The sequence below is a fragment of the Vulpes lagopus genome, chromosome 12 (genome assembly GCF_018345385.1).
Source record: "Vulpes lagopus strain Blue_001 chromosome 12, ASM1834538v1, whole genome shotgun sequence".
Lineage (NCBI taxonomy): Eukaryota > Metazoa > Chordata > Mammalia > Carnivora > Canidae > Vulpes > Vulpes lagopus.
The window spans coordinates 44477211-44621389 of record NC_054835.1 but is presented as its reverse complement, the minus strand read 5'-3'; the positions used below and the strand labels follow the sequence as shown (position 1 = coordinate 44621389).

At 35.8% G+C, this 144179-nt stretch overlaps 1 protein-coding gene across 1 annotated transcript; it reads right to left on the bottom strand.

The window, feature by feature from the left end:
• Positions 1-54021: 54021 nt before the first annotated feature.
• On the bottom strand, positions 54022-142669 carry EFCAB13 (EF-hand calcium binding domain 13). The gene is given in 28 exon segments (XM_041726839.1): positions 54022-54161; positions 54164-54228; positions 54230-54302; positions 58023-58166; positions 61525-61596; positions 66987-67037; positions 72151-72222; positions 72980-73079; positions 73081-73124; positions 77942-78013; positions 80402-80472; positions 80474-80546; positions 82868-82942; positions 86807-86854; positions 87127-87219; positions 93336-93407; positions 94828-94965; positions 97710-98202; positions 99518-99519; positions 101162-101233; positions 107102-107245; positions 119272-119415; positions 121405-121487; positions 122258-122385; positions 125080-125147; positions 125150-125195; positions 132153-132315; positions 142368-142669. Coding segments are annotated over 28 exon segments (3048 nt in total).
• Between the last annotated feature and the right edge of the window lie 1510 nt (positions 142670-144179).

Below are 144179 nucleotides of genomic sequence, written 5' to 3'. Positions count from 1 at the left end.
CAAAGCTCAATGCTCTTGAAAGCCCCTTATCAGAAGGTAAACGGAACTTGACAAATTCCTCCACCCCTTCTGGAGGTCCCCTAGACCAGCCCATAAAACTAAGCTGGAACCCACCTCGGGGTCCAAGTCCCTGCTCCGCTGTGTCGGGTATACTTGGACCTAAGCTCGAGCTTGTAAATAAACCCTCATGTATTTGAAAAAAAAAAAAAAAAAAGAATTATTAGACTAGTTGTCTATCAATATAAGTGAAATCTGAGGAATACATACATTTATTTACCCTCTGGCCTCTGGTTCCCCATCTACAAAATGATGACTATAATAGTACCTATATCATAGATATAATATTAATAAATTACATAAAGTGCTTAACACAATGCCTGGTACAGAGAAAGTCCCCATTAAATAGTAGTTATTACTATTTTTATTATGAAATTCAGGTTTCAGATTTCTGAAGTATGGCAAAGATGAGCACATCATTGCTAAAACCTCTACAGAAGGGAACACTTCTGTCAAGAAATAGCAGTATAGTGTTATTTCAAAGATACTGAAATTCAAAGTCAAAGTTGCTCATTAGAAAAGTTTTTTTTAGTAGTTAAATTGGTAGGAGTTACAAGGCAATGATTACATAATTCAAAATACTATTGCAAACCTCTATGTTTATTGCAGCAGTATTTACAATAGCTTAGACGTAGAAGAAAACTAAGTGTCTATGATAAATGAATGAAGATAGATGCACAGAAGACAGACAGACACACACATGCACACACACTGGAATATTATTCAGCTACAAAAAAGAATGAAATCTTGCCATTTGCTACAACATGGATGGATATTCCAGGTATCATGCTAAGTGAAACAAGTGAGACAGAGAAATAAATACCAGATGATTTCACTTTTATGTAGAATCTAAAAAACAAATGAACAAACATACAGAAAACAGAAACAAACTCATAAATACAAAAAGGAAACGGGTGGTTGCCAAAGGAAAGAAGAGTGGGAGGATGCATGAAACAGGTGAATGGGATTAAGAGGGACAAACTTCTAGTTCTAAAACAGTAAGTCACCGAGATGAAAAGTACAGCATAGGCAATATAGCCAATAATATCATAATAACATTGTATGGTGACAGAGGGTAACTACATTTATTGTGGTGAGCATTTTGTAATGTATATAATTTTTGAAACACTGTTGTATGCCTGAAAACTAATATAACATTTATGTCAAACAAACTTCAATAATAAAAAAAACTTTAATAAAGTTGCATAAATATGTTTTGAAAACATAAGTATCTCAGTTTTACATTAACTTCTCACCTATGATAGCATTTGCTTTATTCATTAGTTTATTAGACTGAACTTTCCCATCAGCTGTAAAATGGGATACAAATTACAGAGATCACAATGAGATTCACAAACAGAATATGAACTTACTCATTGTGAAATAGAGCATCAGAAATCAACAACTTCCCATGATTGTTACTATAACTGTATTTCTTCTCTCCTCCATCTCCACATCATAAAAAATTTAAAAATGAGTACTCTGCAAATGGTACAATGCTCTTTAAAGTACTAAGATGTTAAACTCTACTTACAGCATTAGAACGGAAACTTAAAGATTTAAAAGTTTTCTCCTCCAAACCCATCATTTTGATTTGATCTCCTCTCTAACCTGTTCTGTTTCAGTCAGGGAAGGAAAGAAAACTGAGTTTAATGATTGTCTACTAAACCATGTAGTGTGATGGGTGCTTTCATACCATAACTCAAACTTTTGTTATTATCATTTTTTAAAGAAAGAAAAAGAAACAGCCTCAGAAAAGTAAAGATACGTGCCTTAAGTTACAAAGCTAGTAGGAGAGAAAACTGCAGCTGTCAGATTCCTAAATCAACACTTGCTCCATTCTACCAAATCAACCATGCTTCTGGGGTAGAATTTAAAAGCAGCCAATCACTTGCATTAGTATTCTTAAAACTGACCATAAGCATCCTTACACTTCAGAAAGCACCTTCCCTAATATGATACTCCTAACTCCCAAATCAAATTTTCACTTCTGTTTTTTGCCTACATATTTCTTTTCCCACTTTAATCAAATGCAACCTTAAGAACAATCACTATGGGGGATCCTTGGGTGGCTCAGCGGTTTGGCGCCTGCCTTTGGCCCAGGGCGCGATCCTGGAGACCCGGGATCAAGTCCCACGTCGGGCTCCTGGCATGGAGCCTACTTCTCCCTCCTCCTGTGTTTCTGCCTCTCTCTTTCTCTCTCTCTCTATGTCTATCATAAATAAGTAAATAAATAAATAAATATTTAAAAAAAAGAACAATCACTACAACTTATCCCTGCATGGGTGGATGGATATTAGGATTGTTTCCAATTTGTAGTCATTAGGAATAAAGCTGCTATGAATGTTCATTCACAAATATTTTTGTGAACATATATATTCATTTATCCTGGAAAAACACCCATCAGGGGGATTGCTGGGTCTTATGATAAATTTACATTCAACTTTTCATTAAATGGCCATACTGATCTCCATGGTGGTTAGAATACCCTCTAGCAATTGTATGAGGCATAATTGCTCCATATTTTGCTAAAGCTTGGTCTTGTCGAACTTCTTAATTTTTGCTATTCTAAGGGATGGATAGCAGTGTCTCCTAATGATTTAAATTGCATTTCTCTTATAACTAATAATGTTCAGCCTTCTTTTGTGTGGTCATTGGCCAGGTATATTTCTTCCTTTGTGAAATGTCCACTCAAATCTTTTGCCCACTTTCACTGCTTTGTCTTATGGTTGAGTTGTTCTTGATATTCTGGATATCAGTCCTTAGTCACATTGGTTTTGCAAATATATTCTCCCAGTGTGTGTCTTGTCTTTTATTTTTTAACTGTTTCAGAAAAAGAAGTTGTTAATCATTTTTAAAAGTTCATGCTTAGAACTCTTGGTCACCTAAGAAATCCTTTTCTACCCTAAGATCACAATATTATTTACCTATGTTTTCTTCAAGAAGTTCTCCTTAGGGCAGATATATAAATAGTTGTCTTTAACTAATAAATGAAAATTGGATTTTGGGTTGAGTTTTTATTAACTAAATTAATTGGAAACAATCTAATGTACATTACTTTTCAAAAAGTGGCAAAATATGCAAAATATACAAAAAAGAATTTGCCACAGATACTACTGAAAGTTTATTTTATTATTTTAAAGATTTTATTTATTCATGAGAGAGAGAGAGAGGCAGAGACATAGGCAAAGAAATAAGCAGGCTCCCCACAGGGAGCCCAATGTGAGACTCAATCCCAAATCCCAGGATTATACCCCGATCTGAAGGCAGACACTCAACTGCTGAGCCACCCAGGCATTCCACTGCGGCAAGTTTAAAAAGTTTATATACTTAATTAAATCTCTAGCACTTAACATAGTATCACTTATTCAGTAAATATCTGTTAAATAAATGAATGAATTAGTTCATTAACAAATTTTTCACTCACCAGCAGATGACTTCCCATCTTTTATCCCATTCTTCTCATTCATGTCTTTATCAGCTGTAAAATAAGAAACTAGGTCACAAAGCTAAATACTTATAGTGAATTTTATAAAACTATTAATGTAAATATAGCAATTTAAGGAAGTTGTATGTATTGATCTAAATATGATCCAACTTAATTCCAAATAAATATAAGGAATAGGAAAAAAGAAAGCTATTAGTAGTCAATGAAGATTCCTGTTTCAGAGAGATAATGAATCAGTTACAAAACAAGGCAGTTTGAAATAAATAATGAACAAAAAAAATCAGAATTCAAGTTTTTAGTATCTTTCAAAACTCACAATGAGTTCCCTTTTAGAAGGTGATGAAAAGAAGACACATTCAGGGTGCCTGGGGGGCTGGGTTGGTAGAACATGTGATTCTGGATCTTGGGGTTGCAGGTTTGAGCTCCGCACTGGGCAGAGAGATTGCTTAAAAATAAAATCTTAAAAAAAACATTCGTTCTGCTCATGTAAGGAGATGGTGATATGGCATCTTTTCTTTCCTTGTGACCTAACAAAACTTTTAAGCAATCCATTTTAATGAGCTGCCTCTTAAAATTGTGCAAACCAACCAAGAAAAACAGGGTCTGTGCTTGATAGTATTTTAGGAGCCTTGGAAGGCAGCATGACATGCAGCCTGTGCTGAGAAAATACAGTCAGGGGAAAGTAGAGAAGAAATGGGAGCACTGAAGAGGGAGGGGGCAAGATGGTGGGAGAGTAGGATCCCCAAGTCACCTGTCCCCACTAAATTACCCAGATAACTTTCAAATCACCCTGAAAACCTATGAATTCGGTCTTAGATTTAAAGAGAGAACAGCCTGGAATGCTACAGTGAGAAGAGTTCACGCTTCTATCAAGTACAACTTGTTTTTGGCCACTCTGCACTGAGCAAAATGACTAGAAGGAGAAACTCACCTCAAAAGAAGGAATCAGAAACAGTCCTCTCTCCCACAGAGTTACAAAATTTGGATTACAATTCAATGTCAGAAAGCCAATTCAGAAGCACAATTATAAAGCTACTACTGGTTACTCTAGAAAAAAGTGTAAAGGATTCAAGAGACTTCCTGACTGCAGAATTTAGATCTAATCAGGCAGAAATTAAAAATCAATTAAATGAGGGCAGCCCCAGTGGCGCAGCAGTTTAGAGCTGCTTGCAGCCCAGGGTGTGATCCTGGAGACCGGGGATCGAGTCCTATGTCAGGCTCTCAGCATGGAGCCTGCTTTTCCCTCTGCCTGTGTCTCTGACTGACTCTCTCTCTCTCTCTCTGAATAAATAAATAAAATAATCTTTTTAAAAAATCAATTAAACGGTTTTTGTTGATTTTAGGGGGGGATCTCTCTATTTCCTGGATCTGAATGCCTGTTTCCCTTCCCAGATTCGGAAAGTTTTCAGCTAGGATTTGTTCAAATACATATTCTGGCCCTCTGTCCCTTTCCGCGCCCTCGGGAACCCCAATTAAACGTAGGTTTTTCTTCCTCAGGCTATCATTTATTTCCCTTAATCTATCCTCATGGTCTTTTAATTGCCTGTTCTCATTCATTTGGGGAATATGAATAATAGTGAAAGGGAATATAAAGGAAGGGAAAAGAAATGTTGGGAAATATCAGGAAGGGAGACAGAACATAAAGACTCCTAACTCGGGGAAACGAACTAGGGGTGGTGGAAGGGGAGGAGGGCGGGTGTTGGAGGGGAATGGGTGACGGGCACTGAGGTGGACACTTGACGGGATGAGCACTGGGTGTTTTTCTGTATGTTGGTAAATTAAACACCAATAAAAGTTAATTAAAAAAAAATCAATTAAATGAGATGCAATCCAAACTAGAGGTCCTAATGACAAGAGTTGACGAGGTAGAAGAACGAGTGAATGATATAGAAGACAAGTTGATGGCAAGGAGGAAAACTGAGGAAAAAAGAGAAAAACAAAAGATCATGAGGATAGGTTAAGGGAAATAAATGACAGCCTCAGAAGGAAAAATCTACATTTAATTGGGGTTCCCGAGGGTGCCAAAAGGGACAGAGGTCCAGAATATGTATTTGAACAAAACATAGCTGAGAATTTTTCTAACCTGGGAAGGGAAACAGGCATTGAGATCCAGGAGATAGAGAGATCCCCCCGCCAAAATCAATAAAAACTGCTCAACACCTCAACATTTAATAGTGAAACTTGCAAATTCCAAAGATAAAGAGAAGATCCTTAAAGCAGCAAGAGACAAGAAATCTCTAACTTTTATGGAGAGAAATATTAGATTAACAGAAGACCTCTCCACAGAGACCTGGCAGGCCAGAAAGGGCTGGCAGGATATATTCAGGGTTCTAAATGAGAGGAACCTGCAGCCAAGAATACTTTATCCAGAAAGCCTCTCATTCAGAATAGAAGGAGAGATAAAGAGCTCCAAGATAGGCAGAAACTGAAAGAATATGTGACCACCAAGCCAGCTCTGCAAGAAATACTAAGGGGGGACCCTGTAATAGAAAGAGGAGGTCCAAGGGAACAATCTACAAAAACAGGGGCTGAATAGGTATCATGATGACACTAAATTCATATCTTTCAATAGTAACTCTGAATGTGAATGGGCTTAATGACCCCATCAAAAGGCACAGGGTTTCAGATTGGATAAAAAAGCAGGACCCATCTATTTGCTGTCTACAAGAGACTCATTTTAGACATAAGGATACCCACAGCCTGAAAATGAAAGGTTGGAGGACCATTTACCATTCAAATGGTCCTCAAAATAAAGCAGGGGTAGCCATCCTCATATCAGATAAACTAAAGTTTATCCCAAAGACTGTAGTAAGAGATGAGGAGGGACACTATATCATACTTAAAGGATTTATCCAACAAGAGGACCTAACAATCATAAATATTTATGCCCCGAATGTGGGAGCTGCCAAGTATATCAATCAATTAATAACCAAAGTTAAGACATACTTAGATAATAATACACTTATACTTGGTGACTTGAATGTAGCACTTTCTATAATCGACAGGTCTTCTAAGCACATCTCCAAAGAAATAAGAACTTTATTTTTTTTTATTTTTTTATTTATCTACGATAGTCACATAGAGAGAGAGAGAGAGGCAGAGACACAGGCAGAGGGAGAAGCAGGCTCCATGCACCGGGAGCCCGACGTGGGATTCGATCCCAGGTCTCCAGGATTGTGCCCCGGGCCAAAGGCAGGCGCCAAACCGCTGCACCACCCAGGGATCCCGAAACAAGAGCTTTAAATGATACACTGGACCAGATGGATTTCACAGATATCTACAGAACTTTACATCCAAACGCAGCTGAATACACATTCTTCTCAAGTGCACATGGAACTTTCTCCAGAATAGACCACATACTGGGTCACAAATCAGGTCTGAACCGATACTAAAGGATTGGGATCATCCCCTGCATATTTTTAGACCATAATGCTTTGAAATTAAAACTAAATAACAAGAAGAGGTTTGGAAGGATTTCAAACACGTGGAGGCTAAGGACCATCCTGCTAAAAGATGAAAGGGTCAACCAGGAAATTAGGGAAGAATTAAAAAGATTCATGGAAACTAATGAGAATGAAGATACAACCATTCAAAATCTTTGGGGGTACTCTCACAGAACATGAGAGACTCCTAACTCTGGGAAAAGAATAAGAGGTGGTGGAAAGGGAGGTAGGCGGGGGTGGGGGTGACTGAGTGACGGGCACTGAGGGGGGCACTTGATGGGATGAGCACTGGGTGTTATTCTATATGTTGGCAAATTAAACACCAATACAAAAAAAAAAACCTAAAAAGAATGTCATAGAATATGTAACATCTTGGGATAAGCTTATTAAATTCAGTATAAAGGCAAAATCTTTGGGATACAGCAAAAGCAGTCCTGAGGGAGAAATACATCGCAATACAAGCATACATCCAAAAACTGGAAAGAATGCAAATACAAAAGCTAACCTTGCACTTAAAGGAGCTGGAGAAAAAACAGCAAATAGATCCTACATAAAGCAGAAGAAGAGAGTTAATAAAGATTCGAGCAGAACTCAATGAAATAGAGACCAGAAGAACTGTGGAACAGATGAACAAAACCAAGAGTTGGTTCTTTGAAAGAATTAATAAGATAGATAAACCATTAGCCAGCCTTATTAAAAAGGAGAGAAAAGACTCAATAAAATTATGAATGAGAAAGGAGAGATCACCACCAATACCAAGGACATACAAACGATCTTAAAAACTTATTATGAGCAGCTGTACGCCAATAAATCAGGCAATCTATAGAAGAAATGAATGCATTTCTGGAAAGCCACAAACTACCAAAACTGGAACAGGAAGAAATAGAAATGACCTGAACAGGCCAATAACCAGGGAGGAAATTGAAGCAGTCATCAAAAACCTCCCAAGACACAAAAGTCCAGGGCCAGATGGCTTCCCAGGGGAATTCTATCAAACGTTTAAAGAAGAAACCATACCTATTCTACTAAAGCTGTTCAGAAAGATAGAAAGAGATGGAATACTTCCAAACTTGTTTTGTGAGGTCAGCTTCACCTTAATTCCAAAACCAGACAAAGACCCCACCAAAAAAGGAGAATTATAGACCAATATCCCTGATGAACATGGATGCAAAAATTCTCAACAAGATACGAGCCAATAGGATTCAACAATACTTAAAGAAGATTATTCACCATGACCAAGTGGGATTTATCCCCGTGATGCAAGGCTGGTTCAACACCCGTAAAGCAATCAATGTGATTGATCATATCAGCAAGAGAAAAAACAAGAACTATATAATCCTCTCAATAGATGCAGAGAAAGCATTTGACATAATACAGCATCCATTCCTGATCCAAACTCTTCAGAGTGTAGGGATAGAGGGAACATTCCTCAACATCTTAAAAGCCATCTATGAAAAGCCCACAGCAAATATCATTCTCATGGGGAAACACTGGGAGCCTTTCCCCTAAGATCAGGAACACGACAGGGATTTCACTCTCACCACTGCTATTTAACATAGTACTAAAAGTCCTAGCCTCAGCAATCAGGCAACAAAAAAAAAATAAAAGGCATTCAAAAGCCTCAGCAATCAGGCAACAAAAAGAAATAAAAGGCATTCAAATTGGCAAAGAAGAAGTCAAACTCTCCCTCTTCGCAGATGACATGATACTGTACATAGAAAACCCAAAGACTCCACCCCAACATTGCTAGAACTCATACAGCAATTTGGCAGTGTGGCAGGATACAAAATCAATGCCCAGAAGTCAGTGGCATTTCTATACACTAACAATGAGACTGAAGAAAGAGAAATTAAGGAGTCAATCCCATTTACAATTGCACCCAAAAGCATAAGATACCTAGGAATAAACCTAACCAAAGAGGTAAAGATCTATACCCTAAAAACTACAGAACACTTCTGAAAGAAACTGAGGAAGACACAAAGAGATGGAAAAATATTCCATGCTCATGGATTGGAAGAATTAATATTGTGAAAATGTCAGTGCTTTCCAGGGCAATTTACACATTTAATGCAGTCCCTATCAAAATACCGTGGGCTTTCTTCAGAGAGTTGTAACAAATCATCTTAAGATTTGTGTGGAATCAGAAAAGACCCCGAATAGCCAGGGGAATATTAAAAAAGAAAACCAGAGCTGGGGGCATCACAATGCCAGATTTCAGGCTGTACTACAAAGCTGTGGTCATCAAGACAGTGCAGTACTGGCAGACACATAGATCAATGGAACAGAATAGAGAATTCAGAAATGGGCCCTCAACGTTATGGTCAACTAATATTCCGCAAAGAAGGAAAGACTATCCACTGGAAAAAGGACAGTCTCTTCAATAAATGGTGCTGGGAAAAATTGGACAGCCACCTGCAGAAGAATGAAACTAGATCATTCTCTTACACCATACACAAAGATAAACTCAGAATGGATAAAAGATCCTAATGTGAGACAAGAATCCATCAAAATCCTAGAGGAGAACACAGGCAATACCCTTTTTGAACTTGGCCACAGCAACTTCTTGTAAGATGCATCCATGAAGACAAGAGAAACAAAAGCAAAAATGAACTATTGGGACTTCATCAAGATAAGAAGCTTTTGCTCAGCAAAAGAAACAGTCAACAAAACTAAAAGACAACCTACAGAATGGGAGAAGATATTTGCAAATGACCTATCAGATAAAGACTAGTTTCCAAGATCTATAAAGAACTTATTAAATTCAACAACAAAGAAACAAACAATCCAATCATGAAATGGGCAAAAGACATGAACAGAAATCTCACAGAGGAAGACATGGACATGGCCAACAAACACATGTGAAAATGCTCTGCATCACTTTCCATCAGGGAAATACAAATCAAAACCACAATGAGATACCACCTCACACCAGTGAGAATGGGGAAAATGAACACAACAGGAAACAACAAATGTTGGAGAGGATGTGGAGAAAGGGGAACCCTCTTGCACTGTTGATGGGAATGTGAACTGGTGCAGCCACTCTGGAAAACTGTGTGGAGGTTCCTCAAAGAGTTAAATATAGATCAGCCCTATGACCCAGCAATTGCACTGCTGGGGATTTACCCCCAAAGATACAGAGTCAGTGAAACGCCGGGACACCTGCACCCCAATTTTATAGCAGCAATGTCCACAATAGCCAAACTGTGGAAGGAGCCTCAGTGTCCATCAAAAGATGAATGGATAAAGAAGATGTGGTCTATGTGTACAATGGAATATTACTCAGCCATTAGAGATGACAAATACCCACCATTTGCTTCGACGTGGATGGACATGGAGGGTATTATGCTGAGTGAAATAAGTCAATCGGAGAAGGACAAACATTATATGGTCTCATTCATTTGGGGAATATAAAAAATAGTGAAAGGGAAAAAAGGGGAAAGGAGAGAAAATGAGTGGAAAATATCAGAGAGGGGACAGACTCCTAACTCTGGGAAAAGAACAAGGGGTAGTGGAAAGGGAGGTGGGAAGGGGGTGGGGGTGACTGGGTGATGGGCACTGAGGGAGGCACTTGATGGGATGAGTGCCTTACACTGGGTGTTATGCTATATTTTGTCAAATTGAGCTCCAATAAAAAAAATAAAAATAAAGAAATGGGAGCACTGCCATCTCCAGCAGAAGAGTGTGTGACAGCCACCACGTTTTCCACAGCTCCAAAATAGGTCAAATAGCAAAAGATCTCCTGTGACCCAGTGAAAGGAACAGAGGTTAGAGACAGAAGCCAAAAGCCCCAACGTGCCTGACAGTCAAGCTGAGGTTCCACAGCTAGTACAGAAGGCAAGATAAAATGCCAAGTGAAAAGGGAGGTCATTGAGTGAATGCCAGATGAAGATTTAAAAATAAATGAGGATAGGAGCAGACATATTATCATACTGATGATAACCTCTGGTTTGTCTCCTTAACTATAGTAACCTACCTGGCCGAAGCTGCTCCTTCATTTTCTTTTCTGAGCCCTACAACACCATTTGCATACCCGGACACACTAGTATTTCTATTTGGAATGCCTGAACCACCCGTCCTAATGTATAAAGTCCAGGTGAGGACTACTTAACCTCTCTTCCCACTCTTCTGCAAACTAGGGAGTCAGGTACAAGAGCAGGCAGCTTTCCTGTATAATTCTATTGTCAAGGATTCATTCAGTGCTGTTTCCTTCACATCCATTTCCCTGTCAGTGTCAGGCCTCCTCTCCCAAGCTCCCCTTTCTTAGGGAACATTGTCTGGTCCTAGCTGTGGTTCCCATCACTCTTTCCTCACACCCCTTATTGTCATCATAAGGCAAGATGCCCATTCTCAACACTTCTAGTCAACATTATACTGGAGGTGCTAGCCAATAAAATAAGTCAAGAACAAGAGAAAGAAAAGGCATAGAGAATGGGAAGAAAGAAGTAAAATCATGTCTATCTGCAGATTATATAATTATTTACAGGAAAATCTTAAGGAATCTACCAAAATACCAGGGCTAATAAGAAAATTTAGCAGAGCCACAGAGTACAAGGGTAATTCAAATAAATAGATTCAATTTTATCATATTGGCATCAAACAATTGTTCCATTTTATTCCTCAAAACCATGCTTCCAAACTGTCTTCTGAAGAACACAGGAAAACTAGTATGTGAACTACAAAGGGTTCTGTACAACTTGAGGTTAGCCTTGGGAAATGAATGAGGAAGTAAAGGTAACAGAATTGAGAATAGTAATGGGGGCTTCCACTATAACTGAATATTTTTATTTCCTTAAAAATCAAAAAGTTAAAGGTCCAAAGCAAATATAGGAAACTATTAAATGTTGTTAAATCTATTATTTCCTATAATTTCTGTGTGTTTGAAATATTCCATAATTTTTTCAAGTTTTTACTTAAATTCTAGTTAGTTAACATATAATATTGGTTTCAGGTATGGAATATAGAGATTCATCACTTATATACAACACCCAGTGCTCATTACAAGTACCCTTTTTAATCTGTATTATCATTTTTACCATGGTAAATGGATAAAAATACCCATTTTACCCATTTTACTCACCTCTTTCCATCAACCCTCAGTTTGTTCTCTATCATGAAGAGTCTGTTTTTTTTTTTAATTTTTATTGGTGTTCAATTTACCAACATACAGAAAAACACCCAGTGCTCATCCCGTCAAGTGTCCACCTCAGTGCCCGTCACCCATTCCCCTCCAACACCCGCCCTCCTCCCCTTCCACCACCCCTAGTTCGTTTCCCCGAGTTAGGAGTCTTTATGTTCTGTCTCCCTTCCTGATATTTCCCAACATTTCTTTTCCCTTCCTTTATATTCCCTTTCACTATTATTTATATTCCCCAAATGAATGAGAACATACACTGTTTGTCCTTCTCCGATTAACTTATTTCACTCAGCATAATACCCTCCAGTTCCATCCACGTTGAAGCAAATGGTGGGTATTTGTCGTTTCTAATTGCTGAGTCATATTCCATTGTATACATAAACCACATCTTCTTTATCCATTCATCTTTTGATGGACACCGAGGCTCCTTCCACAGTTTGGCTATTGTGGCCATTGCTGATAGAAACATCGGGGTGCAGGTGTCCCGACGTTTCATTGCATCTGAATCTTTGGGGTAAATCCCCAACAGTGCAATTGCTGGGTCGTAGGGCAGGTCTATTTTTAACTCTTTGAGGAACCTCCACACAGTTTTCCAGAGTGGCTGCACCAGTTCACATTCCCACCAACAGTGTAAGAGGGTTCCCTTTTCTCCGCATCCTCTCCAACATTTGTGGTTTCCTGCCTTGTTAATTTTCCCCATTCTCACTGGTGTGAGGTGGTGTCTCATTGTGGTTTTGATTTGTATTTCCCTGATGGCAAGTGATGCAGAGCATTTTCTTATGTGCTTGTTGGCCATGTCCATGTCTTCCTCTGTGAGATTTCTCTTCATGTCTTTTGCCCATTTCATGATTGGATTGTTTGTTTCTTTGCTGTTGAGTTTAATAAGTTCTTTATAGATTTTGGAAACTAGCCCTTTATCTGATATGTCATTTGCAAATATCTTCTCCCATTCTGTAGGTTGTCTTTTAGTTTTGTTGACTGTATCCTTTGCTGTGCAAAAGCTTCTTATCTTGATGAAGTCCCAATAGTTCATTTTTGCTTTTGTTTCTTTTGCCTTTGTGGATGTATCTTGCAAGAAGTTACTGTGGCCAAGTTCAAAAAGGGTGTTGCCTGTGTTCTCCTCTAGGATTTTGATGGAATCTTGTCTCACATTTAGATCTCTCATCCATTTTGAGTTTATCTTTGTGTATGGTGAAAGAGAGTGGTCCAGTTTCATTCTTATGCATGTGGATGTCCAATTTTCCCAGCACCATTTATTGAAGAGACTGTCTTTCTTCCAATGGATAGTCTTTCCTCCTTTATCGAATATTAGATGACCGTACATTTCAGGGTCCACTTCTGGGTTCTCTATTCTGTTCCATTGATCTATGTGTCTGTTTTTGTGCCAGTACCACACTGTCTTGATGACCACAGCTTTTTAGTACAACCTGAAATCTGGCATTGTGATGCCCCCAGCTATGGTTTTCTTTTTTAAAATTCCCCTGGCTATTCGGGGTCTTTTCTGGTTCCACACAAATCTTAAAATAATTTGTTCTAACTCTCTGAAGAAAGTCCATGGTATTTTGATAGGGATTGCATTAAACGTGTAAATTGCCCTGGGTAACATTGACATTTTTACAATATTAATTCTGCCAATCCATGAGCATGGAATATTTTTCCATCTCTTTGTGTCTTCCTCAATTTCTTTAAGAAGTGTTCTATAGTTTTTAGGGTATAGATCTTTTACCTCTTTGGTTAGGTTTATTCCTAGGTATCTTATGCTTTTGGGTGCAATTGTAAATGGGATTGACTCCTTAATTTCTCTTTCTTCAGTCTCATTGTTAGTGTATAGAAATGCCATTGATTTCTGGGCATTGATTTTGTATCCTGCCACGCTACCAAATTGCTGTATGAGTTCTAGCAATCTTGGGGTGGAGGCTTTTGGGTTTTCTATGTAGAGTATCATGTCATCGGCGAAGAGGGAGAGTTTGACTTCTTCTTTGCCAATTTGAATGCCTTTAATGTCTTTTTGTTGTCTGATTGCTGAGGCGAGGACTTCCAGAACTATGTTGAACAGCAGTGGTGAGAGTGGACATCCCTGTCTTGTTCCTGATCTTAGGGGAAAGGCTCCCAGTGCTTCCCCATTGAGAATGATATTTGCTGTGGGCTTTTCGTAAATGGCTTTTAAGATGTCGAGGAAAGTTCCCTCTATCCCAACACTCTGAAGGGTTTTGATCAGGAATGGATGCTGTATTTTGTCAAATGCTTTCTCTGCATCTAATGAGAGGATCATATGGTTCTTGGTTTTTCTCTTGCTGATATGATGAATCACATTGATGGTTTTACGAGTGTTGAACCAGCCTTGTGTCCCGGGGATAAATCCTACTTGGTCATGGTGAATAATTTTCTTAATGTGTTGTTGGATCCTATTGGCTAGTATCTTGTTGAGAATTTTTGCATCCATGTTCATCAGGGATATTGGTCTGTAATTCTCCTTTTTGGTGGGGTCTTTGTCTGGTTTCAGAATTAAGGTGATGCTGGCCTCATGGAACGAATCTGGAAGTACTCCATCTCTTTCTATCTTTCCAAACAGCTTTAGTAGAATAGGTATGATTTCTTCTTTAAACGTTTGATAGAATTCCCCTGGGAAGCCATCTGGCCCTGGACTCTTGTGTCTTGGGAGGTTTTTGATGACTGCTTCAATTTCCTCCCTGGTTATTGGCCTGTTCAGGTTTTCTATTTCTTCCTGCTCCAGTTTTGGTAGTTTGTGGCTTTCCAGGAATGCGTCCATTTCTTCTAGATTGCCTAATTTATTGGCGTACAGCTGTTCATAATATGTTTTTAAAATCGTTTGTATTTCCTTGGTGTTGGTAGTGATCTCTCCTTTCTCATTCATGATTTTATTAACTTGAGTCTTCTCTCTCTTCTTTTTAATAAGGTTGGCTAATGGTTTATCTATCTTATTAATTCTTTCAAAGAACCAACTCCTGGTTCTGTTGATCTGTTCCACGGTTCTTTTGGTCTCGATATCATTTAGTTCTGCTCGAATTTTAACTGTCTTCTTCTGCTGGGGGTGGGGTCTATTTGTTGCTTTTTCTCTAGCTCCTTTAGGTGTAAAGTGAGCTTTTGAATTTGAGTTCTTTCCAGTTTTTGAATGGATGCTTGTATTGCGATGTATTTCCCCCTCAGGACTGCTTTTGCTGCATCCCAAAGATTTTGAATGGTTGTATCTTCATTCTCATTAGTTTCCATGAATCTTTTTAATTCTTCCTTAATTTCCTGGTTGACCTTTTCATCTTTTAGCAGGATGCTCCTTAACCTCCACGTGTTTGTGGTCCTTCCAAACTTCTTGTTGTGATTAAGTTCTAATTTCAAGGCATTATGGTCTGAGAATATACAGGGGACTATCCCGATCTTTTGGTATCAGTTCAGACCCGATTTGTGACCCAGTATGTGGTCTATTCTGGAGAAAGTTCCATGTGCACTTGAAAAGAATGTGTATTCAGTTGAGTTTGGATGTAAAGTTCTGTAGATATCTGTGAAATCCATCTGGTCCAGTGTATCATTTAAAGCTCTCGTTTCTTTGGATATGTTGTGCTTAGAAGACCTATCTAGTATAGAGAGAGCTAGATTGAAGTCACCAAGTATAAGTGTATTATTATCAAGGTATTTCTTCAGTTTGGTTATTAATTGGTTTAAATATTTGGCAGCTCCCACATTCGGGGCATATATATTGAGGATTGTTAAGTCCTCTTGTTGGATAGATCCTTTGAGTATGAGATAGTGTCCCTCTTCATCTCTCACTATAGTCTTCGGGGTAAATTTTAATTTATCTGATATGAGGATGGCTACCCCTGCTTTCTTTTGAGGACCATTTGAATGGTAAATGGTTCTCCAACCTTTTATTTTCAGTTTGTAGGTGTCCTTCTGTCTAAAATGAGTCTCTTGTAGACAGCAAATAGATGGGTCCTGCTTTTTTATCCAGTCTGAAACCCTGCGCCTTTTGATGGGGTCATTAAGCCCGTTCACGTTCAGAGTTACTATTGACAGATATGAGTTTAGTGTCATAATATCTGTATAGAATAAAGACATTAAAAAAAAAAAAGAATAAAGACATTAGAAAATTAAGCCAGTGTTAAATCAGTTTAAGAACACCTCAAGAAAGGGAGGTGGGTGGGGTGATGGGCACTGAGGGGGGCCCTGGGGGGGGCACTTGGCAGGATGAGCATGGGGTGTTATATGTTGGCAAATTGAATTCCAATAAAAAAAATTTTTTTTTTAAAGATCACCTCAAAACCCTAGCTGGGATTTTCCCAAGAGATCCACAACCCGCTTATTATCTATCTATATTCAACTGAAAATTCTTACTTTCAGGTAGAGGTGAAGATCCTGAATTGATTAAATTGCCAATAAATTCTTCTAAATTTACTTTTCCATCCTCTGAAAGAAAAAAATGCATGTCAATGAACAGGGAATATGATCAGAGATGGGCAACCATAGCATAATTGCCATACTGAAAAACAGTTTATAGATTTGGCCTTGAAATATAGACATAAATATTTAATCAGAAAGACAGACTCATGCATATCTTTCAGACACATACACTAATCTCCTATAGATCTTCCTTTGTATGATGCTACTGAAAATGAGTAGGATTCAACTGGGTAGTAGGTAGAAAAGAGGCTTAGATAATCCATGAAGCAGATAGACCTCTTAAGGATTCTTGAAAAGTTCAAACAGATGCATGTCAGCTAAGATAAAGGATATCTAGAAACATTACTCACCCGTGAGAGCCACATTCTGCACTGATCTTTGAAGTGCATCTTGAGGTAATGGAACTCCTATATTTTTCAGGATGGAGCCTAGATCATCAGGAGTGACCACATTTTTTCTAATGGCAGCCAGAGCTTTCAGGGGGCCTTCTTCTTCTATATTTTAAAAAAATATACAACGTATAAAGTTTTTTTTTTTTTTTAAAGCCACTCAAATATCAATAATGGGTCCTGGATAATAATAGTAATAATAATAATTACTAGTTGTAGTACTACTGCTACTTCTACCACTTATTAAGTATTCAGTCTGAGCTTCCTGGGCACTATGGTAAGTGCTCTATATATACCATTTCATTTAATACCACAAAAATTCTTTGAGGTTGTTACTAATATTTCCCCTATTTAACAGATGAGGAAACCCAGCCTTAGAGAGTCTAGTCAGTCTAAGCATACAGTTACTAAACATGAAGCCAAAAGTCTAGGCTATCTGATTTTATAGGCAGAATGTAGCCACTAGGCTACACAAATCATTGCAAATATTTAATTAAAGACTGAAGAATGATTACATAAAAAAGAAATCTCAGTACATCTGCTTATCTTCATCTCTGGCATATCTGAGGCTGAGAATTCCATCAAAGCTATGATAACTAATCATACAAGTAATTCTCTTGCCAAAAAATAGATAACAAGCCATTGTTTGATGTTGCTATTCTTAATTTTTTTTATTCATTGGATACTTGGATGTATCCAACATATATACACAAAAATGTCCCCCAAATATTGGAAAGACTGGCACTGCTATCAATACCAAAGAAAGGTAACATTGATTTCAGAAAGCATCATGCATGAATTGTTCAAGTAAGAAAGAAATTCTAAATGCTGTACTATGATAAATCCTATCATATCATTAATATTAACCCTACAAGAGATTTGTTTATAAACCACATATCTAGGAAAGTTTTATAGGCCCATTTAAAAAAAACGAAGTTTAAGGACAAAATATTTTGTCAATTGGAAAACATAGCATTTTTGTTACATCCTAAACATCTTGGCTCTGGCAATAATTTAATTTTTGTAGCTACCTAAATTCAGCCTAAAACTTAGAGGAAATTAATCTCAAGAACATGGGTGACTCCAAGGAGACCCAGGGGATCCAAAACAGTTGTAAATTTACTAACCAAGGTTCATTTAGCCTAAACTTCAAGGAGACCCAGAAGTTCCACAGATATCATAGATATCTCACATTTGGAGAAGTCAGTTAACTTCACATCAAAACCAGAGTACATTCAATGTCTCATGGGTAAGATAGAGTAATGGGAATACCTATTACATAATATGGAAGAAGCCTGTATGCTTCAATATTTTCCTATAAGTTTTAATAGTTAATCTTCTTTTTTTTAATTTATTTTTTTTATTTTTTTATTTTTTTTATTTATGATAGTCACACAGAGAGAGGCAGAGAACAGGCAGAGGGAGAAGCAGGCTCCATGCACCGGGAGCCCGATGTGGGACTCGATCCCGGGTCTCCAGGATCGCGCCCTGGGCCAAAGGCAGGCGCTAAACCGCTGCGCCACCCAGGGATCCCAATAGTTAATCTTATGATAAAACCCCATTTTAACAAAAGGATAATAGGATAAAAAAAAGAAAAGGAAACACTGATATTTGTATTTGAATTTATTTTATTATATCTAAAATCAACCTAGAATACACTACATGGTTTTATTCATAAACTTATTAAGAAAACAAGATACAGATTCTTTTTAAAAAAATTTTTAGTATAGCTGACATACGATGTTACATTAGTTCCAGGTGTACAGTTTATGATTTGGCAAGTTTATATATTATGCTATGTTCACCACAAATGTAGCTACCATCTGGCCCATTACATCACTATTAAAATATCATTGAAAAAAAACCAAAAAATAAAATAAAATATAATTGAGTACATACCTTAGGCTGTGTCTTTTATTACTGTGACTTATTCATTCTGTAACTGGAGGCCTCTATCTCCCTCTTTCTTTCATCCATTTTGTTCAACCCTCAAACCTTCCTTTCGGCAAAGATCAATTTGTTCTCTGTATTTATTTATTTATTTATTTATTTATTTTTGTTCTCTGTATTTATTGGTCTGATTCTGCTTTTTGTTTATTTGTTGCTTTCTTTATTTTTATTTTCAAGTAATCTCTACACCCAATGTAGGGTTCAAACTTCCAACCCCAAGATCAAGAACTGCATGCTCTATAGACTGAGCCAGCCAGGTACCACTGTTTGGCTTTTTTAGATTCTACTTATGAATGGAATCATGTAGTATTGGTCTTTCTCTGTCTGACTTAACTTAGCATAATACCCTCTAGGTCTATCTATGTTGTCTCAAATGGCACAATTTTATTCTTTTTATGGCTGTATAACACTCTATTGTATAAATATACCACATCTTCCTTTTTCGTTCATCTATTAACACTTACTTTGTTTCTATGTCTTGGCTATTATAAATTATGTTTTAATAAACATAAGAATGCATGTATCTTTGAATTAGAAGAGAACACCAATCTTATTCCCACAGAATTTCAAAATGTCCAACACACTGGCAAATAATGGTAGCCATCTTAGATAACAAGCTTGATTACTAGAACGAATCATCCAGATAAATTTTGTATATTTACCCTTTTTGATTAATGGAAAAATACTCTAATTTTGAGCAAAGGTCAGGACTAGGATCCCTTATTGATTTGTCATCCAAAGTACATTTGTTATATACATGATGTGCTTTAGCATTAGAAAACTGGACGAATGCATATAATCAAAACGAAAAAAATTCCACCCAAAATTCTCCTTAAAAAATTCTCACTTACTTGAATCTTTTATAAAATATGGTATTTTCATTAACTGAGTCAGACAATCTTTTAAGTTTACTTTCCCCTCATCTGAAAATGAAACATAAAGAAATGAATGATGTTTGATCCAGAGATATCAAAGAATGAGGTCACAAGATATGCATGCTTACTAAACCTTCAGAACCAAGTTAGTCCTGTTTTCTAACTCTGATCCTGCTAAATACATCTCAGACTAACTATGAGAAGGAATATGATTATGATGACTCCTGTGGTCCTTTTTTTTTTGTAGAGTTAATGAGCATTTTGTGAATTTTATGCATATTTCAACCAGTTGAGACCTTTTAAAAAATATTTCCTCTCTGATATGACATTCCCTTAATTTTTCAGCATTATGAGTCCTACCATAATCATTTATGTTTTGAGGAAAGACCAGAAGATATTCACTATTAGTACCATAAACCAAACTCAAGGTAATACCTAATGAAGAAACAAAGATATATTAATAAAGGAAGTGTGTGGTCTTTTGCTTTTTATTAGTCATATACTTGGAACTTAAGAGAATAATACCATAAGGCCTTGTATGTAGGCTAAATATCTCACTGGCAAGATTCCAAAAATACCAGTGTAGCCCTTTTAGCACCATGGGGAAACAAAACTGGTAGTGTGTTATCACCACACCAAGGCTTCCCACTGTGCTTCATAGACATGAGAGAGTTTCATAGCTCCTGTCCAATAAGAACATATAATTCAAACCTCAAGAGGCAAAGAATGGGAAAAAGAGAGGAATACAATACTTCCCTAGGATAATTCAATATAAGAATAACCCCAAACAAATTCTCATCCAAGCCTAATAGAAAATACCTAATGTTACTGAATTCATTACATTTGATTCCTAATTGATCAGCTCTGTGGATTAGTGAAAGTAAATACAAGTTTGGTATGTAATAAATGACTCAGAAAAGGAATACTTACTATCAAGAGGAATGGATGTAAGCACCTCCTGTAATTCTTCCTTTGGGAAATATATTCCCAGGCCTTTCAGCATAGATTTTACATCATCAACATCAACTTTCTCATTGGTGACTTTGTTTAAGGCATCTGCAAATTCATTAACCTCTATCAGAAGAAAATATTTTCAGTTTAGATACAAATGCTAAATAATTAGTTTAAATCATAATTCAAAATATTAGTATAGATATCTAGCAATTTTATTTTTATTTTTTTTAAAATATTTTTATTTATTTATGATAGTCACACAGAGAGAGAGAGAGAGAGAGGCAGAGACATAGGCAGAGGGAGAAGCAGGCTCCATGCACCAGGAACCCGACATGGGATTCGATCCCAGGTCTCCAGGATCGCGCCCTGGGGCAAAGGCAGGCACCAAACCGCTGCGCCACCCAGGGATCCCGATATCTAGCAATTTTAAAAGATGATATAGCACTCACAAATACTCTTTCAAGGTTCATATGTATCTAATTCTCATTTCATACATATAAAACAGATCAGTTATAAAGCAGACTCATAGTAGAAATTAAACCTTGATATGTGTCTCCTTCTGTCCATCTATCTTTACTTCTCATGTTTCCTATGTCCTTTCTGTATGTGTCCAGTGATCTCTCTGCTGCTCCCAGTCACTAACACCTTAATCTGCCTTTTCCCCATTTCTTTATTAAACTTAATTTGTCTTATACTGACTCTCTTTCACTTAGAGTTGAGAACCTTGGTATATAGGGTAATAGCTAATAAATTTGTTAACAGAATGGTTATTTTTTAAAATAATTGGAAACTGAGGTTTATATAAGACTTTTGTGCCTCCCCCCATATGTCAGTCTTCTTATTTAATAACACTAGTGGCCTAATATAGATAATAACATATATGCTACTTCCTACCCTAGGACCATTCACAGCTTCTTCCTTCAATCTGGAAAACTCTTCTCTCAACTCTTCGAGTAGTGGAATCCTTCTCATCCTGTAGTTTTAGCCTAAATGTCACATCTCAGAACATGCTTCCCTGGCTATCCTATTTAAATTAAGCTACTACACCTTAATGTTGTACCTCCTCCTCGCACATTTTCTCCTTAACATTTAGCACAATTTGTAGTTATTTATCTGTTAATCTTTCTTCAATGAGTTCTCTGGGGTCAGAGATCAGTATTTACCTATCTTGCTTACCACCACAGTGCCCCTTGTTTGTTAAAAGAATGGACTGAATAAATTGTCTTCCCACTTCTAGTGGCTCCTTAATCCAATGCACTGTTAAAGTCAATTTTTAGAGACAGCTCAGCACCTGACACTCTTACCCAAAGAATATATTAAGACCTATTTGAGCTAACATTTGATACTCCCTTTAATGTAGACCTACCAACTATCACTCATTCCTCGTCTTTCAAATCTTTCTCATGTCCCCATTCTTTTCTTCCCTTCTAATCTCTAGGTCTTAGTGTTTTCTTGATTTCCCTCTACCTACCAAGATGTTACCCTTCCTTCAAAGACTTCCTCCATTTTGTTTCATAGGAATCTAATCTTCATCTGAACTCCTAAAATAATAAATATGCATCACTAATTTGATCTTATGGAATATTAGTTTTTATATAAATGGCCTAGTTTTTCATCTAAATTTTAAGATTCTCACAGCCTACCTCATGCATTTTTTGTGTTCAATGTATGTGTGCTGGTAATGATTTTAATTTGTAAATTATAATATAAAATTAATTTGTAAGCTAAACTGTTAAGCTATAATACATAAACAATATATCTACACGTGGAGTACAGTATTTGCTTGTTGTGGGGTTCTAGGGAAGGCACAATTTCTTTGAACTTCACTTTTCTCATTCTTTCTAAGACTCCTACTTAACAGGAGAGTCATAAAGAATAGTTGATAGGACATAAATTATGTGAAAGTGCTTACTTAGTACAACATCAAATACTATACAAATGTATTATTATTGGCAACCAACTATTATGACATTATTTGAAACTAAACCAAACAAAATATATCTTTAGAGATTATGAAATAAAACTATGCACTTTTGTCACTAAGATACTTTTTTATATTGAAAATAAGAGTTGAAGAGTTTTGGTAAGTTCATAAAACATTAGGCTATTAACTCATTTCTTTTTTTTTTTTTTTAATTTTTTTTTAATTTTTTAATTTATTTATGATAGTCACAGAGAGAGAGAGAGAGAGGCAGAGACATAGGCAGAGGGAGAAGCAGGCTCCATGCACCGGGAGCCTGACGTGGGACTCGATCCCAGGTCTCCAGGATCGCGCCCTGGGCCAAAGGCAAGCGCCAAACCACTGCGCCACCCAGGGATCCCTATTAACTCATTTCTAAAGGGAGTTAGAGTTTTTCAAAATTATACTCAAAAGTTAGATATTTCACAGAAGATATCCATCAGGTGATGCCACAAAACATTTCTGGGTGCCATAATTGAAAAGACAAATATTCAAGTTGGATGAATCACTGATCCCAATAAGTTAAACGTAACTATCTCCATCAGAATGAAAATTCACAAATTCTCCATACAACTACAAAAAGGAATGAGAAAGCTCTTTATATTCTGATATGAACAAACATCCAAAATATATTGTTATATTAAAAAAATCAAGGATATAGAACAATGTACACATTATACTTCCACTTATGCAAAAAGTGGGTAGAGGGAGAATAAGTATATATACATATATATATATATATATACACAAATATATTCATATTTTCTTGAATGGTCTAAATACTACCTATATAAGAAACTAATTACTTATTATAGTTACTGGAGAAAAGGAATAGGAACTGAAGGGAGAGGCCAGATAGGAGAGAGATTTTTACTGTGTATCTTTAAATATTTTATTTATGAGTTATATTTTTATGTAGGTGGTCTATAACTTTTTGACAACTAGATTAGAATTTCCTATATTCTAAAAGTGTATAAAACTTCCTAATTATTCTTACCTCTAAAATCTTGAAAACGCTTATTGCTCTTCAGTGCTAAAAGGGCAGTCTTGAGGGAAACATCTCCCTTTTCTGTAAAGACAAAAAGAGTACAAAGGTATATAAGTAAATTTATCTCTGCAACATAAAGCACTTCCACAGCGAGCTAAGTTGGATCATTTACTGACCCTTAAAACATCTTATGATTTTCTAGCTATGTAAACTTTTGTCCTGAATGCAATCTACACTCTACATACATAAATCCTATTCATATCAAAACCAGCTAACAAGTCTAGTTTTCTAAAAAGCCTTCCCTTGAGTCTAAATGATACCCCACTAAATGCTACTCTTTCCTTTTCCTTTCCTTCATAATCTATTTTCTGGAAAGAAATGTTTTTATTCATCACATCCTCATTCACACCTCAAACTGCTTCCACCTCCCTGAAACTTTACCAAGTTCATCCATTAACTACTTATTGCCAAACTAATGAACACTTTTTAAATTTTTTTGTCTTATTTAATATTTTCTTCCTTCAAACTCCTTTTTTCCCTCTTTGTTTTGTTGATATAGGTTTCTTTTAGTTTCCCTCTCACCATTCTAGCTACTTTTTCTTACTGTCCTTTATAAACTATTCTTTCTCCACTATTACTTAAATGTTAGCATGGCCCAGTGCTTTGTCCTTGGCTTCTCATTACACTCTGGAAAAACTATTCTTGAATTCTCCTGTAGTTACAAACTCTATGTTGATGACTCTCAAGTTTCTATTTTTAGGCTAGACCATTGTCTACTGCACATTTTCAACTGTTATGCCCACAAGCCCCTTGAACATAATATATCCTTTGTGTGTGTGTGTGTGTGGGGGGGGGTTAAAACACAAATTGAGTTAATGATTTTATTTCCATGCAAATAACAAATCTTTGGGACAGATCAAATGCACTTTTTACTTCCATATTGCCAAACTTTGATTTGACTGGTTCTACATTTATCCCCATGTGGCTAATGGAGCACTCACTTTAGAGGAAACCTTTCCTAATTCCAGTCTATCAAGGAAAATCTGCAAGTTAAAAACTCATTTTCATCAGTAAGCATTCAGAGAATGGCAGGTGGCAAATAAAGCTCTTAGTGGATTATTCTAATTGCATTTTCTTTTACCTTAATTTAAAATATTATAAGAAAAGAGGACAATTTTCTATGGTTTTAACAGCTGTGTTTATAGCATTCTCTAATGAATACTGTTCCAAGTTTTCATGGACTCTAAGTATGAGCCTAGTTTGAAGTCTCTAGTGTCAACTTGCACAATGGGTATGTAGAGGCAAGAACTAGGAATGATTGGATGCATTAGACTAATGGTATTACAATTTTATGACATTCTCTTTATTTTCACAATTTTCTTTACTGATTTGTTACTTTATATTGAAGACAGAATAGTCAAACATAAAGTAATAAAACAAAAAATTAAATAAAATAGAAATTTAAGATTAGGTAAAATTAAAACAAGCAATAATTAGATTAACTTACATCCTCTTAAAACAAAATCTAACTTATTATAAATCAAACCCCAATAAATCTCAATTTCAACTGTTATTCTGGGTTTTTATATAATATATCTGAAAGGAATTAATAATCACATTAATTAAAAGAATATCTGAGTATTTCTGAGAAATCAGATTTAATTTTTTTAAAGATTTTGAATTTATTTATTCATGAGAGACAGAGAGACAAAGAGAGGCAGAAACACAAGCAGAGGGAGAAGCAGGCTCCATGCAGGGAGCCCAAAGTGGGACTCAATCCCGGGTCTCCAGGATCAGGCCCTGGGCTGAAGGCTGTGCTAAACCACTGAGCCACCCAGGCTGCCCAAGAAATCAGTTTTAATGTAAGATGATGAATACTTGTCTAATAATATCTTATTTTTTAAATGCTTTAAAAAAAAAAAAGAAACCTGAAGTTGCAACTAGGTGACAAACTTTATAAATGACCACTCTATCCAGTAAATGTAGTTCTTACTAAGTTTTTCAAAGCACAAATACACATATTGTATATTCAGAAATATACAAATGCCTATATTTTTCCTGTTAGCTGGAAGAACCTGAAAAATAAGTGAGATAATATGATTTAGATTAAAGTAAGAAATGGAAATCCAACAAGAACATAGGTTTGTTTGATCTTCCCACTTACCTCATATGGTATCGCGGCTTTATTTATTTAACCTGTTCTCTCAACAGAAAACTTTAAATTTGCTTACAGTTTAAACACTCATTTTTCATCAGTAACCAAATGCCTATATTTACAGATTTTTAAAATGTAATTCATAATTTTCTTCCTAATTCTTTCTTCATAATTCTCATGGAAATTTCTTCATAATTCTCATGGAAATTTCTCCAAAGCAATATTATTTTTCTCAGTTATAAAGCAAAATTATCTTGATCGAAAATACGGCATGTTACTGAGATGTAAGGAAAAGCTGCCACATCTAGCTGAGTTCATTAAGAAAAGCTTCAAGAAGGTGGCATTTTGGGCAGCTGGGGTGGCTCAGCAGTTTAGTGCCGCCTTCGGCCCAGGGTGTGATCCTGGAGACCTGGGATCCAGTCCCACATCGGGCTCCCTGCATGGAGCCGGCTTCTCGTTCTGCCTGTGTCTCTGCCTCTCTCTCTCTCTTTCTCTCTGTCTCTCATGAATAAATAAATAAAATCTTAAAAAAAAAAAATAAGGTGGCATTTTTACTGATTTGGCAGTATATCTGAAGGTTAACAGACAGACTCATGAGGGAAATATATAGAAATATAAGTATGATGTGTTCTGGGAACTCTAAGTAGTTTTTAAATTTGGATTAGTTTAAATTATTCAATTGTGTTTATTAAGTGTCTTCAAACCTTATTAAAAACGTGTAAGAAAGTTTGTGGGCAAAGATTAACCTAAACAGATCAGGTAACAGGAAACTAGGTGGTTTCTTTTTTTAAAGGCCTCTGTAATTTGTGAAGGAATTTAGATTTATCTATTCTCATTTCAATCTCTTCCCTCCATCATGCCCTTCATCAAACACAATATATCCTAAGCTGAACTCATCCTTGCACTAAATCCTGATCCTCCTCCTGCATTCCCCAGCTTATTAAAAAGTATCACCAGGAAATGTCTCCCAGCCAAAAATCTGTTAGTCATTCTCCATTCCTCTCCTTTTCCCTTTCCTAACTTAACCAAACAATGATGAAGTTCTGTCTCCTAGAACTCATCTGTTGCCTTCATTGACCAACAATGAAGGTCAATTGTGTTGAGTCAATGCCCTACTCAACACATTATTTTTAACCTGAATTACTGCATGCCTTCTAAAATGTCTCTTTGCTTCCAGTCTTGCCCTCCTCTGCCCTTTCTTAACACTGCTATCAGAATGCCCATTATGAAGTGCAGAATTAGTGTTGTCACTTTTCAACTTTAAATTCTTCGATGATCCTCTAGAGGCTTTAGGGTAAAATTCAAACTCTGCTGCTCAGAGAAAAAAGATAAAAACAAAACCCTTCTGGATTTGCTCTTGACTATATGATCACGTCAATTCTTTCTTACCCACTCCTTTTGCCACTATGCACCACTAAGTAGATGATCAAACTTTGGTTCACTTTGGTTTACAGTTCACATGAACTATAAAATTTGCTAAACACACACATGTACACACACACATATATTTTGGCCATGATGCAGATATTATGAATCAAGAGATGTACGCATCTGTATTTTTAACAAATTCCCTAGTTCAGATATGAATCAGTCTGAGATCCACTAGTGTATGTCCTACCAGACTATTTAAGAGTTCCTTGACTTCTCCACAAGCTTTGTTCTTCTATACTTTGTACATACTGAACATTCCTTCCTAATTCCTTCCAGTCTCCTTCCCTGTACTCCAAATTCTTGGTTAGCTCTTACTCATATTTTAAAACTCAACTCCAGGGACGCCTGGGTGGTTCAGTCAGTTAGGAATCTGCCTTCAGCTCATGTTATGATCCCAGGTTCTGGGATTGAGCCTCACATTGGGGTCTCTGCTCAGTGGGGAGCCTGCTTCTCTCTCTTCTCCCCGCTCATGTTCTTTCTTGTTATATCTCTTTCTCTCAAATAAATAAATAAAATCTTTAAAAAAAAAAAACCCTCAACTCCAACAGGATCTCCTCTAGGAAGCCTTTTCTGACTACCCTATCTAACTCTGTATGGGTTAGACATCTATTGGATACGTTCCCATAACACTCGATGTTTGCCTCTGTCATAGTATTTAACAATTGATATTCTCATTGTCATCTCAATAGACTGTAAGCTCTTTTATGTTTATATATTTAGTGCCTAACAAGCAATAAGTGTTTAATAAACTTCCGTTGAGTAGCTCTCATTGAAACAGCTCTCCTCTGAACTCTTATACAACTCAGTGTCATCACTTGTATAGGAACAAACTCAGTCCTCCTATGTGTCTTCTTTACTCTCATACTACTACCACATTCACAACACTCTGACACTCAATGGGGGTGGGAGGTGTTTTCCCCCACCAAGCAATTCTCCCTAATACCAGCTGAGCGTCCTATAATTTAACCCAATTCTGATACTATCAACCTGAAGATGGCATCAGATCCCACAACTTAAGGGCTTAATCCCATGAGACTGCCCCACTCCTTTCTCTTCAGATGCCAATCACATGTAGTAGGTCCCCAAGTTACCCACAACTTCTGTCCAACTTGGCTGCACATTGGAGGTTCCTGTAACTTCCTCCTCCCTTGGATTCAATTATTTGCTAGATTAGTTCATAGAACTCAGGGAAACATTTAATGTCTACTGGTTTATTAAAGGATATGATAAAATATACATATAACAGCCAGATGAAGAGATACATAGGGTCTAGGAAATCTGGGAGGGTCCCAAGCATAGCAGCTCTGTCCTGTGGAGTTGAGTGAGTTATTTTCCTGGTATGTGGATGTATGTGTTCACCAACCTGGAAGCTCTCTGAATCCCATACTATTGGGATATTATGGCAGCTTCCTCACATAGGCATAATCAATGATTCATTCCATTTCCAGCCCCTCTCCCCTCTCTGGTGAACAGAAGATAGAGCTAAAAATTCCAAAGTTCTAATCATGGCTTATCTTTTTGGTGACCAGTTCCCATCTAGAAACCAGATGCCCACCAGAATTCCTATTAGAACAAAAGATGCCTCTAGTGCTCTCATAACAGGAATTTACAAGTGTTTTAAGAGCTCTCTGCCAAGAATGGGGTCAAAGACCAAATATATATTTCTTATTACAAATCACAGTATCACATCACTATTTTCCTGGCTATTATTCAAGCACTGCCATATAACATTGCAAATTCACTAAACTCTTATCTCCTATGTTGTTATATTCCCTTTTGTTGTTTACAGCTTGCCTCGCCAACTAGACCAAAAGTTTCCTAACTATGAATACTTTATATTTATTTGATTACATTACATATTACATGACACTTAACATATAACAGGCACTCGGGATCAAGTCTGTTGCATAGCTATGCAGGCCATGCCCCTGCCTAACCCCAGAGGGTGCTATTTACACAATGACAACATGCCCCCAACATGCAGTGGCCCCAGTCAATATGATTGATGATCTAACTCTGGGAAACGAACAAGGGGTGGTGGAAAGGGAGGTGGGCGGGGGTTTGGGGTGACTGGGTGACGGGCACTGAGGGGGGCACTTGATGGGATGAGCACTGGGTGTTATGCTATATGTTGGCAAATTGAACTCCAATAAAAGAAAAAGAAATTATAATTTCCACAGTGAACCTGTGTTAAATAAATTATTGGCAAAGATGAAAAAAAATGATTGATGAAACAATGTTTACACCTATCTAATAAAATTTAAAAATATACTTTTAGGAATTGATTTTAAATTAATTTAAAAACCACACAATAATTGGCAAAATTATATATTGTTTTCACTGAAAGCTCTTAGGCTTCACATTCAATCTCCTGCCATAAATCTCTCATGCAGAGGGGAGAAAGTTCTCTCTTATTCTATTCCTGGTGAAAAGCAGTTTTACTTCAGCACAATCCTCACAGAGAATTCCTTCACTTTCCCTGATTTACATAGTAGACGCTAAAAACATACACACATATACACTCTGACGGAATCAACACAGGTTACTTGATAGAGCTTTAAAAATCTTATTAATCTTATTCAAAGATTTTTCTATCAAGATAATTTTATGATCTCAATACACTTGCTCTGTTAGAGTGTTTTACCATTAGTATAATAAAGAAAAAATTGTTGGAGAGTGATAAATGAAGGACAGGGAAGGGGAATGGAAAATTTACAATCACTTTATTCGGAAAGCCAACTTAGTTATTATATATACCATCAACAGCAAGTGTTTTCTCCAACATATGGTGTTCTTCAGGCTTTATGGAAACACTGAGGTCATCAAAAGCATCTTGCAAAGTTGTTAATTTGAATTTTGTTACAGTTCATCAAATTGACAGCCTGGAGAGCAGTAGATAAACCTGAAAATATATGGGGATTCTTAAGTCATAGATCTCAATTAATATTATCTCTATAATTCCAAAATTAATAAGCCAAATATTCATTCTAAGTGTTATTTTTGCCTTAATATAAAAAATATGACTGAGGTTTTTTTTTTCAATTTAACTGAATAAAACTATCAGTTTTTTTAAAGTTAAAATAGGTCATTATTGTATCTCCTAGAAAAATGTTTAATTTTGTATCAGTGAGAAATTGGGGTTTACTTCTGTGTATGCGAAATAGCCCAAACTGTAGAGTATAAAAATATTAGTCCTGAATTTTTTTCTACTTACATATTTTGCTGCTCCTTTCATATTTTTCTTATTCCTCATTACTGCTACTCTGTTATTAGAAGTCCCCCCAGAAGTATGAGAACATTAAAGTTTTCAGGAATATATTGTACCTGAAAGTGGATACGGCCCTTACTTTTCAACCTAACAAGAATCAAATGCCACAAAATCAGTAAATAAAATATGATTTGAAGAGTTTCAAGATTACAGGGAATAAATATAAGGGTTTTTCTTTGAAAAAACAAAAATATTGGATGTTCTTTCAGGCTGAAGCACTCTGCATTCTTCCCAGGTCTAATCTAAACCTCTAGGAGTTTTCCCTCTAAATGAGATCCTTAGGAGTAGAACCATGCCTCTATCTGCTTTATCCTTGAATTACACAAATCATTTTGTGTAATGCTCAAGGTCACTGTTTGGATTGTAATCTCTAGTTTATCTAGGAGAACATTTAAAAGGAGGCAAAGTATAGGTACACAAAAGAATTGCAGAGAAGAGTTGTACTATTTAATAAGATATTTTTAGATAAGAAATTTTCCAGCAGATCTTAATTCATGAGTATCTTTAATTTCTCCAATAAATTCCAGCAAGCTTTTTTGTAGAAATTACAGACTGATTCTAAAATTCATATGGCAATGGAAAAGACCTAGAATAGACAAAACAACTTTTTAGAAGTAGAACAAAGTTGGAGGACCAATAATACTACCTGAGTGCTTTCGATGTTTATTATAAAGCTACAGTAATTAGACAATGTAGTATCAGTGTAAAGATTGACCAAGATGAATGGAACAAAATAGAGAATCCAGGAAATATGTATGTGTGTGTGTGCATGACTTTCTACAAAAGCACAAAGGAAATCCAGCATAGAAATTATAGAAAAAGGATAATCTTTTCAACAATTGTGCTGGAACAAATGAATGTCCATACGCAAAACAAACAAACAAACAAACAAACAAAAAGGAACTTTGATCCCTACTTTATCCTAATGTAAAGATTAACTCAAAATAGATCATACACTTAAAATGCAAACCCCAAACCCATAAAACCTCTAGAAGAAAACATATAGTAAAATCTTTGTAATCTTGGGTGAGGCAAAGATTTCATATGTGTGACACCAAAAGCATAATCCATACAATTAAAAAAATTGCTAGACTTCATCAAAATTAAAATTAATGCTCTTTTAAAGACACTTAAGAAAATGAAGAGACTCAGAGAAAAATTTGCTCAGTATAAGATTCAGAGAAAATAGTTTGCTTAGTATATATCTGATGAAGGACATGTACCCAGAATATATACATAAATACAAAAACAAACAACCCAACTTTAAAAATGGGCAAAAGACCTGAACAGACACTTTACAAAGAAGATATACAGATGGCAAATAAACACATGAGAAAATGTTCAACGTCATTAGTCATTAAGGAAATGTAAATTAAAACCACAATGAGATACTATTCCACACTTACTAGAATGATGACTATAGCAAGTACTGGCAATGATTTGGAGGAATTGGAACTCTCATATACTGTTGGTGGAAATGTAAAATAGTGTGGCCACTATGGAAACCAATTTGCAGTTTCTTAAAAAGTTTTTTTTAAAGATTTTATTTATTCATGAGAGACACACAAGAGAGAGAAGCAGAGACACAGGCAGAGGAAGAAGCAGACTCCATGCAGCGAGTCTGATGTGGGACTGGATCCCAGGACTCCAGGATCACACCCTGGGCCGAAGGCAGGCATTAAACTGCTGAAGCCAACCAGGGATCCCTGCAGTTTCTTAAAAAGTTAAACATACACTTACCATATGAACCAATCTTTGGTTCTACTAGCCAATCTTTGGTAACTACTCAAGAGAAATGAAAGCATATGTTCATACAATGACTTGTACATAATTGTTCGTAGCAGCTTTATTTGTAATAGCTCCAAAATGGAAATAGCCTAATGTGCATCATCAGGTAAGTAGGCAAACTGTAGTATATCAATAAAATGGAGTATTATCCAATAATAAATAAGAATGGCTTACTGATACACGCTACATGGATGAATTTCAAAATAATTATGCTGAATGAAAGCACCCAGCAAAAAAGAATATATCCATTTTATAACATCTGATAAATGCAAATGAATCTATGCTGACAAAAAGCAGACCAATGGTTGCTTTAGGATGATGAAGAGGATGGGAAATGGCAGGAGAGATTACAAAGAAGCATGAGGAATTTTGGGAGGTGAAGGATATATTTATTACCTTCATCATGACAATAGTTTTATAGGTGTGTGTATATGTCAAAACTTACCAAACTATGCAGTTTAATTATTAAAAAAATACATTTATCCCTCACAACACTGTTTAAAAATAATAATGACAAAAGGCAATAGAACTATGACAAATATCTAAAATGAAATATTGATTGACCCACCTTCAAATTCAGGAACTGGCTTATTTGTGTTCAAAGACTCCAAAATTTGAGACTTACTTCACTATTTTCTAAAAAGTAAAGTATAAGGATTATAAAATGGCAAAGTTGGGATCCCTGGGTGGCGTAGCGGTTTGGCACCTGCCTTTGGCCCAGGGCGCGATCCTGGAGACCCGGGATCGAATCCCACGTCGGGCTCCCGGTGCATGGAGCCTGCTTCTCCCTCTGCCTGTGTCTCTGCCTCTCTCTCTATCTCTCTGTGACTATCATAAATAAATAAAAATTAAAAAAAAATTAAAAAATAAAATAAAATAAAATGGCAAATTGTCAATGTTAATAACCATTAAAATAACCATGACAGGAAATTGAGGATGGCTAAATTTTGTTAATTTCTGAAAATTAGCTGGATAAAAACTAACCAATTTAAAATAATTTTACTAAGAATCTGTTCCCTTAAAACAAGAAAAAAATTGTAATTATACTGTTTGTCTTGATTAAATTTTGATGTATACAGATAAACAGAAGGTGCCTCTTAAAAATATTTCCAAGAGAAGGGCTGCCTCAGTGGCTCAGTCTGTTAAGTGTCAGACTCTTGATCTCAGCTCAGGTGTTGATCTCAGGGTTCAATCTCAGAGTTCAAACTCTGCATTGGGCTCCATACTGGGTGTGGAGCCTACCTAAAAATAAATGAAGGAAGGAAGGAGGGAAGGAAGAAAGGAAAGAAATTTCTAAGAGAAAAAAATATTAATTTTAATTAGTTCTCAGTATGCCTATGTTCTCATTATATTTCTAATACCCAGTTTATCTAAAATATACATATATAAAGCAATATCCCAGGCTCACAGTAAAACTAGGACTTCATTAAGGTCAACATAGATAATGCTTTCAAAAAGGACTCATCATCAACAGATGCTTGATCCAAAATCTCCTGGAATGTCTTGTTGCTTAATGGAATTCCAGCATTCAAGAGTTGGGAGCTCAATTCATTTGCAGGCATCTTATCATTTCTGATCTTATTAAGAGCTGTAATCTCTTTAAATAAATCTGTAAATACATGAATTATAGAGAGCAGATGAGGAAGCTGGGGAAAGCCCTATTTTAGACTTAATACCCTGACCTGCAGAGAGTAGGTATATTACGAAAGGAATTCTGAGTTAAAGGGCTTTTAAAACATATCAATGGGCTCTGTTTTAAGAAGTTACTTAAACAATAAACAAAATTTAACATATCCCTAGCCAGCTAAAAGTTGAACTTCTGCAAAATTTTTGTAAAAGTTTGCTTTTTATTTATTATTGCCCCTAAAAAGTAAAAATTACTATGTGTTCCAGTCTTTCAGAGACTGTAAAGCATTTCAAGAACAGCTAGGTAATAGCTCTTAGAATGAGGTCAGTTAGCAGAACCCAGGTAGTTGGGGGAAGAAAAATGAAAAATATAAATCTGCTATGGACTGAAAAACACCTAGTCACATCTTAACCTAGTACTTGAGAGCTTCTCTTTCTTACCAGCTACCTACTAGTTTTAGATGTGCTAGATCTCTTTTTCTTGTACTTTCTTTTATGATGTTTCACTATAGATGAGAAAAAACATGTAGAAATTATTAGAGGTAAGAGAAAGTTGTATTAGATTCATGAGGGGAGAGAAAATGTGTACCTTACACTGAAGCATATACTGAGACAAACTATTTGCTTTAAGAAAGCATATTCTAGGAATATGATTCTAAATAATTCATTATAGTCAAAGCATAGATTGAATATGATAAAGAATAAGATAGCAAAATATAACATCTTGATAAAGCAAAGAAAACCTTAGGACTTAAAAACATAAATCAAACATAGTTTGATTTAACTATACTTTAGAAAAAATAGAATACCACAGAATGATCTTAGAAATTTATTTTTAATTTTCATTCTTTTACTATACTTACTGTTGAATGGTGTTGATGATTTAGGTGAATTAGTGAAAACATCAATTATATCTTTTAAGATCTTGTTACTTTCTGTAAAGTTAAGAAATACAATATAGTTTAAATAGATTTCAAACTCATTAAGGCAGGGATCTGGTATTGCTTTAATATAATTTCATTCGGCTTTCAAACTTCTATGACCATAACACATAGTAAGAAATACATTTATATTGTGAGCATGTATGCTCACACATATATATACACACACACAGAAATAAAAGTTTTATAAAATAATATAGTTTAAATAGATTTCAAACTCATTAAGGCAGGGATCTGGTATTGCTTTAATATAATTTCATTCGGCTTTCAAACTTCTATGACCATAACACATGGTAAGCTCACACACATACACACACACACAGAAATAAAAGTTTCATAAAATAATACTTAACCTTACCATATATGATGCATGCTGATATCTTCTAACAAATTCCACATTATTTCATTTCATTTTAAAATGTTATTTGGACTTAGTAAATTTATTTCACAACCCAGTATTGTGACCCACAGTTTAAAAAATTAAACACAGGTTATATAGTATAAAAATATATACACACCTAAAGAGAGTATGAGAGAATGCATAGGGCCACTCCCTGCAGAGATAATTTATACATCAAAGACAGTATATGGAAGAGAAAGAATTTTTAAAAATTCCTTTGAAAGAAAGTTCTGTTTGATGAAAAAAGATAAATTCAATTTGTTTCTACTGACACCACACCTTATTAAACCCTGAATCAAACAAGCAAAAACTATTCATAAAATATATAAAACTAAAAATCTTTCCAAATAAATAAAAACTCCTACAAAACTTAATAGTCAAATTTCAATTTCTTTTGAATTATCCATAACATCACACAAAAGTATTTCTTATTCCTTGGATGACAGGGTTCAGGATACACCACTCCCAAAATATAGCACCCTAGCATACTGAATATCTTAAGCTGAAGAAATTTGAGAAATAAAAAGTGGAGTTAGGATTCAGACTTCCCCAGGTCATAAGACCCTCATGTGAGAGATGCTCTTGCTATACCCAGAAGAAAGGAGCATCCTTATATCCGAAGGGTTGGAGGGACACTCAGAGGAATCTGAATGAACAGGCCTTGTTAAATTTCCCCCAGTTTACCACCCTTAGCTCATATCATTTTGCTCTATCACAATTTTCCACCACTTTCCATCCTTCATTAAACCTAACACTGAAATGGTCAGGTTTAATAACTTTTTTGGGTCTTCATTTGCTTATGAAGACTCCCCTTTCATCTAAAATTTATATTAAATGTGTATGCTTTTCTCTTCTTAACCTGTCTTTTGTTACAAAGCTCCAGCTGAGAACCAAGAAAGGTAGAAGAAGATTTTTTTCTCACTCCTACAGAAGCCTACTGCTTCAGGGATCATAGGCTCATAGACCACAGACTGAATATACCTGAGATTCAGTCATGTTCATTGCCTAGGGATTGTTAGGGTTTTCTTTTCATTTGAAATTTATATATATATATATATATATATTTAAATTGGAATTCGATATGCCAACATATAGCATAACACCAAATGCTCATCCTGTAAAGTGCCCCCCTTAGTGCCCATCACCCAGTCACCCCAAATCCCCACCCAACTTTCCCAGACTTAGGGGTCTCTCATGTTCTGTCACCCTCACTGATATTTCCCACTCATTTTTTATATTCCCTAAATGAATAAGACCATATAATGTTTGTCCTTCTCTGACTGACTTACTTCACTCAGCATAATACCCTCCAGACCATCCACGTTGAAGCAAATGGTGGGTATTTGTCATTTCTAATGGCTGAGTATTATTCCATTGTATACATACACCACATCTTCTTTATCCATTCACCTTTTGATGGACACCGAGGCTCCTTCCACAGTTTGGTTATTGTGGACATTGCTGCTATAAACATTGGGGTACAAGGGTCCTGCCGTTTCACTGCATCTGTATCTTTGGGGTAAATCCCCAGCAATGCAATTGCTGGGTCATAGGATAGCTCTATTTTTAACTCTTTGAGGAACCTCCACATAGTTTTCCAGAATGGCTGTACCAGTTCACATTCCCATCAACAGTACAAGAGGGTGGCCCTTTCTCCACATCCTCTCCAATATTTGTTGTTTCCTGTCTTGTTAATATTCGCCATTCTCACTGGTGTGAGGTGGTATCTCATTGTGGTTTTGATTTCTATTTCCCCGATGGCAAGTGATGTGCAGCATTTTCTCATGTGCTTGTTGCCCATGTCTATGTCTTCCTCTGTGAAATTTCTGTTCATGTCTTTTGCCCATTTCACGATTGGATTGTTTATTTTTGGGTGTTCAGTTTAAGAAGTTCTTTATACATCTTGGATACTAGATCTGATAGGTCATTTGCAAATATCTTCTCCCATTCTGTAGGTTGTCTTTTGCCCATTTCATGAATGGATTGTTTAATTTTGGGTGTTCAGTTTAAGAAGTTCTTTATAGATCTTGGATACTAGATCTGATAGGTCATTTGCAAATATCTTCTCCCATTCTGTAGGTTGTCTTTTAGTTTTGTTGACTGCTTCTTTTCCTGTGCAGAAGCTTTTTATCTTGATGAAGTCCCAATAATTCATTTTTGCTTTTGTTTCCCTTGCTTTCATAGATATATCTTGCAAGAAGTTGCTGTGGCCAAGTTCAAAAAGGTGTTGCCTGTGTTTTTCTCTAGGACTTTGATGGATTCTGGTCTCACATTTAGATCTTTCATCCATTCTGAGTTATCTTTGTGTATAGTGTAAGAGAATAGTCTAGTTTCATTCTTCTGCATGGGTTGTCCAATTTTCCCAGCACCATCTATTGAAGAGACTGTCCTTTTTCCAGTGGATAGTCTTTCCTCCTTTGTCGAGGAAAGGACAACTCTTAGTTGACCATAGAGTTGAGGGTACATTTCTGGATTCTCTATTCTGTTCCATTGATCTATGTGTCTGTTTTTGTGCCAGTACCACACTGTCTTGATGATCACAGCTTTATAATACAGCTTGAAATCCGACATTGTGATGCCCTGACTCTGGTTTTCTTTTTCAATATTCCCCTGGCTACTCGGGGTCTTTTCTGATTCCACACAAATTTTAAGATTATTTGTTCCAACTATCTGAAGAAAGTCCATGGTATTTTAATGGGGATTGCATTAAATGTGTAAATTGCCCTGGGAAGCATTGACATTTTTACAATATTAATTCTTCCAATCCATGAGCATGGAATATTTTTCCATCTCTTTGTGTCTTCCTCAGTTTGTTTCAGAAGTGTTCTGTAGTTTTTAGGGTATAGATCCTTTACTTCTTTGGTTAGGTTTATTCTCAGGTACCTTATGCTTTTGGGTGCAATTGTAAATGGGACTGACTCCTTAACTTCTCTTTCTTCAGTCTCATTGTTAGTGTATAGAAATGCCACTGACTTCTGGGCATTGACTTTGTATCCTGCCACACTGCTGAATTGCTGTATGAGTTCTAGCAATGTTGGGGTGGAGTCTTTTGGGTTTTCTATGACAGTATCATGTCATCTGAGAAGAGGGAGAGTTTGACTTTTTTGCCAATTTGAATGCCTTTATTTCTTTTTGTTGCCTGATTGCTGAGGCTAGGACTTCTAGCACTATACTGAATAGCAGTGGTGAGAGTGGACATCCCTGTGGTGTTCCTGATCTTAAGGGAAAGGCTCCCAGTGTTTCCCCATTGAGAATGATATTTTCTGTGGGCTTTTTGTAGATGGCTTTAAGATGCTGAGGAATGTTTTCTCTATCCCTACACTCTGAAGAGTTTGGATCAGGAATGGATGCTATATTTTGTCAAATGCTTTCTCTGCATCTATTGAGAGGATCATTATGTTTCTTGTTTTTCCTCTTGTTGATATATCACATTGATTGCTTTACGGGTGTTGAACCAGCCTTGCATCCCGGGGATAAATCCCACTTGTCATGGTGAATAACCTTAATGTACTGTTGGATCCTATTGGCTAGTAGCTTGTTGAGAATTTTTGCATCTGTGTTCATCAGGGATACTGGTCTGTAATTCTCCTTTTTGGTGGGGTCTTTGTCTGGTTTTGGAATTAAGCTGATGCTGGCCTCATAGAACGAATTTGGGAGTATTCCCTCCCTTTCTATCTTTTGGAACAGTTTTAGTAGAATAGGTATTGTTTCTTCTTTAAACATTTGATAGAATTCCCCTGGGAAGCCATCTGGCCCTAGACTTTTGTGTCTTGGGAGGTTTTTGATGACTGCTTCAATTTCCTTCCTGGTTATCGGCCTGTTCAGGTTTTCTTTCTGTTCCAGTTTTGGTAGTTTGGTAGTTTCTATTTCTTCCTGTTCCAGTTTGATAGTTCCAGAAATGCGTCCATTTCTTCTAGATTGCCTTATTGGCGTATATCTGGTCATAATAAGCTTTTAAAACTGTTTGTATTTCTTTGGTATTGGTTGTGATCTCTCTTTTTTCACGCATGATTTTATTAATTTGAGTCTTCTCTCTTTTGTTTTTAATAAGGCTGGCTAATGGCTTATCTATCTTATGAATTCTTTCAAAGAACCATAAGAACCAAAGAACTCCTGGTTTTGTTGATCCATTCTATAGTTCTTCTGGTTTCTATTTCATTGAGTTCTGCTCGAATCTTTATAACTCTCTTCCTATGCCTGGTGTAGTTTTTACTTGCTGTTCTTTCTCCCGTTCCTTTAGGTGCTAGGTTAGCACTGAGGGATGTTTATATTGCGAAGTATTTCCCTCTCAGGACTGCTTTTGCTGTATCCCAAAGATTTTGAATGGTTGTATCTTCATTCTCATTAGTTTCCATGAATCTTTTTAATTCTCTAATTTCCTGGTTGACCTTTTCATCTTTTAGCAGGATGCTCTTTAGCCTCCACGTGTTTGAATTTCTTCCTAATTTCTTGTGATTGAGTTCAAGTTTCAAAGCATTATGATATGAAAATATGCAGGGGACAATCCCAATCTTTAGGTATCAGTTAGACCTGATATGTGACCCAGTAGGTGGTCTATTCTGGAGAAAGTTCCATGCGCACTAGAGAAGAATGTATATTCAGCTGCATTTGGATGTAAAGTTCTGTAAATATCTGTGAAATCCATCTGGTCCAGATTATCATTTAAAGCTCTGGTTTCTTTGGAGATGTTGTGCTTAGAAGATCTGCCATTTGCAGAAAGTGCCATGTTGAAGTCTCCCAGTATTAGTGTATTATTATCTAAGTATGTCTTAACTTTGGTTATTAATTGATATACTTGGCAGCTCCCACATTTGGGGCATAAATATTCATGATTGTTAGGGCCTCTTGTTAGATAGATCCTTTAAGTATGATATAGTGTCCCTCTTCATCTCTTATTACAGTCTTTGGGATAAACTTTAATTTATCTGATATGAGGATGGCTACCCCTGCTTTCTTTTGAGGACCATTTGAATGGTAAATGGTTCTCCCAACCTTTCATTTTCAGGCCATAGGTGTCCTTATGTCTCAAATGAGTCTCTTGTAGACAGCAAATGGATGGATCTTGCATTTTTTTCCAGTCTGAAACCCTGCGTCTTTTGATGGGATCATTAAGCTCATTCATCTTCAGAGTTACTTTTGAAAGATATGAATTTAGTGTCATCATAATATCTATTCAGTCCCTGTTTTTCTGGATTATTTCTTTGGGCATCCTCTTTCTTTTACAGAGTCCCCCTTAATATTTCTTGAAGTGCTGGCTTGGTGGTCACATATTCTTTCAGTTTCTGCCTATATCGGAAGCTCTTTAACTCTCCTCCTATTCTGATGAGAGCCTTGCTGGATAATGTATTCTTGGCTCTATGTTCTTCTCATTTAGGACCCTGAATATATCCTGCCAGCCCTTTCTGGCCTGCCAGGTCTCTGTGGAGAGGTCTGCTGCTAATCTGATATTTCTCCCCATATAAGTTAGGGATCTCTTGTCTCTTGCTGCTTTAAGGATTTGCTCTTTATCTTTGGAATTTGCAAGTTTCACTATTAAATGTCGAGGTGTTGAACATTTTTTATTTATTTTAGGGGGGGATCTCTCTATCTCCTGGATAGGAATGCCTCTTTCCTTCCCCAAATTAGGGAAGTTCTCAGCTATGATTTGTTCAAATATGCTTTCTGGTCCTCTGTCCCTTTTGGCACCCTCTGGAACCCCAATTAAACGTAGATTTTTCCTTCTGAGGCTATCATTTATTTCCCTTAACCTTTCTGCGTGGTCTTAATTGTTTTCTCTTTTTTCTTCAGCTTCCTTCCTTGCCATCAACTTGTATTCTATGTCACTCACTCTCTCTTCTACCTCATTAACCCTCATCATTAGGACCTCCAGTTTGGATTGCATCTCATTTAATTGATTTTTAATTTCGGCCTGATTAGATCTAAATTCTGCACTCAGGAAGTCTCTTGAATCCTTTATACCTTTTTTTCCAGAGCCACCAGTAGCTTTATAATTGTGCTTCTGAATTGGCTTTCTGACATCAAACTGTAATCCAAATTCTGTAGCTCTGTAGCAGAGAGTACTGTTTCTGATTCTTTTGTGGTGAGTTCTTCTTTCTAGTCATTTTTCTCAGTGCATAGTGGCTAAAAACGAGTTGTACTGGAAAAAGGAAGAAAAAAAAAAAACAAGGAGGGCTATCCTCTGGTTCTATATACTGTAAATCCCTCGACTTCCTCTGGAGCTTTCCAGCGCTGCTTAGTCAAGAACTTGCTTTTCCCCTATCCTTCCAGCTGGTCTTCTGGGGGAGGGGCCTGCTGTGCTGATTTTCAGGTGTGTGCCCGACTCAGTGGGAGCTGACCCGCCCCCTGCCAGGTGCAAGGCTCAGTTGGAGCTGTTCATCCTGTGAGGCCCCTGTTCCCTGGCGGCCCTGCTCCATCCCAGGCACAGGGTGACACCAGGAGGAACAACAACACTGGCGGCAGCCAACTCTCCAGCTCTGGAGTCAGCTCCCACAGTAACTACCACAGTCTCCCAGTCCACACTGGTCTGGATGCTCCGGGGGCGGGAGGCACTAGGCGGCAGGAGAATCCTCACTGTCCTGTGCCCTCCCTGCCTCTGCCTGTCCCGGGGGGAAGTGAAGGATGATGGGCTATGTCTGCTTGGCGCCCTGGGATCTGGGGCCTGTGCGGCTGGAATCGCGCTCCCGGGGCATGGCTCCCAAAGGGAGCGGGGTGCAACCCCCTCTGCCGCCTGAGCTTCTCCCGAGGCCCCGCTCCAGCCCTTTACGGAGCTCAGCCCACAGTCTGTGGCACACTCTCGCCCGGGTGCACTTCCTCTGTTAGTGACCCCAGGAACCTGGAGGCTCCACTGCCCCTCCTGCGGTTGTGCCCGGTTTTCCTGCTAAGCAACTTTCTGTCAAGAATCAGGTGCGGATTTTTAAAGTTCCTGCTTCTTTGGGACTGGGCTTTCCTGTCCTGGAGCTTTTGCTGCTCAGCCTTAGCCTGGGTCCTTGCGGGGACTCCTCCCCTACTTGATTCTTTTTTATTTTATTTTTTTCCACCTTCCTACCTTGTTAGAAGTGCAAACTCTTCCAGCTGTTCTCTCTTTAAATCTCAGGTCGAATTCGTAGGTTTTCAGGATGATTTGAAAGTTACCTAGGTAAGCTGGTGGGGACAGGTGACTTGGGGACCCTACTCCTCCGCCATCTTGCCCCGCCCCCCTTTTCATTTGAATTTAACTATCTTAATATAGAATATGTGCTCTCAAACCATCCTACAATCCCATCCCTTCCTTTTGTCTTATACCCAATTCATTTTCTTAATTTGCATTATGTGCCTGGCAGACATTTAAGTTAGCTAACTCTGGGTTACTTCAAAAATTCCCCTTCTCTGGAAGTCTACTGTAATTTGTTTAAAGGATAAATATTGGAGCTGTTGTACTGTACCTCTTGACGTGGTGGATAATTTGACACATCTTTCCTGTTCTAAGCAGTTAGCTTGGCCTTCAGTATTTCCTCACTCCTGAGATTTTTGTAGGCTAAAAGATTTGTAGAGACTGCTTTTAGAAAAACCTAGAGTTGTTTAAGAAAATATGACAAATGTCTAATAAGAGAGGAAGAATTTCTCCTGAGACAAAGAGAAAGAAAGAGAAGGAAGGAGGGAGAGACTAGAAATCTGATGAGGAAGAATGAGAAAAGCCATGTGGGAGCATCCCATTCATATACCCCTTCCCCACAGATGCAGGATCACATAGGCTCCAACCACTAGGTGTCAGCAGAAACAATGAAACAGTCAGTAGTGAACCAGCCGGATATCTGGATCAATCTTCCTACTAAAAACTAAAAATTCTAAATAAAATTATTCCTTTAAAATGATCTTAAATCCATCAGTTTGCTGCCAAAAAAGTAAGAAATTTCCAGACCAAACAACTGATTTAAGGGTGTAATCCAGGAATAGGCAACTGTTTTTCACCCAAAGAGTATTTACCAAAGACAAAACAAAAATGAAACAAAATTGGACAAACTTTAGTTTGTATTTTCAAAAGTCAGACAAAGCCTAGGTTTCTCCCAAATTGTGGGGTTTATCCTCAACTTACAAAAATGTTTCTCTAGATTTCAATACCCAGAGAAAATACCAAGAATGAGAAAAAGTTCCTTCTTTATAGATAATTGAACTTTTCTCTCTAGCTACTTTCAAGATTTTCTTTCCCTCTGGTATGTTGCAGTTTCATCATGATAAGCCTATATATATATGGATGGATTTCCTTTCATCCTATGCAGTATTCACTGGAGTTCTTGAATTGGTAGGTGTAGGTGTTTCTCATTCTGGAAAATTCTCAGCTATAGTTCTCCAAATATTTTCTCTGCAACCATTTTGTCTCTTCTCCCCTGAATGGAAATATAACATATCTTTTCATTTTTTTCTTTTTCTGGCTTTACTAAGATATAATTGACATATAACATTGTTTTAGTTATAATGTAAGTGTAAAGTATATAATGTTGTAATCTGATATGCATATAATTTCAAACCAATTACTGCAATAAGTAGCCTTTTCATTTTGCCTTCTTTTTAGCCTCTTGTATTGTAACTCTGTCTTACTATCCTGCATTTTGTATAATTTCTTCAAACCTTTTTGCAGTTTGCATATCCTTCACCTGTGTTTAATCTGCTAACGTTGTTAATTAATTTTAATTATTACATTTTTAATTTCTAGAAGTTCTATTTCTTTTTTTTAAACTTTAGTTTCCCTCACATGGTTCCAAACTTATCTCTTTTTGTTTAGAAGAACAAAGAATACAAGAAGAGTGAAAATAAAATCATGGAAAAATATATATCTAAAAAATATAGTTAAAATACCGTATTGCATATTTGAAGGCTGTTCAGAGAGCAAATCTTAAAATTTCTCATCACAAGAAAAATAATTTTTATAACTATGAATGGCACCAGATGTCAACTAGACTTATTATTGTGGTCATTTCAAAATATATACAAAGTATACATTAAAATGTTGTTTATTTTTATTTTTTTAATTTTTATTTATTTATGATAGTCACACAGAGAGAGAGAAACAGGCAGAGACACAGGCAGAGGGAGAAGCAGGCTCCATGCACCGGGAGCCTGATGTGGGATTCGATCCCGGGTCTCCAGGATCGCGCCCTGGGCCAAAGGCAGGCGCCAAACCGCTGTGCCACCCAGGGATCCCTAAAATGTTGTTTAAATTAAGCTTAAACTCAGGAAGGGAGACAGAACATAAAGACTCCTAACTCTGGGAAATGAACTAGGGGTGGTGGAAGGGGAGGAGGGCGGGTGTTGGAGGGGAATGGGTGACGGGCACTGAGGTGGACACTTGACGGGATGAGCACTGGGTGTTTTTCTGTATGTTGGTAAATTGAACACCAATAAAAGTTAATAAAAAAAAAATTAAAAAAAAAACAAAAAAAAATAAATTAAGCTTAAACAAATTGTGGAGAAGAAAATGATAAAGATAAAACAAAAACTGAGGAAATCGTCAACAAACACAATAGCCAACAAACACAGAAAACCGAGAATAATTAAGAGTTATTAAAACCAGGGAATCCCTGGGTGGCTCAGCGGTTTAGCGCCTGCCTTTGGCCCAGGGCGTGGTCCTGGAGTCCCAGGATCGAGTCCCATGTGGGGTTCCCGGTAGGGAGCCCGCTTCTCCCTCTGCCTGTGTCTCTGCCCCTCTCTCTCTCTCTCTCTCTCTCTGTCACGAATAAATAAATAAATCTTTTTAAAAAACCTGACAAATCACTAGCCTAGATGATCTAAAAAGAAAAAAGGTAAAAGAAACCAATATGATGAATGAGATGGGAACATTACCATAGATGCTGCAAATATTATAAAACTACTAAGTGCTTATTGTTAAAAAATAGCACTATAGCAATAATTTTGTCATATGAAAAGGACAACCTGGGGCAGCCTGGGTGGCTCAGCGGTTTAGCGTGGCCTTCAGCCCAGGGCCCGATCCTGGAGATCCGGGATCGAGTCCCATGTCAGGCTCCCTGCGTGGAGCCTGCTTCTCCCTCTGCTTGTGTCTCTGCCTCTTTCTCTCTCTGTCTTTCTCCCTCTGTGTGTCTCTCATAAATAAATAAAATATTTTTAAAAAAGAAAAGGACCTCTTTGAAAAGACAAACTTAGCAAAATTGACTCAAGAATAAACAGAAAACCTAAGTAATTCTATGACATGAAGAAAATGAATGAGTAATCAAAAATCTACTCAAATACCAAAGCTCAAAAGGCTATATTGGTGAATACCACGAGACATGAAAGGAATATACAATTCTAGTGTTACCCAAACTATTCCAAAATTTAAAAAAAAAACCTTTTCAAATTAGGGTAATTTGACATCAAAGCCTGACAATGGTAGTATGAGAAAATACCAAGTTAGTCTTATTCATAGAAAGGTAGAAATCATAAAGTATCAGAAAAATGAACCCAGCAACATGTAAAAAGTATAATATACAACAACCAAAACAGATTTTTCCAAAATTTCAGGTCTCATTTAATACTTAAAAAGTCAATATAACTTACCACACTCAGATTAAAAGCAAAACTGTTATGGCCTATCTTAACAGATGCATACGAATTATTTGGGAAATTCATAATAAACCAAACAAACAAATATAAATTCAATCATTTAGCAAACAAGGAATAGAAGGCAATTTCTCAGTCTGGTGAACAGTATTTATGAAAATGCCACAGTAAATATCACATTTATTGGTGGAGTTCTGTTTTTAAGAAGTACCCTATCCCTGGAATCCAGGGTTAGGGAAATGGAAGAGCAGGGCTCTCTCATATTTATTATTGTTACCGTAGCAATCTAATAAAGGAGTATCTGGTTTTGAAACATGAGTAACAAGAGTACTTGCTTCTATTTGTCTTCTCCAAATAAAGAAGAATATCCATTCGCTTTCTAACAGTTCACAGTGACCAATACATAAACATCAGTTATACAACAACCTTCCTAAACATACAGTATTATTATTCTTTTTTTAAAAAATTATCCTGTGTGAACATGTATACTCTAAACAGGAAACCTGTGAGATAACTCAAGTACTTACCAGCTGTTGCACAGTTCAGTAACAGCCTGGGGTTTTTCTTTACTTAAAGGTTTCTCCAGGCTCTCTAAGGCAGATAAAAGGTCTTTAACTTCAATATTCCCATCAAAGACACTATTAACAATGTTACATGCATCTTCTATTTCTATAGAGAGATGACAAAACAAAAATATTTAGTTGGTCAATCTTCAGATAAGCTCATCACAACTTGATTTGGGTAAAATGTATTCGTTTTCTCGAAAACCCAGTCTAGAGGGTTTTGCCTCTCTGAAATATTCTCCAAAATGAAAGCTCCACAAAATTTATAGGTTTAAATGCTTATATTCAAAAGCAAAAAACACTGTCCTGCACAGAGCTCCCTGCTCAGCAGGAAGCCTGCTTCTCCCTCTGCCTCTGCTGCTCCCCTTGCTTGCAGTCTCTCTCTCTCTCAAATAAATAAAATCTTGGGAAAAAAAAGAAAACAAGAAACACTGAAATGTTTTACTTTATTAGTTCAACTTATGAAGCTAAACAAAAGCAACAAAATACCAAAATCATCCTAAAGAAAATAATGGAGTAATTGGGGTGGGGGTATGGGCGGTAGGCAGCCCTTTCTGTCTTTATCCAAATGTTTAGGAATGATAATGTTGTTGATGAGATGCCAGTAATTTGGTCTTTTACTAACTTAGCTTTAAGTATTATTCATTTATATATTTTAATCTCCTTTGTAACCAAGTTATATGGTCTTCTTTTTTATGTCCTCCCTATGTTTTTCCTCTTTATCACACTTCCTTTTTTTTTTTTTTTTTTTAATTTATGATAGTTACACAGAGAAAGAGAGAAGCAGAGACACAGGCAGAGGGAGAAGCAGGCTCCATGCACCGGGAGCCTGACGTGGTATTCGGGATTCGATCCCGGGTCTCCAGGATCACGCCCTGGGCCAAAGGCAGGCGCTAAACCGCTGCACCACCCAGGGATCTCTTTATTACACTTCCTAAAGCATTTTCCATTAATGTTTTGAAAGAACAAAGTTTTGGTTATATGATAATTTCTTTTGTGTGTGTGTGTTCTATTTCACTCGCTTCTACTTTCAACTTTGTTAGCTCCTGACTAGTACTTTTTTGGGGGGATTGTTTTGCTGTGTTGTTTATGTTGCTGGTTAGCTTCATGAGTTGAACATTTAAGAAAATTATTTTCAATGTTTCTTGTTTACTAATAAAAGCACTTAATATTATAAAATATCTTGTAAGATTGTTTTGGTCACACCGCATGTTTTGATATATAGTGCTTTCATTATTATCATTTCTAAAAACTCTTACTTTCAGGTTTCATTTATTTTTTAAGAATTACTTAGACGACCATTTGTTTTTAGTCTTAAAAGTAACATTTTTCCATATTCTCATTCCAAATTCTTTTAATTTCCAAATTAAAAGTAACATTGCAAATTCTTTTAATTTCCAAATTAAAAGTAAAAATAATGTTACTATGTGATGGTCAGACTGTGGTCTGAACAACTTCTGATTTTTAGAATTCATTGAAATTTTTCTTTGTAACTTAAATACATCATCTATTTTTGTGATCATTCTATAGGTATTTGAAAAGTATGTGTATTCTAAGTTTTTAGGATACAAAGTACTATAATCTGTTTCTTAAGTCAAGTTTATTAATATTGTCACTTCAATCTCAACCTCTTTCTCAATTGCTTTCAATCAATCTCTCATCTTTAGATGATTTAGAATTATGTGTTCACCTGAAAAAATATATAAATATCATGTTGTTACAGGCATTAGTAGGAATCTAATTAACATAAAGCATTGAGCACTATTCATTTATTCTATTTCTTCCTTTCTTCATAGAACCATACTGAGGTCTCTCTCTGCTGCAAATGTAAATCTAGTTATTGCTATGATGTGTTATATGTATGGGCCATATTTTATTCAACCATTTCCCTGATGATGGATGCCTATGTTGCTTTCATTTCTTTCCTCCCATAATATTGCAGGGAGCACCCTTGTACATGTCTCTCTACAAGAAACTTCTCTGGGCTATTTGTCTAAAAATAGAATTATTGGGCCATAAGAAATATGCATACTTAATTTGACAAGTACTGCTAGATTGTAATCCAAATGGTGTATCATTTTATCTACTCATCAGAAATCCATGAGTATTTCCAACTCTCTTTCCAACACATTTCCAACACATATTTAGCTTTGGGTTTCACCTCCTGTACTGACTTTTTAGATCTTTACTTATTTTTCCAATTGATTTTTTTTTCTTTCTACTGCTGACTTGAAGAATTTCCTTATATTTGAGATATTAATCTTTTGGTAATTATCTTATAATTATCTTCTTCCAGTCTGTTACTTATTTTGGAGTCCTTCATTTACCAGAAATCCTTAATTTGATTTAATTAAATCCTTTTTCTCTCTATGGTTGTGCTTTTGTGGAGTAGTATTTTTAAGAAGGCATCCACAATCATAAGGCACAATGTTTTTTCTTAATTTTCTTCCATCAACTGTATAGTTTTACCTTTGAGATCCATTATCACATCTATTTGATTCTTTGAAGGTTATTTTTGTATATGGTATGAAATAGGGATTCTACTCTGTTTTCTCCCACATACTAAGCCAATTTTCTCAAATCATATACTAAATAATATATCTTTTCACCCACTGACAGATGATGTCATTTCAATCACATTCCAAGTTCCCATTAATAGGAGTCTGCTGGGTTCTACATTACAATATATTTGTCTATTTGTAACACTATATTAAAAGAGCATTATAATATGCACTAATATCTGATAAAGCAAACTCCTCCTCATTATTTTTTCAAAAGGGTCTTAGCTATTCATAGATCTATAATCTTCCAAAAAATATAGAATTATTTTGTCAAGTTTCCCGCTAAAACTATTCTGAGATAGTGGGTGGAATTGTATTCAAAGTACATATTAATTTAGAGAGAATCCACTATTTTAATTCTCATTTTAAAACCCCAGTCTATGGGACGCCTAGGTGGCTCAGTGGTTGAGTGTCTTGCCTTTGGCTCAGGGCATGATCCTAGAGTCCCGGGATTGAGTCCTGCATCGGGCTCCCTGCATGGAGCCTGCTTCTGTCTCTGCCTCTCTCTCTCTCTTTCTCTCTCTCTCTCTTTCTGTGTGTGTGTGTCTCTCATGAATAAATAAAGTCTTAAAAAAAATAAAAATAAAACCCCAGTCTAAGGACTACAATAGGGAGTCTGCTTGAAAGATTCATTCACTCCCTCTGCTCCTCCCCCGACTCTCTCTCTCTCAAAATAAATCTTTAAAAAAAGTAATGCAAGAATATTGTAGTATGAAAATTATGTGTTCATGGTTTTCAACCCAGAGTTTAAAAAATATATACATCAACTATGTTCAAATGAGAAAATGAAAAAAAGGAACTTGGTAGAGTATATATAACAATATATATGATTCATACACACACATACCTATACATACACCAACCCTCAAAAAATGAAGTTTCTGTTCATATTCATTTCAAATTTCATACTTACTTTGGCACTCAATAAATTCATCACTGTTGCTCAATGCTTTGATAAAATCCTTAAAATTCACATCAGCCTTTTTTAAAAAAGAAAAAGAGAAAGAATTTAGATATTCTTGTAAAAAAGATCATTTGATGTTATAAAACCAGAGCTATAAACACAAAAATAATGAGAAAGACTGGCAATCCTACTGTGATGTATGGGATATGCAGATTAGACCTAAAGTAAACCTGTAGGAGATGTACTTTGAAAATCAATTCCTTCAATAAAAACCCATCAATTGAAAGAAAAGAAAATACATTTTGGATTTTTCTTTTAAAAATATAAAGAAGTATATCTTCTTGGGCATTTAGGGTGAAACTTCTGAAATACTCAAGCTTTGTTATTTTAAATTGAAATAATTACCATTAGGATTAGTATTATCCAAAGCCTCCTTTATTTTATCATCTGTTAAATAGATTCCAATGGCATTTAAATTTTGCTGAAGGTCCGGAATAACTTTAAAATCATTTTTGTGAATGTTGATGTAAAACTGATCTTTATCTCCTGGAGAGAGATAATCACCTCCAGTTAGAGAGGAATTTTCATGTTTTTCCTTTATGTTTTAAAAATAAAAATAGGTGACAGTAAGTACACATAATTGTGTAAATTGGGGGAAAGGAACAGAGGAACAACAAAAGTAAGACAAAAGGCAAAAGAAAGCAAAAGACAAAGTACATTACAGAATGTCATCTACATAAATTCTGCAATACCAGATGTGTACATCTAACAAGAGCCTTCAAAATACAGCCAAAACTTACAGAATTAAAGGGAGGAATACATGAACTCACAATCAGAGCTGCAGATTTGAATGCCTTGAACTTAGTAATTAATAGAACAAGTAGAATAAACATAACTAAGAATTAGAATATCAACCAAACTAACAATCTAACCTGATGGATATTTATAGAACACTACCCAACAATATATATATATAGAATATATATATAGAATAAATATATAGAATAAATATATATATATATATATATATATATTCTTTCAAGTGCACATGGAATATTCACCTAGATAGGCCACATACTAGTCTTTAAAACAAATCTTAGTTAATTTAAAAGAATTTAAATTGTGCAAAATAAATTCTCTGACCAAGGCGTATTAAATTAGAAATTGGTAACAAGAAGATACCTAGAAAATGTCCAAATATTTGGAAATGAAATAGTACATTTCTAAAAAACTCGTATTTCAAAAAAACTATTACAAGGTAAATTAGAAAATATTTAAGATATTATCAAAGCATAAAATACAAAATTTTGTGAGATGCAGTGCAAGGGCTCAGAGGGAAATCTGTAGATTTAAATGTTGGAAAGTATAAAATCAGTAGTATAAAAAGTACAGGCATGTAATTCTTTTTTAAAAAATTCTTTTTTATAGTTGTATAATATAGATGCTATACTTTATTTAACTAATCTTCAATTTTTACACTTATTTTGCAATTTCAAATAATTCTATAATGAATAACTTTATGCATCTATATTTTCACATTGGTGGAAGGTATCTTCAGGGAAAATTCCTAGAAGTAGGATTGCTAGTCAAAAGGTAATTGCATATTTTACATGCTCACAACCTATAGAGAAATGCCTTTTTCTCTACAACTTGACAAACAGGATATGGTGTCAAGGTTTTCAATTTTTGTCAATCTAATGGGTGAGAAATTGTATCTCCATTTTAGCTTCCACATTTCTTGTTATGAGTAAAATGAAACATCTAATATGTTCATGGGTCTTTTTATATATTTTTATGATTTGTATATCCATGATTTTTGCCCATTTTTCTATATTTCTTCCATGATATACACTGCAAATAGTTTCTCCCATTTTATTTGTTCTTTGACTTTACCTATGGTATCGTATTAATAGACAAAATTTAGGGTTTTTAAAATTTTTTCCAAAACTGTTGTCAAAGAGCTATCTATGCTTTCTTCTAGGTGTTTTGTGGTTTCAGGTTTTGCCAGCAAGTCTTTAATCTATTTTGAGCTAATTTTTGTGCAGAGTCTAAGACAGCAGTCCAGTTTCAGTCTTCTGCATGCAGCTGCCCAACACTACTTATCAAAGAGTCTGCCTTTGTATATTATATATTTTTGCCTGCTTTGTCATGAACGAATTGACCATATATGCAAGGGCTTATTTCTGCACTTTCTGTTCTGTTCCATTGATCTATGTTTTTATGCCAATATCATACAGTTTTTATTATTATAGCTTTGTAATAAAGTTTGAAATCAGAAAGTAGGATGGCTCTAGCTTGTTCTTTCTCAAGACTGCTTTGGCTAACAGGGTCTTCTGTGGTTCCATACAAATTTTAAGATTGTTTGTTCTCTGAGTATGAAAAATGCTACTGGAATTTTGACAGGGATTGTTATTGAGTGTGTAGATTGCTTTGGGTAGTACGGACATTTTACAATATTTGTCTTACCAATCCCTGAGTATGGAGTATCTTTCCATTTGCTTGTGTCATCTTCAATTTCTTTCTTCAGTGTCTTATACTTTTCAATGTACAGATCCTTTCACCTCTTTGGTTAAATTTTTAATTCTTTTTGATGTAATTATAATGGGATAGTTTTCTTAATTTCTTCTTCTGATAGTTTATTAGTGAATAGAAATGCAACTGGTTTTTCTATATCGATTTCATATTCCATAACTTTACTGAATTTATTAGTTCTAACAGAATTGGTAGGGCCTTTAGGGTTTTCTACATATAATATCATTGTATCTGCAAATAGTAACAGTTTTACTTCTTTCTTTCCAATTTGGATGCCTTATATTTCTCTTTCTTGCCTAATTGTCCTCAGTAGGACTTCAAATACTATGAATAAAAGCTGAGCAAAAGTGGAGAGAAAAATTACAGTATAGGGAATATAGTCAATAATACTATAATAATATTTTGTGATGACAGATGGTCACTGTCACATTTATCATGGGGAAAATTGAATAAAACAGAATTGTTGAATCACTATGTTGTACACCTGAAACTAATATAACTTTGCATGCAACTATATTTCAATAAACAAAACAAAACAAAAATGTAACAAGAATGTGCTCCTTGTCTTGTTCCTGATCTTAGAAGAAAATCTTTCAGTTTTTCACCAATGAATATGTTGGTTGTGGCCTTGTCACATATGGCCTTCATTATGTTGAGGTATATTCTCTCTAAACCCACTTTGTTGAGATTTTTTATCATAAATGGATGTTATCTATCATAAATTCATATTTGGCAGTTTCTGTCAATTTAAATATACACTTACCATATATCCCAGTAATCCCACTTCTAGGTATTCAGCTAAGAAAAATGAAAAGATATGTCCACACAAAAATATAAATGTTTATAGAATTTCACTCATAATTACCAAAACCCAGTTCTCGCTTCAGCAGTACATATACATAATTACCAAAACCCAGAAACAATTCAATAGCTTATCAATTGGTAAATGTATAAATTGTACATTCATATAATGAAATAATACTTATCAATAAAATGAAACAAGTTATATGCAAATGGCTGATGAATATAAAGTATAATATACATTGTGAACAAAGCCAGACTCAAATGAGCTTCATATGTTGTGATTTCATTCATGTGACATTCTAAAAAAGGCAACTTTAGAGTCAAAGAATAGATCTGTAGTTACCAGGAATGAGGGTTCAAGGAGCGAATGGGCTACACATGGAAACAAGGGAACATCTGGGTGATATATTCTTTTTGTTTTTTTTTTTAAGATTTTATTTATTTATTCATGAAAGACAGAGAGAGAGGCAGAGACGCAGGCAGCCTCCACGCAGGAAGCCCAACGTGGGACTCGATCCCGGGTCTCCAGGATCAGGCCCTGGGCTGCAGGCAGCGCTAAACTGCTGAGCCACCCGGGCTGCCCTGGGTGATATATTCTATGTGCTGTTTAATAACAGTTACATGACATTATTTTCAAATACATATTTTACCATATGTAAGTTTACATTGCAATAAACATAAATTTGCTCTAAATAAATGTAGTAAAGAGAGTGGCTAAAGATACATTAAAAACAAAAAAGATAGGCATAAAGTATACTTTGGTAGCTTTGTCAAAAGTTTTCAAAATTATTTTCTAATCATTTATAAATAAATGACTCCAATAAATTCAGGTCAGATATACCTAGTGAATAATCTCAGAGAATAAATATAATCTAGTAATTTTCTAGCACTACTAGAGCAAAACTACCTACAATTTTGAATTTGGGGTAAGCTTAGCAATCTTTGCCATACAATTTGAACAAAAATTATATAACCCAGTATTGTGTTGTTTTATCCTCATATTTTTTCTAATCCATACGGTAACTATCTAATCCTGTGTTGTTTTAACATGAAAACCACTGCTTGTCATTCTAGATGTAGGCAATAGATACATATTAACTAAAACTCACCTGTTAGGAATTCTCAATTCTAGGAATTCTGTATTGCAGAACTCAGTTAAAAATTCTTGAATGGCAATCTTGCCATTTTCTGTAATGCAAAGTCAAATTTGGCTGAAAGAATTACCGCTTCTGAATTAATATGTCAGAAGGTAATAGTCAAGTTATAATAAAGGTGAAAAGCCTGGGAGTCAGCCTATACTATTCCTTCTTCCTTAACTTCTGCATGCATATGGGAACCCTGGGTGGTGCAGTGGTTTGGTGCCTGCCTTTGGCCCAGGGCGTGATCCTGGAGACCCGGGATCGAATCCCACGTCGGGCTCCCGGTGCATGGAGCCTGCTTCTCCCTCTGCCTATGTCTCTGCCTCTCTCTCTCTGTGTGTGTGACTATCATAAATAAAATTAAATTAAAAATTTTTTTAAAAATTTAAACTTCTGCATGCATATGATTATCAATTTCCATTCAGTTATTTCCAGATACTTCTTGAATGTATCACAAGGCTAGTTAACACCTACGTTTTTACAACATCATTAAAAATCTATGTCATTAGTCTCATTTCTCTACATTTATTTTCCACAATGCAGCAAGAGAGGTCTTTCTCTTTAAAAAAAAACTCTAGTTATGCCTCTGAATAAAACCCTTCAGGAGACAGAACATGAAAGACTCCTCTAACTCTGCTAAACGAACTAGGGGTGGTAGAAGGGGAGGTGGGCGGGGGGTGGGGGTGACTGGGTGATGGGCACTTGACGGGATGAGCACTGGGTGTTATTCTATATGTTGGCAAATTGAACACTAATAAAAAATAAATTTATAATAAAAAAATAAATTAAATAAAGAAATAAAACCCTTCAGTAGCTTCTACTTGCCCCAAAACTACAAAAAACAAAAACAAACAAAAAAACCACATTGTGGGTAGGGTAAGAGGCTATAGACCAATAATCCTTACAAATGTGTTAAAGTCTAAGTAAAATACTAGAAAACAAGATTTAGCAGTATAATCAGAAATTAAAGTTCTAGATACCTTTAAGACATACAGGGGATCCCTGGGTGGCTCAGTGGTTTCGCGCCTGCCTTTGGCCCAGGGCACGATCCTGGAGTCCCGGGATCGAGTCCTGCGATCGAGTCCCGCGTTGGGCTCTTGGCGTGGAGCCTGCTTCTCCCTCTGCCTGTCTCTCTCTCTATCAAAAATTTAAAAAAAAATAAATCTTTTTTTTTTTTAAAGACATACATTCTCTTGGAGGGCAATTAGGCTTTCAAGGAGGAAAACTAGTTCTTAGAGAAAGAGAAAAAAATCTTAGCTGTTACTATGGTTTGTGGCCACAGTACATCAGCAAATATTTATCTGTGGTATTAAATGTTCATGGGCTATGGGGCAGTGAAAAAGAACAAAAATGTCCAGAGTCCAGAAATAAACCTCCATATGTATTCAGCTAATATTTGACAAGGGATCCAAGAACACCCAATGGAGAAAGGACAGTCTCTTCAATAAATGGTGTTGGGAAACTGGATAATTATATCCAGAAAAATGAAATTAGGCCTCCATCTTACACAAAAGTTACCTCAAAATGAGTTAAAGCCTTAAATGTAAGATCTGATATTGTAAAAATCCTAGAAGAAAACATAAGGAAGCAGCTTTCAGACAATGGTCTTGGCAATGATTTTTTTGGATGTGACACCAAAAGCACAAACAACAAAAGCAAAAATCAACAAGTAGGCCTTAAGTAAGCTCCAACTTAAAAGCTTTTGTACAGCAAAAGAAACAATCAGCAAAATGAACAGGCAACCTACAGAACGAGAGAAAATATTTGCCAACCATATATCTGATAAAGGGTTAATATCCAGAATATATAATTCACACAGCTCAATAACAAACAAAATGATGAAAAAAAAATGGAAAAAATGGGCAGAGTAACTGTATAGACATTTTTCCAAAGAAGACATTCAAATGGCCAACAGGACATGAAAAGGTATTCAACATCACTAATCATCAGGGAAATGCAAATCAAAACCTCAATGAGATATCATTCACACCTGTTAGAGTGGCTATCATCAAGAAGACAAGAGATAAAGGTTTGCATGGATATAGAGAAAGGGATTCCTTGTACACTGTTGGTGGCAATGGAAATTGACGTAGCCACTATGGACAACAGTTGGAGGTTTGCCCCAAAATTAAAAATAGAACTACTGTATGATCCATCAATCCCCCTAATGGGTATATATTTAAAGGAAATGAAAACAGGATATTTAACAGATATCTACACTCCCATGTATTTTGCATCATTATTCACAAAAGCCAAGATATGGAAACAACCTAAATGCCCATCAAAAGGTGAATAAACAGATGTAGCATATATATATGGATCTTGAGGGCATTATGCTTGCTTAAAGGTATTTTTTTTCACTCAGTCTCCATAGAATTTTTCTTTTCCTTTTTGCAAAATTGAGATATAATGGACATATAACATTGTGTAACTTTAAGGGTTATAATGCGTTGATACATATATATTGCAGTATGATTATCACCATAGTGTTAGCTAACACCTGTATGACAAGGACAAATACTGTATTTATCACTAATTTGTGAAATCTAAAAAAGTCAATCTCATAGAAATGGTAGTGACCATTGGTAGTTGGTAGTTACTAGCAACTTAGGAGGTGTGGTGAGTTGTGAAGACGTTGTTAAAAGGTACAAATTTGCAGTTAGAAGATGAGTAAGTTCTGGAAATGTGATGCTATGCCAACCTAATCTGATATTATATACTTAAAAGTTGCTAAGAGACTAGACCTTAAATATTCTTACTAGAAAAAATAAATTATAATTATGTGATGTGATAGAGGTGTTAGCTAACACTATGGTGATAATCATACTGCAATATATATGCATCAACGCATTATAACCCTTAAAGTTACACAATGTTATATGTCCATTATATCTCAATTTTGCAAAAAGGAAAAGAAAAATTCTATGGAGACTGAGTAAAAAAAAATTCCTCCAAATCACTAATACTGAGAATGGAAATGAAGATATTATTGCAGATCAGGGAGATACCAAAAAAGATTAAAAAGTAGATGTCAACGACAACTTTATCCAATAAATTTGAAAATTCATATGAAATGGACAAATTCCTATAAAAACACAGCCTGCCAAAATTAATAAGAAAATATAGTATTTTTTTGTAATCCCATACAATTTAAGAAATTAATAATCCAGAACTTTCCCATAAATAAAACTCTAGGCCCATAAGGCTTCACCTGTGAGAGTTCTACTTAACATCTGAGGAAGAAAAAGTCACTTACAGAGAATAGAAAAATAAAGACTACTTCCCAACTGTTTTGAAAATGCAGCAAAGATAATATTCAACAATACTAGTCATTAAAATAATTAAATTATTTTGTACATTTATCAATATCTGCTTCCCTGAGCCAACACCATGTGTAGCATCCTCTGGTATTCCTGGATATCAGCATAGTTTACCTTCCAAAGGGTTAACACCCAGCAAAGGACCTCAAAGACTCTGTTGTACTTCGTGCATTCTGATCGAATACTGTCCATGCCAGTCAGTTCGCAAAGTAACCTCATCTCCCAAGCACCACCACCTACAGGGATAAACTAGGCCCTGACTTATGCCTCTGTTTGGTTTCATATGGCTCAGGCTTGGCACACCAGAGCAGCACTGGTATTCCCCAGTCATCCCCCTGTCACTGCCATAGGCTGCCTTCCATTTGCTGTGTATCCCATCCATACATCTCCCACCCCCACTGGTAGATAGATGATGGCCTTTATAATATAAATGCATTTAAACTACTAACCACGTTCAGATACATTTCTTAATATTTCATTAAGTAAAACATTAGCTGCACAAAAGTCATTGTTCATCAATAATGCCTTGAGGTCAGAGACATCAATTAGATCATTCTGGAGAATTTGGGTGATAGCTAAGAGTAGCTGTGTAGCTGAAAAAAAAAAAAAAAGAGCAAAGACAAATATTCCAACAGCAGAAATAAGATTATTCACTTTCACTTAATAAGCTTAGGCTGCATAAAATATTTTTTTTTAAGATTTTATTTGAGAGAGAGAGAGTGCATGTTCATAAGAGACAACCCGAATTGGGAGGGGCAAAGGGAGGGGAAGAAGCAGGATCCCCCCTTGAGCAGCCCAGGATCATGACTGAAGCCAAACGCAGATGCCCAACCAACTAAGCCACCAGGCACCCCAGCATAAAAGAATTTTACATGAAACTACTCGTATAGTTTTAAAAGCCATTGTGTATTATAATAGCCAGCAGTTACTGAAAACCTACTAAGTGCTAGAGACTGTTTCAAATACTTCTGCTTCATCGATTTAAGCCTTATAATAATTCCAAGACAGGCATTATTATCCCTATTTTTGAGATGAAGAAATTGAGATTGGTGAGATTAAGTGATTTACTAAAGAATATATTGGTAGTGAGTGGCAGGGCCAGGATTCAAGTCCAGGCACTATAGTTCCAAAGCCCATGCTCTTAACTAATATGCCTTTTAAGTTGACATCTGTAAGTGATCAACTTTATACCTTTGGCTACATAATACTCCATATATGGCCCCTGAAATAACTGTGAAGCATTACAAATAAATTTATATCAAAATTTGCATTATTTCACTTAAAGTTATGTTACAGAGACAAAATAGATAAGAAGCAGCAGTAGCTGCTGTTGCTGCTACAAGTCATGCTCTTTGTATTTATCTTATAGCCCCATAAATCCTGACAGCTTTGGTTCCTTTCCAATGCCTTCAAAAAGTTGTGGTTTTTGACGCTGTTTAATTTAGTCCAGATTTTACTAGTTATTCTCAGCAGGAGAGTTGGTTTGATAAGCTACTCCATCATACCCAAAGTAGAACCAGGTGGATCAAGCTTACAGGTAATCCTGATGCCCTGCTCGGGTTAAAGATTACTGCTTAGGTTATTACTTTACCACAAAGCTATAGTAATCAAAACCATGTGGTACTGGAATAAGAATAAATAAAAATCAATGGAATGGAATTGAGAGTCTAGAAATAAATCCATACCCTTATGATCAATTGATTTTTGACAAGGATGCCAAAACCATTTAATGGGGAAAGAATAATCTTGTTAACAAATGATTTTGGGATAACTGGATATCTGCATGCAAAAGAATTACAATGGATTCCCATCTCACACCACATACAAATATTAATTCAAAATGAGTCAAAGATTGAAATTAAAAGGCTTAAACTATAAAACTCTTAGAAGAGAACATTAATATAAATTTTTATGATCCTGGATTATCTTTAGGCGTGACTTCAGAAGTAACAAAATAAAATATTAATTTAATTTCACCCAATTTAAAGACTTTTGTACTTCAAAGACACCACCACCAAGAAAGAAAAAAAGGCCCACAAAATGGAAGAAAAGATTTGCAAATCATGTGTCTGATAAAGCTGTAGTATCCAGAATGTATAAACTACAACTTGACAAATAACTCAATTTCAAAACAAGCAAAGGATACATGTCTTCAAAGAAGATATACAAATGGCCAATAAACACATGAAAAGATGTTCAACATCATTAACCATCAGGAAAATGCAAAACCAAACCCTGGTGAGATCCTTGTTAGACTAGACTATACTTAGACAGTAACAAGTGTTGACAAGGATATAAAAAATTTACATTGCTGGTGAGAACGTAAAATGAGGCAGCTACTTTGAAAACACTCCAGCAGTTCCTCAGGCTGAATACAAAGTTATCATGTGACCATTAATTCCATCCCCAGGAATGGGGATGAAGAGAAATGAAAATATACATCTATACAAAAACTTGTACTCAAAAAATATACACCAATGTTCATAGCAGCATTATCCATAATAGCCAAAAAATGGAAACAACCCAAATATCTATGAACTGATAAATGGCCAAAGAAAATGTGGTATAACCATATAATAGACTATCCCACCACAAAAAGGAATGAAACACTCATTTATGCTCTAATACAGATGAATCTTGAAAACAGTATGCTAAATGAAAGAAATCTGCCATGAAAGTCACATATTCTATGATCCCAATTATATGAAACACTCATAATAGGTAAATCAACACAAACAGAAAGTGGATTAGTGGTTGTCAATGGCTGGGGAGAGGTGGATATAGCTACCAAAGGGTACAGGGTTTCTTTTTGAGGCAATGAAAATGTCCCAGAACTAGAGTGTGATGGTTGCACATCACCATCCATCCACCTAAAAATACTGAACTGTCTACTTTAAAGGGATGCTTTTATGGTATGTGAATTATATCTCAATACATATGTACATCTGAATTGCATCTCAGCCTTTGGGCTAAGATTAAGTGTAAAATGTACATCTGATAAATAATGCCACCAGTTACAAAGATGTACTAATTTTAGAGAGATTAAAATGCAAAAAAGAAAAGAAAATGTAAAAAGCATTTAGAAATACATTATTAACAGAGGTGTCTGCATCTGTGGAAAGTTCTTTGGTAGGTGTTCTCTGTAGACATGGGGGTTAGGAAAAGATGCCTGTATTGAAATGGTCTCCCTAATTTCAAAGATGATGAGAGGAACTTCGGGGACAAAGATCAACCAATAGTCTTTATACAGCAGGGGCAAAATGATGTCCTTAAGCAGACGATATGAATGATACAGAGATTAATACCACAAGGAATTAGACAATTAACTGAAGTTAAGATTTCCATAAATGAAATCAATGGGCAGTCCAGTTGGGGAAACCTGAAAACTCCAGCGGCCTAATTTGAGATGACACAATAGAGAGTAGTTATGCTTCATCCAATTTCCCGATTGGATTTAATTCACCCATCCAGAACCCCCTGAATGAAGAAAAACTTACTGCCTCTTGGGTTAGCACTTTGTAATAACAGCAAAGATGTTTCCTATGTATCTTCATCAACCCTATTTCATTTCTTTCCACTCCGTTATAACTTTGTCCCATTTTCCTCACTTTGTCTTTTATAAGCTGCTCAAAATCCTTTTTTTTTTTTAATTTTTTTTTTTAAATTTATTCATGATAGTCACACAGAGAGAGAGAGAGAGAGGCAGAGACACAGGTAGAGGGAGAAGCAGGCTCCATGCACCGGGAGCCCGACGTGGGATTCGATCCCGGGTCTCCAGGATCACGCCCTGGGCCAAAGGCAGGCGCTAAACCGCTGTGCCACCCAGGGATCCCCTCAAAATCCTTTTTAAACCTATAGATACTATAGAGTAAAAACCTGACCTCTAGATAGTAATTTTTTTAATATTTCATTATTTTAGTCATTTGTCTTTAACCAGTAGTATTCACTTACCCATTGAGTCTTTGAAATGTGGACTTTCTTTAATTCTTGTAAAGAAATCTTTCAAATTCACCTCCTTATTATCTGAAAAGTCAAAATAAAGTATGCTGATTGATATGCTTGGCACGAATTGGTACATAAAATAAAGACTGATTTATGATATCTAAAATTCCATTCTACCTTATTTTCTATCTCAAATGATTGAAACTATTTCAACATTTTTCAAACTTTAAGGAACCATCCATTGAACAGCTGATGATATTAATAGCTAACTTTTTTTGAGTTCTTACTCAAAAGAACTTACATAACTTTTCAGTTCCTTATATATAAGTATCCTTTTATAATGCTTTACATTTATTAACCAAAATCTTCACAATAATTCCATAACAAGGGCAGCCCCAGTGGCTCAATGGTTTAGCGCCACCTTCAGTCCAGGGCCTGATCCTGGAGACCCAGAATTGAGTCCTGGGTTGGTCTCCCTGCATGGAGCCTGCTTCTCCCTCTGCTTGTATCTCTGCCTCTCTCTCTCTCTCTCTGTGTCTCTCATGAATAAATAAAATCCTTAAAAAAATAATTCCATAACATGTGTATGCTTGATCTGCCTATCTTTAAAAGATGAAAGCAAAGAGAAATTAAATAACTTGTCCAGGTCACAAAAGCCAAAAGTACTGAAAGCTATAGTATTTGAACTGAGGCAGTATAAGGTCAAACATGACAATGTTAACTATTAGGACATATACACACACTTGAAGTAAGATGCAATAGTGTAACCACAGCAGAAAATATAGGACTATCAACTACATTAAGAAGACTTTAACTTACAACACAATGGAAAGTTGGGTAGCACAGAAACTATCATACTGCAAGTCCCTAGAGATGCTGTATGAACTACAATATTCTACAAATACATGACTAAGTTATATGAAAAGGAAATAATGTTAGGTGAGCACAGAAATCCAGAGTAGGAAATAGTGAGTACTAAGTCTACAACTATTTAGGGATATGTATCAGATCCCATAGTGGCAAGGTGCTTTATCTAAATGCTCATGCATATTCACAAAAGAAAACTTGGGTCCATAATACATGAAGAGTTTGAATTTATTTTTTTTAAAGATTTTATTTATTTATTCATGAGAGACACACACAGAGAGGCAGAGATGCAGGCAGAGGAGAAACAGGCTCTGTGGAGGGAGCCCGATGTGGGACTCAATCCCAGGACTCCAGGATCACCCCTAGGCCGAAGGCAGGTGCTAAACCGCTGAGCCACCTAGGCATCCCAAGAGTTTGAATTTAGATACCAAATACAACTGGGATGTTTAAAGAAGTTCAATCCTGTGAAAGGGAGATTAAAATATTGTATTCACTGGCTCAGATAAACAACAAGGAGACCTAAATATTCCCAAGAGGCAGTGAGGAAAAGAAAATCTCCTGTAAAAAAATCTCCAGCATCTCATGTGGGTTGGGAGTCTAAATTTACACTACTCTAAACCACTAAAGAATATGCCATGATATGAGAAACCCCAGATCAAAACAAAAATTGACTGAGGTCAATAATAATCTGTTTCCTGGCAAAGGCAATAAATAACCAAAATGTGATGGGGAGGTACTCTTAATCCTAAGACTCATGGGATTCCCATGGAAAAAACAACTATATGGTTAAGATAAGCCCCAAATAAAAAGCCCTAAAACCAGTGAAACTCATCAGCTTCTAGAAGTATTCCCACCTGATTTGATGCTTAAGCATGGCTATATAAAGGAAGAGATCAAGTACATATTACATGAACTTAAAAATGTAAAACAATGATAAATATATGCCCACCTGGAAACAACAACCAAAACTAAATAATTGTTTTGAAATGTAGAGACACTTTGGGTATATTCGTTGGTTAAAAAACAGAACAGGACAAGTACTATAAAAGGACAGTTGAGGGTGGATCTCCTCTGAAGAAAGACTGCATGTCAAAATTAAGCTACTGGTGTCATGTCTTTGTTTTATTACATAATAGTATTTTCCACCCATGCTTATAAGAAATGAATGGTAATTATCTAAATAAGCATATATATATATATATCCAGATGAGTATGACCAGAGAGATATGATCAATAAATATTTAAATTAACAGACTATTCTGGCTCTAATTTGTATCAGCCTAAGTCTCCAGTGTGACTACTATTTTATCCACACATATATGCTTTAAGACTGTTTCTCATCAACAGGGAAAAATGGAAAGAATCTCAAGCCAAAAAAACTGCTCACCACTATTTATAACAACCCACTTATTTCAAGCTGCATTTAAAACCAAAAAATTATGTGCCAAAGAGAGTATGATGAGTTATCTGAATCCATCAATCCATTAAATACTGAATGAGCTGTAAGCCTTTCTTAAATAATAGTTAAGTCTTCACCTAACTCTGGGAAATGAACAAGGGGTAGTGGAAAGGGAGGTGGGCAGGGGAGTTGGGGTGACTGGGTGATGGGCACTGAGGGGAGCACTTGGAGGGATGAGCACTGGGTGTTATGCTAAATAAAAAATTTTTTAAAAAAATAGTTACGTCTTCTACATGTAGGTCTAAAGATTTCTATCAACTAATAAACAAAAAATGGCTAAAATTTGAGAGGAGATCTCTTGATCCTGAGGGCCACTACCAGTCCATATTGAGCTTTTGTGTGATTGTCAAAGGGCACCCCTCTGTATGTTTCAATTACAAAGAGGCACACCTGCCTCTGGGCAGCTGCAGTCTAGCACTGTGGTCCAAGCCTGAAGAGCACAGTGAAATATGGAGTGCATTTCAGTCTCTACTTGTACCCTCTCAACCAGGCATCTTTGTGCAAGGCACAACCCATACAACCAAATGGGGTAGTCCTGTTGATACCCCACCAGTTTAAAATATAAAGTGTGATCATTATTGGGTGTTTTAATTTTTCATCAATATCATTTCCCATTCTGTTTCTCTCTCAACCTCAAAATGAAGTCATTGTGTTTCCACAGTCTGAAAAATTGTTGCGTTATACCAACAGATCTCAAACTTCACACTTGGAAAGAACACTATAATACCATTTTAGACTTTTATTCATTCTATTAATATTTATTTTATAGCTACTAAGACCAACAATGAAAATTTTAGCACTCTCATCAGAGTTTCCTATAAAAAAGTTTTTCTATAAAACCCTGAAAACAGAGACTGGTTCTGTCATGTCTGCAAAAAAAAAAAATTATAATACATTATATAGTTGGTACTATGAGAAAAACACACATAAGTTAGTATGAAAGCACTGAGGCAGTTCATCTAACCTACAACTCTGAAAAATTTTATGGGATGAGAAGTGACATTTGAGCTGAGTTTAGGGGGGAAAATGTGAGTTTGTCAGATAGGAAATGTATCGAAAGGAAACAGCACATGCAAAGATATGGAACCAAAAGCAAATAAAGCCAATTTAAATTATAATAAGTTAGGACACCTGGGTGGCTCAGTTGGTTAAGCATCTGCCTTCAGCTCAGGTCATGATCCCAGGATCCTCTCCCTTGCTGTCATAAATTAATAAAATCTAAAAGATAAATAAATTCTAACAAGTAGTATGGCTACAGAATAAATACAAGTGTAAAAGTGATGAGAGATGAGACTAATGAGATAAAACATTTATTGTCATTCAATCATTCCAAAAATATTTACAATTATATGAGTTAATAACATGAAAGATTTGAAACAATACCTAGTTCAGTAAATATTATATAATACTATAATATTAGCTACTACTAAGAGCCTGCTAAAAGCCAGGATTATGCTAGGATCTGGAGCAAAGTGAAGACATGGTCCTTGGCCCAATGACCCTTCCAGGCATGTAAGAGAAGAATTATTAATCAAATAATCAAAAATATGACTGGAAAATAAACAGATTTTAACATGGGCAGAGGACCTAAATAGACATTTTTCTGAAGAAGACATTACAGATGGCCAACAGACACATGAAAAGATATTCAACATCATTAATCTCAGGGAAATGCAAACCAAAATCACAATAAAATATCACCCTACACCTGTCAGAATGGAACCTCTGGGCACTGTTGGTAGAATGTAAATTGGTACAGCCACTGTGGGAAACAATATGGAGTTTCCTCAAAAAATTAAAAATAGAAATACCATATGACCCATTTAATTCCACTACTGGGTATTTACACAAAGACAACAAAAACACTAATTCAAAAAGATACATGCACTCCTATGTGTATTGCAGTATTATTTACAAAAGCCAAAATATGGAAGTATCTCAAGCATCCATCACTAGGTGAATGAAAAAAGATGTGGTATATTATGAAATATGACACTGCCGTGAAAAAGGCTGAGATTTTTGCCATTTTGCCAACATGCTAAGTGAAATAGGTCAGACTGAGAAAAAAAAATTTGATTGTACTTGTAAGTGAAATCTAAAAAGCAAAACAAACAAAAAACAGAATCAGATTTATAAATACAGAGAACAAACTAATTTTGGCCAGAGAGAAGGGCAGTAGGAGGATGGGCAAAATGGGCGAAGGGGAGTGGGTGATACAGGCTTCCAGTTATGCAATGAATATGTCATGGCACAATGTAGGGAATATAGTCCGTGCTATTGTAATAACATTGTATGGTGACAGACGGTAGTTACATTTGGTGTAACTAATGGAGAGCATAACATAATGTATAGAGAAGTTGAATCACTCTGCTGTACACCTGAAACGAATAAAACATTGTATGCCTCCCATACTCAAATAAAAAATTTTTAATGAAAATCATTTTATTTTGGTCTTAATGAATTAAGATGATTTAAGCTAATATTTGTGTTACTTTATTTTTTTCTAAGTAAGCTCTATACCCAATGTGAGACTTAAATTCCTGACCCCAAGATCAAGAGTCACAGGCTCTACCGACTGAGCCAGCCAGGTGCCCCATTTTTGTTTTTACAAGATAAAACATACTGAGCATTTCTAGTATTGTTTAAAAAATGAGTATTTATAATATGAAATAAACGCTATGAATGAGATATGGTTTAATGAAAGCATGTAACAAAGGAAGCTGACCTAGACTAGCAGGTGGGCTCCCTAGAGGAAACTGATGCATACCTGAAAGATGAGTAAACATTAACCAGGCAAAGAGGGTCAGGGAATAAAATATGCAAAAGCTTTGTGGCAAGAGAAAAAGAGATTATCTAAGGAAATGAAAAAGCCAATATATTTGAAAGTACAGAAAGCAAGGGTAATGACAGAAAATTATGCTAGAGAACTAGGACATGTAGGATTTTGGTCTTTAACAGCAATGGATATGTTTAGAGAGTTATAAATAATGTGACATAACATGATCAGATTACTTTTTTTAAAAAAACAATATCACTTTGGCTAAAGTAGGAAAAATGGACTAGGAATCCATTGGCACTTGGCAATGATCCTAAAAAATAACTCTTTTATAGAGAATGCTTTCTTATATACATATAAAGTTCTTACCATCTGCTTTTGGTAGTTTCAGATTTGAAGACAAAGTCTCTTTCCTAAAATCTGCAAATTTAGAGAAAGAGATTATGCCATAAGGAATAGCATCCTGATTTTACCCAGTTTCAAAAAAAGCCAACTGATAGATTAAATACTTCATTTCTCAGTAACATTTATCATAGACCATTCCCTTCTCAAAATCTTCCACTGGCTTCCAAAATATTATTCTCTATTCTTCCTCTTATTTCTTAAATTCCATGGATTTGTCAACCTCCAAAGCTCCTTAAATGTGGCTGAGAGTTTAATGTCACAAATGTTTCCTTTCTTCCTAAGAGGGCAGGTTAATCCCCAGGCCCAATTATTCAACAAAATGTTTAATTATTAGTTTGAATCATCCTTCCGTAGTTCTGCTTGCCTACCTATCTACCTAATTCTGAAGCTTTTAATAAGGACAAGTTGCAGTTATACCCTTCATTCTATACACTTTCTACAAAAAATGCAAATTGCTAGAGAGATCTATTTAAGGAACAAGTGATAGAAATAAAATATGCCCATTTGTATAGATGGACCATATTACAGTTAGAGAGCAGTTTAGAATAATTCACGAGTCCAGGTATTACCTTGAAACAAAAGGTTAGAATAAAGATGCATTATATTTATCTTAATTTTTTCTACTTGTTCTAAGCAAGATAAAAAAAACTAACCTATTAAAAAGTACTTTCAAAATAGTAGGTTTGGCAATTTTATAAGATAACTCTAAAACAGGATTTCTCAACCTCAGAAAAATTACATTTGGATCCAGATAATTATTTGGGGGAGAACTGTCCTATACACTATAGGATGGTTAGCAGCATCCCTTGCTTCTACTCACTAGACACCAGCAGTCCTCACCCATCAGTTCTGACAATCTAAACTGTTTTCTCACATTGGCAATTTTTCCCTGAGAGGTAAATCTGATCTTATTTTCTAGCTGACGCTAAATTTAAAGATAGGAAATGGCTTTCCAAATATAGATAAAATCCATCTGGGTATATCCCAACTGAGAATCTAGATGGGTCAGATAATTCCTTTGCAAATAACAGCTCAACACTTATATAGAGTGTTATATGACAATGTTTTTATTGTTCATTGTTTTTTTGTTTCATTTCATTGTTTCTATTGTTTATTTATTTAAAAATAAAGAGTCAGTAACTTGTACTTTTCAAAGGGTCTTTTGCCTAAAAAAAAAGAAAGCTAGAAAACTCTTAAGACCTCTCTAAAATTCATAAAAGGAAAGGGATTAACTTTGAAATGAAACTACTATAGAAAGAAACATTTCAAAGCCATACAACAACATATATAAATACTTGGAGACCAACTTTACAATACAGTCCAGGAGATCATCCAGGAATCTGATACTATAATAACTAAATGCAATAACTTTGGATATAGAATATAAAGTATATTCCTAAATTTGATCTGTAGTAAATCACATTTCAATACATTTATAGTATTATTTAGGAACTGAATATTAACTAAATATTATTTAGTTAGAAACTATGAAAAATTAAAAAAAAAATAAAAAAAAAAATAAATAAAGGGGATCCCTGGGTGGCGCAGCGGTTTGGCGCCTGCCTTTGGCCCAGGGCGCGATCCTGGAGACCCGGGATCGAATCCCACATCAGGCTCCCGGTGCATGGAGCCTGCTTCTCCCTCCGCCTGTGTCTCTGCCTCTCTCTCTCTCTCTCTGTGACTATCATAAATAAATAAAAAATAAAAAAAAAATAAAAAAAAAAAAAAGAAACTATGTGTTAAGATTTAATTAGTATTTTAGTAAAATATTTTTAAACTCTTAGATAAAATTTTAGAAGAAATACTTATTACAAGTCACTGGTTATCTGCTCAATCAATTTACCCTCAACAAAGGAATCATCCAGTATTTCTTGAAGAATTTCATCAGTGAAATAAATTCTATTGGTGTTTCCAAGTGTATCTGCATATTTGTCCTTATAAGACTGATCACTTTCTTCCATAGAGTCCAATGTATTGATGATGTTATTCAATGCTACAAACACAGACAATATACATACAACATGTAATTCAGCCCATGGATCTAAATCTTTAGAACATAACAATAAAACTGATGGACTCTTCTACATTTGCCTATCCAAAATGGCAGTCACTACCCATATGTGGCTTTTGAAATAAATAGAGCAATCCATTCTCCACTATAGTTTTCTATAGCCCCTTATCTTTATTCTTAAAACTATTTTGTTAAAATCCTGGGTTCTGGGTGGGCTATTCCTGTACAAACAAAAAAGTATGCTACTTTTTCTCTACTTATCTATTGATGAGTTCACCATTTCAGTAAAAAAAAAAAAAAAAAAAAAATCCTCCATTCTTCACAACTGTTCTCAAATCCCTATCCTTCCCTTTCCACTTTCTTTCCCTATACCCCTTGCTTTTGTCAGCTCACTTCACCCAATTTAGAGAATCAGCAAAGCCTATTATGTTTAGCACAATAACATCAAACATCTAGACTAGGAAATCCATGACTGATCGCCCTTAATTAAAAAAAAAAACAAAACTTCAGGGGCACATGGATGACTCAGTCAGTTGGGCATCTGACTCTTGATTTTGGCTCAGGTCATGATCTCAGGATTTTGGGACTGAGCCCCACATACATTGGGTTCTACACTCAGCATGGAGTCTGCTTGGGATTCTCTCTTCCTCTCCCTCTGCTCCTCCTCTCACTGGTACCCTCTCTCTCTCAAGTAAATAAATGAATGAATGAATTAAATCTTTTTAAAAAATCATTTACATTTCTAAAGTACATATCTAAAAAAATCATCTGTCAGGATTCAACAAGAGAAATGTATAATAACTTACTTTAAAATTAGCTAATTTATGTAAAAGTATAATTTAATACATTATGGTGTTCCATGATTTAGTCATTAGTTATCGGTAAGGAATTTCAAAAACAGGCTATGTGAGGAAGGGCTGAAAGGAAATGTGAATCTAGAGAAAAGATGATTCAATGTGAAAGAGAAAATCTAAGAGTTCTCCTCATATCCCTGGAAGGCTACTGACAGGAGGAAGAGTCCAAATGTTAAGTATGGTTTAAGAATGGAATTATAATGCAGGACTTCCACCAAATAATTGGAATAATTGACTAGTTCTACAACTGTCCAAAATTATGAAATGGGCTGCTTCAAAAAGTCACAAGGATTTCCATGATAAATACTAGGATAAATGTGTACTACCATTAGCCTGTCCCTGAAAGCCACTAATGTGGCTTTTAAATAAACATATAATAATGAAGAAACTCCATATCTAATGAGCATGGAAACTATCAAATCCTCTACTACAGACCTCATTCTCTGGTCACAATAAAATAAAACTAAAAATAAACAATAAAGATAGGGCAATAATGAAATTAAAATGGATTTAAAAAAATTTTTAGGGCAGCCCCAGTGGCTCAGCGGTTTAGCACCACCTTCAGTCCAGGGCGTGATCCTGGAGACCCGGGATCGAGTCCCATGTCAGGCTCCCTGCATGGAGCCTGCTTCTCCCTCTGCCTGTGTCTGTGCCCCCCTCTCTCTCTCTGTGTCTCTCATGAATCAATAAATAAAATCTTTAAAAATAAATAAATAATTTTTATGTATTTATTTATTTATAAAGATTTGTTTATTGATTCATGAGAGACACAGAGAGAGGCAGAAACATAGATAGATGGAGAAGTAGGCTTCCTGAGGGGAGCCTGATGCAGGACTCAATCCCAAGACCCCAGCATCATGACCTGAGCCAAAGGCAGATGCTCAACCACTGAGCCACCTAAGTGCCCAAAAAATTGCTTTAAAATTTAAAGTTTTCTCTTAAACAATTGTTACATTAGGAGAAAATCAAAATATGCCTGAAAATACTTAATTCTTAAATTATAAATAGAAACACTAAATATAAATCTAAGAGGTAGTGCTTTAAAAAGAGATAATTAAAAGATTATATTAGTAAGCATAGAAAAAGTACATATTAAAATAATTTTTTAAAGAAGAATTTTTAAGAATTAATATCCATTATTGATAAAAGTTTTTGCAACCCTTTCAGAGGATAATTAAGCAGTAGTTGTTAACATCTTATATCTGCATATATTTTGGTCTAGCACTGTGACTTCTGAGGAATTTATTCTCCAAGAAAACTTTGTGCACATATATACATACAAGGATGCTCATCAAAATGTTTGAATGATGAAAAATTGACAATAACCTAAATATTATCAAAACTGTTGTGGATAAAATTATAGTACACCCCCACAATGGAATATTATGCAGTCTTTAAAAAGAATGAGGTAGTTTATATGACATAATGGGACATGGAACAGTATCTAAGATACAGTGTTTATTTCTTCAAAAAAAAGCAAGTTGTGAATATTATGGACATAGTAGTTTACTATTTAATAATTTCAGAATATACAAATATTCATAAATACAAATTAAAAAGCCTATAAAGTTACTTACCAAACTTTAATAGGGGTATTTCCAGAGGGTAACATTACAAGAACCTTACGCTTTATATTTCTTACATATCTGGTCACTAAATTTTTTAAAAAGATTTATTTATTCCTTCATGAGAGAGAGAGAGACAGAGACAGAGACAGAGACACAAGCAGAGAGAAAAGTAGGCTCCTCGGAGGGAGCCTGATGTGGGACTCAATCCCCAGACCTGGGATCACGCCCTGAGCCAAAGGCAGAAGCTCAACCGCTGAGCTACCCAGGTGTCCATGGTCACTAATTTTTTTTTTTTTATAAAAGTTTAAAAATTGCCATTATTACAAAATAAAGTTTTCTTATTTAGCTTTTGGAAAACATTACAACTTTGTGATTTTCCCAATTTTTTCCATTGAAGTAAACATTTTAAAAAAGATTTTATCTATTTATTTGGAGAGTGCACATGTGCACTCTGTAGAGGCCCAGAGAAGGCCAGGGAGAGGAAAAGAATCTAAAGCAAACTTGGAAAAAAAAAAAAATAAAGCAAACTTGGTGCTGAACACTGAGCCAACAAGTCGAAATGTTCAAATATAGATGAAACAAACATTTGACACAATTATTACAAAGATTTAAGCACCAAGTGTTTGACTAGGTGACCTCTGAATGAGATCTGAAGGTGCTGTGGCAGTTCAAAAGTTTTATCATAAAACTCTTACCAATAAAGTTGGAAAATTCCTGGGTGTTCTTCAAAGCCTTCATACAGTCTTTAACATTTACCATGTTGTCATCTGGAAGAAAGAGAAAAGTGATAGACAAGAATCCATGGACAAGGTCATATTACAAAGCTAGTATGAAAATCAAAATCAGAATACAATTTCTTTTTTTTTTAAGATTTTATTTATTTATTAATGAGAGAGACAGAGAGAGAGAGGCAGAGGCAGAAGCAGGCTCCATGCAGGAAGCCTGATGTGGAACTCGATCCCGGGACTCTGGGATCATGCCCTGAGGCAAAGGCAGACACTCAACCGCTGCACCACCCAGGCATCCCCAGAATATAATTTCTTAAATACTTTATGTGCAAGATACTTTAGATTCACTTTCACCCATTATGCCTTGCAATTCACCTTACAAGATTGTAGATATACTAGTTCTGATTCTACCTGTAAGGGAGCTAAAATACCAAGAAGATTATAAGTCCAATAACCACTTGGCACAAAGTGGCAAAGCTCGGTTTACTATTCACAGAACTGGAATTCCCAAATTATTCATTAGTCACTAAATCAAGACATATCTCAGGAACTGATACCCACAAGCCCACTCCCCACAAAATTTCAACCTTCTTATTAAAAGCATTCTCATAACTGCAAAAAAGGATATAAAGGAGGAAAGGCTCCTTTTCAAGATGTTTATAGTAATACAAGCAAATATCTGTAGATATTTGCTCAAAGAAGAAATCACATTTATTTGAACAAAGACCTTGCACACTTTCTTTATAGGTACTCCTACCCAAAACAAAAAAACTGATAGTAATATTTAAACGCTTACCAGAAACAAAATTTGATTGAAGAATTTTCTCTACTTCCTTTTCAGGTGACTTAATCCCAATATTTCCTAGAAAGCTCTCTAAGTTCTTCCTAGGTATCATTGTCACCTTCAAGCAAATCAAGGGCTAAGGTAATGTCCTGTAACTCTAGAAATAGAAAAAAGTTATTTGGTAATTGAATTAACCTCTCATTTAAAATACAACAAACTCAAAATGGATGAGAGATCTAAATGTGAGACAAGATTCCATCAAAATCCTAGAGGAGAACACAGGCAACACCCTTTTTGAGCTCGGCCACAGTAACTTCTTGCAAGATACATCCACAAAGGCAAAAGAAACAAAAGCAAAAATGAACTATTGGGACTTCATCAAGATAAGAAGCTTTTGCACAGCAAAGGATACAGTCAACAAAACTAAAAGACAACCTACAGAATGGGAGAAGATATTTGCAAATGACCTATCAGATAAAGGGCTAGTTTCCAAAATCTATAAAGAACTTATTAAACTCAACACCAAAGAAGCAAACAATCCAATCATGAAATGGGCAAAAGACATGAAGAGAAATCTCACAGAGGAAGACATAGACATGGCCAACATGCACATGAGAAAATGCTCTGCATCACTTGCCATCAGGGAAATACAAATCAAAACCACAATGAGATACCACCTCACACCAGTGAGAATGGGGAAAATTAACAAGGCAGGAAACCACAAATGTTGGAGAGGATGCGGAGAAAAGGGAACCCTCTTACACTGTTGGTGGGAATGTGAACTGGTGCAGCCACTCTGGAAAACCATGTGGAGGTTCCTCAAAGAGTTAAAAATAGACCTGCCCTACGACCCAGCAATTGCACTGTTGGGGATTTACCCCAAAGATTCAGATGCAATGAAACGTCGGGACACCTGCACCCCGATGTTTCTATCAGCAATGGCCGCAATAGCCAAACTGTGGAAGGAGCCTCGATGTCCATCGAAAGATGAATGGATAAAGAAGATGTGGTTTATGTATACAATGGAATATTACTCAGCAATTAGAAATGACAAATACCCACCATTTGCTTCTACGTGGATGGAACTGGAGGGTATTATGCTGAGTGAAATAAGTCAATCGGAGAAGGACAAACAGTGTATGTTCTCATTCATTTGGGGAATATAAATAATAGTGAAAGGGAATATAAAGGAAGGGAAAAGAAATGTTGGGAAATATCAGGAAGGGAGACAGAACATAAAGACTCCTAACTCGGGGAAACGAACTAAGGGTGGTGGAAGGGGAGGAGGGCGGGTGTTGGAGGGGAATGGGTGACGGGCACTGAGGTGGACACTTGACGGGATGAGCACTGGGTGTTTTTCTGTATGTTGGTAAATTGAACACCAATAAAAATTAATTAAAAAAAAAAAAAAAACAACAGTAGCGGGATCCCTGGGTGGCGCAGCGGTTTGGCGCCTGCCTTTGGCCCAGGGCGCGATCCTGGAGACCCGGGATCGAATCCCACGTCGGGCTCCTGGTGCATGGAGCCTGCTTCTCCCTCTGCCTGTGTCTCTGCCTATCTCTCTGTGTGTGACTATCATAAATAAATAAAAATTTTAAAAAGAAAATTAAAAAAAATAAAAATAAAAATAAAAAACAACAGTAGCTATCACTAAAGACTTCTGTCAGTGGCAGTCTGAGAGTTCTTATCGCATCCTGAATTGAAGAATAAGAAATACCAGGGAAGAACCCAGCCCTCAGGGAATTCTAGTCCAGCAACACAATACCCTTAGTCTGTCATGTTTCTTTGGTGGCCAATATAAAATTGGCACAACCAAAACGATCCATATACTGAATTTTTCACTGCAATTACACAAAGTAGCTATTTGACTGTGAAGCTCTAATGGTAGCAAACAAAATTATCTGTATCAAAGTGAAATAAATTTCAGAATCATGAGAAATGTAAAATATGAAACATGAATATCACAAGGACTCCTTAATCTTTTTTTTTTTTTCAATTCTACCAAGATCCAATTATACCCTGGCATCTGGAATTTTGCTTTATTTCCAGCTCTTACAAAGGAGGCAGTGTTAAGTCAGACAGACTTGCATTCATATCCTGGCTCCAGGATTTGTCACCTGGAACTGTGTGACCTTGAGCAAATTATTACTTACCTCCTTTATAAAATTCAGAAGTCATATATCTAAAATGAGATAATACTATCTACCTCACAAGGTTGATGTGGAGATTAAATGTGATGATGCATGAAAAACATTTAAAACAATATTAGATATATGGCAAGCACTTAATAAATGTCATATTAATAGCAATAAAGTTACTACTACTATTATTATTACTAAAACCATCAGGAATTAGCTATAAATAGAAATCACAGCTTTTTAGTACCTTTGATCCTGCCTTGCTTTCTATCCTCCTAACATCATAGGGAGGCAACTGCAAATGGCATTTTGAGCTTTGCTAGCACCTAAAAACCTGTATCAGCTCTGCTTCTTTGTTTTAACTACAACTTGGTTTCCTTTAAAATACAGTTTCCTTGCATAACCATCTTAAGTAGAGACTCCTCATCCTCTTATGCTCCACATAAGACTAAGAAGTAGAGAAACACTTTTAAATTTCTGCTGCTGCTGTCAGGCTATTTTAGTTTCAACTTCAATCAAACCTTATCCCTCCTTCTGCAGTTCAGGACTGTCATTCACCTACACCACCCTCCTGACGCCATCATCTATTACTTTCTGATCACATTTTCACTGTCTCTGAGGATCTTGGTATCTTGTTCATAATCCTCCCTCAACCCCATTTCCCATTATCATTTAATGATGATAAGAATGACCTTGACCTCTTAACTCCAAAAAGCTTCTACTTCCTTTCCAAATTCATCCATACCATTGGTCATCCTTGATTCTCATTACCTAAAATTTCCTGCCCCCCCCAATCTTAAACTACAAGATCATATACCTGACCATAATCCCTTAAAATTATGTGTGTATGTTGAAGGAAAGCATAGAACTTTATTCACAATATGTCTACTTTCTAGGACCCTCCAAGATCACCAACAGTCAAGGCACAGTAGACTAGCCTTCTCCATTAGTAATGAAGGGAACATTTTGAAAGCCAAGTTCTAGTATGTCAGACAACCTCGCAAGCGGGCTTTTCTTTTTTTCTTTTCTTTCTAAATATTTTATTTCTTTACTCACAAAACACAGAGAGAGCCAGAGACATAGGCAGAGGGAGAAGCAGGTTCCATGCAGAGAGTGCGACGTAGGACTCAATCCCAGGACCCTGGGATCGCAACTTGGGCCAAAGGCAGATGCTCAACCACTGAGCCACACAGGTGCCCCGCAAGCAGGCTTTTCTAAAGAGAGAAGCCTAAGGCCTGCTGCATTAATACTTTTCTTCTACTGTGGCACTTCCTAACTTTTCCCTGTAGTTATTGGCCTTATAGTGTACTAGCTGACAGGTGCCATCCCCCTAATCATTGTGACCATCTCCCAGATTCAGGTACCTAATCTCTATCTGTTCTCTTTTCTCAATTCATTTCAAGCTTCATTTCAAATTTTTTTTCTTCCTCCTCATAAAAAGTTACCTGTCCTAAATACCAGTCTCTTTCTGAGCTCTGCTCTCAAAATTAACTACCATTTACCAAGTATATAATATGTGCCTAATAATTAGGTTGTGTGCTTTACATGTGTTTTCGTAGCTGAGTCTGACAACTCTATCAGAAATATGATTTTATCAGCTTCCTTGTTTTAAAGATGAGGAAGCCAGGATGGCCTAGAGAGATTACCATCTCTCTTGTTGTGGTAAGTCAACAAACTACAAACCACCATATATCATACTCCATAGCCCATGTTCTTTTCTACCTCTATGCATTGTTTCCTAGAGCACAGCTAACCTAATTAACTATACTATGTTGGTGCTAATTATATTATGTGACCCAAGTAACACATTTATATGTCAACAGGGAATTATTAAATACTTTTCCTAACCTAAAACAGAAACAAGAATGTCAGAAACTTCATATGCCAGGGCAGAGTGGTTATTGAAAATCTGAAAAGTATTTGCCTACTTCTTCATATCCAGAAATGATTCAGCATCTGCTTCCCTAAAAATATACCTATGTTGTTATTCTTTTCTTGGTAAATGCTTATTGATCGAATAATCATTTGAGTGGGTTATTCAAATAAATTAGCAGTGGTACAAAGTTTTAAACTTATTTTCCAAACAAAAAGGTACACAGACTCCATGAACATGATCTTCATTGGTTTTAGTTCTGTTTTTAACTTTTAAGCAAAAATGGAAGTCAAGGAGTAGAAAATACCTATGCTACCAAAATGTACAGGACCACTCTTGTATTTTAACAAAAACCAAAGAAAGAAACATGAGGAATGTCTACTAAAGGAAGTAGTAGAAGATTTCTGAGAAACTTTATAATACAGAAGCCTATATACTGGGTAGAATCCTAAGTCTGAGGCTTAAAATGATATAGGAAATATTCATATCTGAAAAAATTTTAAAGTCAGTAGCTGACTTTACACAAAGTCAGGAAACAAAAAAAGGGATTTAAAATAGTTTTACACAAACCCCATTCCAGAAAAAAGCCTTTTTCTTTCATCATGGAAGCTGCCAACTTTTAATCAAAACCAAATTTTGCTTTAAAACAGATCAATGTCGGGCAACCCCGGTGGCGCAGTGGTTTAGCGCCGCCTGCAGCCTGGGGTGTGATCCTGGAGACCCAGGATGGAGTCCCGTATCAGGCTCCCTGCATGGAGCCTACTTCTCCCTCTGCCTGCATCTCTGCCTCTTTCTTCTCTGTGTCTCTCATGAATAAATAAGTAAAATCTTAAAAAAAAAAATTAAAACAGATCAATGTCAACACTTTAACCAGAAATTAGAACTAGAAACACTAAAAAACAAAACAAAAGACACCCATTCAATAAAAGTAAATTTAACAGTCACAAGTAATCTAGTATTTACCTTTTAACCTGGAGGCATCACACATGTCCTTTACTACTTTTCCAAATTCTTCTACTTGTATTTCATCATTCTCTGCAAGAAAAATATTTTCTTTTTAAAGAGACAGAGAAAGAGAGAGAGGCAGAGGCACAGGCAGAGGGAGAAGCAGGCTCCATGCAGAGTGCCCGACATGGGACTCGATCCAGGGTATCCAGGATCACACCCTGGGCTGCAGGTGGTGCTAAACCGCTGCGCCACTGGGACTGCCCCAAGAAAAATATTTTTAATAGATCAGTCTCACTAAGCAAAAGTCAGGATCCAATGAAGCAATCTATAAAAATGTAAGCCATTTGATGTACTCATAAGAATCATATTTCCTTTTTATATTGTTGACTAGCCAAAAGATTAATTTTATAGAAAGAATAAACCTTCAGATTACAGGAGAAAGGCTGAGTTTTCAATCTCCATCAATCAAGAGACTGTGCAATCCATAATCCATATTTCTAGAGATAACACTAACAAACTTCAGTTTTAGTTTAATCTTTTAAATGTTTGAAGATAAAAATACTGTACCAGATTAACTTTAAAGATTTTTCCAATGCCAGATGGCCCTATAATTTCTAACACATGTTTATACCCATTTCTTACACAAGAACATGCAGATACTAGATTACAAAGTCGAAGTGACAAACACAGAAGACAGAAGTAACTTTGTTTTCCCAGTCAGAGACAGGGAACCTCAGACCAAGGATTTAGAATCACTGTAGTTTATGATCATAGGATAGAACAGAGCGCTATAAAGTGAGGTATTTGGGAAGCATTTCTAAATTTGCCCAATGATAAATACCATTTCTAGTTTTCAATGCCTTTTTGTAACCATCATAAAAATACTTTTTAAAAAGTTTAAATATACTTTAAAATATTAATGAGTCAATATGTAATACCATCAATAACCAAGAAATAATTTTTCAATTTCACTAAGTAGAGGGAATCTAAATCAGCTTTTTTTTTTTTTTCCTTTTTAACACACCATGATCAACAAAGAATATCCTAGGTCAGTCATTTTTAAGTTGTTCTTTGTTTCTAAGTCTCTGCTGAGCCATGTAAGCAGTTCACTTACTCAACTTTTATAGATTAGTCAGTGAAACTCAACCTTTATGATTTATATATTGAGGTACTCTGTAAGATTTCATTTAGAAGGATTCTACTGCTTTAACAGCACCAACTTAAATACAAAACCAAAAATAACAAGGTTCAAAACTTTGCAAACCACTGCATTAAAATAAGAATTAAATCACTTTGTACTGAAGGTCCAATGTTAAAAGAAGAAATGATATGACAGATGGGGTTTACAAAGTTTTCAAAATCATGCGTATATTTGGATTTAAATGGTAGAAAAATCTACATTTTATACACTGTGTTTTTCCTTTATAAGTATATAATAATGAATAGGATACAGTATATGGGGTTTTTATTATCAAAATAAGTAATTTTACATATAGCCAAGTTACTTTAGTAACTCATAAAATAATACCTTATTGGTCTGATTAAAATAAATGCTATCTAATACTTTTTCTGGCTACGTATTGCCTTCAAGTTCCAGTCACTCTATCAAAAGAAACTGAAGTTTTGCAATAAAAGGGGGGGGGGGATAAATCTCTATTATCGAGTAGTAAGTACTCCTCTATTTTGACCATCGCTCTTCATCTCAAATATCTCAATAAACAAAACAATCAACACATTTAAAGTCCAAAATTACCAGCAGCACTTAAGCAGCAGCTTAATGGAGAAAAAGGGGTAAGTAATCCTCAGAGGGAAAGACAGTTCTTTGACTAAGACCCCAGACACATGCTTGTGTTACTAGCCTAGTTTGGCATAAACATTATACATACAAGAGTTATAGTAATACATTTGTAACCTCATGAGGGAGTAGAAATGTTCACCTGTGCTTGTATACTACCCTTTCTCCTGCCTGCAGAACATTAGCAGTAAATGATAATCTTATTTTAAAAATTCTAGTCTATGATCTTTGTTTTACAGTACTTTTGTGAACTTATTTTTTGTTTTGATTCTTTTTTTACTTGCTAAGTAGAAGTGGTAGCCACCATCAGATGTGTTTTTCTTGCAAATTAAGTAAAAGCTTATTTCAACAAAACCATATGGATATCCTAATTAAGTAGTGTTAATAAAAAAACTGTAATAGATCGCTTAACATTTCCTAACAATCCCTTCTGTGTTCACTGTGCTCATTTTCCAGTAACATGTTACACAACTTGAAAGTAGTGAATGCATATTTGATTAATTTAGAGTAATAATAAATTAGATATTAACATTTTTTCTATAGGACAATCTGAGCTTTATTTTTCCTAAATGTGTATATTGGCATATCACCAAATAGAAGATACAAGGAAAAAATAAAGATTGATAGAAGACAGAACGTATTCTTGTATATCTTTTAATTTTAGTATTTGGAATACTTACCATCAATTATTGCTAATTTCAGTGCATCTATGAATTCTTTTTTTTTTTTCAAGTTACTATTCATCCTAGACAGTGTTCCACAGGTGAGAAGCATTCATCTTCTCTTTGCTGAGCTTGTGGAGGTTTTCAATAATAGCAGGCAATACTAAAGGGTAGATAACACACAAGTTTTAACAACATGCTTGTCCAAGAAGTTAATATAGTAGGCTTATTATCTCGACTAGTCAGGAATCAAGGTTTTTATGGTTACGAATAATAAAAAATACAGCATAAATGATTGCCAATTTTCTTTCTTTTTTTTAAGCTTTTATTTTTATATAATTCCTATGCCTAATGTGGGGCTCAAACCGACAATCCCAAGATCAGTAGTCCCATGCTCTACTGACTGAGCCACCCAGGCATCCTGGCCAATTTTCATGTATCAAAACACAATAAAATATTTAATATCAAAATTAGTGTGTCTGAGGATTCTGAGATATTCTAAGAATTTATAATGATCTCACCCCTGAATAACCATATAAAGAGTAATTTGCATTGCATTATAATTTAAACATGTCTGAATTAATAAATAAACCCAATTGATAAAACCATGAATTAAATAGCTTTTGTTCAGGCAGCCTGAGTGGCTCAGCGATTTAGCGCCACCTTCAACCCAGGGCCTGATCCTGGGGACCCGGGATCAATCCCACGTTGGGCTCCCTGCATGGAGCCTGCTTCTCCCTCTGCCTGTGTCTCTGCCTCTGTGAGTGTGTGTGTGTGTGTGTGTGTGTGTGTCATGAATAAATAAATAAAGTCTTAAAAAAAATAAATAAAGGTTTAAAAAAATAGCTTTTGTTCTACATCTTCCCCCAAAATTCTTCCCTGGATCTTATTTTCTCTTCAATCTATCACTGCAGACCATGGGATGAAGTTTTTGTTTTTTGTTTTTTTTTTAATTCCAGCAGACTTTAATGGAAGATTTAATGTGTGTGTGGGGTGAAATTATCTCATTACAAATGTGTAAAAGATCACTCTGCTGCTGTATTGAGAATGGATTCTCTGGAAGATCAGGCATCTAGGAAGTTACTGTAGCAGTTCAGAGAAAAAGAGGACAGTAGCTTCAACAAGGGTAATAGTGATGAAGCTAATGAGAAGTGGACAAATAAAGGATGTGTTTTGAGAATGAACCTGAGAATATATTAACTTTTTTAAGATTTTATTTTTAAGTAATCTCCACATCCAAGGTGGGGCTCAAACTTATAACCCAGAGATCGAATCACATGCTATACCAACTGAACTAGCCAGATGCCCCAAGTCTCAGAGTATTTAGTGATGAATTAAATGAGAGGCTGGAGCCATCAAGAACTCCTACGTTTGAGAACTGAGCAATTGGGTGGATAGCGGTATTAAAAACTGAGAGAAGAGGGAGGGGGTAAGATGGCGTAAGAGTAGGATCCCTAAGTCACCTGTCCCCACCAACTTACCTAGATAACTTTCAAATCATTCTGAAAACCTACGAATTCGGCCTGAGATTTAAAGAGAGAACAGCTAGAATGCTACAGTGAGAAGAATTCGCACTTCTATCAAGGTAGGAAGACGGAAATAAATAAATAAATAAATAAATAAATAAATAAATAAATAAACAAACAAACAAACAAATAAGCAAGCATCCCTCCGGCCCGCCCCCACCCCCACCCCCACCCCCGCCCTCTCCGTGAGGAGCCAGGCTAAGGCCGGGTGGGGAGAGCCTCCAGGACAGGAAAGCCCAGTCCCAGAGAAGCAGGAATTTAACAATCTTCACGGATGGAAAGGCGCTTGCTGGGAACTCAGGAGGGGCAGAGTGGAGCCCCCAGGTTCCTGACATCACTAACAGAGGATGTGCACCCCAGGGGAGAGCGTGCCACACACCCAGGTGCCACTAACCCCAATTTTTAAAGTATTAACTTTACTCCATTTAAAAAATACATATGTGATCTTATATTTCTTTACAGGTGAGCTAATGAGTGGCAAGAGTGTCTTTCTCAGCTTAACACACTCACAGCTTAACATAACACACTCATAGCTTAACATTAAGCCTGGTATGTAACAATGGCTCAATAAAGTTACTGAATTGGAAGATTACAAACAGCTGAAAGTAGAAAATCTGCATATTAGCACTCAGCTATAGTCACTAGATGGCATCACTTCCCCAAATTGGGAAGACATTTTAAATCGTCCCAAAATGCATTTTATATACATGGTTCTAACTCTCTCTAGCATGAGGATAAACAGTAAGATTATGATAGTTTTTAATTCATTTGCACATGGAAGGTGTTATAGATATAGGGATCATTAATGGAGAAAATTAAGGCCAACCATATCAGCAGTAAGCCAGGTATTTATTTGCCTGATGACCTGTAGAATGACTACCTCTTTTGGTATATTATAGTCTTCTAAAATCTGTCATACTATTTGATATATTAAATGCACAAAATATAATGTTCTTACATAGTTTTTCAGAGAAGCATTCCGTATTGGTCATCACTGTATCAATGAATTCTTTAAAATTCATTCTTTTTGTTTCTAAAGAACATTTTCTTCAGTATCTTCAAGTATTAAATTATTAAGACAAATACTGAATTATGTAAAATAAATTCTCTATTTAGGGAGATTAACTAATACCACTAAAAATATACAAGTATATGAGGAAAAAGCAATTCACCTTACAGGGAGAAAAAAAACACTGATAATTGCCAGGAAAATTAATCAAAATACTTCTAGTCACAAGTGTACATTTCTAATTTTAACTTACATTACCTTATCTTGGCCTTGCAACAACTCACTAAGGTATGTAAGTCAAAAATTAGCATGTTATTTTCCATATTTAAAAAAAATACTTATATATGACATCATGATTTTTTTTCCAAGGTCATAAAAGAAAATATGAGATCAGAGATTAGAAGTGAGCTGTCTTGACTTCTGATTTCTTATACATCAGGCTACCATTCATATTGCTATCTCTATTCCAGTATACTACTGAAACTATTAAACACTTTAATAGTCATTTTTACTTAGAAAATGTCTTTCCTTAATTATATATAATATCCCAATATTAGGATGGATAAAAAATTTTTTAAGAATTTTCCAGGGCCACATATAAAGGTTTTATATAAATATAACAAAGTTTTGAGAACTCTACTCCTTTGCTTATCCCACACACACAAAAAAATTCTAATTCTAATCTATAAAAGCCTATTGTCCTATTCCCAAGATTAAATATCTTTGAAAAGTTTACTTTAAGGACTACCAAATCATTTTGTGTTCTTTTTTTTTTTTTTCATTTTGTACTCTTAACCAAATATTTGGAGACTTTTAAAAATGAGATTTTAAAAAATTCTGGGGGAATGTTAGAGTTAATGAAGATTTATATTCACTAGCAGGAACATACAACTTTCTAAAGCAATAGATTCCCTAATTTTTGATAATATCTATTTGATACACATACATTTCAGCTCAACACTGAACCCACCATCCAAGAACATTATTAATACCACTGTATCTGCTTCTGTGCTTTTCTAAAACATTCCATTCTCCTGTTTCTCTACAGAGAAACATGGTTAAACTTTTAAAATCTCTTGCTTTTCTACATATCATTTTAAACAGTACAAACAAAATATTCCTTTATAACAATCTGAGACTTGCTTTTTTCATTCAATATTATATTTCCAAGAATGATGCATATATTACTATAGTTTGTTTTCATTAACATATACACTATTAGTATTTCGTTATGCACCAAAGGTATATATCACAACCTCTTTATACATTCTATCACCAATTATGTTGTTTTTTTCCTTGTTTCTTGTTTTGTTTTGTTTTTTTAGCTATTAAGATCAGTGCTGCCATGAACATTTTTAAACATGTCTCTTGTACCTGTGTGCAAGAGATTTTCTGAGGTCTATAGCTAAACATGAATTTTCTAAGTCACAATGTATGAAAACCTTACAAAATACTACATAATGTTTTTCAAAGTTCCTTTACCATTTTTGCTGTATTTATCAACAATTAAATTAATAGATTTAACTTTTGCCAATCTACTGGGTATAAAAAGATATTTCATTGTGACCTAAATTTTGCTTTTCCCTGATTATTAATGTTGAGAGTCTTTTCATATGACTATTCTTATGTATAACTTATGTATTCTTATGTAACTTATGTTCCTTCATCTAGCAATGGCTGTTCTTGTAATTTAGCCATTTTTGTATTGGGTCGTTAACTTTAGGGGTTCCCTATATATTCTCCACAACGATATTTTGCTATTATGAGTGTTCCAAATAATCTTCGCTCCATTTGTGACTTGTATTTTCATTCTGTTTGTATTATCTTTTAATAAAGAAAAGTTTTTAATTTAATTGTAGTCAAATTTATCAACTTTTCTTTTCTGGTTGATTTTGTATCTTAAAAATAAACCTTCCTCTAAAATTAACAAGTCAGGAAACAACAAATGTTGGCAAGGATGTGAAGAAAGGAGAACCCTCTTACATTGTGAGTGGGAATGCAAGCTGGTACAGCCACTCTGGAAAACAGTATGGAGGTTTCTCTTCAAGAAGCTAAAAGTAGAGTTACCCTATATGACTCAGCAATTACACTACTAGGTATTAACCCCAAAGATACAAATGTAGTGATCCAAAAGGGCACGTACACCCCAATGTTTATAGCAGCAATGTTGACAACAGCCAAACTATGGAAAGAGCTATCTATTGATGGATGAGTGGATAAAGATATGGTGTGTATAGACACACACATACATACATACACACACACAATGGAATATTACTCAGCCATCAGAAAAGATGAAATCTTACCATTTACATTGGCATGGATGGAATTGGAGAGTATTATACTGAGCAAAATAAGTCAATCAGAGAAAGACAATTATCATATGGTTTCACTCATATGAGGAATATAAGAAACAGTGCAGAGGATCCTAGGGGCAGGGAGGGAAAAACAGAATGGGAAGAAATCAGAAGGAGATAAACCATGAGAGACTCTTAACTATGAGAAAGAAACTGAGGGTTGCTGGAGGGGAGGTAGTGGGCAGGGGTAACTGGCTGATGGGCATTAAGGAGGGCATGTGATGTGAAGAGCAATGGGAGTTATACACAACTGATGAATCACTGAACTCAACATCTGAAACTAATGATGTTGACTAATTGAATTTAAATAAATAATAACACATAAAAATAATAATCCTTCCTTAGAAAATTTTTCATCTCTTTTCTTCTAAAACTTTTACTGTTCACATCTAGAAATTATTACTGAATATGATAAATAGATAGGGATCTTTTTTAATAGATAGGGATCTGATTCCATTTTTTGCGTTTGAGTAATTATTCCAGCACCATTTATTAAATGCTGTTTTCTCCCCTCTGTGATCTGCCATCTCCATTACATGTTTCCATTTCTGTGTGTGGATATATTTGGAAGTTTCTGATCCTGTCCTATCAGTCAATTTCTCTATAACCTGTGCCATCCTTACACTGTTTTATTTACTATAGTTTTATAATGAGTCTTCACATCCAGGAGAGCAAGTTCCCTCCAATACCACATGTTTTTCTTCCTCAAGAGTGTTTTAACTATTCTTGGCCTTTGTTCATACAAATATTAGAATTAACTCATCAAAAAAGTTAAGGTTTTAATAGAATTGCTTTGGATAAATTAATTAGGAGAATTGACAGTCTTGGGTCTCTGAATTCATGAATATGGGATATATTCCCATGTAGGTATTCTATACTGTCTTAACAAAGTCTTATCATTTCCTCTATATAGGTCTTACATGTCTTATATTTGTTTCTATTTCTTTTTTCCTTTTTTTTTTTACTTATTATGGAAAACTAAATATACACAAAATAAAAAGTATACACAAAAAGCTTTTGTAATAAAAGCTTACGTACTCTCCTTGTAGCTGCAAATATTATCAATTCATGGCCATTCTTAGTTTACCTATAATCCCACCCACTTGTCTACATCACTACATCACCCATTCCCTTTAGAAAAGTTGTTGCTAAGTTACAAGAGTGTAGATACTCAAAACTAGTACCTTCATCATGAATTGTGGGCTTTGAAATAATAAACAGTACTTTGTCTCATTTAATGCCTTTTGTCCTGACTTCTATCTTGTCAGAAAGCAAAATCACAGAACTTTCTTTTTGTTTGCATTTTTGCCTATAGGAAAAAAATGTCTGAAAAGGCAGTTAATACTGGTTATTTCTGGATAATGGGATTTTGTGGGTTTTGTTGCATTTTTGAGTATTTTTCCATATTTATTTAATTTTAATGGACTTTTTTCTAATAAAAATAATGAAGTTATTATCTTGAGGAGAAAAATAGCAAAGTGATCCTCTTTCATATGTGTCAACCCAGTTTTCCTGAAAACGTATCACTTACCATTAGCTTCAGTCAATTCTAAAATCTTAAATTCTGGCTTAGAAAGGTCATTCATTTGGGGAATATAAATAATAGTGAAAGGGAATAGAAGGGAAGGGAGAAGAAACTGGTAGGAAATATCAGAAAGGGAGACAGAACATGAAGACTCCTAACTCTGGGAAATGAACTAGGGGTGGTGGAAGGGAAGGAGGGCGGGGGGTGGGGGTGAATGGGTGAAGGGCACTGAGGGGGACACTTGACGGGATGAGCACTGGGTGTTATTCTGTATGTTGGCAAATTGAACACCAATAAAAAATAAATTATTAAAAAAAAAGAAAGGTAAACTCCAAAATGCTGAAGACAAGTATTCAGATCCTCATAATTCATATTTTCATCTTTACTTTCATCAATGGCTTTAATGACATCAGTGAACACTAAAAATAAAGCAGTATGCTAATAAGTATTAAATATTAGTCAAGAGGGATCCCGGGTGGCTCAGCAGTTTAGCGCTTGCCTTTGGCCCAGGGCGTGATTCTGGAGTCCTGGGATTGAGTCCCGAATCGGGCTCCCTGCATGGAGGGAGGGATAATATATATAATAATTCCTCTGCCTGTGTCTCTACCTCTCTCTCTCTGTCTCTCATGAATAAATAAAATCTTTAAAAAAATAAATATCAGTCAAAAAAGAAAACACCAATAGTAAGATGAATTTTAGTTCTAACACTAAGTTAACAAACATATAAAAGAGCTTCAGGAATGTTATGCATAAAAAGAATTACCAGGATCTTTAATAATACTAAAAACTAATACGGTATAAAATCAGAGCCAAAAATATATTCTCCTTTACTACAGTCTCTGTATCTAAGGAAGTACCAATTTAATTACAATTTAAATGCATAGGAATAAAAATATTATACAATTTCCCCATTTAATTCTCTAATAACTTAAAATTTCCTAGTAATCTGTTTCTCAGTAGCAGAGACAGAAGTAGAAAACCTTCAATCTCATATGACATAAGGGGGAAAGGTTTTGTAGCAATACATGGCTCAGTCTTTGGTAAATTTATCCTAGTTTATCTTCTGTATATATAATTACTTGGAAATAACTATCCTACATGTCTTTTTAATATCTTGGACTATGTGTTTCACAAATCTGGGCAGTATTCCATCCATTGAATTTAAACAGATAATTTTTTACTGCAGTCAAAGCTTTCTTAAAATAACTTGCAAATATAGAGAATTATTAAGAAGGTTGATAGATATGTGTGCATGTGTGATAAACTTTGGAACAAATTAAACTTAAGCAGATGTTTTCTAATAGGTGATTAGGATAGGTAAAATGAGGAAGCTGGGCAGTGGAAGGCATTAAAGCCATTATCAGGAGTTAACATTAGGAGTCACTGAAAATCATTATGGATTGCTAAACAAAGAAATATCAAAATGATGTCTGAAATAGATGATTATTTAAAAGATGATTCTTATATATAAATACATACAACAAGATACATGTTCCTATCTTGTGAAATGAATTTTTAGGTGAAAGAAATTCTCATTTAAAAGTAAACAGAGGGGATCTCTGGGTGGCGCAGCGGTTTGGCGCCTGCCTTTGGCCCAGGGCGCGATCCTGGAGACCCGGGATCGAATCCCACGTCGGGCTCCCAGTGCATGGAGCCTGCTTCTCCCTCTGCCTGTGTCTCTGCCTCTCTCTCTCTCTCTCTGTGACTATCATAAATAAAAAATTAAAAAAAAAAATAAATAAAAGTAAACAGATGATGAGTGACATCAGCAAGATCATTGAACAAGAAGCCTCGGACCCTTCTTCCCTCAAATACACTGATTTAGTAGAAAATCAAAAATAAATTCCCTTTGTCACTAAAGAGGGCACTTGATGGGATGAATACGGGGGTTATACTTATACTATATGTTGGCAAACTGAATGTAAATATTTTTTAATAAAAAAAATAAATTCCCTTTGTGAGAAATCAGAAACTTAACTAAAAGGCTCTTAGACCCCAGGAGAAGGCAAAACCAGATGCACTGAAGCTGGTAGGAAGATTTGGAACAACCTCCCGCAAAAGCTGGAGAGCCTGCCCCCAGCGCAGCACCATATAATCCAAAAATGCTCCCAGCTTCACCATCCAGCAATGGTTCATACATCCAGCAATACAACTTTTCCAAAAGGCCTCCCCAGAAGACTGGCTTCTATCTTGCCAATCTCGGAACCCTTATGGGTCTAGCACAGCTAGCTGATTAGGTAGAAAAAAGGTGGTGTGTTGAGCTGGTAGATGCAAGTGATCCTCCCGTCCACTCAGCACAGAGTAGACAAAAATCCTAGCTTTTAGTTTCCTCCTGGAGAGGGAAAGAGTTTATCCATGCATCTAGCACATCAGCTTTTCAAGAACCAGCATCTGTCTTGCCACTCCTGGCCTCTGGGGAAGGAAAAAGTTGGTAGAGGCCCAGAGAATATCTGGCTGGGCTGATTGGTGTACAAGGACAGTATGTGAAGACCAGGAGAGCAGCCTGCTTTGTCTATTGCACAGACACCAACACAGAAAGTCCAAATGGAAATTTCACAATTAAAAAATACAATAACTGAAATGAAAAGCTTAGTGGTTGGACTCACCAGCTGAAGGGAAAAGAGAAAGAATCAATGAACTGAAAGACAGCAATAGAAATCACCCAGCGAACAACACTGAGAAAACTGATAATAAAATGAACAGTTTCAGGGACCTGTAGGCATATAAGAACAATCTAATGGGGCACCTGGGTGGCTCAGTTAGCTAAGCATCTGACTTTGGCTCAGGTTGTGATCTGAGGGTCCTGGGACCCTCACATGGGGCTCCCTACTCAGTGGGGAGTCTGCTTGTCCTTCTCCCTCTGTCCCTATCTACCCCCCCCCCTTGCTCCTGTTTGCTCTCTGTCAAATAAATGTTTTAAAATCTTAAAAAAAAAAAAAAAAACAACTAACATTTGTGTTCCAGAAGAAGAGAAAGAAACCATGGTTAAAAAGGTGCTCAAAGAAATAATGTTTAAACATTTCCCAAATTTTTAGATTTTTAGCAAGAGACTAACCTACAAATCCAAAAGAAAAAAAAGTAAACTTTAACATGTGACTAAAATCTAAAGAAATCCATATCAAGACACATCATAATTAAAGTTAAACTTCTAAAAACAAAGAAAAAATCTTGAAAGGGTCCAAGTAAAAACACTGTAGGGAAAGAAAATCAATTTGAATTAAAGGATTTATATCAGAAACCATAGAAGCCATAATAAAGTGGCACAATACTTTTCAAGTACTGAAAGGAAAGTACTACCAACCTAAGATCCCATACTCAGAAAAAATATTCTTCAGGAATGAAAAGGATATCAGAATGTTCTCATATGAAAGAAAACTAAGAGAATTTGTTGCCAGTAGACCTATGAATGGCTAAAGTTCTAACAGAAAGGAAAGGATAAAAGAAAGAACTCTTGAATGTTAGGAAGGAAGAAAAAAAATGGTAAGCCAAAATATGGGTAAATATAGTGTGTTTTGTTCTCTTGAATTTTTTAATCAAGTTAAATGGTAGAAACAAAAATTATAATACTGCCCACTGTGGTTTTAAATATTTGTAGAGAAAATATTTAATACAGTTATATCACAAATGGGGGAGGAATGTAAAAGGAAATAAGGCTTCTGTATTTCACTTGAACTGGTAAAATGATGGCATCAGTAGACTGTGGTAAATTATGCTTATATAATGTAATACCTGGAGCAACAACTTAAAAAGCTACACTTTTTAAGTGTACACTTGAAGATATACTCTGAAACACTACAAATAAATCAAAATGGAATTCTAAAAATGGGCAAAAGAGTTGAATATATATTTCACCAAAGATATATGAATGGCTAGTAAGCATGTACAAATATACTTGACATTATTAGTCATTAGGGCAATGTAAAATAAAACCATAGTGAAATTCTACTATGTATTTATTATAATGGCTATACACAAAAAGATAATACCAAGTGTTGATAAGGATATGAAGAAACTAGAATCCATACATTGCTGATCATAAACTCTGGAAAACAGTTTGCCAATTTTATTAAAAGCAAAACATGAATTTACCACACATACTAGCAATTATTCTCCTAGGAATCTATCCAAGAGAAATACAAACATATTTCTGGTATGTTTAATTTCAGCAATATTCATACTAGTCCCAAATGGCAAATAAGAAATGTCCATGAACTGGTGAACCATCAATAAAGTATATCCATAAAATATAATTTGGATTTACTTAGTAATAAAAAGGAACCACTTTTTATTACTAAGAACCACTGAACCACTGAATTAGCCTCAAAAAAAAAAGTGAAGGAAATCAGGCACAAAAGACCACATGTTATATGATTTTGTTTATATTAAATGTATTAAAAAGAGAGGCAAATTTATACAGATAGAAAGGAGACAAGTAAGGCACCTACATGGCTCAGTTGGTTAAGCATCTGCCTTTGGCTCAGGTCATGATCTCAGGGTTCTGGATTCGAGCCCTGAGTCAGAGAGTCTGCTTCTCCCTGCCCCTTTGCCTCTCCCCTACTGTTCACCCATACCCATACTCTCTCTCTCTCTCAAATAAATAAATAAAATCTTAAAAAAAAAAAGTCAATAAGTGGTTGTCTGGAATGTAGGTAAATATTTAACTGCAAATGGCCACGAGATAATTTTAGGAATGGTGGAAATATTATAAAAAATGGACTATGTCCACTTCTGGTCCAATTTCCAAAGAACTGAAGGCAGCAGCTCAAAGAGATATTTGCATACCCACATTCACAGTAGCACTAATCACAACTGCCAAGAGGTTGAAGTAACATAAGTGTATATTAATGAATGAATGAACAAATAAAATATGGTATACGCATGCAATGGAATATTAGCACAAAAAGGGAAGAAAATTCTGACATATGCTACAACACAGATGAATCTTGAGGGTATTATGATAAATGAAATAAGCCAAATACTGTGTGATTCCACTTAAATATCGGAGTGGGCGAAATTCACAGAAACAGAAAGTAGAATGATGGCTGCCAGAAGCTAGAGGGGCAAAGATGGGTAGGTGTAGTTTAATGGGTATAGTTTCAGTTTTGCAAGATGAACAAGTTCTGGAGATTGGCTGTACAACAATGTGAATATACTTAACATTATTGAACTGTAACTTACAAATGGTTAAGATGGCAATTTTTATGTTATGTGTTAAATACCACGATTAAAAATAAATTTTAAAAATGATATAATGGGGAAATGGCTGGAGGAAATTAGCTGTGACCAAGATATTAACTCACAAAACAGCAATGAAACAATGACTAAGTTGGTGAATAAATTATTGTATGGTGAAGCATTCAAGAAATTGATTTGATAATAGTGCCTTTAAGAAATCCAGACATTTAAGCACTTGCATTCATCAGAAATGACAAATGATAATTTAGCTTTAAATATGAGACTCTTGGGACACCTGGGTGGTTCAGTGGTTGAGCATCTGCCTTCCGCTCAGGTCATGATCCAGGGGTCCTGGGATGAGTCCTACATCAGGCTCCCCACAGAGAGCCTGCTTTTCCCTCTGCCTATGTCTCTGCCTCTCTCTCTCTCTGTCTCTCATGAATAAATAAAATCTTTTTTTTTTTTTTTAATTTTTATTTATTTATGATAGTCACAGAGAGAGAGAGAGAGGCAGAGACACAGGCAGAGGGAGAAGCAGGCTCCATGCACCGGGAGCCCGATGTGGGATTCGATCCTGGGTCTCCAGGATCGTGCCCTGGGCCAAAGGCAGGCGCCAAACCGCTGCGCCACCCAGGGATCCCTAAAATCTTTAAAAAAAAAATGAGACTCTTCATTTAGGTATAAGAGAAAATCTCTTCCTTTGGATTAATGTTTCCTTATCTGAGAAATCTTTTGGGAAGAGACAAAAAGCTTATCTTTCTTTTTAGCATAGGAATAAATAAAAGGAAATAAAAACAAGCCTTATTATCTTTCATTTCTTTTAATCTTGCTGAAAAATATTTAATTATTTGTATAAAAAAATAAAATCATTGCAAGCAAAAATTTTTAAAGACTTAATTGTGGTGATGGTTGCATGACTATAAATTTCATAAAAATTGCACACGTGAATTATATGTGTATAATTACACCTCAATAGAATCGTTTTTAGAAACGCTCTAAAATAAAGGTAAATCAAAACAGTGTTTCATTCAAACATGTTCCTTATAAAAATTAAATCAAATCCCCAATAAATTGCTATGATGGAGCCATTACCTATTTGATCTCCTCATAATCTTACTATTACTGTATATTTATGTAGTACATTACAATGTTTAAAATCCACATAACAACTCTGTGAGGTACACAAGTTAGCTATTATTACCTTGATAGAGTAAGTTTTTAAAAAACTGGCAAATGGCTTGCCTGAAGATTTCAGGACTATTAAGTATCTATCTGAAAAGCAAGCTTAGTTCAGTTGAACCTCTTTTCAACCTAACTGCTTCTTTCCTCCAAATCATTTTAAAATAAACTTCCTACCTACCATCACATTCAGGAAGACTTTGCTCCACAGAGAGAGCACTCATAAAGTCATCTAACTTCACCATTCCACTTTCTGTAAAAAAAGAGCTGGATTATGCATTCTGTTGTATTTTGGCATAAAAGGTAAATTCATATTTTAATACAACTAGGAAAGAATTACTTCTCTCTTATTTCATTTCATCATCATCCTATTGAAACTTCATATCTTGTCTCCCTAGATGAGTCTTTCTAAATTAGGTCAGCTCATTTCAACAATTACTCAACAACTTTTAAATATCTATTATAAAGTGCAATGGACTGCGTTAGGTACTTGATAGATATAGAAAAAAAAAAGAAAAGTGCCCATATAGACGGACCATGAGAAATTTGAGTCTATTTTACACCATCATGAAAATTCAGTCAATATGCACAAGGTGCATCAAGGTCCCTTGACAATACTAACCAGTCCTTTAGAGACCCAAGTGTCCCTCTCTCTACCCCTAGTATCCAGCTGATCCAAATAACTACCTATTTTTAGATACAAACACTCCATCAGTGATCATGCTAGTCCATTAGTGACAGGGCTCAATAACTGTAACAGCACCTATTCCTTAGATTTTTAAAAAATCAAATCTTTTCTATTTGCCTTAGCTAGGACATTTTGCCCAGGTTCTATTTGCCTTAGCTAGGACATTTTGCCCAGGTTCTAAAAATTCATTTCTAACATATTCCCAAGTCCGTCTCTTCCCAAAATGTTGCCTCTGACCTCTCCTCAACTGAACTTCTGCTGTGGACAATTCTTACTAAATGATAAAACAACTTCTCTAATACAAAGCTTTTCCTAAAAACTTAAACTCTCAATCGCTTCTCAGCCTTTTGGCTAAGATCAAGTGTAAAAACTTAAACTCTGCCTTAAATTTAGGCTGGTAACTGAGATATGCCATTTAACATCTAGATACTAACTGCTTACCTTTTGTTTAAGTATCCCTAGCCCTAAATTCCTAGCTGTAGCACTCTTCCATTTTGGAATCTCCAATTCTTTCTTCTTGGGTCCTTAGGCTAATTGCTTAGAGATCCCTGTACCCCTTGAATATTGTGGTCTTACTGCCTGAACCTCCCTATAATTGGATCAGGCTTCCCTTAGCTAGGGATAATCATGGAGTCTTACATAAACAATTCTGAGGTACAAAAGGCCTAGCTCCTCCAAACCAACACATTAGATCAGACTTTCCAGGAACTACTTTCCTCTTTCTCTTCCTCCTCCTCTTCTTTTTTTCTTCTCCTTCTTCTCCTCCTTTCTTCTTCTCCTCCTCTTCCTCCAACCTCTTCTTCTTCTACTACTACTACTACTACTACTACTACTACTACTACTATCTTTATATCTGTTCTTTTAGAATCTTCTTTAATATAGCCCATTCTGTTCTATTCCTAGTTGAGAGAACTTACTCGATCATTTAATACTGTCCCATAAAAGTATCTAATTTTCTCAAAAAGTTTGGCATTATCAGTCTCACCATTTTGAGTAGTGTCTGTCACAATCTTCTTGAACTCTTTGTCTGATAAAGTAATTCCTATTGAAGGCAAGATGGATTGAAGTTCTTCTGCAGCAATGTAATTTTGTTGGAGTTTATTGATAGCTTTGTAGATGTTTTCTAAATATACAAAATGTAGAGGACTACTCAGAAACAGAATTTATGTGTCTTAAGCAATGATTAGTATCCAAAATCTTTATGTAGTAATCAGAAAGAAAGTTTTATCTACTTATTATCATCTCATAGGACTGTTTTTTCATATTTCTGTTGTAGCTTACATTATACCTAAATACTTCCCTTATAGCTCTCAAACAGAAAACAATCTTGAAAATTCTTTTTTTTAATTTTTTTAAAATTTAAATTGAATTAGCCAACATTCTATAAACATTTATAAACTACCTGTTTGGAGGAACAGCCTGTTCAAGTGGCCCAGCCAATACTGCTTGGTTCTGATTAGAATATAATGAATGGGCTCAAGACATCAAAATATCAAGGTGTTCAAATTCTACAATTCTAAATAAAAAATGAGAGTTCTTCCCCTTCTCATCACTTTAGTCTATCGTGCTTTCAGTTCACAATCTTCAAAATCATAAGATTTTATTTATTTAAAGATTCTATGTATTTATTCATGAAAGACAGAGAGAGAGGCAGAGACATAGGCAGAGGGAGGAGAAGCTGGCTCCATGCAGGAGCCCAATAAGGGACTCGATCCTGAAACTCTAGGATCACGCTCTGAGCCGAAGGCAGATATTCAACCCCTGAGCCACCCAGGTGTCCCCAAATCATAAAATTTTAGAAGTAGATACACATGGCTATGATGAGCCCTGTAATATCATACACTAAGATGGACATAATATCACTTTAGTGGTATTCCAGCCAAAAATGCATAACCTGAACTTATTCATGAAGAAATACAAGGAAAACTACAAATGAGGGACATTATACAAAATAACTAGTCAATACTCTTCAAAAGTGTCATGGTCATGAAATCATCCCAGATTGGAGGAGATTAAGGACACATGACAACTCAATGTAATGTATGATCCTGGATGAAACCTTGAACCAGAAAAAGGACATTTATGGACCAAATGAAAAAAAATGAATATAGTTTCAGAATAGTAAATATTATATCACCATTAATTTATTGGTTTTGTACATTTACTGTGGTTATATCAGATCTTAACACCTGGGAAAACTAGATGAAAAATATATAGGGATGTCTTTACCTTTGTGTAATTATTATGATTTTAAAGCTATTTTAAAATGAAAAGCTAAAAATATTTTAAAAATGTAGATCAAGTGACAGTCATATTTCATAGATGCTCAATTACCATCAATTTATTTTGAGAAGTTATACCAGATAAACTATTTCATACTTCTCTATATATGGAACATTAAGTATGGCAATGGTAGGTGATTTGATTTTAGTGACACCAGGTAGATAGATAACCACTTTATTCCACAATCTTCTACTCACTGGCTAAATGCCTATTCTTCCATTATTCCTTTAACCAGGGTTCTAATTCTTCCTGGAATATAAAAAACTCAGAAATAGGGATCCCTGGGTGGCGCAGTGGTTTGGCGCCTGCCTTTGGCCCAGGGTGCGATCCTGGAGACACGGGATTGAATCCCACGTCGGGCTCCTGGTGCATGGAGCCTGCTTCTCCCTCTGCCTGTGTCTCTGCCTCTCTCTCTCTCTCTCTCTGTGTGACTATCATAAAAATAAATAAATAAATAAATAAATAAATAAATAAATAAATAAATAAATAAATAAATAGAAAGTTTTTTAAAAAAACCTCAGAAATAGGAATAAGGCACAGAGTAATAGTAGTGCATTAGTAAAGGAATCAGAATGAAAATCTGATTGTGCCTCCTTAATAGAACACACTCCCTTTTCAAATGAATTATTGTAATATGCATTACTGTATAAGAATTACTAATATTTCGCTAAGCACTAATTTTTTTTTTAATTAACTTTTATTGGTGTTTAATTTACCAACATACAGAAAAACACCCAGTGCTCATCCCGTCAAGTGTCCACCTCAGTGCCCGTCACCCATTCCCCTCCAACACCCGCCCTCCTCCCCTTCCACCACCCCTAGTTCGTTTCCCCGAGTTAGGAGTCTTTATGTTCTGTCTCCCTTCCTGATATTTCCCAACATTTCTTTTCCCTTCCTTTATAAGCACTAATTTAACAATCACATGTAATATGAAATGCAATAAAAAGGTCACTAGTTTCTTTAAAGAAAATAAACTTAACTTCAGTCAAGGACTAAAGGAAGGAGCATTTAAGTTCCATACGTACTATTTCTGTAATAGAGGTACCACAGAAGAAAGAAAACACATATTGATTGGGAACTATTGCTCATCTTTGAAGAAGACCATAAAGCCCTCATGAGCTGAGATATATAATATTAATTTTCTCCTGATATTCCCACATCCATAAGAGATAATATCTGAAGTATTATTATATTATACTGGATATGGATAGCATATATTTAAGTTATGGAATCTGAGCAAAAATTTCACACAGACTTCTTACATACTTGGTTAAATAAACTGTAAAATAAGCATTTCCAAAAGACTACAGGTCCTCTCTTTTCTTGAACTTGAGTGAGTCCAATTAATCACTGAATCAGCTTCTTGGTCAAAGTTAGGCATCTGAAAAAGGGAGCATCTGGAAAGGCACAATCACCAAAACCACAGTTTATATGCATTGGCCTACAGACCAGAAGTCATGGTTACTCAAAAGTACTGACAATTGAAATGCATACAATTATCTAATAACTGATTGATTCAGTATGTTTCTCTGATGATTCAAGAACTCAAGGACCTAGATTTTGACTTACATACATGATACTAACCCAGAGCATTCACTGCAGTTTTTTCCTTTGATGAAACCTGTTTTAGGGGGCTGGAATGCCTTCTCACAGTTGGCTTCTGAAGTTTGGGGATACTAAAAGTATCACTTTTATCCAGAGACTTTTTGAGGCTTGTAATACTCTTCAAGTTATGTGGTATAGACTTTGAGTCATGAATTTCAATCTTCTCTGAACTTTTCTTAAAGCTTATGCCATCCTTTGAATATAGTTCCTGGAATCCTATACTGCTGCTATCAACCTCACTTAGGAATTTTTTTATTTGCAAAGGATTTTTTGATCTTCTAAATTCAAGGTAATCATTATCCTCTATAATTTTATGGTATTGGAGGTGTTTTCTACTTAACTTTGGGAATAATGATGGTTCAAATGGTCTGGAAGATAAAATGTTTTTCTTCCTATATTGTAGATAGCATTCTGATATATTTGATAACTTTCTGTTAGAAGTAGATTTGTCCAGGGCTTGACCATTCCGTAACTGCTAAGCAAGAGAAACATATTTAATTGTTTAATTTACCTGTACAATTTGAAATAGTTTTTTAAAAATATTAACTAAGTTCTCATGAAAACTATTCAAGAAATTATCAATTGCTTAAATAAATAAAAGTTAACATGTAAAAAAAAAAAAAAAAACCAGAAGTGAAAACCAAAAATGAACAATAATATAGGTTAAATATAATCTTCTGGTTTGATATATTTAAATTCTTCCATCCTAAAATTACACTAAATCAAAGCGATAGGTTCCTAAAGCACATAGTTCTCATTCCCCACTCTTTGCCAATTTTGAAAGATAATAGGCTGATATGTCAATATAGCTACAAATCCCTTAGTTATGAGCATACCAAACTACAAGGAAGTTGTAGTGGGGAAATTTTTATTTATAAATCAGAGTACAAATATTTACTCTTCTAAAGATACTTAGTAGTTGTGAGGGAAAAATAGCTTTATATATAAAATAAAATCTTTAGAAAAATATTAATACAATGTCCCTCTGGAGCTTCAATTATAAAGTCTGCTTGATGGCTCTGAATAGTACGTTATATTTGAATAACACATTTAAAAAGTATTTCAAGTGTTATAATACTTGATCCTCAAAACAACCCTATGAGATCAAGATGTTATAAAATCAAAGAAAAACAAGAAACTTCAATAGAGTAGCAGTAAAATCTTGACTATGAAGTCATTTCACTTAGAGAAAATAGAAAGTTTCTTAGTTTAGTTTGTGTCAGAATGAACAAGTAAAGGAAAATATTTGGATTCTAAATGTCTGGAAATGCTTTTTTGAAATTAATTCTTTTTTTTCAGTTGACATATAACACTGTATTAGTTTTAAGTGTAAAAAGTTTAGAAATCATCTCTAAGATCTATCAAAAAGAAACAGGCGAGTGAATGGGTAAAAAAATAAGATAAAATCTTTGACACTTCTGCTTTGGACTAAGACAATGTGATAGGGAAAAACTTTATCCTCAAACCTTAAATAACTAAAAAATTGGATAAGTTATGTGAAAAAAATCATTTTCAGGCATTGGACAATAAGCAGCACAGGACTAAGTAATCCTTTAAAGAAGAGAAACAAACCAGCTAGGAATCCTACAGCTGTACCAGCTTACTGTCTAGAAGGAGTTTCTTTTTCTTTTCTTTTTTTTTTTTCTAGAAGGAGTTTCTAACTGTAGCATAGGAAAAGTAAAACCTGAATAGAGCCCGCTGGTTTGAATGAGTAAAGGAAACAGAGATAAGAGACCAATAAGGCCAGAGTCTAAAATGTGGGAGTAGAGTGCCAAAAAAGAGAGAACTGCTGAGTTCTGGAGATTACCATTAACTCTTTGAGTATTAATTTGCACATACATGAGAAGATACTACTCAAGGACATGGAAAGAATTACCAGGAAATTGTAGGTAGAACAATTCCTATAGCTCACTGATAATTGAGAATGATTTATGATCCCATTAGCCAGAGCAGAAAGATCTCATAATACATGGGGCATCCAGTAAACTCATCCAAAGAATGCTGCCTTAGAAGTAGATTGATTTTGGCTCAGGTCATGATCTCAGGGTCATAAAATCAAGCCCCACTTTATACTCCATGCTGGGTGTGGAGCCTGCTTAGAATTCTCTCTCCCTTTTCCTCTGCCCTTCTCCCTCATCTCCCTCTTTAAATAAACAAATAAATAAATACAATATTTAAAATCAAGCAAATAAATAAGACGATTATTAATTCAAAGAGGGAAAGGTTTGCACAAAAAAGGGAAAGTAGGGCAGCCCTGGTGGTGCAGCGGTTTAGTGCCGCCTGCAGCCCAAGGTGTGATCCTGGAGACCCTGGATCAAGTCCCACAGCAGGCTCTCTGTATGATGCCTGCTTCTTCCTCTGCCTGTGTCTCTGCCTCTCTCTCCGTCTCTATGAATAAATAAATAAAATCTTTTTTTAAAAAGGGAAAGTAATCACAAGATACCTACTAAATGGCTCAGCTATGAGTAGTGTTTACACAAACATTTTAGCATAAACATTAAATTAAAACTTAATCAAATTACCATATAACTATATTGGCAGCATGGGTAAGTATATGAAGAGTAAGTGGTTGTGGTGGGGACAGGGAAGATGAAACAGAGCTAAATTCCTATTTTTCATTTTAGGAACTTCACTACATCTACCCCAAATTTTAAAAATCAACAAGTAACAATACAAATATGTTATTTACAGTCACTAAGCAACTATCAGTAATCATCTAAAACATTTAAAATGTTTGTTTTTTGGAGAAGCTGAGGAAAGGATCAGGTGAGAGAGTGCTTTATTTGTAGTAAAATTATATACATAGATAATCTTGATGAAAGGATATCTGGAAAGAATAAGGAATGTCATAATGTGCAATAGGAAGAGATTTTAAAAACATACTTACTGAAGAAAAACTGAACTAAATCATGAATGATAGTGAAGAATATACTAAAAATTTTTTAACTGTCGGGCAGCCCGGGTGGCTAGGTGGTTTAGTGCCGCCTTCAGCCCAGAGCCTGATCCTGGAGACCTGGGATTGAGTCCCACATCGGGCTCCCTGCATGGAGCCTGCTTCTCCCTCTGCCTGTGTCTCTACCTCTCTCTCTGTGTGTCTCTCATGAATAAATAAATAAAATCTTAATAAGAAATTTTTTTTAACTGTCAATGTCAGGATGTCAGAATGACCCACAAATTGCAAATATTATCTTTTTTCAGTTTACTACTTTGTTTTGAAGTTTACTTTGTGTTGCAAAATATTAAGGGAAAGATAAAAGTAAAAAATCATAAGATAGTTGTATAACCAATTTTAATTAGGTATATTTAGAGTATTAACCTTTTTATTTCCCCAATTTGAGAGTTAGAGCAATGATTCTTGAGAACCTATAAATTAGGGCTTAAAGACAATTTATTTATAAACAAAATTTGTTTAGCATCAAGAGCTCACTTACAAAAATCCTCATACTGGTGCTGTAGTTCATCCAAAGTAAATATAATATCTCTAATATCCACCCTGTGGTTACCTGTAATAAGTTTTGTATTTCTTTTTTGAACACAAAAATTACTTTCATCCTATTCTAATATAAAAACAACACAAAAATGTTTGGAAGGATGAGTGGAGGGCCAGCTATTACAGGTTTTGAATAATATCTGGAATTGTGAGTTAATAACTCAGTACACACTGAAACATAAGACTAAGACCATTATTTTCTTTTCTCCTTAATAAAAGAGTTTTCCATCAAAAGAAATTAAGTCACATTTTAAGCCCCAAATCTAGGTAAAATCAGGATAATATTTAATAAAAAAAGGATAATATTTAATAAATAGTTTTTGGAGAGTTTACCATAGGTGGAATTTCCTTACTAGGTCATGAGCTCTTCAAGAGCAGAGTATGTGTCATTTGTTTCACCAATGCCTAGCAAAATATCCACTTCCCAACACTTAAAAATTATTATTTTTTTTAATTTTTTTTTAATTTTTATTTATTTATGATAGTCACAGAGAGAGAGAGAGAGAGAGAGGCAGAGACACAGGCAGAGGGAGAAGCAGGCTCCATGCACCGGGAGCCCGACGTGGGACTCGATCCCGGGTCTCCAGGTTCGCGCCCTGGGCCAAAGGCAGGCGCCAAACCGCTGCGCCACCCAGGGATCCCTAAAAATTATTTTTGAATGAGTAAAATAGACTGAAGAATAATGCAATGTCTACCTTGTGGACAGCAGAAAACCACTGACTTAGCACTTTATACGTGCCCAGCACTCTCATAATGATAACTTCTATCATTCTTGCCCTTGCATCTAAGACCATTTTCCTTCTTGGACAGGGCAGGACGGAGGATGGGTTCAGAGGCAGTAACCTTAAATAACATCATTCCCAATTGTAAACAAGAGGCAGAAAATGCTTTTCCCACTACTTCTTGCCTCCAAATATTTGACTTTGCTTGACATGCAAAGTGAAAAAACCAGGAGTTGACTTATCTACCTATAAAAATACTAGGTTTATTCTTTAGTCTATGCATAAGAAATCAACTGTTCTATTATATGCATAAGCGAAGACCCTGAAAATAAAAGATGCAATTTTATAAGTTTGCCTTCTGAGTCAAAGAAGAATTATAATATAGTTTTAGTGTTAAGTTTGATTCATTCTGAGTCTTGAAAATTGGCAAACTATGTCAGGTGCAGGTTTTTCAATTACTGCAAAGCAAGGTTAAGTATTTGACCTGTCTAGCATTCAAAGAAGTGCTAGACCAATTGACGTCAAGTTGTCTTCTGATTAGGAACTGCTTCTTACATTCTGTTTTTTATTTCCTCAATATTTAACCTAATTCTCTTCGATTATGGTCCTAACACCCCACTTAGTCTCTCCAGTGAACTCCTGGCACTTATTGATTCCATGTCTCAAGTTCTTAGATCATAGCTTAAGTCCTAAAATAATTCAAGGTTTCAGCCCTCAAACTCTTGATCAGTGAAAAGTATTCTGTTGGACCATACATAAATTAATCCAGTGGGGAAGGCCATATCTTGTTTATGTCTGCTCTCCACTTAGAAGATTCCCTTCTCTGGAAAGAGGTCCAACATCAACCAGTGAGAATGCAGTTGCCAACTATTTATAGATTCACTAGCTCTTGCTCAAAATTTACTCCTTGCTTCTACGCAATAATAGATACTTATCACAAATGTGCCAAACAAATATTTTCTATTTAAATAGAACCTGTAGCCAAATAAACATTACAAAATCTGAAATTACTATTTTGGCCCCTATGTGGCTTATCAAAACCTTAATGAATAATTCCTGGTTGAGAGTGAGGCAATGAGTATAGTTATAGGCACCATTTATTTTGTAAGGGAAGTTCAAAACAGCCTCCCACTCATATATGGTACTTCTGGAGGAAATTCAACCTGAAAAATATAAATACCTAGTGTGAAAAAATTATCTTAATCATCAAAGTCATATTCAAGGCAACACCACTTTGAAGGTGTTGAGTGACTATTAATACTACATTTCTGTAATCTTTACAATAGCTCCACAATATCAAAAACCACTCTATCAAAAATTATGCTAGTCACTACTTTTCACTCAGTTCAATGATCAGATCACTAATCACCATGAGAGAAAAAACTACTGTACCAATATCCCACTTCAGAAACCAAAACTACCTGATACTTCCACAACTGTCATCAAGTTATTTTCCATATTCCTCCTGCCATATCTTAATAAAGGAAATACTGGTTGGACTTCTTTTAAATTTCAATGGCATAATTCTTTCCTCTTCATTATGAATACTCATAAAGATGAACATACTCTCCATGTATCATTACTATGCCAAGAAACCACAAACCAAATACAAAACAAGTTGTTAAAACCTATGAGAGAGTGCTATGCCTTCTACTAGGGATAACTGAGTTATATCACTCCTTACTTCAAAATTCTGTCATAGAAGAATCTACGTCTCTTACCTGGGTAACCCAAAACTTTTGGCATTCTGGGGTTGTCCTTTCCTTTAATATTTAAATAAAATAGTTCAGACCCCAAACCATACACTACAGGAACATAAGTCAACACTCCCATCGAAATTTGAGAATTCCTGAGTGTTTTATACTCTTGTGGTTGATTTTTGTTTTTTCTATTCACCTGGACTCTTGATCTCACTCATATTACCACATTCAATCTCTCTCTGCTATATTCTCTCCACCCCAAGCCTACCTAGCACAGAACCTACAGATCTTTTTCTTAAAAAAAAAAAAAAAAAAAAGATTTTATTTATTTATTCATGAGAGACACAGAGAGAGAGAGAGGCAGAGACACAGGCAGAGGGAGAAGCAGGCTCCATGCAGGGGCTCCAGGATCATGCCCTAGGCCCAAGGCAGGCACTAAACCGCTGAGCCATGCAGTGATCCCCAGACCTTTTTCCTTTAAATCTACCTATCAACACTACTAACACAAGGCCAACTTTTACTAGGTAACTTGCGATTAATGGGAGTAAGGGAGTTCTTTTCTTTTTTCTTAAAGATTTTATTTATTTATTCATGAGAGACACACAGAGAGAAAGAGAGAGAGGCAGAGACACAAGCAGAGGGAGAAGCAGGCTCCATGCAGGGAGCCCGATGTGGGACTCGATCCTGGGTCTCCAGGATCACACCCTGGGCTGAAGGCAGCGCTAAACCACCAAGCCACCTGGGCTGCCCAAGGGAATTCTTTATAGCACAGCAAGCAACTACATACTATTGTCCTAGAGTTCTATAGCTGCTCTTTACCGATTGCAGGACCCCCATCCACTCTTAGCTTCCCTCAGTCTTCTTTCTCTAGCTACCAGTTAGCCACTGTTGTATTCTAAGTTCCTGTTGTTTGCTTATATAGAGTACTTCACCTTACCTTACTTTCACCTTCCCTTTACCTTTCTGCTCAAACTAGGTGTCTCCCAACAGGTTTTAACTCCCATAATCAAACAAACCTATTAAAATGATTTTCCTAGCCAAAAGAACAAGGACGTTCCCTATGAGGAATTTTACCTTAAGTCACAACCAGCTTATAAAAATTACAAAATGAAGATATCTTGTTCTCCCTGGTTAGAGGGGATGGAGTAAAGGGTGAGAGTTATTAACTCATTCAACATATATTTGTTGAGTAGTTAATATGTACCATAAGCAGTAATAGGTACTAAGGATACAATATGAGCAAAAGTAGACATGATATCTGCTTAGTTTTATTTGAGATACAGATCTTAATAAAACAATAAGAGGAAAAAAAGGAAAAAGAAAACAGTAAGAAATAAAAATTGCAACTATAGTTAGTGCTGTGAGAGTATATAATACGAGAATTTGACCTAGTTAAGAGAAGTCATAGAAACTTCCCTATAGAGTTGAGTTTAAATCTAAAGTATAAGTAGGAACTAACTAGTAGGAGCAGAATGTTCCAGGGAAAGAAAAGAACATATGCAAAGGCTATGGCAAGAGGAGGCATTGGTATACTACTGAATATCCACGAAGGCACAGTAACCAAAATAAAATGTGGTCTGCAAAAAACCTGGAGACCTATGGTAAAGGACAGCTATTGCAAAGCCCTGAATGTAATGTTAAAGGGTTCTTTATCCCAAGAAGTATTAGATTTTATGCACAGAGGTAACATGATGAGATGTGTGTTTTCAAAAGATTATTCTGGCTACAGTGTAAAGGAAGAAAGACTGGATATGGGTGGACTTGTTAGGAGGAACACTGATGGTCCTAAGGAAAGATTATGGTAACTTGGACTAAAGTAGGAATATTGGAAAATAAATTTAAGAGACATCTAGGAGTTTTAAATAATAGCAATTCATAATGATTGCATTATGACAACAGAGTTGTCAAGGATAATTCTCAGGTTTCTGCTTCACATTTCTTGAGACTATTCTAGGTGCTAAACACAATAATAAATGTTTATATTTAATTCCTACAGCATTCCTATGAAATTAGCATAACCCTTCAGTTTAGCTCCCCAAATAAAGTAGAAGGCCTAGAAGTCCAGACTGGAATTCCCTGTCAAAAAAAAAAAAAGGTGCTACAGTGATCTCATATATAATTTCTCTGCTTCTGGTAGAACATGCCGTAAAGGCTATTTAATAATATAGCTTAGATTAATCTTTAAAGTCCCTGTTTTATGGACATCTCATGTCTCAGAACATTCCCCCACTTCTGTCTACTCACACAGAACCATAAATGACTACCTAGTAAAACCATACAGCCTGGGATACCTGGGTAGCTCAGTTGGTTAAGCAATCAACTCTTGATTTCAGCTCAGGTCTTGATTTCAGGGTTGTGAGACTGACCCCCGGCATTGCGCTCTGTGCTGGTTGTGGAGCCAGTATAAGATTCTCTCTCTGCCCTTCTCTCTCCTCTCACTCTCAAAAAAAAAAAAAAAATCCATGCAGTTTGGTTCTATATTCACAGCACATTTTAGCAACCAAAGGCCCACTAAAAAGCTACCACTAACAAATGACAAAAACCAGTGGAAGCCCAATGAAAAGTATGTCATGTCTGATTATTTTTCTGCCATATTTATACAAACTACTCCCTCAGTCTCAAATATTTTTACTCTCCACTACCATCTTCAACCAACTAACCCCTACTGATCCTTCAAGATTTAGCTCAGACTCACAACCTCTAGTAATCTTTCCATGGTGCTTCCAGGATACATTTGCAGCCTATCTACATTCTATAATAGTATTTGCTACACATTATAATTTTCATTTTACTTAATTCTTTCCACACTAGAATGTGAGCTCCTTTGGAAAAACAAGTGTGTTCTATTCATCTGTGTATTACTTAGCACAGTCCCAAGCACAATAGATATTAAATGACTATCTGACTCATTAAATGAATGGATAACCAATGAATCAATCATTTATCAGTCTATTATTATCAGACACCCTCTGGTGACATGTAAACATGTAATACAAAACATCTGCTAAATATATTTATAATGTTTAAACGAAATCTACATTTTGCGGAGAATAACTGAAAAGTATAAGAAGCATTGTGTAATCAAAGCTATCTGATAAAATTTAAAATTAAAAAAATATAGGTCTCCTAACTTGTAAAGCCAATGCCCTTGACCCTACAGAAACCATCTCTACACAGATAAGAAAATGATTATTGGAAAAGAGGTAAGTTTGAAAAGAAAATAAATCCATTTTTCTCTTAGATTTTTACCAAACATACCAAATATAACAATTTTAGAAATTTCTCATCTAATTTCCCTAGACTATCTCTTACCACAGACATCAGTAAGCAGTGATGATGGCAAAAGGCAAGTATCAAGAAGAAAAAGGAGGAGAAATAAAGGATCAATCAGAAACTGATATCCAAGATATAGATATAGATATAGATGCACACACACACACACGAATTCAAATAACTCACTGTCTATACTAGCATGTTTTACCACTTCCTGAAAAGTTTCAGGGATTACAGGGATATCCATGCTATTCAAAACAGCAGCCAGTTCATCAGTTGCAACTAGACCACTTTTTATCCTACAGAAAATCTTCAGGGCATTCTGGAATGCTGCAAAAATACAACAAAGAAATTATTTTACCATGAGAACGAATAGCTTTTCTTGGAGGAGCTGATTTTGTGTCAATAACCCACCAATGGAAAATAACTTTACAAAGGCAATGATTTTCTAAAAATTTACCTATAGGGATCCCTGGGTGGCGCAGCGGTTTGCGCCTGCCTATGGCCCAGGGCGCGATCCTGGAGACCCGGGATCGAATCCCACGTCGGGCTCCCGGTGCGTGGAGCCTGCTTCTCCCTCTGCCTGTGTCTCTGCCTCTCTCTCTCTCTCTTTGACTATCATAAATAAATTTAAAAAATAAAATAAAATAAAATAAAAATTTACCTATAAATAGGCATTTGCCCAATTCTCACCACATTCCTAGTATAAAATGTAATTTTTTCTATTATCCCTACTGATATAATATTAGCAATAATAACTGATGTTTATTGAATGCTATTCATATGCCACGCATTGTGCTAAGCTATGGGCATTGTACTAAAAGGTATGGGTTTGGGATGCCTGGGTGGCTCAGTGGTTTAGCACCTGTCTTCAGCCCAGGGCATGATCCTGGAGTCCCAGGACTGAGTGCCACATCAGGCTCCCTGTGTGAAGCCTGCTTCTCCCTCTGCCTATGTCTCTGCCTCTGTGTGTGTGTGTGTGTGTGTGTGTGTGTGTCTCATGAACAAATAAATAAATAAATAAATAATCTTTTAAAAAATAAATAAAAGGTATGGGTTCTCTCATTATACTATATTAATCTCTTAGTTAAAACTTTTAACTAAAATAATTTCTTACCAGTGGTATAATCCGTAAGAGCAAGGCTGCTTAATACAAAATTTGAGGGTATCATTAATGGCTTAAAAATGTAATTTAGAAAAAAATAGTATAAAAGAGAGAAGAATGAAGTAGATGCAAAATTTCTCTTTAGGTTTTTTACCATATTACAAAAAGTTTAACAACAGGTTAACCACTATAAAAGGTCTTCTATTTCTCCATAGAAACTTCATTTTCTTTTTTTTTTTAACTTCATTTTCTTATGCTAACAGTCCTTAGTATCAAAAATGAATTGGAAAGAACATAGTTAGAAGAAAATATTCATATTAATGAGAGAATTTTCCATAAACAAATGTCTTTCTTAAAATCTAAACAGATTGATATCTGGTCCCAGTGCTAAATTTAAGTGCTCCTCAGACCACCGCATCTCTTAATTTGATAAGGAAACATAATTCCCACAAGCAATTCTAGAAAGCGAATCATTTTATAGTCAGACCACATTTTCTTGGAATGCAGGATATAAGAAGCATAATGATCCAGAAGGTATTGATTTGCACAGTCAGGGAGGAAGAACTGGGCATTCATTATTCATTCATTCAATTAGTAATTATTGATCAAGTGGGCAAAAGTGGCAGAGGAAGTACCTCTGAGAATCCTTGCCTCCATAAAAGCAATGAGAACACTGGCAAAAATTGTCAGAATCAATTGTTTTCAAAACTCTGGATATAAATCAAAGGCTTACAACAATCCAAGGAGTGTTTTTTCAAGAAAAATACTGGAATCTCAGTAATAGTAAACTTTGTGGCATTTTAACTTGCCATATTCCCATCTCACCATCCCAGCTTCCCAGAAACTGAAAACTAAGAGCCTACAATCATGAAAAACAGCAGCCTGACAGCCAATGCAGAAGAATGAGGTTGGAACTTCTTCAAGGTCCCATGCCTTAAGAACTGGTGGTTCCCTGGAAGACCCTACTTGTAAAGCTGTCCTTATTTGACTTGACTCAAAGCTTGCCCAATGCAGAATCTTTTCCCCAGGAGTACTCATCAAAAACAATCAGAGGCAATTAGTTAACATTATGACTGCTTGAAGTGGTGGGTAACAACTGAAGCAAGCACTGAGTGTTATATGTAAATGATGAATCACTAAATTCTACTCCTAAAACCAATATTATACTGTATGTTAACTAACTAGAATTTAAGTAAAACTTGAAACAAAAAACAACAAAAAAGTCATATTCTGAAGTCCTTGCTCTTCAGTGCTATTGCTGTTTCTCCAATGACCTACTAATTTTAAAAAGTCAAACCCACAACTGTTCATAGAGAATAAAGATAAAAGCAACAACAAATTTCCCATCTAAAAGTATGAAAAAAATGATGCATTTTGATTAACATCCTACTCATGTATCTTTCTATGTCTCTTTATGCACATCAATGATTGTGAATATTTCACCCAAATGAAACAGTACATATTAAGTCCACTGTCTCTCCACTCAAAAAGATGTCATGGGTCTATTTCCAAATCAATAAAAACAGCAAACAATAGGCTAGCAAACAAGCTTAAAAGGAAAATCTGAGAAATGAGATGTCCATAGAGGGCTTTGAATTCTAACATGTGTGTGGATGGCCACACACATAGATAAGGCCATACCCAGGAAAGCCTCAGCAGGTCCTGAACTCTCACCTCTGGTTTACCCTGCGGATACACATGAGCAGGAAGTGAAAGCTAAGGAAGAGTTGAAAACTATCTGAGTTTTGAAAGCATGCCCCAATGCACACATAGAATCTCTCTGGTTCTCTTCTACCTAATAATTGACAACTAATTTTACCTTACAAAGGCATCATAAAGATACAGGCATACATATAACACAAAAGTATGTATGCATATATATAAAATATATAAGAAAAGTTATATTTACTGTGAAATTGTTTATAATGCTAAGATAATTAAAACCAATTAAATATTCAATAATAAAGGATTTATTAAACACATTATAGTGTATATACATTTTTCAGATACCATGCAGCTATTAAAAAGTAATACATTGACTCATATCTACTGGCATAAAAAACCTTCCAAGACATAATATTCAGTTAAAAAAAATCATGCTAGACAATATATATAATGTATATATATATAGCATGATCCCTTTCTCTTAAAGTAGAAGATAATTCTATTTTTAAAAATTTTCTTAGTGTCTTGATTCCTAAATGTATGCTTGATCTTTTTACTTGCCTCTATAAGATTTAGGCCCTCTTATTCTCCTCTGCCAAGTAACTGATAACTCATTTTGTCTTACAAAATATATATGTATGTATACATACATATATATGTTCATAATTGCATATAAAAAAGATTCTAAAGTCAACATTGAACTAATAACCTAGGAAGGATTAAAGAGGGTCTTTTACATTTTTATACTCATATATTGCTTGGATATTTTATAAAAATAATATATTCAAGAATTAGGCATATCGTTTTAGGAAGTAAAGAAGAAACTTGGGACTTCTTGGTTGGCATCAGAACCTTTAAATAAACAAAAATAAGTTTAAAATAGGAAATTGGGACTTGAAAAACAAAGGAATACATGGAAGCTAAATTGTGGCATGAAAAGTAGGCAGCACTTAGGAACCCAAACACACATATAAATCTATGGTCAAGAAAAGGCTGTAAGGTAAAAACCAAGTAGACAAAGGAGAACCAGGAGAAACCCAACGCTATAGGAGTTAATAAAAATGCTAAGTAGGAAATAAGGAGTTAACAAAGGAAAAACAAGCCAAGCATCATATCTATATTGTAAAGTGCTGTATATGGTAGGTCATTTAATAACATTTATTACATTAATGTATATATACACATTAAAGAGTTTTTCTTGTCTCTTGTTTGCTTATCCAGGTATATGAAGACTAGCATATTCATATATCCTTGATTCTAAGAAAATACAGTCTGGTTGACTACAAAAATATATAATCCCAAGGACTGATTATAGGAACTTGATCTTGCCTAATGGAAAAACCAGGGAATTGGTTTTTGTTTTGTTTTAAACCAAGTAACTATTCAAATTAGGCCATGAACACTAGAGATCTCAGACTTTTAGAAGCACTGTTTCTATCACTAAGATGAATAATTCTTCCAATCACTTTCTTTGCAATTTATATCTAGCGTAAACTAAAAGTTGTTAGGTGATCCATCAGTATTTGAAATTTTAGGGAGAAACAGAAGCAGTAAGGAGAGTACTGTTAACATATAGAAGAAAACAGATAGGAGACCTCAAAGGGAAAAAAAAAAGAAAAATACATGAACAAAGGTATTGAAAAAGAATGACGTTGACACGTATAGGGATTTTTGATTAACTGGAGCACGGGTTTTTGCTTGGAAAGGATTCTACAGAGAAAGGAGGAATGGCAAGCAAAATTATGACAAAGTGAGGACGTCAAGCATAAGACTTTGGAGTACATTTGTTTGATCAAAGGAAGAGCATCTAAATTTTTGAGGAGAATAACATGATAAAAATTACATTAAGAAAATTAATTTTAAAAAAAAGAAAATTAATTTAGCAGTTGTGTGCAGAAAAAGGTTGAGATTAGAGAAAGAAAATTAGGATATCATGGAAGTGATCCAGGTTTTTAGTACCTTTTATGAAATAACTCGTGTAATCTTTCTCAACCTAGACTACTGGGGGGAAAAGTACTTAAGAGATTCAGGAAAAATATAACCACGCCACCTTAAAATCAGTTACAATCAAAATCATTCTTCTCTATAATTTTGAAGAATCATTTTTTTAACCTGGATCCTGAGAGACCAAGTAACAAACATCATTCACAGCCTTAACGAAATCTGAAAAGTCCAGCATTCCATTAACTATAATAATGGTTGAGGAACAGAAGGGGAAAAAACTCCATCAGCAAACTCACTAAGAACTAAGATAAAAATGCTAACTAAAAATGTGAATAGAGTTGACTGATATTGGAATAACATAGTTGATACATACATAAGGGTAGTCAGCATTAACATTAAATATAGAATGTAAAAGAAAACTCAGCAGAAAAAAATTTACATATTGTAATTATATACTAGTTTTCATTAATAATAATAATGATATAAAATTAAAGTTAGTGCAGTGCTCTTTGCTCAAAGCTCTAATTTTTATATTTGTAATTAGATTCCAAAAAAATCTTGCAACATGTCAATTTTACATACACAATGGTTTTATCTTAAAAGAATAGGATTGATTTCATTGAGTTCTAGAAAAGCCGTCTATATCAAGGGTTTTAGGGAAAAGCCCTCTATACCAAGGGTTTTAGGGAAGATTATGGATCCAATTGAGATTCTAATGAAAGTTGTGCCTCACATTGTTCTATCTCCCTCTCTCCTCCTTTCCTTTCCTCTCTCTTCTCTCTCGCTCAAATTACATACACATATAAACAAAATGCATTAAATCAAATGCACAAAATATTGCACAATATTAAACCAATCCTTATCCCCCCCAAACCATCTCATTTCTCAGGTAAAAAGTAATGCCTATTTCTTAAAAGAAGAAAAACAAGAAATCTAAATAGTACTAATGAAATTTTCAGTAAGAAATTTTTGATTGGCTTGAATGAGAAGTTAAAATTATGACTTTTTTTGCATGATAATGCATAGGTCATCTCTAATAGCAACTAGAGCTAAAAAAAATCCAGATTTACAAAGTGTGACAAAACACAGAATCAGGTTCTTAAATCCTATTTTCTAGATAAGCATAGATCTGTGTCAAGGAACATCTGAATTTTTCATGATTTTTCAAGTTAAATTAACTATGAAGTCGTTTCCCTCATCATTTAGTAAATTTGGCTAACTTTGAAAGGGTTTATCTACGTTCAGAAGAAAATTATTATAAACACACATTTCAAATGTCATCTGAATTAAATAGCCTATAAAAGAACATTTCAGGGCTTCCAGTGGTCTGCAGGCTTCTACCTTCAGAGAATTTGACAAGGCTTAGTTGTTCTCATTTCTAAGCCACAGAAATACTTTCTCTAATATTGGAAAGTTTGTCAAGTTGTCTGCCTCAAAACTTCTTTTTCAGTATAATAACTTGAGAGTGGTTTCTCCTTTCCTTCAAAAGACAATGAAACATCTGTACAAATTTCAATTAACTACTTTGTTTTCTGACTTCTATGTGATCTAGGGTTAAACAAAAAGTTTTTAGACAAAACATCAAAAGCACAATCCATACAAGAAATAATGGTAGGTTAGACTTCTATAGAAGTATGAATTTATGCTTTTTGAAAGACAAGCCAAACACTAGAAGAAAATAGTCACTAATCACATATCCAGTAAAGGACTTGTATTCAGACTATATACTTTCAAAATGCAATAATAATAATGCAAACACATTTTAATGGCCAGAAGATATACAGATAACAAATAAGCATAAGAAAATATATTCAAAATCATTTGATCATTCAGGAAATGCAAATTAAAACCACAGTGAGATAATACACCTATTAGAATGACTACAGTTTTTAAAGGCTCACCCATTCCAGGATTGGCAAGAATGACAAGCAGTTGGAACTCTCATATATTGCTCAAGGCAATGTAAAATTATTTAGCTGCTTTGCAAGCAGTTTAGCAGTTTCTAAAAAGTTTAAATATATATCTACCATATGACCCAATCATTCTACCACCAGGCATTTACCCAAGATAAATGAAAGCATATCATCACACAAAGACATACAAATGAATGATTACAGCAGCTTTATTAGTAATAGCCAAAAACTGGAAACAACCCAAATGTCCATTATTAGTGAATGGATAAACAAATTATGGTTATAACCATAAGAAAATGCCACTTAGCAAAAAAAGAAATAAAGTCATATGCACAAAAGCATAGATTAATATCAATACAATTAAGCTGAATGAAAGAAATCAGACTAAAAAAATGAGTACTTACTACATGATTCCATTTACATAAAATTCTAGGAAATGAAAACTAGTCCGTAATGACAGAAAGCAAATTAGTATTTGCTTAAGGAGTGCTGAGGGGGCTTGTGGAGAGAGAATGAGGATTTGCAAAGGGGTGGGTATAAGAAGTACTGAATTTTCACAAGTATATACATATGTCAAAATATTCAAATTATATACTTTATATGTCAATGATACCTCAATAAAACTATAAAATATGTAGATAATTTAAAAATTCATTGGTATAGTCAATTATGAAAACTACAAAGTTTTATCAAAAATTTTAAAACAGAGCTACCATATTATCCAGCAAGCTCACTTCTATATATATCTCCAAGGAAACAGAAGCACTATCTCAAGAGATATGTGCACTCCATATTCATTGCAGCATTATTCACAATAGCCATGAAATAGAAACAGCATAAGTGCTCACCAACATATGAACAGATAAAAAAAATGTGATATCTATATAACTATGTGTCTATGTATACATACATACACACACACACACACACACACCTATATAGTATATTTTGGGAGACAGAAGAAATGGGCAGATGTCTGTCAAAGGATACAAACTTTAGGTATAAGATGAACAAGTTCTGGGAATCTAATATACACCATGGTGACTATAGTTAATAATATACTATATTGTATATTTGAAATTTGCTAAGAAAGATCTTAAGAGACTAGTGTTCTCATCACACACACACACAAGTAACTATGTGAGGTGATGGGTGGTGTTATTTGATTGTGGTATTCATTTCACAATTAACATGTATATCAAATCATCATGTTGTACACCTTAAAAATACACAATTTTGTCAATTATATCCAGTAGAGCTGAACAATGACATAATATGACATAAACCATTTTCCTATGGATATACACATATCCTATGACCCAGCTGCTTCATTTCTAGAAATCTATCCTATAAAAATATTTACACAAATGTGCAAGAATTGATAAACAAGGGCAGCCTGGGTGGCTCAGTGGTTTAGCGCCGCCTTCAGCCCAGGGCCCTGATCCTGGAGACCTGGGATCGAGTCCCACATCGGGCTCCCTGCATGGAGCCTGCTTCTCCCTCTGCCTGTGTCTCTGCTTCTCTCTCTCTCTCTCTGTGTGTGTCTCATGAATAAATAAACAAAATCTTAAAAAAAAAAAAAGAACTTAAATGAGAGACCTGAAACCATAAGAATCCTAATACCACAGGCAGTAATTTCTCTGACATTAGCCACAGCAACATCTTTCTGGATATGTCTCCTCAGGTAAGGGAAACCAGAAGCAAAAATAAACTATTGGGACTATATCAACATAAAAAGATGGCTGGCACAGTGAAGGAAAGACTCAACAAAACTAAAAGTGGGAGAAGATATTTGCAAATGACATATCTAATAAAGGGTTAGTATCTAAAATATATTTTTAAAAACTTATATAACTCAACACCAGTAAGACAAATAATCCGATTTAAAAATGGGCAGAAGACATGAACAAACATTTCTCCAAAGAAGACATACAGATGGCCAATAGACACATGAAAAGATGCTCATCAATCATCAGGGAAATGCAAATCAAAACCACCTAACACCTGTCAGGATCGCTAAATTAAAAAACACAAGAAACAAATAGCATTGGTAATGATGTGGAGAAAAAGGAAACTTCATGCACTGTTTCTGGGAATGCAAACTGGTGCAGCCACTGTGGAAGACAGTATGGAGGTTCCTCAAAAAATTAAAAATAGAATTACCATATGATCCAGTAATCACATTACTGGGTATTTACCCAAAGAATATGAAAACATTAATTCAAAGGTGTATGTGCATCCCTAAATTATGGGTGCAACTCAAGTGTCTGTGAACAGATGAATGGATGAAAAAGATGTAGTATGTATATACAATGGAATATTATTCAGCCATAAAAAGAAGGAAACCTTGGCACTTGCAAAACTATGAATGGAGCTAAAGAGTAATAAAATAAGTAAAATAAGCCAGTCAGAAAAACACAAATACCATATGATTTCACTCATATGCAAAATTTAAGAAACAAAACAAATGAACAAAGGGAGGAAGAAAAGGACAAACCAAGGGATGCCTGGTTGGCTTAGTGGTTAAAGCGTCTGCTTTAGGCTCAGGGCGTGATTCTGGGGTTCCAGGATCGAGTTCCACATCGGGCCTCCCTGCATGGAGCCTGCTTCTCCTTCTGCCTATGTTTCTGCCTCTCTCTCTCTCTCTCTGTGTGTGTGTGTGTGTCTCATGAATAAATAAGTAAAATCTTTTAAAAAAGGACAAACCAAGAAACACCCTTAACTATAGAGAACAAACTGGTAGTTACCAGGAGGAAGGTGGATGGGGGATAGGTGAAATAGATGAAGAGGATTAAGAGTACACTTATCTGGATGAGCACTGAGTAATATACGGAATTGTTGAATCACTATATTGTACACCTGAAACTAATATAGCGTTGCATGTTAACTACACTGGAATTAAAATAGAATAAAAACAAATATGATAAAATAGGTTGGAGTAGACTTTCATCTTTCTATCCTTCAGTTTCTCCAATGGTAAGTCCATGTAATTGGAAGAAACTGCATCTAAAGTCTTGAATAGGGGATCCATGGGTGGCGCAGCGGTTTGGCGCCTGTCTTTGGCCCAGGGCGCGATCCTGGAGACCCGGGATCGAATCCCACGTCGGGCTCCCGGTGCATGGAGCCTGCTTCTCCCTCTGCCTGTGTCTCTGCCTCTCTCTCTCTCTCTGTGTGACTATCATGAATGAATAAAAATTAAAAAATAAAATAAAATAAAATAAAGTCTTGAATAGGGCAGCCCGGGTGGCTCAGTGGTTTTAGCGCCACCTTCAGCCCGGGACGTGATCCTGGAGACCCTGGATCAAGTCCCATATCGGGCTCCCTACAGGGAGCCTGCTTCTCCCTCTGCCTGTGTCTCTGCCTCTCTCTCTGACTCTGTGTCTCTCATGAATAAATAAGTAAAATCTTTAAAAAATAAAGTCTTGAATATCTAAAGTTCTACAGTTTTATTGTTTTGAATTTCTAATAATAATATTACTTAAAAACCTTAAAAATTTCATTCTTTCACCTAGCAATTTCAATTTTAGCTATCTTTTGTCTGATGAGCTAAAGAGAAAACATTACTTATAAGCGCAAATATATTAGAAAGAACTCATATTTATATAGATTATTTGTTATAGAGGTTATTTTTCAAAACAATTTTTTTTATCTGTCCCACAGAATAAATCACAGCCATTTAAATGGATCTATGCTTATTTATTATATGGAAAGTTGACTAACATATAATGTTAATAGGAAAAGGTAACAAAACTGTATGCATGTGAGTCCATGTATATTTTTTAAAATCATGTGTTCCTGGCATGTGTATATACCACACACACAGACACACCCTAGAAAAATCCTAGAGAAATATATATAAAAATGCCAAAATTCAGCTCTAAGTAGAGAGAATACACATAATTTTTATTTTCTTCTGTATTTTTTCTCCTGTACTTTCAGAGAATAAATTTTTTCCACTTTGAATAATTATCTTAATATAAATCTCCAAAAAATTAAGTCAAGACAATTAACATAGATAAACATGTCAGAAAAAATAGAGCTGATTCTAAAAGTTTCTAAAAGTTTGGTTTATATTTATTATTTTATTTTTATACCCTCTGAAAGCTGACTACAGTAGACACTCAAAAAATGTTGTAGTGACTTGGACAGATGGACAGATGTATACATGCACACTATTGCAACTTGTCAATTTGATGCAGGAACACAGGGCTAGCTAAGGACAAGGCATGAGCCCAAGGCAGCACATTGACAAGTCCTTGAAACCGGCAAAGGGACATTCCTCTACAGACTCAACTGCCTCGGTGTTAATACTTTGCTAAGGGCAAAAGGCAGTCTTAGTCCGACCCCCAGGATCCTGTAAGTCCACTTTAACATATAAAATTTCCTTTAGAAATTTCCTTTATCTCTAAACCCCCAAGGTACATGTTGGCTTTTACTCCCCAAGTACATGGCCCACCGATATACATCTGAAGGGTCTCATGACTAAGGTTTTATTAGACAATAATAAGTGACCTTTTCCCAACAATAAGTTAGTCCCCTCAAGGTCCTGGAAACTTGCTTCCAAAATTCCTTAGAGAGTACCTCTCTCAACTTCCAGGTATATAATCAGCCATGCCTCACAGGCGGGGGGCAGCAGCTCTTCCTGCCCATGGGTCCTGTCCCCATGCTTTAATAAAACCACCATTTTGCACCAAAGACATCTCAAGAATTCTTTCTTGGTAGTTAGCGCTGGACCTCACCCCACCAAACCTCACCTATATTCCAAAACTTCATCAAATTCAATACTATTAGATTGCTTAGTAACATTCTATTGGTGGTAACATCCTCTCCTAGGATTTTCCACCTACAAATCTTTTATAATAATAAATCCACATCTTATATTTGAGCAGCTTGATACTTTCAACCTTGAAGTATTAGTTTGCATTTATGTGTACTGAATTTATTTTATTTCTGACCACCCCTTCAACTTATCTCTACCATTTTTATTCTAAACTTGTCTCTCCTCCTAACAAGCTTGGAATGGTCTGTAAATGTAATTAGTTCTCTATTATCTACTTCTTTGATTAAAGTACTGAACACTAACTACAAAAGAATAATTCCTTTTCTAGATGTTTTTAATTGAAGTTATTAGGATTTTGATTTGCATTTCCTTGACTAATGATGACAGAATATATTTTTACATGATTATTGGCTATACACATTGTCTTTTATGTGAAACACTTGTCCATGTGTCTTACCCACTTTTCTAGTCCATTGTTTTTACTGATTTGTATGAGTTCTTTACACATTCTATAAACTAATCCTTAGCCAGTTCTGTGAATTGCAGATATTTTCAAGTTAGTAACTTATCTTTTTACTTTAAGGTGTCTTTTGATAAATTAAAGTCTTAATTTTAATATAATTAAATATATTAATCTGTTCTTTAATACTTAACATTTTTGCCTTAAGAAATTTTCCCTGTCATCCCTATCCCATACAATTAGCAAAAATTAAAAGTTTAAAAATGCCAAATGCTGATGAAAGTATGTCATAATCCAATCTATTAATTAACAACCCTATTAGGTACCCGAGCCCAATTTTTTATTATCATTATCATAAATGTGCAAAAAAAAAGTTTTATAGTGCATTATAAAGCTTAGCTTTCCTATGATTTGTAATTAACCTGACCAAAATATAACTTACATCTATGTTTTCAGACCTTAAACTAATAATGCAAACATAAAACTTACCATCAATATAAATAGTCTTTAGTGTCTTTTGCATTTCCAAATCACTTATAAAAATCTTGAAGGTGTGATGGATTGTTGGTAGATCATTCACATAAATCTTACCACTCTGAATTTTACTGAAAATTTTACGGGCCTTCTCAAGTGCTAAACACACACACCTAAGCAGTTAGTTAATGCAAATAATAATTATCTTATTTCCCCTACATCCTCTCTCAAAGAAAAACAATAATCACTAAAAGAAGAAAGAGGAGTAAATCTTTCTATTCTAATTCTCTGCTTTAAAATCAATCTCATGACTTATGTAGGTATGTCTAAAGTGAATGGCCTCCAAGTCTTTAAGTTTCCTAAAGAACTCTCGAATCATGAAAAAAATCATGCAAAATTCACATGGTAAAGGCTTCCATAACTTTCCCTGGGAATGTTGAATCCTTCTGTGCTCACCTATCACTTGGTATGTATCTCAGTCAAAGCTCTTGGTATATTGTGACTGTTTGCATGTTAATATCCCTCACTAAACTGCCAATTTCTAGAGGGCAAGATATTTTGTTCTTTAGTGTCAATGTCTAATTCAGGATAGATCCTCAAAAAATGTCTGAACTGAATTTAGTTCAGTGGATACTACACTTAGTTTTCAAAAACAAAGGTGCTAGATGACAGTAGTAAATCCAGAGAAAGACTAAAATATTGATAATAATGACTTTAACAATAGGAGTTTTAATAGAATATTAGAAATGGAAATAAGGTTTCAGTGAGATGGAAAGTAAATAAGTAATTAAGGAAAACAACTCTTTCAAGAAGCTTCTTTGAAAAACGGAGGATAAAATTGACATAGGCCTGGGGCCCCTGGGTGGCCCACTAAGTTAAGAGTCGAACTCTTGGTTTTGGCTTAAGTAATGATCTCAGGATTGTGAGATCAAGCCCCTCATTGGCTCCACACTCAACAGGGAGTCTGCTTGAGATTCTCTCTCTGCCTCTCTCTTCTCTCTTTACCCCTCCCTCCTCCTGTTCACACTGCTCCCCCCTCTAAAATAAATATATCTTTTAAATTGACATAGTCCCTGAAGAAGTAGAAGAAAACTGAAGGAAAGAAAACTGAGAGTGAAGGTATTAGTCTCATGAAGGGCATCTTCACCAATGAGACAATACAGAAGGCCATAGATATTGTTTACAATTCTAAGAGTTCTCCTCACAAGGAAAAATGTTTTCCTTTTTCCCCTGTATTTACATGAAATGATGGATATTAACTAAGCTTATTGTGGAAATCACTTCATAGTATATGCAAGTCAAGTCATTATGCTGCACATCTTAAACTTATATAGTGCTATATCTTAATTATATCCCAAAAAACTGGGGTATAAAAGATACCTAATATAGGGGCATCTGGCTAGCTCGCTAGTAGAGCATGCAACTACTGATCTTGGGGTTATGATTTTGAGCCCCATGTTGGGCATAGAGATTATTTTTATTTTTTAAAATATTTATTTATTTATTTGAGAGAGAGCACAAGCAGGAGGAGTGGCAGGGAGAGGAAGAGGGAGAAGCAGGTTCCCTGTGGAGCAGGGAGCCCGATGCAGGGCTCATTGCGGGGCTTGATGCCATCATGGCCTGAACCAAAGGCAGACACTTAACCTACTGAGCCACACAAGCTCCCCTACAGATTACTTTTTAAAAATGCCTAATATGATGACCAGAGTTAAGGTAAGAGGAAAACTATGCCAAATGATTCCCTTAAATACAGAGGAGAAGCCCAAGATATGGGAGAGCTCAGTGTCAAGAAGTGAAGAGTACTATGATTCTTAATATTAAGATACCAAGAACTAAACCCCAGTAAAATCAGTGACTCCAGTGCTTACTAATGTATTCATTAGATATAATATCAGACATTTTTCCAAAAAAATTGAACTAGAATAAGCACATATGTTATATTTTGCCTATCTCATCAATACAACAGAAGATATTCATGAATACTTAGTTTACTTATGCTTGCTCACAGGCTATAGCATTTGTCATATCATGTAATATTAGTTGATATCATATGCCATTAGGAGTAAAGAGACACTAACCACTGAAACAATTCCTTAAAAAGCACACAATCAGGAAATTTATTCAAGAAATTCTAGAACCTATTATTACCACTTAATTCTTGTGAGTATAAGTGTCCTTGAGGTACTTCATTATATAATGTCTTGTAGAGGCTAGAAATCATTTCCCTTTTCCTGTCAAAGAAATAGCCACATTAGAAAGCAGCACAAAGACAAATCAAAACCATACACAATGCCATTTTTCCATTAAAGTATTAGCAAACCTAGTAATGGCTTGAGATTCTCCAGTCTCTTACTCCGTAAAAACCTTTCTTAAAGAACTGTCCAAGTGATAGTGAATCACACATTCTTCATCCCAGAATTCCCACCTTGCTTCTTTTAGGTGTTCTAGGGAGCAGAATTTACCCTAGTCAGTAAGTCGTGCCCATGACCCACCATCCTTTGGTTGTGGTCCAATTTTTACTACTCTTAATTCAAGTCAGCAAATTTTCAGAAAGTTATTATAAAATAAGGAAAAACAAGAATATCTTTGAATAACAAATATCCCAGATTCCACAATCTGCCAGTAAAAACATTTTGAAAAGATGATTTATCTAATCCTATAACATATAAATAACTGATATCATAGATTTAGGGTTAGGGTTAAAAGAAATCTCAAGAGTCCATCTAGTATAAGATTCTTGTACAGATGTGGAGACAGGCCCAGGGATATAAAGTGAATTGTACAAGAGCCTAAGATAGCATATGAGGTTAATTAGGACTCAATTCTAAGTCCTTCATTTCCGTATACACTGGGCTCAGCTCTACACCACCTTCCTAAGAGCATACTTTTAGTTTGCACAAACTATTTTGCACACTTTATGTGGAAAGGATAGATGATTCCAAAAAGAAAAACCTCAAATCTGAATGCAACAATTAGGGAAAAAAAACAATTATTTAAATACCCAATAACTGAGGAAGATGTACAAAGGGGTGATAAAGTCTTGTGAATGCTGTACTGATTCGGCAACTTGAATAAACAGTTTTCTTTCCTAGTCATCTTCTTTGACATCTTCACTGAGGAAGAGGCAAACTAGAGCCAAATACAAGAATGTTGGTAGCTGAGATCACATTAATAAACCAGCATTATTGGACAATAAACCTCTCAAAAGATAGGCTCATCATATCATATCTAGGTTCCTTACTGATACAAAATTGCTTTTTGTAATGAAATTAGTTTATATATACTAAAATTTGAAATAAACTAAATAATTTTTTTGCAAAGCCACATTTTTCTAAGTATGCAACTAAATCATCTAATTAATATTGTGTCAATTTATAATAATGGATTTTACAAAGCAGGGAAAATCTATGGTATAGTGAAGACAAGACCACCAGATTCTAGGCTATATATATATAGGCTTTGGCTATATGAGCAAAATAATGTAAAGAACCAAAAATGTTATTCAAATAACACAGGTAGCTATGCTTTATTCTTATGACTGAGAAAATGATCCCCTTAATATGTATGTATAAACATGATTCAAAAGTGGTAAGTAGATAGATAGAAAGCATCACTTAAGAAAATGAGAACTGTAATATTAGGTATCTTCAATTTTACATGGAATCTAGAGCCTTGTCTTTTAAAGACCATGTAGGATGTAGAAAGAAGACCCTACAAAAAGACCATAGAAGATCAGTAAGAATTGGTCCTGAGATCTCACATAGAGCAAAAGTTTAAAAAGGCAATGTTACCACCAGAAGTGCCTAGGGAAAAAAAATACAACAACAAATCAAAACAATTTATCTCCCAAAAGAAGTATGCAAAGTAAAATTTATCTTTGTCTCAGCTCTAGGCTGGGAAAAAAAGGAGAGAAGAAAGAATACTTCTCTTGATTAGTTTTAACTATAGCTCTAGCCACATATGAGCATAGAATTCAAATCTACACTAAATATATGGGATAGGAAAAGAGAAACCAAAAAATTCATTTAAAGTGATCCCATGTTTGGGATGCCTGGGTGGACCAGTGGTTAAATGTCTGCCTTTGGCTGAGGGCGTGATCCCAAGTATTGGGATCAAGTCCCACAACAGGCTCCCTGCTTCCAGTCTGCTTCTCCCTCTGCCTATCTCTCTGCCTCTCTCTGTGTGTCTCTCATGAATAAATAAAATCTTAAAAAAAAAAAAAAGTGGTCCCATGTTTGTAACACCTCTGAAGTGCAGGGCAGAAGCGAATTCAAATTGTCTTGTAAAAGGATACTCTAAATCTAGACTCATCATGAGATTCCCACAGATTTAGATATAACTTAATGAGTGAGAATCAGATAAAGCAATAAACAGAAGATTTGGATCCCTCAAGGATTTTTTTTTTTTTAATTTTTATTCACCCATGATAGTCACAGAGAGAGAGAGAGAGGCAGAGACACAGGCAGAGGGAGAAGCAGGCTCCATGCACCGGGAGCCCGACGTGGGACTCGATCCCGGGTCTCCAGGACCGCGCCCTGGGCCAAAGACAAGCGCCAAACCGCTGCGCCACCCAGGGATCCCCCCTCAAGGATTTTATATTAGGTTTATCGGATATCTAGAAACAACTATGGAATGTGAGCAAAGAACACTAAAGGAGGGATATTATGAGAAGAACCAAATAAAATTTTTGTAAGTAAAAAATATAAGCACTAAAATTAAAACTCAATAGACAGATTAAACTGCAGATTAGATTCAGCCGGAAAAAGGAAATCTAGAAAACAGTTGGGAGAAATTGCCCACACAAAATAGAGAGTGTATCTAAATACATCATATATTGAATATAGTAGGTTGAATGGCAGCCCCACAAAAGATATGCCCATATCCTAATCCTCAGAACCTGTAAATATGACTTTATTTGGATAAAAGATCTTTGCAGATGGAACAAAGTCAAGGATCTCAAGACGAGATCTCAATGACAGCTTATAGAAGTAGAAGGAGACCTGAGATACAAACACAGGGGAGAAGACCATACACGGAGCAAGATGGTGGCCAAGAATGAAGTTATGTTGCCACAGCCAAGGAACCCCTAGAGCCATTGTTACAACAAGAGAAGTATTAACAGAGGGCACAGTAATACAAATAAAGGTGTAATAGAGAAAGAAGGGGGAAATGTCATATTCTTCTGAAAGGGTTGCTTGTTATATTAAAAAAAAAAAGAAGAGGAAGAAAAGGAGGAAAAGGGACAGGAGGAGCAGGGGAATATATAGATATACACACACACATACACAATGGAATGTTACTCAGCTAACAAAAAAATGAAATCTTGCCATTCACAACAATGTAGATGGAACTAAAGGATATTATGCTAAGCAAAGTAAGTAAATTAAAGAAAATTATCATATGACCTCACTCACATGTGGAAATCAGGAAACAAAACAGGAACATAGGGTAAGGGAGGGAAAAATAAAACAAGACAAATCCAGAGAGGGAGACAAACCATAAGAAACTCTAAATCATAGGAAACAAACTGAGGGCTGCTGAAGGGGAGAAGGGTGAAGGGATGGGGTAACTGGGTGATGGGCATTAAGGAGGGCACTCGATGTAATGAGCACTGGGTGTTATTTAAGACTGATGAATCACTCACTGAACTCCACCTCTGAAACTAATAGTACACTATATGATAATTAATTGAATTTAAATAAAATTTTTAAAAAGAAATAAAAGATTGTGACATTTCAATACTTGAACTAAATTGTGATGGAATGTTTGAAAGCTAAAAACAACACTAAAAAGTAAAATATATATTTCCAGATCATTATTTACCTCAGTTCTTTTAGTATGCAATTGTACTTGTAAACTTTTCTTTCTCCTGGCCTTTTTTTTCTCCTGAAAAAATCAGAGGATTTTTCTTCACCACAGAGGAATATTGATGTTTCATACCTAAATTGCACAGAAAATTGAAATAAGACCTGAATTGCTTTTTTTCTTACTTGTTTAAATCTTTTATTTGTAGAAATTTTCAAACATAAAAGTAAACAGAGTAATGTGATGGTTTTCCCATATACTCATCACCCAGCTTCAATAATGGGCAAACCTATTTCATCCATATCCCTATCCTTACTCCCATTTCTTATTACTTTGAAGCAAATTCCAAGATCGGATTATTTCATGTATAAAGATTTAAACATGAATTTCTACAAGATGTTGTTTTTCTTTTTAAAAACATTTAAAACATGATTATGACTCTCAGAAAATTAACAATAATTTCTTAATATTATCAAACAGTGTTCAAATTTCCAATGTTTCATAAATGTCAAAAATTTTTTTAAGACTTTGCATCAGGAATCAGTAGGGTCCCCATTACAGTTTGTTGATGTGTCTTTTAGATCATCTTTTATCTATAGGTTCTCCTTCCACGTCTTTTATAATCATCATCATCATCATCATCATCCCCAGGTGATTTGTCTTAGATATTTTCCACTCTGGATTTTGCTAATTATATCACCATGGTTGTAGAACTGTAAAGACTTGATTAGATTAACGTTTTTTGTTTTTTGGCAAAACCACTATACAGATGTTAGTACTTTCCATTGGGAGGTGTGTTATGCATAAGTAGTTCTCTAATTGTGTTATTACCTGCTATACTTATACATAATAACTAGACTCAGCAAATCATCAGGGACTATAAACTCTTTATATATAAATCTATCATTCCTTCTTCACTCATTACTAGAATATTTCTATAAAGAGAAACTTCCTCTTGGGTAGTATTTGATTACCCAGTGGTAGAGTTCATACAGAAAGGCAGGATAATTACTTTATTCTTTCCCTTTATTTACCACTTTTCATAACAATGATTTGGTTCACTTGACAAAATAATTTTATATCATTTTGTACACCTGGATTTACACACATTAAATTCATCTTACTTCCTTGTAATTATTATCCTTATTGATGCCCTAATTATTTCATGTATGATGGGAGCCTCTTCAAGTAGGCTCTTGAGTCCTGTTGATGCATCCCTGGTAGGAGTCTTTGTTAGTTTCCTTATTTCTGTAGCACCAGATGCTCCAGGCTCATCTGTACATTTCCTTTCCCAGACCTGCAATCAGTTATTTTTCCAAAGAAATGGTTCCCTTTAATAAGAAATGATCATTCAGACTAAAATCTGGACACTAAAAGCTGGAATGCTTTTCGGTAATTATCCTGCTTCCTTATTACTTGATTTTTTTTTTTCTTGTTTCTGCTTCTTTTCCTCCTTCTTATTGGACTGTCAAGAACTTATGTCATGCAAACTTCCCATTAAACTATACAACAATGAAATGAGTACAATAAGCCTGAATTAAATTTGAAAGAGAAAATCCCTTAGAAATTGAACACTTTGCCTCAAGTAATCAAAGGTAGACCTAAAACTCAAGGACAACCTTAAAATTACTTTGTGCTTCTGTGACTCTGTAGACTAGGAATAATTCTGAGCTAGGCAAGACTCAAACTTGTCTGCCCTTTGGAATCACCTAGGAGCTTTGAAAATACTAACACCTGTGTCCCATTCCCAACTGTATGACTTAGTTATTTTGGGGAACGGGCTGATACTTGTAATTTTTAAAAAATAGCCAGGTGTTTAAAGTGGCATTATCTACAATAGCCAAATTATGGAAAGAACCCAGATGTCCACTGACTGATGAATGGGTAAAGGAGATGTGGTATAAATAAATAAATAAATAAATAAATAAATAAATAAATAAATAAAATATATGCAATAGAATACTACTCAGCCATAAAAAATAATGAAACCTTGCCATTTGCAACAACATGAATGTGGTTATAGAGTATTATGCCAGTGAAACCAGTCAGAAAAGGCAAATACCATATGATTTCACACTCATATGTGAAACAAAAAATTATAGTGGGGAAAAAAGAACAAAACCTAGAAACAGACTCCTAACTACAGAGAACAAACTGATGGCTACCAGAAAGGAGGTGGATAGGTGGATGGGTTTTAAAAAAAAAAGTGATGGGGTAGATTCTAATATGCAGACAAATTTGAGAATTACTATGCAAACAACCACAGTCTCATTCTTACCCAGAACCCACATCAATTGGTCTATAACTCAGTCTTTTACAAGAAATAATATATTATTCCTTACAAAGGACCAAAAAGCTAAACTAAAAACTCTTTAGCAGCCTTGCTATCCAAGGGCTATTTAGGTCATACAGAGGACAATGAATGGATTGAATATATAACAGCTTTAGATAAACTTGGCTCTAAACAAAATTGTGATATAAAGGTAATTTTTATCATACACACCACTCCCCTTCCTTTACAGGTAGCTTGCCCTTTTGACTCTCTATCCCTTTATATTCAATCTCCTGAATTCCTACCTTGAGAGAGACCTTACATTGCCCTTCGCCACTATCCCACCCCCATGAATTTGCCCTATGATTCATCTCCTCTGTAGTTGTCCACTCACAAAGGTAATGACTTTAACTATTTTGATTATGACCCAGAATACAAAATACATTTCTACAAGATGTAGTACACATATACAAAGAGACAAAGAACTGAAATAATTTCACAATACTTATGTGAAAAAAAGACTAATGTTTTCAACATTATTCTAATTTCTTTTTAAACAAAATACCAGTAGTGACCTCCTAAGTTGATTTCATAACACACAGATGAGTCATAATCTACGGTCTACTGCTACTTTACATCCCCCATCCTCTCTCCATATATCTCCATTGAAAGGATCTTCATATTTCTGAAATAATTATGACTTCCACAATACTACATGATTTTTTAAATCTTTTCTCATTTTCCTAAAATATAAGTGTATTTTAGTTATGAGTTGCTTCAAATATTTTATAGAATTTGGATGACTTACTATAAATAATGAATAAGTAAAAACATTTATTCTGTATCCTATTCCTCTAGGGCATTGTGCTCTCAGGTGTTAACCTATTATGTACAATGCTAATAAAAGAAAATAAAGGAACACTTCTACCACCTCCCATTCTTTTCTGAGTGACAAGTTTTATTGTGGTGTTCTAGAAATAACTATCTTGCCTTTCATCAACTAACACAAGGGAATAGTGAGTACCACCATGACACTATCAGCAGATTTGTCAGCAGAAACCTGCAGGCCAGAAGAAAGTGGTATGATAAATTCACAGTGCTGGGGGGAAAAAAACTGCCAACCAAAATACCCTATCCTGTAAAGCTGTCCTTCAGAATGGAAGGACAAAGAGTTTTACAGACAAAAAGAGGTGAAAGGAGTTCATCACATTAGATTGGCCTTATAAGAAGTGTTAAAGGGAGTTCTTCAAGCAAAATGAAAGAATACTAATTAGTAACATGAAAACAAATCTTACTGGTAGATGTAAATATACACTAAAATTCAGAATACTCTAACATTGTAATGGTGGTAGGTAAAAGACATATAACTCTCATATAAAGGTTAAAAGGCCAAGGTATTAAAAATAACCATAGCCACAATAATCTGTCAATGGATACACAATATAAAAATATGTAAATTTTGGGGGATCACTGGGTGGTGCAGTGGTTTGGCGCCTGCCTTTGGCCCAGGGCGCAATCCTGGAGATTCGGGATCGAGTCCCACGTCGGGCTCCCAGTGCATGGAGCCTGCTTCTCCCTCTGCCTGTGTCTCTGCCTCTCTCTCTCTGTGTGTGACTATCATTTAAAAAAATGTAAATTTTGATATCCAAAATGAGGAGGTATAAACATGTTGAACTTTTATATACCTTTGAAGTTACGTTGATATCACTTAAAATAGACTTATAGCTATAAGGTGTTTTATATAAGCCTTATGGTAATCACACAGACAAAAAAAAACATACAGTAGTAAATACTCAAAAGATAAAAAGAAAGGAATCAAAGAATATCATTAGAAGGGCACCTGGCTGGCTCAGTTGGCAGAGTAAACGACTTTTGATCTCAGAGTTGTAAGTGCAAGCCCCACATTGGGTGGGTGTAGAGATTTCTTAAAAATAAAAATAAAAAATTTAAGCATATCACTACAAAAAAAAAAAAAATCACATGACAAAGGGAGAAAGCAAGAGGAAGAAAGAACAAACAAACCCAGAAAATAGTCAACAAAATGGCAATAAGTCCATATCTATCAATAATTACCTTCAATGTAAATGGACTAAATTCTCCAAACAAAAGACACAGTGACTGAACAGATTAAAAGAAAAAAAAAAAGACCCAAATATATGCTGCCTCCAAGAGGAGGAAGAAGGAACATACATCAATATAATAAAGGCCATATATGATAAGCCCAGAGCTAACATCATACTAAATAGTCAAAAACCGAAAGCCTTCCCTCTACAATCAGGAAATAAGTGTCCACTCTCACCACTTTTGTTCAACATAGTACTAGAAATCCTAGCCAGATCACTTAGGCAAGAAAAAGAAATATACGGCATTCAAGTTGGAAAGAAAGAGGTTAAACTGTTTCTAGATGGCATGATCTTTTATACAATATAGAAAACCCTAAAGAGTCTACCAAAAAACTGTTAGAACTAATAAATAAATTCAGTAAAGTTGCAGGATACAAAATCAATATACAAAAATCAGTAGCAGAAATTTCTACAAACTAACAACCAACCAACCATCAGAAAGAGAAATTAAGAAAACAATCCTATTTACAATAGCATCAAAAAATAAAATACAGAGGTGCCTGGGTGGCTCAGTCAGTTAAGCATCTTCCTTTGGCTCAGGTCATGATCTCAGGGTCCTGAGATCAAGCCCCACATCAGGCTTCCTGCTCAGCAGGAAGTCTGCTTCTCTCTCCCTTTCTTCCTCTGCCTCTGCCCCCTACTTGTGCTCATGCTCTCTCTCTTTTTCAAATAAATAAATAAAACCTAAAAAAATAAAACAATTAGGAATAGATTTAACCAAGGAGTTTTCGGTTTTAACACTGAAAACCATAAAACATTAATTTTTTAAAAAACTGAAGATAAATGGCCAGACATTCTTTATTTGTGGATTAGAAGAATTAATATTGTTAAAATACCATACTATCCAAAGTGATCTATGAATACAATGCAATTCCTATCCAAATTCCAGTGGCATTTTTCACAGAAATAGAACAAATAGTCCTAAACTTTGTATAGAACCACAGAAGACCTCAAAGAGCCAAAGCAATCTTGAGAAAAAGAGTAACACTTCTAGAACATAAGCAATAAGCTCTTTGACATTGGTGTTGACAGTAACTTTTCAGATTTGATACCAAAAGCAAAGTCAACAAAAGCAAAAATGAACAAGTGGGACTACATCAAACTGAAAAGTTTCTGCACAGCAAAGGAAACCATCAGCAAAATGAAAACACAAACTACGGAATGGGAGAAAATATTTGCAAAACCATATATCTGACAAATTTATAGTCAAAATATACAAGGAATTCATGCAACTTAATAGGAAATAAACAAATAATCCAACTGGGGCGCTGGCTCCATGGTTGAGAGTCTGCTTTTTGGCTCAGGGTGTGATCCAAGAGTCCTGGGATCAAGTCCCACATCAGGCTCCTTGCAGGGTGCCTGTTTCTCCTTCTGCCTATGTCTCTGCCTCTGCCTCTGTCTCTGTGTCTCTCATGAATAAATAAAATCTTTATTAAAAAAAACAAATAATCCAATTTAAAAAGGACTTGATTAGACACTTTTCCAAAAAAGATATACAAATGGCCAACAGATACATGAAAAAGGTGCTCAACATCCCTCATCATCAAGGAAATGCAAATCAAAACCACAATGAGATATCACCTCACAGCTGTTAGAATGGCTATTTTCAAGAAGAAACGAGTATTGGCAAGAATGTGGAGAAAAGGAAGTTCTTGTGCACTGCTGGTGGGAACATAAATTGGTGTAGCAACTACGGAAAACTTTGAAGTTTCCTCAAAAAATTAAAATGTAACTACCATATGATCCAGAAATTCCACTTCTGGGTATATATATTCAAAGGCAATGAAAACAGGATCTCAAAGAAATATCTTCACTTCTGTGTTCACTGCAGCATTATAATAGCCAAGATATGGAAACAATCTAAATGTCTATCAACAGATAAATGGTTAAGGATGTGATCTCAATCTCTCTCTTTCTCTCTCTCTCTCTCTCTCTCTCTCTCACACACACACACACAGGAATACTATTTAGTCACAAGAAAGAATGAAATCCTGCCATTTGTGACAACATGGATGTACCATGAGAGCACTATGTGAAATAAAATAAGTCAAATAGACAAAGGCAAATACTAGATGATCTCACTTATATGTGGAATCTAAAAGCCAAATTCATAGAAACAGAGAATAGAATGGTGATTTCCAGGGGCTGCAGGCAGGGGAAATAAGAATAGGGAGATGCTAATAAAAGGGTACAGACCTTCAGTTAAAAGATAAATAATAAGGTCTGTGAGTCTAATATGGAACATGATGACTATAGTTGATAATAACTGTATTGTAAAATTGAAATTTACTAAGAGAGTAGAACTTCAGTGTTCTCACCAAAAGTAAATAAGATAAATATGTGAAATGAGTAAAAGGTGGTAATAATTTCACTATGTAAACATATATTTGTCATCACATTGTACACTTAAATTTATTATTTTGTCAAAAAAAGACAAGCTTACTGACATATGGATAATTGCCCTCCTATAACTGGAAGTCTATGATGGTTTATAGGCTTCTATTTGGTTGTGAGAGAAGTGAGAAAAAAATGAAAAGAATGGCTATCTAGAAATCAAAACTACACTCCGAAGAAATGGCCACAAAAAAGCGTGATCCTCTATATTTAGTACATTATGAGAACTTATGAGCTACATTTTTGGTTTCCTCAAACTTGCGGAAGTATAATTCAACTAAGTAAGTTCAAAGTTTGACTTCTATTTTTTTGGATTCTAGTCTCAAACCCCTATTTTCATGTGAAATTCTCTTCTGTGTTGTTTTAGAAAACTTGATGTCTTTCTTGTTGTCCATATGTCTTGATGTCAAGTTGGTTACAAAAGAATTACAGCCATGATCTGATAAATTCATATTGTTTTTCTGCCTGTGGAGCAACCAAGAGGCAGAGTCAACTATGTTCTCTTTGCACATATAAATTAAATTTTGACATTCTAGGTCAAATCATTCATTGTTGATCAGCATTTTCTCTAAAATGATGCTACCAAACAGAATTTTATCGAAGGATTTAATTGGTACAGATTAGGTACATATTCTAAACACCACCAACTATCTTCAGTGCATTATGCAGCTATAAAATGCCCAATATTCATTAATGTATCTAACAGCTGTTGAATCTGGTTCTTAAGGCATCTTAAGCTTATTTCATTACATTAAAAACTGTTCTGTGAAAGACACTCTCAAGAGGATGAGAGGATGAGCCATAAACAGAGTAAATATTTACAAAAGTCATATCTGATAAGGGGCTGAATTTTTTTGTATATTCAAAAAATATACAATTCTTAATAATTAATTATTAAGAAAAAACACAACACAACTTAAAAATGGGCAAAAGAGGGACACCTGGGTGGGCTCAGTGGGCGTGATCCCAGGTCCCGGGATCGAGTCCCACATCAGGCTCCCTGCGAGGAGTCTGATTCTCCCTCTACCTATGTCTCTCTCTGCATCTCTCAGGAATAAATAAAATCTTTTTTAAAAAACGGCAAAAGATCAAGGTGCCTGGGTGGTTCAATCAGGTAAGTGCCCGACTCTTGGTTTCAGCTCAGGTCATGATCTTGGGGTTGTGAGGTTGAGCCCCACAAAGGGCTCTGTGCCCAGCATGGAGCCAGCTTGGGATTCTCTCTCTGTGTCTCCCTCTGCCCCTCCCCCACTTGTGCATGTTCTCTCTAAAAAAAAGAAAAATAGGCAAAAGATCTTTTTTTTTTTATTGGAGTTCAATTTGCCAACATACAACATAACACCCAGTGCTCATCCCGCCAAGTGCCCCCCTCATTGGGCAAAATATCTTAATAGACACCTTACCAAAGAAGATGTACAGACAGCAAAGAAGCACATGAAAAGATGCTCAACATCAGGTCATTAGGAAATTGCAAATTAAAACATCAAGATGAATGGATAAATGAAGTGTGGTATATCCAGAAAATGGAACACTACTTGGCACTAAAAAGAAATGAGCTATTGAGGGATGCCTGGGTGGCTTAGGGGTTGAGCATCTGCCTTCGACTCAGGTCATGATCCGGGGGTCCTGGGGTTGAGTCCCACACTGGGGTCCCCAGGGGAGCCTGCTTCTCCCTCTGCCTGTATCTCTGCCTCTCTCTCTCTCTCTCTCTCTCTCTCTCATGAATAAATAAAATATTTTTTAAAAGACATGAGGTATTGAGACATGAAAAGACGTAGAGGAGTCTTAAACGCATATTACTAAGTGAAAGAAGCCCTTTTGCAAAAGCTGTCATATGATTCCAACTATATGACATTCTGAAAAGGCAAAACCATGGAGACTAAAAAGATCAGTGGTTGACTGTGGTGATTGGGCAGGGGAGAGGAGTGAGATGAATAAGCAGAGCACAGAAGATATGCAGGGCAGTGCAACTATTCTATATAATAAGGGCAACATGTCACTATGCATTTGTCCAAATTCATAGTATGTACAATACTGAGTCAATCCCAATGTAAACTATGGACTTTGGGTTACAGTGATATGCCAGTGTAGGTTCATTGATAGTAACAAATGTACCACTGTGGTGCAGGGTGTTGATAGTGAAGGAGGCTACACAGGTATAGGGGCAGGGAATGCAATTTTGCTGTGACTCTAAAATGGCTCTAAAATATAAAGTCTCTCTTTGAAAGAAAAAAAGCAGCAGCTATATTACTTCTAAATAGACACACACACACACACACACAACAAAAAGGAACTAAAGCCTAGGAGCAATGAACATGTTTAGAAAAAGAGAAATGAAGTTAGAAATACATTCTTTCGAAATTTGGCTGTTTGCTTAAAGCAACTGGAATGCATCTAGTTGATCAAAGGTATATTAATTTTTAATCCCTGAACAAATTACACAGGCAATTTATAAAGCAGATCACTAAGGGAGTTTAGAGAACCTCCATTTCTGCATACAATGGAAATTAAAGGAACTAATTTGAGGACTTTTAGGGTCTGCATACATCTGTCTTACAACAGAGGCACATCTTTAACAACTTGCTTCAAAAAAGCGATCTGATTTGCTGCCTTAATGAGATATTTATTAGAAATGATGAAAAATTTCTTAGAGGCATTGAGAGAAATGACTCAAAATAGAAACTAGGAAGATAAGAGGAAGATCTAAAAAGATAAAGAGGCACAAAAACCTGTTATCAAATACCAGATGAACAGAAGCAGTTAAATAGTGGACACTTTAATGATACAGAACAGGAAACAATCTCTGAAACTCCATGGTTAAAGATGTATGAAGTATAAACTATATAGCTAAAGTAAGACAAACTGGTATGCTATATTAATATCATTAATTTATTTTAATTTTTAAGAATTCACCTTCAACATCAGTTTATGAGGGCACAATCAACAAAGTATTAAGTATAAGAATATGGAACAGGTTAATATATATATCACACATCAAAGCACTTAGCAAAAAGCCTTGAAATTGGTGTGGTTTTTTTTTTATTATACTATAGATACATCTTACCTGGTGGCACCAAATCCATTAAAAGCATAAATTTGAAGGGTTAGAACTCTCAGTTGACAATATTGAGTTTTACCTGAGCCCTGTGCTTCCAGAAAACAGTAAAGATTAAAGGAATCCCCTCACCCTTTTGTGTTCAGGAACAGGGCTTGCTGCAAAGAACCACCCCCCATATACTTTAGATAAAACTCACAGATGCCCTCCTTGTTTACTTATAACAAGATCAAAATTCCCTTTGTTTCATGAATGATTAGCCAAACTGTTTTAACCTCACTGATTAATCAGAACAAAATGCTTATTCACCAAGCTTTGGTTAAGCTTCTCTCCTTCTTCCAGGACCCTAAAACACTCTCTGATCTATTTATCTGCTCATGCCATTGTTGATTTCTGTATTAAATAAATAAATAAATAAATAAATAAATAAATAAATAAATAACTAGCTAGCTAGCTAGCTAGCTAGCTAGCCAGCCAGCCCTTCTGCCTAGCCCTTGAGATGCTTGCAGATCTTCTGGTCACAGCCTTCTCCCTATTACAATAGCCCCCTGTCCTGCTATTTCAATAAATAGTCCATTTCCTCCCTCGCAATAATCTTTTTTAATAAAGTCTCTCCTTACTAAGTCCAGGTTTGTTTTTGTTTGACACAATACTAGCCAATGGATAAGAACATTCCCTGAATCTTCCATATTACTTTCTAGCTAGATTTCCACATCATCAAATATGAAATCTACAATCTCTCATGTAGGTTTAAATCCTTTATTCTCCTGAAAAATTATCCCAGTTCGTATCCCCCCCAAAATAAATTTCATCATATACCACAGATCTCTTGATACTACACAGGTTGCTGGGATGAGATATTTCAGTATATACCCATGAAAAGACCTCAAAAGTCACCTTAGTTGTTAAGCAAGATCTTGTAACTATATTGCTCTATGAATCTGCTTACTGATTATGGATATGAACTAATGTAAACTAATTCTTAGTGTAAACTAATTTTTTTAAAAAAGAAGAGGAAGGAGTCTTTAGAAACTGCTTTGAGGAAATATCTGGCAGAATAAAAGTACCTTAGCTTCCATTTTTCAGTTTAGAGGTAAATTTTGCCCTTTGGGACTCAAAAGCCTTGATGAACAAGTATGAATGAGCAATAGCACAAAAGGATTTCCTGTCCAAAAAAAAAAAAAGAAAAAAGAAAAAATCATATGCCTCTTTAAGAGACTTACTTATATTTACCTACCTAAGGTTATCCTTGTAACACAGCATAAACCAAATAGGTATTCCCCAACCCAGATATGTGTGTGAAAGCTGGGGGGAAAAAAGCAGTTAGTAGATTGTAATTCACAGGAGATCATCTAGTCCCTTAACTTTACCTTTTGTAGTATAAGAAGTAGAGAAATCCAAACTCAAATGACATAAAAAGCAGAAAAATCCAGTTATATTTATTTATTCAAATAAACCCAGAGAAGCAGAACTACTAACATGGCAGCAATCATTGATGTTATTAAATGCTTACCGTGTACCAGACGTTATGATAAACACTTTGACATAAATTATTTCATTTATTCCTCACAAACATCTTTTAAAGAATTATCATTACCTTTATTTTACAGATGAGGAAAATAAAGATTTAGATCAAGTTCCACAAGATTACATAGCCAACAAATAGTGGACTCAGAATTTGAACTTCGGCAGCCTAACTCAAGCGCTCATGGTCTTCAGCACCCTATAATACTGCCTGTCAAAAAAAAAAAAAAATACTACTGCAAAAAAAGCCTGTTTTAAACCAGACTTCCACATCACATACCAACCAATTTTAGAAATTCCCCACATTTTCACAATATTTTTGTACTCATATCTGAGTCACATTGGATGTGCTATTTATTACATTGCTAGTTATATCATATTGTTAGTTATAATTATCAGTGTCATTTTCATACTGTCAAGTTTAACTGCAAATATGAATATTCTATTAGAGATAGTACTTTAAAATCATTTATTTCTGAAATGTTATACTAATTACTGTTGAATGGGGTATGTTATACTAATTACTGTTGAATGGGGTATGTCCAACATTCTTGGAATTCAAAACACATCAAAAATAAAATGAATCCATCTCAGAAGAGAGATGCAGACCTAGATAAGTAGGTAAAACATGTAGTATGTTTTCTGTGATAAATACTAAAAAAATGTAAAGTAGGGGAGAAGAATATGAAGTATGGTGTTGGGGAAAAGATGCAGGGAATAGATAGGGGAGCCAAAGAAGATTCTACTGAGAGGGAGACTTTTGAGTACAGACCTGAAGGAATTAAAGTGGAAAGCCAATGAATATCTTAGGAGAAAGCATGTCAGCCAGAGAAAACCAAGTACAAAGGCTCAGAAGTAAGAAAGAGCTTCATTGTTCAAGCAAGAGTGGGAAGGCCCAAAAAGCTAAAGCAGAGAAGGCAAAGGGAAAGGAGACAAGGGGAGCAGAGGAGTCAAGGGAGGCAGGCAGATAAAGAGGGCCCCTAGCTTGTGTACTGAGATGGGAACCCACTGGAGTGTTTTGAGCTTAGAGATAACATGATGTAAAGTCCTTTCTGAAACAATCACTCTAGTTGTAAAAGGAGTAAAATCAGGTGAGTCTAGATTCCTAAAACTCAAGTGAGAAAAAGTACTTCAAAAGAAGAATGAGGGCAGCCCGGGTGGCTCAGCGGTTTAGCGCCGCCTTCAGCCCAAGGCCTGATCCTGGAGTCCCGGGATCAAGTCCCGCATCGGGCTCCCTGCATGGAGCCTACTTCTCCTTCTGCCTGTGTCTCTGCCTCTCTCTCTCTCTCTCTCTCTCTCTCTCTCTCTCTGTGTGTGTGTCTCATGAATAAATGAATAAAATCTTTATTAAAAAAAAAAAGAATGAGTAATCGACTGGGACAAGTGCTGCCATTAGGTCAAGTAAGATGAGTACTAAATGACTGATTAGGTTTTCCAACATGGAGGACACCAATAATCCTAAGAGAAGCCATTCGGGTAGCATGCTAATTTCTTAATTACATAAAGAGTAGATGTGGTTGTGGAGGCTTGTGGAAATCCTCTGATTAGTTTTCTAATACATATATATTTTTTTAATTTTTTTTATTTTAAGTAGGCTCTACACCCAACATGGGGCTTGTACTCAAGACCCTACGATCAAGAGTCACATGTTATATCAACTGAGCCAGCAAGGCATCCCTGAGTGCTTTAGTTTTCTTAGTAGAAAAGGAAGCAACATAATCAACTAAGAATAAGGATATGAGAAGAGATACTGGAGGTTTGAGGACAGAGATATTGTTACAAAACAGTCCTCTAGGAAAATGGAAAAACTAATAGCCCATGGGTACCTGATATAGTTGCTGAGCAGCATCAGGGTCCCTTGAGGAAGTGATCATGAATTTAAAGTAAAACCAGTAAGTATAGTTGTGTTTTTTTTTTCTCTAGCTATGTTCAATTCAGAAATTCTGGCACTGAAGCAGAGATCTAGATTTAATCTAGGATTACAATTTAGCCAAGAAAGTAAAATGAACGGAAAATGTGAAAGGGAACCGGGGAATACAAAGGAGTGGATTTTTTTTTTAAGATTTTATTTATTTGGGAGAAAGAGAGCACAAGCAGGGGAAGAGGCAGAGGGAGAAGCAGACTCCCCACTGAGCAAAGAGCCTGACTCAGGGCTCGATCCCAGGACCCTGGGATCATGACCTGAGCCAAAAACCAATGCTTAACTGCACCCAGGCACCCCCAAAGGAGTGGTTTTAATTATTGACCATGAAACAAACTGAGTAGGTGGGTGGGAAATAAGTACAAAAGAGGGTGAATGACATTCAAAATAAAACCCAAAAAGATAGACCAAAGATCCTGGTGGGATCCAAGGATTATTAGAGCCCAGAGTGAGCCTGAAGATAGGACTGTGATGGAGGCAGAGTGGAACATACAGTACTCTCCCCTCCCTTATCCTTGGGGGATCCACCCTGAGACCCCCCCAGTGGAAGCCTGAAAACTACAGAGTGGCAAATCCAGTATATATTGTTTTACCTCTACACACATCCCTATGATAAAGTTTAGTTTATAAATTAGGCACAGTAAGAGATTGACAATAAGTAATAATAAAATAGATTACAGGGATCCCTGGGTGGCGCAGCGGTTTAGCGCCTGCCTTTGGCCCAGGGCGCGATCCTGGAGACCCGGGATCGAATCCCACGTCGGGCTCCCAGTGCATGGAGCCTGCTTCTCCCTCTGCCTGTGTCTCTGCCTCTCTCTCTCACTGTGTGCCTATCATAAATAAATAAAAAATAAAACAAATAAAATAAATAAAATAAAATAGATTACAATATATTGTAAAAAAAAGTTATGTGAATGTGGTCTATCTCTCTAAAATATCTTATTGTACTGTACTTATCCTTCTTGTGATAATGTGAGATGATTAAAGGCCTATATGATGAGATGAAGTGAGGTGAATGATGTAAGCATTGTAACATAGCGTTATGCTACTACTGACCTTCTGATATAGGTCAGGAAGATCATCTCCTGAACCATAGTTGACCACAGGTAAGTGAAACCATGGAAATTGAAATAAGGGGGTGCTAACGAGAATAAGAGGTAAAGGACTACTGTATTAAGATAACAGAGTTGGAATTATTGGTAATACAAGATTGAGAATAAGAAATAGGGAACAAGTGACTGAGGACAGATTAAATGATTGTAGGAAGACAGGAACAGTCTTCTCTCGAACAGAGCACAGGAAGGATCATCTGTATGAATGCTAAAGTCACAAGCATTACAACAGAGGTAGAGTTAGAGCAGCAGAAAGCCAGGGACTGAAATTTGACTGAAGTAATAGGGAATGATAGTGGGTAGGATAATCCGATAATGTGAAATGCAAAAATGAGCATTTTGCAAATGGGATGAAAAAAAGTCTGGAAGCACATATGAGAATCAAGGAGTCATCTCCTCCCTGCTCTTGTCCCAATGGTACTAGGAGAGTGAGAGAGAAGACATCCACCACCATCTATGCTTGTGTTCTGCCCCCCACACTCCCAAATACACACTGTCCTTTCTCATTTTCCCTTACATCTTGGTCATCACTCTCTGATGTATCAAAAACTATCAAAAAGAAGTAAAGAAATTCAAAACCGTCTGACATCACAAGCATTTTTTAAAGTATCAAACTGATTCAGTCTTTATGTAGATAAAGCTATCATTATTATTGGAGGGTTTTCCAATCCTTGGCAGAGTATAAAATTTTCAGTATTTTATAATTTAAGTATATATTTTATAACTTAATAAACATATTATAAGATATATATATATATAGGGAAGGAAGACATACAGGTGGCCAAAAGACACATGAAAAGATGCTCAACATCACTAATCATAAGGGAAATGCAAATCAAAATCACAATGAGATAGCTTACATCTCTGTCAGAATGGCTAAATTCAAAACACAAGAAACAAGTGTTGGCAAGGATATGGACAAAAAGGAATCCTTGTGGGATCCCTGGGTGGCACAGCGGTTTGGCGCCTGCCTTTGGCCCAGGGCGCGATCCTGGAGACCCGGGATCGAATCCCACATCAGGCTCCCGGTGCATGGAGCCTGCTTCTCCCTCTGCCTGTGTCTCTGCCTCTCTCTCTCTCTCTCTCTCTCTGTATGACTATCATAAAAAAAAAAAAAAAGGAATCCTTGTGCACTGTTGGTGTGGACACATATGGTGAAGCTACTGTGGGAAACAGTATGCAGATTCCTTAAAAAGTTAAAAGTAGAAGTACCCTATGATCCAGTATTGCACTACTGGATATTTAGCCAAAGAACACAAAAACACTAATTGAAAAATATACATGCACCCCTATGTAGCATTATTTACAATAGCAAATTATGGAAGTGGCCCAAGTGTCCATCAATAGTTAAATGGATAAAAAGGTATATGCATATACAATTGAATATTACTCAGGCATTAAAAAAAAAGAATGAAATCTTGCCATTTGCAACATGGACAGATCTAGAGTATAATTCTAAGTAAATAAGTCACTCAGAGAAAGACAAATACCACATGATGTCACACATCTGTGGAATTAAAGAAAGAACCACAGCAAAAAAAAAGAGAGAGAGAGAGAGAGAGACGTAATGAAAAAGAGACTCTTAACTATAGAGAACAAAATAATGGTTACCAGGGAGAGGATGGCTGGGGCAAATGGTGACATAAGATGAGGATTATAGTAATGAGCACTGAGTAATGTATAGAACTGTTGAATCACTATATTGTACACCTGTAACTAACACTATATGTTAACTATATTGGAACTTAAATACATAAATTTTAAAATAAATAAAGTTGGGGGGATTCCTTGTCTATTGTTACAAGAAATCATAGGAGCCGTAACAGAACTAGAATGATTTTAGAAATCTTTCTGGTCTAATCCCTTAATTATATATAAGGAAACTTACACAGAGAAAGATTGTGATTTGCCCACACACCATACACGAAATAGCAAAATTCTGGTCCCTGACTCCCAATTCCAGGGATAGCTTTCACTAAATTCATGGCTTCTTAGTAAACCAAGAGGCACCACTAGGCAGAAAAACGGAGAATCTAGCTTTATTTTGTTTGTAGTGCGCTGTGGTTTATCTCGTGCTTTCACCCCTGCAGTTTCTCACTTGAGGAGTTACCACCACCTCCACATACCCAGCTGCTTCCTTCCCAGGGGGGAAGGGTGACATCCCTCCACCACACTACTTTCTGCTCTTCCCAGTCTTCCACCCGGCTTCCCTCACAACCCCACCCCCCTCACTCACTCCCCCTTCCCTTGCTGCGCTGACTGCAAACGGCTGTGAAAGCACCTGCATCACCCCTAATTACCACCTTTAACAAATACTGAGTGAACTTCCACTTCACGCAAGGACCTGTGCTGTGCAGCATTCCAAGAGGCCCTGCTTGTTTCGACTTCTCCGGGAGAAAGTCAGCGGACACGGAAACAAGGGAAACTACCCACCAGACGACAACTGCTCTAACACAGGTTTAAGCGGATGCTGAAGGCGCAGGGATGCCCTCCACCCTTCTAGACCCAACACCATTCCCGAGGCACTGTCCGACCCAACCCCGTCACCCCTCCGCCCCTTTACTCTTGGGCCCAATCACCTCACTGCCCCTTCTGGAACCTTCCTCCATCTCCGTGACGGTTCCACGTGCTCTCTCGCACCGTGCTGCACTCTTCCCTCAGCCTCCTCTTCTCCTCTCTCAGCAAGTCTTTGCCTCCCCACCTCTGTCCCCTGAGGCTCACACCGTGGACCTCCTGGGCTCCCGGGGGTGTACCCGCCTCGCGCCTCACGGCCGGGTGCCCTAAGCCTCCGGGATAGGTAGGCCGTCGCCTCAAGCCCCACAGCCCCTCGCGCAGCACGCGCAGCACGGCGCTCTGGCTCTGCCGCCTTCCCGAGTTCCCGCGCGGCGAGGCCCCGCCCCCAGGTCACCTGACTGAGGCCGACGCTCCGCCCACCGAGCCCCGGGAGCTGAACGCGTGCGGGACCCTGGCGGGCTCTCCAGCCGCCGCGCAAGGGTCGGGGGCCGCGGGGAGCGGCTCAGCTCGCCGCCGCCTCCGCGCCGACTGGACTGCGCTGCGGCCCCGCCGCTCTACCCCACCTCCAAGTGCCTGTGACCTTCCCCAGCCGGGCTCGGCGGCCCAGAGGCGGGTGGCGCGAGTGGCGGGGCTGTTCCCTGCGGGCTTTCCTCCCCCCTCCCCCCACCGCCACCGCACCTCGATTTCGCCCTCCATCCTGCACTCCCTGTGCTTCCTAAGGCTCTCCTCGTTCTCTGGTGAGCCGTCTGACCCCAGTCTCACTACTTCTCAGTGTTATCTTCTATCCATCCTCGGAGTACTTCCCGCCCTCCCTTCTAAAACATTCCATCCTTCGCGGTCTCTGCTCCTGCGTAACGCACAGCAGCAGAAAGCCACTTGTTCCACTACCTGGCTGAAATGAGTTCCAGGCTGCCTTTCGGAGGCAAAACGCTTCCTTTGGGAAGAGACTTGTTTTTTGACTTTGTTTTTCTTTGAAAATCAACTTCTTGTGTGTGTGTGTGTGTGTGTGTGTGTGTGTGTGTGTGTGTGTGCATCCTAGAGACCAGATGATATTGGTAATAGACTCAAAGCGATTTTTCATGAATTGCCCTGATTAGGATGTCACTAAAATTTATGAATCCAATTCAGTGAAATTAATCATTTTTAAGGTTTGCTAAAGTTGTAAATGTTCTATCAAGCAAGGAGCATTTTGCAAATATTTTCCCCCAAAAGCCCACGATTTGAAGTATGTTTTCTTTATGTATAGATAAATTTATTAACATTAATTGATCCAGCCTGAGCCCTATGTTGGTAACATCTTGGTGAACAGCGTGGGCTTCAGAGACAGATATATTCAGGGCACCTGGGTGGCTCAGTGGTTGAGCGTCTGCCTTCGGCTCAGGTCATGATCCCAGGGAGCTGGGAGCAAGTCCCACATCAGGCTCCCCATAGGGAGCCTATGTCTCTGCCTCTCTGTCTTTCATGAATAAATAAATAAAATCGTTAAAAAAAGAGAGATCTATTCGAATTCAATTATTCAGTCAATTATCCTACTTACTGTAGGCAGTGTAGCAAACTACTTAGGCTCTTTAAGCATCAATTTTCTCATTCAGGATTGTGATAATTCAAAAATGTATAGGTAGTGTGCTCAATAAATGCTAAAATAGTTAATTCCTCCAGAGATCTACTATGCCTGTTTGTATATATACTATGCCTGTTTGCATCTTAAATCTTGCTCTGTAGGTATTCTTTAGTACTTTAAACATGTATCTGATTTATCTCCCTAAACAGTCTATAAAGAATCTGAGTTTTGAGACCATGTCTTTTCTGTCAACACCCCACCCACCACTCCCTACTTCCTCACTTTCCCCCCTTCCACTGTTTAGTCACCTCTATTGATGAACTCAGCCCATTTTCCACCTATTCATAAAGCATAAACTTCTAATGTGTAAGGATTATAAATGGTTTCAGTCTGTGTGTTGATCAAAAGGTTGTGAATGCTTCACAAATCTTGAACATTTGTAGTTTTTAGTACTGAATCTGCTGAGTTAGTTTCTGTATTAGTTTCACAGACCACCTCCCCACTAAAATAGCACCAAGAGTGTATTAATTAGGATTAGATTCTTTTACCAGTAAAGGAAAATTCCTAAAAATGGTGGCCTAAGCAAGATAGAATTTTATTTCTCACATTCAGGACGTTCAGAGATAGTCACTCAGGGGAGCAGAT